The sequence below is a fragment of the Equus quagga genome, chromosome 2, assembly GCF_021613505.1.
Source record: "Equus quagga isolate Etosha38 chromosome 2, UCLA_HA_Equagga_1.0, whole genome shotgun sequence".
NCBI classification, from domain to species: domain Eukaryota; kingdom Metazoa; phylum Chordata; class Mammalia; order Perissodactyla; family Equidae; genus Equus; species Equus quagga.
In genome coordinates this window covers 59,066,203-59,210,381 of record NC_060268.1, presented here as the reverse complement: position 1 = coordinate 59,210,381, position 144,179 = coordinate 59,066,203, and the positions used below count along the sequence as shown (strand labels likewise).

At 40.0% G+C, this 144,179-nt stretch overlaps 3 protein-coding genes across 10 annotated transcripts in view; 2 read left to right on the top strand and 1 right to left on the bottom strand.

Moving 5' to 3' along the window:
- The window catches only part of INTS14 (integrator complex subunit 14), a 29,880-nt gene extending 10,902 nt beyond the window's left edge, over window positions 1–18,978 (top strand). For 4 of the 5 annotated variants that reach the window (XM_046654349.1, XM_046654346.1, XM_046654347.1 and 1 more), the window contains 7 exons: window positions 1–120; window positions 2,069–2,161; window positions 4,197–4,341; window positions 5,920–6,053; window positions 14,217–14,335; window positions 16,344–16,409; window positions 18,113–18,978. The exon at window positions 1–120 is cut by the window's left edge and continues 23 nt beyond it. In XM_046654349.1, the coding sequence (XP_046510305.1) occupies window positions 1–120; window positions 2,069–2,161; window positions 4,197–4,341; window positions 5,920–6,053; window positions 14,217–14,335; window positions 16,344–16,409; window positions 18,113–18,364 (929 nt within the window). In that variant the 3' untranslated portion in view covers window positions 18,365–18,978. The remainder of the gene's footprint in view (window positions 121–2,068; window positions 2,162–4,196; window positions 4,342–5,919; window positions 6,054–14,216; window positions 14,336–16,343; window positions 16,410–18,112) is intronic. The other variant, XM_046654350.1, reaches the window with a different exon arrangement.
- A 448-nt stretch (window positions 18,979–19,426) lies between these two features.
- On the bottom strand, window positions 19,427–49,721 carry HACD3 (3-hydroxyacyl-CoA dehydratase 3). The gene is made up of 11 exons (XM_046654742.1): window positions 49,476–49,721; window positions 40,758–40,800; window positions 38,802–38,875; window positions 37,361–37,525; window positions 35,910–35,961; window positions 33,560–33,670; window positions 28,119–28,246; window positions 26,482–26,594; window positions 24,892–24,998; window positions 24,170–24,301; window positions 19,427–21,137 (listed from the first exon to the last, which is right to left on the bottom strand). Exons 1-11 carry the CDS (start codon window positions 49,560–49,562, stop codon window positions 21,061–21,063), a joined length of 1,089 nt encoding a protein of 362 aa, XP_046510698.1. The 5' UTR covers window positions 49,563–49,721; the 3' UTR covers window positions 19,427–21,060.
- A 24,702-nt stretch (window positions 49,722–74,423) lies between these two features.
- On the top strand, window positions 74,424–136,498 carry DPP8 (dipeptidyl peptidase 8). 4 transcript variants are annotated; one of them, XM_046652895.1, is made up of 21 exons: window positions 74,424–74,619; window positions 76,371–76,507; window positions 78,743–79,012; window positions 83,508–83,620; window positions 98,680–98,853; window positions 99,665–99,833; window positions 104,797–104,907; window positions 106,123–106,251; window positions 106,819–106,880; window positions 109,136–109,236; window positions 110,152–110,329; window positions 111,218–111,377; window positions 114,713–114,792; window positions 117,868–118,020; window positions 118,307–118,442; window positions 119,923–120,068; window positions 125,223–125,369; window positions 126,560–126,712; window positions 128,137–128,279; window positions 128,849–128,960; window positions 132,291–136,498. In XM_046652895.1, the coding sequence occupies exons 2-21, from the start codon at window positions 76,471–76,473 to the stop codon at window positions 132,411–132,413; spliced, it is 2,697 nt and encodes an 898-aa protein (XP_046508851.1). In that variant the 5' UTR covers window positions 74,424–74,619; window positions 76,371–76,470; the 3' UTR covers window positions 132,414–136,498. The 4 variants fall into 4 exon arrangements, with proteins under 4 accessions (XP_046508851.1, XP_046508853.1, XP_046508855.1 ...); XM_046652897.1 differs by lacking the exon at window positions 76,371–76,507; XM_046652899.1 differs by lacking the exons at window positions 126,560–126,712; window positions 128,137–128,279; window positions 128,849–128,960; window positions 132,291–136,498 and adding an exon at window positions 125,765–125,902.
- The last annotated feature ends 7,681 nt before the right edge of the window (window positions 136,499–144,179 follow it).

Here is a 144,179-nt window from a genome sequence, read left to right as displayed (position 1 = left end):
CGCCTTTCCATGCTGTTCTCAAGTGTGGCCACTTAACCGCTGATGTGCAAGTCTTCCCCCGGCCAGAACCTTTTGTTGTAGATGAGGAAATCGATCCTATCCCGAAAGTCATTAATACAGGTAAGTTTTTTTAACTTCCTTCTTAGTTCTTCTGTTATCCTTACTTTCTTCTAACTTCTGACTTTTATTCTCTATCCAGGAGGGTTGAAAAGAAATATAAATTCTGATACTAGGGTGCTTTTGTCTTCAGTGTACATTTTGGATGGGAGGATGAATTGTGTTAAGGGGTGGTGGATTACTGATCTTTCATGATGAGGTCATGAGTTACTCTCCAATCCTAGATAATTGTAACCACAAATTACTAGAGTTGGAAATCGTGGCCAGATTCACTAGCATTGAAATCCTTGAGGTAATTCTTAATAGAGATACTAAGATTAATTAACATCATAATTAAGGTCATATATGAAGTGCTAACTTCTAGACTTGACTCTTCCTGTGTGACCCTGGATAAGTCACTTCAGTTTTTACTGGTTAGGTGAGTGGAATCAACCAGATGATCTCTAGGGTCTCAGCTCTACTGTATTGTACCCCTCTAGCCCACTGCTTGTATTATGAGTAAAAGAAAGCGATGTGCTACTGCTTTTACCTGGTTCATGTTGCTGGTGCTGTGCTTAGCTGAGATTGGCAAAGTGAAGAGTCAAAAGTAACAAGGAATAGTGCAGAGAAGAGTTGTCTCCTGTTGGTGGGTGGGTTCCTTGAGTGGTGGGTACATGCTAAACTGTCACTGTTTCAGTCACCACTGCAGCTTTAGTAACTAGCATAATGTCTAATGCATTGCAGGTGTTCACTAGGTCATTGTTGAATCAACAAATGATTAACATTAAGTGCACAGTAAATGTTAATTTCATTTTTGGGTTTGCAGATTGTAAGGAGTTTTAGAGTGAAGGTCTGTGCACAGCTTTTTATTTTTTGTGCCTTTTGCTCCTGCTGTCTGAAGTAGGGCATCCATCTCCTCCATTGTGGCTAGACAGCAGTGTAGTAAGCTGTGCCAAATGTCGTATTGCCTTCAAAACAGTTAGATTCCACTTCCCTCCCGTCCTTTTCTGATGAATAACTTTGAATAAGTCTTCTCTTTCCCGTATAAACTTTTAGTTCAAGATCTTCATTAAAGCTTATATTTAAACCACTTTCAAATGTAGGCCTTTTTCTGCTCAAATGAAAAGTAATATAACTGCTTATGCTGATTCATTTGTTACTCTGCTAAAGAAGGTAATGACAGCAGATCTCCAGAGAATCAGATTTCCTGATGTGTTAGAAGTACAGTGTACTTACCAAGATCCTGATTTTTAAAACTTGTTTTGAGAAAATGAGTGTCTATATGCCTAGAAGAAAGACTGAAAAGCAATTCAATAAAACATTAATAGAGGTTTTCTTTGATGATGAGTGACTTTATTTTTCTTCTTTACAATTTTTCATGTTTCCCAAGTTTTTATACTATTTATATAATCAGAATAAAAAGTTTAAAAAAGTACTTTGGGTTGCAACTTTTATTTCTTATTTATTTTAGGTTTTCAAAAAATACTTTTGGTCTTTAATACAGCTTCTATAAAGCAAAGAAATCATTGTCATATTTAGAGTGCTACCTTGGTTTTGTAGAGAATATATTTCTTTATCAGGGAAATGTTTTTAATGCAATACTGTTACCTCCAAGGACAGCTGCTTGTTGTAGAAGTGTTGACACTGCCCCCTGGTGACCTGAACACCCCTAACTATACAGAGGGATTTGATTTTTAAGCTTTTTTGCCTTAGCTGGGGACCTAGCCTCATAAAAATAAAGTCTAGCTGATTTGTCATATAACTTAAATTCCTTAAATAAAAGACAATTATCTTTATTTCCTGAGCTACTTAAAGTGCAAATTATTAAAGTCATCCAGAGAAACTTCTAATAACCTTTCTAGTCATCATATTTGAATTCCCAACCTAAACATTGTATTTATGAAACCTAGTATATAGAAAATAATGTACTTTCCCAGCATGAATTAATTCTATGTTGGTTCCTTCCTGTTAGATTTGGAAATAGTGGGATTTATTGATATAGCTGATATTTCAAGTCCCCCAGTTCTGTCCAGACATCTGGTCCTACCTATAGCACTTAACAAAGGTGAGTTCTCTTTCTGTTCATTTGAAGCATCTTATTATCCATATGAAGTATCTTATTATCTAAAGTTATTCTTGAATGTTAGATAGCAGGATAGCCCATTTTGCAGAATTTCAGGGAAAAGAATAGTGATTGGATTGAATTTTTTAAAAATGGAATGTTGCCTAATATATTAGAAAACTAATTCTGCTACTGTACACTGTGGAAAGCATTTTGACACATTTATTGTATGTTGCTTTGTTAATTTATAGTCCTCTTTAGAGATGAGAATGTTGTCTCTTATCCACATCTCTGCCTCTCCTGGTAGGAGCATGCTGAGGAAGCTAAAGTAGTTCTTAGAGGGTTCCCTGATAAATATGGAAGTTAAATACAGCTTCATAAGGGGAGGGACCACATCCGTTCTCTACCAATGCCTAGCATGTAGTAGATACTCAGTAAATTCTGTTGAATGAATGGATGAATCCAGGCCCTTGTGAGGTGAGGCCTCATCACTGCGGAATATACCTCTCCAGGAACTGTAAAGTCATGTCCCCCAAATTCAGCCTTCTTTGGAGAACGTTAGTCTTTAGCACTTTAAACTTCTCTTTTCTCTGTTGTAGGCTGACCATCCACTTTATATTCACCTGCTTTCTCCAAGGAGTGTATGTAGTCAATCAGGTTTCCACTCACTGAGTTATGATCACATTCCATTTATGTCCAGTTATCTCAGTTGGAGTGTTGGGTATTCCGTAACCCTTAATCATACATTCAGAGATATGTTGATCTTGATATGTAACCACACATGGCTTATTGTGATCATTGTGTTTATAATTTACCTTATTGTTTTTGATTAGATATTGATAACAACCAACTTTCCCTTATTTCTAAGTTCCTGGGGGAATTCTGCATGCCCATATAAATTTCCAAGAAAGAAAATGGGCAAAATGAAGAGTTTGTGTAGGGGAATGGTGGAAAAGAAAGTATGGGAAGGCAAAATGGGACTTTCTTGTAAGGGCTGTTGAAAATCAAGCTAAACTGGGCAAATTCCTCCTGTTGAATGAGAAAGTCTTTGAATGAGATTAAGCGACAGATAGTTCCAGAGGGAAGTTAATTGTAGGAATATTCATCTGTCAGCAGAGTGTATAAGAGAACCTGGAGTTGGAGAGTCAGGTCAAGAAGCTTATGGAGTAATTGCTGTTCACTTTTGGGGGTCCCATCCATGTGCTGCTTGAAGATGGTCAGTTGAAAGCACTCTTGACACCTCTGAATCTGTGGTTCTATTTAGATGGTGCCTGGGGCCAGCCCGGTGGTGCAGCGGTTAAGTGCACACATTCCGCTTCGGCGGCCCGGGGTTCGCCAGTTGGGATCCCGGGTGCGGACATGGCACCGCTTGGCAAGCCATGCTGTGGTAGGCGTCCAACATATAAAGTAGAGGGAGATGGGCATGGATGTTAGCTCAGGGCCAGTCTTCCTCAGCAAAAAGAGGAGGATTGGCAGCAGCTCAGGGCTAATCTTCCTCAAAAAAAAAAAAAGATGGTGCCTGAAGCCTGCAGAGAGCATCTATCTGAGTGTCCTAGTGGAAACTGGAAAGCTGATCGTTTTGTGTAGCAGCTTTACTGAAATATAATTCACATACCATACACTTCACTCATTTAAAGAGTACAACTCAGTAGTTTTTAGTGTATTTATAGAGTTGCACAACCATCACCACAGTTAACGTTAGAATTCGAGTTTTAGAATTTTTGACCCCCCCCCCGAAAGATACCCTTTAGCTGTCAACCCCTAATCCCCATCTCCCTCAGCCCCAGGTGACCGCTAATGTCAGTTCTGCCTCGATAAATTTGCTATTCTGATGTTTTATATTAAATGGAATTCATATAACATGAAAACTGATTTTTATATAGATGTTGGAAAACCAGAATATGAGTTTTTCTTACTTATTATAATACTCCTTTATAACTTTGTATACTTTCCCTCCTAGGCTAGAAACAGCCAAGAGTATAAGTGGGGTTTGAAGTTTATGTAGTGAATCTCAGCCTGACCTGTTTTCTTTTCGCAGAAGGTGATGAGGTGGGTACTGGCATAACAGATGACAATGAAGATGAAAATTCAGCCAATCAGATTGCAGGCAAAATACCCAACTTTTGTGTCCTCCTCCATGGCAGCCTAAAAGTGGAAGGAATGGTGGCAATAGTTCAATTAGGGTAAGAAACTTTGTTTACCTTTTGGCTGAGTGAAAGGGAGAATCAATTTATAGAGTGAAGTATTTCCCAGACTTTTCTGAAAGAAATAGAAAGATCCTCATCACCTTTTTCCTCTCCTCGCCATACCCCTCCCACTTCTCATCACCTTCTAAACTGTTCTTTAAATCATCCCCTAGAATAAGTACAGAGTGAGCTTTTTCATTATATTGCTTTTATATCTTTTCTCAGTTTTCCTCTTTTCTTTCCTATCTGGGAAACCTGGGTTCAGTTATAGCAATGCTACTAACTTGCTATAAGATCTTATGCAGTATTCACAGACTCCTCAGCTATAAAATGAAGGGGTAGAAATAAATTTTAAAAGATGCTCATAGGGGCTGGCCCCATTCCCAAGTGGTTATGTTTATGTACTCTGCTTCTGCAGCCCAGGGTTTCGCTGGTTCAGATCCTGGGCACGGACATGGCACTGCTCATTAGGCCATGCTGAGGCGGCATCCCACATGCCACAACTAGAAGGACCCACAACTAAAATATACAACTATGTACTGGGGGGATTTGGGGAGAAAAAGCAGAAAAAAAAAGATGCTGATAACATTGATTGAACATTTTACTATGGGCGAGGGACTCCTCTAGGCACTTGACATATGTTAACTCCTTAATTCTTCACAACAACACTATGCAGGAGGTTTCAGTATTATCCTCATTATATAGATGAGGAAACCAAGGCTTAGAGAGGTCAAGGAACTTGCTCAAGGTCACACAGCTAGTGAATGAAAGAGCCAGGATTCTTACCCTGCATTCTGACTCCAGAGCCCATGCTCATAGCCACTCGGCTGTATTCCTTCCCTACAAGGAAGGCCCTAGTAGCTTTCACATTTGCTGCAGTCTTGGAATTTGCAAAACTCTCTTCTTCCCTTTCTGTAATACCTATTGTTAGGAAAGAAGAGGTGACTGATCATCTCCTGGCCGTCACCTGGGGTTGACTAGTATCAAGAGGTTAGGAGTACTCAGAGAAAGCACAGCTCCATTTCTGCTTCAGTTAAAATTAGCTGGTCCAAAAAGAAGAATGCTGTTATAATTAGGTATCAGTTTGCTGTGTGTCTTGGTACCCAAGCTAATTGTACTGGCTCTGAATATGAGAATCACCTGGAACCCTTTGAGAAGCAGAGACAGAGCTAGGTGATGGCTTTGTGCCCTGTGTTAAAAGGGCTTCTCTGTGTTGGTGCTGCTGTGAATGACTCAGGGAGGCAGCTGAAAAGACCTATAGTGGCAGCCCTTACTCCTCACCACCCCTGCAGCTACTTGCTGCCCTTGTGATATTTTTGTTCTCTTTTAAGACTGCTTTTGATTTCCATATCTGCATAATTTTTCCTGAATAATACTACATGTCCCAGAGGAATGGTAATATTAGGGGACAGCAGTATGCATTTTCAGGTTTAGGGTTTGGCTTTAGTAAAAGTGATGCGCCTGATTTCAAAGCTGAAGTCCATTTCTCTCAAGAGAAAAACACAGGCTAGGCTTATTTAACTTGACAGTCCCAGGCTTGATCTTCTTCTGATCTTCTATCTTCTTTCCGTCTAGTCCTGAATGGCATGGAATGCTCTACTCCCAAGCTGACAGCAAGAAGAAATCAAACCTCATGATGTCTCTCTTTGAGCCTGGCCCAGAACCTCTCCCATGGCTAGGGAAAATGGCACAGTTGGGTCCTATTTCAGGTATCACCCAGATCAGATTTTATTTATCTTGCCTTTGTTTTCTCTTTGCTATTCTGAATGGCTCTGACTATGCAGTCAGAGAGATGTGTGATCTCTGTTATGGGTATGCTGTGGTCTTTGATGCAGGATTTGTATATGGAAAACCCCAAGAGAGTTTGATATTTGAACTTTTAACTTTACAGCTCAGGGGATACCAACATTTAGATTGCTTTAAGTAAATATAAATGCTCTAACTGCTTAGAATGAAAAGCTACTCTCCATAAACTTTTTCTTCCTTAGTGTACTTCAACCTAGGTAACCCCCAGTCAGTCCTAGATAATTTAATCCCCTTCCTTCTTGAAACTATTTTCCCTTAGGTTTCCTAACACTGCATTCTGCTGGTGCTTAGCTTTTTCTTTGGCAGCTTTTCTTTATCTTGTCTTATCTTTTCTTCCTTTTGCGTCATGATTCCCAAGATGTCATTCTTTACCTTCTTCTCTTGGGTTATTATTCTCTCATGGTTATTTCATCAACCATTATAGCTTCAGACTCCCCCAGATCTATAACTTTTATCCTGCTTGATCTCTCCTTGGAGCTTGCATGTCACATTTCCAGTTCCCAGTTGGACCTCTCCAACTGGATATTCTGCCACAGTCCCAAGCTCAGTATGTTTGTTATAGAAATCATTGTCTCTCACTCCTTTCCCCTTAAACTCTTCCTTCTTGTTCTCCTACTCCTTCTGATTGAGGCCTTTGTGCTCCTAGGTACTCAGTCTCAAACTGTAGAGTCATCCTTGACTCATTTGGGCCCATTTCAAGTTCAGGAACATCTACTAAGCAGCCTATTCTGTGCCAGGTCTAGGGTATAAAAGAGTTAACAGGAGTTGCTCAAAATCTAGTGGAAAGTGGAGTAATAAACACGGACTAGCACAAGATTAGAGTTGGCCTGAAGGAGGGGATGATCAGCTCACCTAGAGGACTCAGGAAAATCCTCACAGAGGAGAGACGCCCTAGCTGAGTTTTGAAGAAAAAGAGGAATTTGCTGAGCTCATGAAGGAAGAAAGGGCATCCTGGACAAATGGAACACCTGTAGAAAAGAAAGGAGCTAGAGTGAAAAGTGAGGGTGGGGGTGGGAGGACCACATAGTAGGTTAGAGGTGACAGTGGCTGGGGCAGGGCAGACCTCATCTGAAATGTGAAGAGCTGAGACTTTTTTCTGAAGATACTGGGAAACCACTGAAGGGGAGTGATATGATCAGATCCTTCTGGCTATAATGAGAACAGTGGACATACTAGTTAGGAGACTTTGTATTCTAGGTACTGGTGCCCCCTGGAGTTGTGCAATATGGCTGAAATCCAAGTGAGAGAGAATACATTTGCATTTAGAAACATAACTCTGGAGTGTGGATTTGAAAAGGTAAGGGCATCCTGCAGTTAGAAGTCTCCTCTGACAGTCCTGGAGATGTGAAGGTGAGAGCCTGAACAGGGGCAATGTCTGGGGATAGACAGGATGAGATCTATGCAAAAGCCATATAGGAGGTAGAATCCACAGTCTTTAGGTATGAGAATAAAAGAAAGAGAAGAGGGGCCAGCCCGGTGGCGCAGCAGCTAAGTGCGCACGTTCAGCTTTGGCAGCCTCGGGTTTGCCGGTTCGGATTCCAGGTGCAGACATGGCACCACTTGGCGAGCCATGCTGTGGTAGGTGTCCCACATATAAAGTAGAGGAAGATGGACGTGGATATTAGCTCAGGGCCAGTCTTCCTCAGCAAAAAAGAGGAGGATTGGCAGATGTTAGCTCAGGGCTAATCTTCCTCAAAAAAAAAAAAAAAGAGAAGAGTTGAGAATGATCTCAGGTTCTGACCTGGGCTGCAGGGTGAAAGGTGGTACTATTAATTGAAACAGAACAGAGAAGAGTAAATTTGAGGAGAATATCTTTTGTACATGTTGAGTTTGTGCCTATGAGATTTAGGTGGAGGTGCCTAGAAACAATTCCTCTGAGAGTGTGGAAGTCAGGGGAGAAGGCAGAGTTGGAAATACAATTTTTACTTGTAAGCATGTCACTGATAGTTAAAATGGTGAGAATGAAGGAGATTGCTTGGGGCAATAGTTCTCAAAGTTGAGTTTTTGTGTACAAAAATAAACCTGGAGAACTCCTTTAAAAATTCTGTTTCCTGGGTCCCACCTACAGAGATTCTGATCTGTTGGGTCTGGACTCAAGCCCAAGAACTTACAGTTTTACTGTTACCCAAATGATTACAATCCAGGTGATCCATAACCACACTTTAAGAAGCCCTAGTCTCAGGAAGGTATAGAGATTAAGGGAAAAAGAGAGTCAAGGAGCATACCTCTAGAAAGGACCAACTACTAGGGGCAGTGGGAAGAGTGCTAGTAAAGGAAAGTGAGAAGGAATAGACGGATGAAAGAGGAAAAGTACACGAAAGTGATGTCACAGAAGCCAAGAGAATAAAGAGCCTCAATAAGGGAATACAGAGTCTCATACACATGCATGTCAGTTAAGGTCTGAAGGATGCCTTTTGCCATTGAAGCCTAAAGAAGATTTTGACTGAACAGAGGCCCTAGAGTCTAGGCCAAGGGTCAGCAGACTTTTCCAATAAAGATCCGGATAGTAAGTATTTTAGACTTTGCAGGCCATGTGGTCTCTGTCATAACTACTAAACTCTTCCATTGTAGCACAATACGTAAATGAGTGGGAGTGACTGTATTCCAATAAAGTTTCATTTATGGATACCAAAAATTTGAGTTTCATATAATTTTTTTAAATTTATTTATTTATTTATTTTTTAGGAAGATTAGCCCTGAGCTAACATCTGCCACCAATCCTCCTCTTTTTGCTGAGGAAGACTGGCCCTGAGCTCACATTCCTGCCCATCTTCCTCTACTTTATATGTGGGACGCCTACCACAGCATGGCTTGCCAAGCAGTGCTGTGTCCACACCCGGGATCCGAACCGGGGAACCCCGGGCCCCCAAAGCAGAATGTGCAAACTTAAGTGCTGTGCCACCAGGCCAGCCCCGAGTTTCATATAATTTTTATGTGTCACAAAATATTATTATTTTGATTTTTTTTCTCAACCGGTTAAAAATATGGAAACCATTCTTAACTCAAAAACAGGCAGCAGACCATAGTTTGCCAACTCTTGAGCTAGGATCCAGGGGCTTGGGGTTTTAAAACTCACACGGGGCAGGTGACATGACTTTGGTCCCAAACGTCACAAGGAACTGAAATCTCTTGAGTAAAGCTGGGAGTGTGGAAGGTGAACCCTCTCAGTGAGTGGATGACAAGAAAAATTCTACCCATTGTTTCTATCTGCTTTTCTAGATATAAAGAAATTAAAAAGTCTCCTATTTGAGAAATCGAAGCCCAAGTCTTGCACCATGCAGATTGACACTGCCCATTCTGAAGTGGGGACCTCCAAAACCAAATAATGCAAAAACTGGTTCTGAAGCAGTGAAGCCCTTGGTGCATCCTCCGGAAGCCAGTGGCTCTGTAGGAATGCCTCTGCAACCCAGGGCAAAAGGACTTCTGTAGAAAAAAGCATATGTCCACTGAAGATTTCATGATTTGAAAAAGTTTTTAAATCATGAGAGGATTTTATCTCCTTTGAAGGAAGGCCAACAGGTGGATTAGCACCTTGAGAACTTAATCTGAAAGAGACTGTAGAATGAGTGTTTTAGGTGATTAAAGAGTTTTAGGAAGAAATAGAAACCAAGAGAAAAGAAGAGGATGCTATGAATCAAGAGTCATTTGAGGAGCCGGCCCAGTGGCACAGCGGTTAGGTGCACACGTCCTGCTTCGGTGGCCCGGGGTTCGCCAGTTAGGATCCCGGGTGCGGACACGGCACCACTTGGCAAGCCATGCTGTGGTAGGCGTCCCACATATAAAGTAGAGGAAGATGGGCATGAATGTGAGCTCAGGGCCAGTCTTCCTCAGCAAAAAGAGGAGGATTGGCAGTGGATGTTAACTCAGGGCTAATCTTCCTCAAAAAATAGTTATTTGATCTTTACAGTCAGGAGATTATTGGTGGCTTTATAAGAGTAGTTTCAGTGGATGGTTAGCCAGGAGACAGGTTAAAGAATGAATTACGGATGAGGAAATTAAGATGACAAGTTTGGCCACAAACAGAAGACAAAGAGGACAGTACTTGAAGGAGAATACAGGGCAGAGGAAGGTGTGTGTGTGCGTGTGTGTTTGTGTATGGAGAGATTCCTTGCTTCCTTTATTCCCTCTGTGGCATTCCTACATCCATTCTGCCTTTTCGTTCTCACTGCTCTTGCGTTGTTCTGGCTTTCTTTCCCTTTCACTTAGATCAGCAGACAGCTAACTATGGCCTGCAGGCCAGACTAGCCCACTGCTTGTTTTGTAAATGAAGTTTTATTGTAAAATTGTATTACACAGTCATTCTCATTCATTTATGTCTTATCTGTGGCTGCTTTCCTGCTTCAGTGGCAGAGTTCAGTAGGTACAACAGAGACTATGTAACCCACGAAGCCTAAAATATTTACTGTCTAGTCCTTTACAGAAAAAGTTTGCCAACCTCTGACCTAGACTCTTGTGATGCTTTTCTCCACAGATGCCAGTCCATAGTCTAAGATAGTAGTAGTCAAATTCCTTTCTGATCTGGCTTCTAACCTAGCAATGATTGGCTTGTTAGGCATATTCTTCATTCAGATTGAACAGCTGTTTACTCAGCCCTGTATTCATCTTTGTTTTTTTCCTTCCTTCTGGGTCTGTTCTTCTTTTCAATGATAATAAGAGCTAACATGTTATTGAACTTAACTTTGTGCCAGCCACTGTGCTAGACACAATGAAGTGCATCATCTCATTTAATTCTCACAACAGTCTGGGAGAGTTGAGATTGCCATTATGGTAACAAGTAATAATTGGTAATAAAACCCACCCTAGAGGGTTGTTGAGAGAATTGATGGAGAGAATGTGTATAAAATGCCTAACACACAGTAGACACGTAATAATGATAGATCCTGCTGTTTTTATTATGTTTTTTTAAAAATCAAAGCAAAGCATGCAAAATAGTACTATTGTTTATACTTATCCCTCCTACTCCTAATTCTGTTCCTAGAGACAATTCAACTTTTAATTGTTTCTTTTGGTATTTACTTACATTTCTAAATAATATAAGTATATAGCTATTTCTAGACCTTTTTTTTCATTTTAAATATCTTTTTTTGACTTTTTAAGGATGACTGCTTAGCTCTCTTACCACTGCCATAACTACCTACCCACTCACCCAAGAAACACATTTTTCCCTTCCTCCATCCTTCCAGGGTGGTTATGGTGTTCCTTTTGGTTAAATCAGTATTCTTTCCTTGTTGGGTGATGTAAATGTTATTTACAGCTAAGCCATGTGGTATACCAAGTTACATTTCCTTTGTTCCCTGCCCCAGTTGTTAATTTCCTTTTTTAAAAAATTATATACTTTTCTCCTTTTTTCTAGCAGGCAAGATACATGTATTCTGACTAACTTCAATTAAAAGGAAGGCTCTGTTGGAAAGATGCTTAGGTTCCTCACAGACTCCAGTCAAGAGCTGGGCAGCTAGGCTGTCTGGGGAGCCGGCAGCCGACGAGTGCAGCCCTCACTCCGGGCTCTCTGACTCCCTGATGGCCTGCCTCTACTTTCTTTTTTTTGTATTTGCTGTTTTCTGTGTATCTGTCACTAATTCCTACCTAAGTAAAATACATTCTTCAGGTGTTTTTGTCAGTTTCCTTTTCTTTTTGCTTAGAGTCATCTCCCTTCTTTGTGTTTCATGAATGGACTGGTTTTTCTCTAGGCCTGTTGCATGATCATCATCCTGAGTCTTCCCTTCACATTCTCCCATGCATCTCCTGTTTCATGAATCCTCCTGAGAAAGGGATACATAGGAAGTAAATGTCTGACATCTGGCGTATTTGGAAGTGTCTGCTTTTCATCCCTTACACTTGATTGATACATTTGGCTGGATATTGAGTTCTAGGCTGGGAATCCTTTTCCCTTAGAGATTCGAAGCGTTGCTTTGTTGTCTCTTGTGGCTTCCGGTGCTGCTGCTGAGAGACTAGTGCCATGCTGACTGCCAGGGCTTTGACCCGAATCTGTATTTCGCCTGCACTCCTTGGGGCTCTGCTTTGTGTTCTGGATTTTCAAAGCGTTGTGCCTCCTTGCTGGTCTCTTCGTTCGTTGTGCTAAGCGCTTAGTGGGCCCTTCCATCTGGCAATTCTTATTCTTCAGTCCTGGGAATATGAATTATGTCTTTTATTTTCCCCTCTCTGTATTCTCTCTTCTCCCTTTCTAGAATACATATTTATGATTTGTGTGTGTGTGTGTCTGTGTAATTTTATCTTCTACCCATTTTTCCATTTTTCTTTTTGTTCTACCTTCTATGAGGTATCTTCAACTTTACCTTGCAACTGATTTTAATTCCGCTGTCATATTTCTTATTTCTAAGAGTCTCCTGTTCACAAATGTTCATAAATAAATTTTTCATAAATGCAATATTTCCTGTCTGCTAAGCCAGTTACCACATATAGGGTCCAAACAATTAGAGATGCTACAAGATAGGCTATGATTAGATATTGAAATGTTTGGTACTGATACTGAGTGCTGTAGGGTAAAATGTTCTAGAGAAATCACTGTCTGCCAGAAAAACTTGGGACAACTTCATGGAGAAGGTAGGATGGGATCTGGACCTGGAATGTAAGTAATTTGGGGTAGGTGAGGAACAGCTGTGTTGAGAGATGGAAAAAGTGTTGGCTTTGGAACAAGGCCCAGCTGAGTCACAGTGACCCCTGCAAAGGTCCAACCTCTCTGAGCCTCAGTTACCTCATCTTTAATAGGACTAATAATATCTACTCTCTAGGGTTGCTGTCAGGAGAGAAATTGTATATGGAAAGTGTTTTTGGCACATAGTTGAAATCTTATGGTTTTTATTATGTAATTTCCTTGAGACCAGAAAAATACCTTCTCTAGCCACAATTCCTAGCACAGTGCTTGCAACATGGTGAGCTCTTACTATAGATAATAAATGAGTAAATGAGTGAGGGGGATAAGTGAATGAGAAAAGGAGAGCATTCCAGGAATAGTGGCCGGGAAGTTGAAAATAAGCATGTTGTTGGGATCTTTGCCTGACTAAAAAGGTTATATATTGACAAGTATCATGGAAATATGTCTGCCAAGCAGAGCCAGTACTTTTTGGAGGAGGCAGGAGGAGGTAGTGTGGGGCCAATATAAGGCATTTAAATTAATGACCAAATCGGAATGAGAGAGTTTCTGGCTCAGTTAGAGAAACTGGGCTAACTCAGGTTTTCAACGTAAAATATTTGAGCAAGGGATTTAAGCTCCCTGAACTTGTTGGGGAAATGATTCCTGCTCTGTCGACCCCAGAAGGTGGTAATAATAAGGATAAAATGAGCCAGTAGATGTAAATGTGCTTTGTAAAGTTATGGCAAAGTTTCATTGGCTCAGGAAGCAGGCAGAAAAACAGACACCCTTGTTTATCCAAGTGGCTATAAAACCAACATGGCTTTAAATCTTTGGAAGCAATAACTAATAAGCCATAAGGTGGGATATGTTTCACCAAAAAGAAGTGTTTCTTCCCTTGCCCTTTTCCTTAATTTAGCTATATATAATTTTCATTTTTAATTTTCCCAATGCCTAGATGTATGCTGTCTAATCCGGTAGCCGCTAGCTGCATAAGGCTATTTAAATTTAATTAAAATAAATAAAATTTAAAATTTAGTTCCTCAGTCACACTAGCCACACGTCAAGTGTTCCATGGTCACGTGGTCTAGTGGCTACCATTCCCTCATCGCGGAAAGTGCCGTTGGAGAGTGTTGGGCGACTATATAGAATTGTATGTATATGTATTTTTCAAATATGTACTTTAGTATTGTTGTATGTATTAGTTTTATGCTGTCTGACCTTAATTTATAAAGCAGATAAATGAAGCTTGTTTCTCTAAAAACATTAAGCTCTTTTTCACTTACATGGGCCTCAGTTGATTGATTGGTTTCCTATGTCAGAGGCTCTCTATTGAGAACAGTTTGATGGATTTTCTTAATTAGGGAAGTAACAGGATGTAGGAGATTGAATGATTCAAAGACCTTGTAGCCTAGTTGGAAATGTAATAGTTTGTGTTTTGCTAGATGTCATTTCAAGAATGTATTTTTCTTTTAAGATGCTAAAGAAAACCCTTATGGTGAGGATGACAATAAGAGCCCATTCCCCCTGCAGCCCAAAAACAAACGCAGTTATGCCCAGAATGTGACGGTCTGGATCAAACCCAGTGGCCTGCAGGTAACATTATCATTCATGATGCTGTCCACCGAGGACAGGAGGAGGGATTCTGGCAGGCAGGCAGACATTTGATTTGATTTTCCTTCCTTTGATACTTAGTAACTCATTTACTTCTAATGTTTGTCATTATTTCCAAAAAGGATTTGAGGTGGCCTACAGTAAAACACCTATTTGGCAAAATCATTTTTTACAAAATTTAGAGCAGTAGAAAACCTAGAGGAAGAGGGGAGACAATTGTGCCGGGAACCCAAGGCAAAATGATAATTGTATTTGGCTCTGAGCTTCCTGCTACTAAGGTTAAAAAAGAAACAAGTAGGGTTATATGGTTTTTCTTGCCTGATTAAAAAGAAGCATATTAGTTCTTCTAGAAAGACACATTTTCCTGGCATTTAATTTTAATGTAAAGTTTTTAACATGGTGAGGCATTGAATAACATAATGGGTGTTATCTTTAACAACAATTTTGAGAAAGATTTAAAAATCTTCATGTGATTGTTTCTTCCATTCCCACAGTAGAACCCAAGCCATAGCATTACATTGTAATTCCACAAAAACACTTCCTTGGGAAGCTAAGATTCTACTGTTATCAAGGTATGCTGCTTTCAGGCAAGGCTGTCACTGACATTTCTCCTTCAGTTGACATAAAGTCATTTACACCTATTTTTTTAAAAAATCACTTTTTGAGCCTTTTTTCTCATTTGAGCAGCATTTTATTTTCTTTGTTCTTCCAATGAGTCCAGTGTAAGTGAAAAGAGGCAGTCAGACCACCTGACAACAGAAGTAGCTTCTGTTGATGGCAGTCTCTTGTGGCCTCCTTTTCACAGAGACTGTACACGTCCTGCCATGGCTAAGGGGCAGGGGCCTCTTCTCTTTGTTGGAAAATCAGGTTCTCCCTCTTTCCTGCCATCCCTGACCCTGGCACTTCCCTGTCAGAAGAATAGCTGAATGTTCCTGAAATTATTTTTTAAATTTTGTTTTGGTCTAGGTGTATTTTTTTATTGTTGTGAAATATATATAACACGAAATTTACCATTTCAGCCATTTTAAAGTATACAATTCAGGGGCGTTTAGCACAATCACAGCATCATACAACCATCACCACTATCTAGTTTCACAACATTTCCTCACTCCAAAAAGAAACCCTCTGCCTTAAGCAAGTCAGTCTACATTCCCATCTTCCCCCAGCGGTTGGCAACCACTAATCTGCTTCTCTCTATGGATTTGCCTATTGTGGATATTTCACATAAATGCCATCATACAATATGTTTGCCTTCCTTCACTTAGCATAATGTTTTCAATGTTCATTCATGTTGTAGCATGTATCAATACTTCATTCCTTTTGATGACTGAATAGTATTCCATTGTATAAATATGCCACATTTTGTTTATTCATTCAGTCAATGAACATTTGGATTATTTCCACCTTTTAGCTGTTGCAAATGCTGCATGAACATTTGTCAAATTTTTTTTTTCTTTTGTTGCCGTGCTGTTGTTATAGCTAAGAAATCATTGCCAAATCCAAGGTCATAAAGATTTACCCCTCTGCTTTCTTCTAAGAGTTTTATAGTTTTAGCTCTTACATTTAGGTCTCTGATCCATTTTGAGTTAATTTTTTGTATATCATGTGAAGTAAGGGTCCAACTCCATTCTTTTGCATGTGGCTATCCAGTTGTCCTAGCACCATTTGTTGAAGAAACTCTTCTTTCCCCCATTGAATGGTCTTGGCACCCTTGTCAAAAAGCAACTGGCCATAGATGTATGGGTTTCCTGGGTGTGTTTTTGTGAGACAAGTTCATTTCTGTCACCAAGGAATTCACTATCATCAAGCATTTTGAAGGAGGGAAGTGCTTTACTAATGAACAGAATGGTGACAACTCAGAAGGGATTCTCGTCTCGACACTGTATCTCTGTTCTCATTTTCATTTCTTTAAACATTTAAAGCCAGCCTTTTGTAGTCTTTCCCTTTTTACCACAGAATTCTAATGTTGAATTCTTTTTACCCTTGATAGACAGATGTACAGAAGATTTTAAGAAATGCAAGGAAACTACCTGAAAAAACCCAGACGTTCTATAAGGTGAGATTATCAAAATTATAGAGGAGGAGGGTAGGCCCTGGGATGTGTGCCAAAAATAAACGGTTCACAGTAATTAGCGTGTGGGGTAGTAGAGTGAACATGGACAGGGATTAGAAATGTATGGCTTCTGCCTCAGTTTTTTATTAGTAAACTCAGTAGAAGTGATAGGTCCATTGCTGCCCTAAAATCCAAAAATTGGAAGTGTGTAAATGGCCTGGTTCTGTGCAGAAGGGCTTCTCTGTGTTGGTGCTGCTGGGAATGGCTGAGGGAAGTTGCTGAAAGGACTGAGTCGTAGCCCTTAACCGCCCTCACCACTCCCATCTGGGTACCCATGTAACCCCAAGCTACCAGTGTACGTGACTTCCTGGGATGGTGATTGCCCAGAACACTCCTACTGTACCAGAGAAGCTGCTTCCAGGAATGACTTCTAAAATTACGCATTTATGAATTGTAAGAGGATGGCTAATCCAGAACCGTTGGTGGAGAGAATAAAGCTACGTAGGGTGGAGGGAGTAGGGGAGGCTTTTAAACTCACTCCTTCTTTCTTCCCTGTCCTTCTGGTGTTTGACTGAAATTAAATTAAGTGGCAGTGTGAGGTATGCTGTGTTGTCAGTTGTGTCCTAGCTTGCTAGTCTTAAAATGTGGTACACACAGCGTGCCCCAGGCTAGCATCTCTTCCGGAGAACATACATACTACTTTGTCTGGGTGTTATCTCATTACCTTTATGTCACTGTTGTCTTCAAACTTAATTATGTAGCGAGCTGGTGAAATCAAGCAAAAGTAACTTTAATCAGCGTCCAACCAAAGAGCTGCTCAGCCCTCCATGCGCCCCCGTAACTGAAGCCCATAATTCACACAGACCCGAGATGACCACTCCTTGGCTGTAGCCCTGCAGAGCTTTCTACACACAACTGTCAACTGTCTATCCAAAATGGCACACTTGTACTTTGGCCTTCTTCTGAACTTTTCACTTCTTAACAGATGATAGTAGAGGTAGTCAGAAAGCCATTTCTCTTCTGGTTTTATATAATCCTACATATCAGAGCTGGAAAGGGCCTCTACCAGGTGACTGCAGTGGGCAAGGAAGAGGCTAGGCTTCTCATTTTGTAAAGGAGGCCACTGAGACCCAGAGAGGCTGCACAGCTTACCCAGATCGCACTGCTAAGTGGTAGATGGGTCACTTCATATTACTCTGCCTCCACCGCTCAACCTTTCTTTTTGTGGCAGTCTTTCAGGTCAGACTTCCTGACTCCTTCAGTGCCTCCTCCAAACATGTTCACTGTCATTCCGTCTGAGGCTCACCCAGAGAGGCACTGGAGGGTAAGGGGCCCTCTGAGGTTTGGTGCAAGCCTTTTCCATACCTGAGTAGCAGGAAAAGTAATCCTCAGAGTTACGAGTAAATGAAATGACGTATGCAGAGTGCCTCACCATGTCTGGCGTAAGTGCAGACTGTGGTGATGATGACCGCTGCTTCAGACAGCTGTCTTCCTTACCTAGCTCTCTGATCACCTGTAGAGGAACTCTTTCCCAGTCAGGTCATCACGCTCCCTTGTTATTGGCATCTCTATACAAGCATTTGTTCTCATATAAAAATGCTCACTCAAGTTCAGGGATCAAGGAGAATGTGTTGTAAGCTGAGCACTTACAAAGTATGTGATGAGGAAAGTGCACTTCAGGAACGTTGGTGTTTATCTTGTTTCAGGAGCTGAACCGTTTGCGAAAGGCTGCCCTGGCCTTTGGTTTCCTGGACCTGCTCAAAGGGGTGGCTGACATGCTGGAAAGGGAATGCACACTGCTGCCTGACACAGCCCACCCTGATGCTGCATTCCAGCTGACCCACGCTGCTCAGCAGCTCAAGCTGGCCAGTACTGGCACCTCCGAGTATGCTGGGTATGACCACAACATCACACCTTTGCAGACAGACTTCTCTGGGAGCAGCACTGAAAGAATGTGAAGCTGACTTAGGGAACCTTCCTTCTTTTTTTATTTCAAGTGAAATGATTTAGGGTAAAAACCTTTCCAGTCTGTTCACCTCTGCAATAGCCACCCAAAGACCTCCCCGAGGCTGCCTCAGAAGCACCACTTGCTGGTTTGAATGACCCTGCTACAGTCTGAGAAGGGTTCTGAAGGGTGGTTGGCTGCTTGGGCTTTGACCATAGCTTTCTGGGGCACAGAGTGTTTAAGCTCAAAAGACAACTGTTACTCCCACGATGGGCACATCTCCTGAGAAGCTTGAAGGACTGATGAACACAGAGCTCTCCCCACCTTCCTCAGGAAACCTAACCAGCAAGGGTTCTCTGGCTTCCTGAAAGGCATCTTCTCCTCTGTCCTCTCTCAACCATAAGGACATTTTCAAGCTTCTCTCCTTGGAATGAGCAACCTAGAATGTCTGGGACTTGCTAAGTACAAACCCAACACCACTAAGTTTTAGAACTTGAGCAAAAACTTGGTGGTAACCCTTAGGTGCTTTTGGTATGTCTTGAGATAGACTTTTAAACAGCAACCATAAATGTATAAAATGATTCCCATTTCCTCGAGGTTTTTTTTAAATGAAAATAAAATATTTCATTTTCTATAAAATGGTTTCACTGGGAAATTTACTGTCTCTCCTATCACCTGAATGTAGTTTCAACTTCCTAAGTGGCACAGATTCATAAATCAGGAGGGTTCTTTGGGCTCCACATTGACTTCCTTGTTTCTGACACTGGGTAGGCCTCACTGCCTAAGCCAGGTCTCATCCAGGTAGATTCTGACATAATTGCCCTTAGTTATGGTTCCAGTTCATCAGCTAGCTTCATGACCTTAGGCAAGTCATGTAACTTCTCCAGGCTTTATTTACATCATCAATGCTTTTCAAATTGTTCTGTGGATCTCCTAAGGTTTATTCCCTCAGGCTTCAACCCAAGCAACCATTTTGGTTTAATGCTGAAGTGTTATTTAATATTTCTCTGAACAAAGGACTTTATCGCTACCAATTTGAAAACCATTAGACTAAATGATTTTTAAACACAAGTTATTAGGATTTTGATTGTAAATGTTTAATAGAAATACACAATCTTTTGCTTTCTCAGACAGCAATAAAGAGATTTATAACAATCACTAAGAATACAAGATTCTGCCACAAAGATGCAGCATCATCTACTGCAAAGCTGATCTGCCCAATTACACACAGAAAGTCAGTTGAAAGAACATAAGAAGTTAATACAAACAAGTGTTGACAGAAGTTACAGACATGCAAAATATCCTTCAGTGCAATGAACTTGTAAAAAATGAGCCAGCCTATGCTAATCAGATGTTTTTAGGTCAAACCAAGTTTCCATCTTGGGCTCAGAGAAACAGCATTAATTCATTGAGTCCCCTTTCCTCCAGGAACAATGAATAGCAGAACAGAAAGAGCTATCAAGCCTTAAATTTGTTTATACAAGCGTTACTTCTAGCACTTTATTTTACTTGGTTCACTTGGAATGTATTAGAGGAAACTCATGTTTTTGACAATGACCAAACTTTAAATTGTCTAGATTTTTTTCAGTTCCTCTCTTGGTGGGTTTCCTGCCAGGAATCTTTGTTAAAGGACCAGCTGGTGGTCCTCGAGCCAGAGTTCTCACTGTTTTCACTGTCCTACTGCAGACTGGTGAAACAACAGCGCAGTAAAAGCAGGTGTTTTTGAGGTGTATTCAGAAACAATCCCACCACTCACTCTGACAGGGACACGGGTAAATGGACTCAGCCAGTGCAAGGGAAGGCAGGCTGAGTTATTTTAGGTCTGTGCACAGCCCAAGACAGTTTTGTAGGTGTGTTTAGTCTGGCCTACTGTAATGTTTCCAGTTTGCCACTGGCTGCATTGTCAGCAGCCATCTTACTGCCAGTTTGACCTATCTGACCCCTGTAGCCATTTCGGTTTGGAAGTCTTATCATCTCATTGTTTTCTAACTAATGTTTCATCTTTCTTTTGTGTTGAAAATTGTCCCAGTTTAACTATGAATGAAGTAAGTGATCATGGTCTTCCAAGGTTCTGAGTGGTTTCTGTCAAATCACTCTGCCTCGAGAGGCCCCACACAGGGAGGCACTGCAGTCACAGATGTCAGAGAGGCCAAAAGATTCAGAGGAAATACATGTTCTCTAGCCCCACTCAGACTCACAAATGTTTTATCAATCATTTCAAAAAATCAATGCCACCCCACTTAACAAGTAACCCTCTGGTTCAAATATATTAGTCCTGTTGAGTCACTTTTACAGCCTCCTATAAAGCAACAGAGTCTTTTTTTTTTTTCACACACAATAGCTGAAAAGAACAAATCCCAGCTCTAAGAATGGCCAGTACCTGGGAGGGTCAGGAAACTGAAGAATTATCTCTGGCCTGTGTGAAACAGACTGGACACAGAGTGGGTGGGGGTAGGGCTGAGTTTTTTGCCGTCACTAACAGAATATACAAGAATGAACCTGTCATGAGATATCAGGAATCCATGTCATGCAAGGACTACACTAAGATAATACGGTAAATTCAGGAATGTTACTGGGGAAAAGGGAAGATAGCCTTGCTGAGAATTCAATTGTTTCACTTTTTAAAAAAACTTTTACATCAGTACAAGAAGGTAAAACTGTAGGAATTATAGATTAGGCTCAAACTGGCAAGAAGTCACCTCTCTCTTTTTAGTGAATCTTTTTCTTTTTTTGTCCATAGCGCCGCCTGCGCTGTTTATAAAGGTGACGGAAATTTACGTATAACCCTGAAAAAGAAAAGAGGCCAATTAGAAATGAGAATCTTTGTCTTTGGTTACAACCAGAAGCCCTTGGGGCAAGGACAGTCTCTAGTTGTCTGTTCTTCATATCCCACAGCACTGTGCTTACTGCAGCTGTTCAGACGTACAACTTAGAACCAATTACTAACAACGCACTAGAGACAACTCAGTGTTTTCCCAGTGGGTTTACAATTTAATTTTCTCCCATTTTTTATTATGAAAACTTTCAAACATACAAAAAAAGACTGAATCATTATATAGTGAATACCACCTTTAACTTTTTATTATATTTACTTTATCTCATACCCATTCCCATCTCATTTTTTATGTATTTCAATGTAAGTTCCAGATCAGCACACTTTACCCCTAAATATTTCATTGAGTAGAGTTCCGTATTCCTTTTTACTTTCTTTCTTTTAAGGTAAGATTTACATAAAATGAAATACACAAACCTGAAGAACAGAAACAACCCAATTTTTTATTTTTTTTTTTAGGAAGATTAGCCCTGAGCTAACTACTGCCAATCCTCCTCTTTTTGCTGAGGAAGACTGGCCCTGAGCTAACATCCGTGCCCATCTTCCTCTACTTTATATGTGGGATGCCTACCACAGCATGGCTTGCCAAGTTGTGCCATGTCTGCACCCGGGATCCAAACCGATGAACCCCGGGCCACTGAAGCGGAACATGCGCACTTGACTGCTGCACCACCAGGCCGGCCCCACAACCCAATTTTTAATTCAAGCCTACACACTAACATGTATTAAGCAAAGTCTAAAGGCATGAGACACTTTTCTAGGAAGCACAACTCAGTGAATTAGAAAACACAGGATTTCAGAGTGAAAAAATTTCAATCCTACTTGACCACTGACTTGTCCTGTGGCTCAGCCTCACCTCAGTTTCCTCACTGTATAAGAGGGTTAAAAACATTTATTTTACAGACTTATTGTGAGAGAACATATGTTTAGAAAAGCACTTGATCTATGTATAAATATAACTGGTTGTTATACTGCTTCTAAGTTATGAAAATTGAGGATTTATTTCTTTCTGAAGAATAAGAACAATTACATGTTCATTGCAGGCAAACTAAATATGAGTATACAGCCTTGTAAACTGGAGTGTGCGACCACATAACACGAAGAAAAGCAACTAGGGTTAGTGCACATTAAGATACTTCTACCCTTCTAACTTCGTTAGTGAAATATTTTAGCAGTCTTTCCAATACTTACTGCTCTTTAATACTTTATGTATGCCCACCCCATGGAGCCCAGTTACAGTAATACTAGATTCATATAGTAATAGAGGTAAAGAGCTCTTCTAATGAGTGCATTTCGCAAACTGAACCCTACTCCCTTCAAGGGCCAAACATTTTACCATTTTTGGCTAGAAATCTTTCTAAAATGCATTATATCCTTTCTGAAATAGAAAAGAAATGGAATAAAATTTAACCTTTGGTAAATGACCCACACCCATAATGTATATTATTTAACTGTGCTTCTGCCATGTGCTGATACCCAGAGGCGAGCCTAAAGGGTGTAGGTCTCTCATCCCCCAGTACTAAGTAACCAAGACCACTGGGCCTTCCGGCTTCTTGGTTTTACTTTTTGTGGTCTTCCTCTCACTGTCTGGGGTGGCCAGCCTCCAGGATGGTCCCCAATGATCCCTACCTCCTGGTATGTCACACCCCTGTGGAGTCCCTTCCTGTACTAGGTTGGTCTGTGTAATCAACAGAATGCGGCAAAAGTGACAGTATGTCACTTCTGAGATTAGATTACAAAAGGCATGTGGGCGTGATAGAGGTGCTAATTATCACTACAATGGCAATCATATTACTATATATAAATATATCAAGTTGACATGTTGTATAACCTTAAATTTACACAAGGTTATATGTCAAATACATTTCAATAAAAAACAGATAAATTTTTCAAAAGGCAGTCTGGCTTCTGGCTCCCTCAGATCACTTGCTCTGGGGGAAGCCATGTCATGAGCAGTCATATGGAGAAGTACTGTGGCAAGAAACCGAAGCCTCCTGTCCATAGCTACACGAGTGAGCCTGGAGCAGATTCTCCAACTGCAGGCAAGTCTGCAGAAACTGTAGCCTCAGCTGAGCTGACAGCTTGACTGAAACCTCATGAGGGACCCCAAGCCAGGGCCACCCAGCTAGGCTGCTCCCTGACCCTCAGAAACCATGTGAGATAATAAATATTTGCTGTCTTAAGCTGCTAAGTTTGGGGATAATTTGTCACACAGCAATAGATAACAAATATACTATCTGCTGTCACATCCTTCTGTTGCTAGACCAGCCAGCCATACTTATTTAGGGCTACCTCAAGACTTTGTGAACTAAAGAAGGGAGAAATACATAAATTATATGAAAAGGTGTTAGAACGTTATCTAAAGTAAACCACTTATAGTTAGGAAGGCTTTTAAAGCTCTCATATTTGCAACAATTTAGGTTTACTTCTTTTTGCCATCTTTTAGTTCTTAGTTTTTATGAATGAAGGCAAGAATTCATGATTTTATATGAAAGGAAATGAATAAGGAAGTGAGCAGGGTTGACATGAAGAGCAGGGGGGTTTCCTACTGTTAGGCAGAGGCTTTACGACATCTTTTGGCTGCTCAGAGGCCTTTGTCACCTTCTTCCTTCCTCGGTGCTCGTTGTATTAACACCTCTTTAAACTCTGGATAAGGAATGTGCTACTCAAATTAGTAAAAGTAAAACAAGCTTCTTATTCTATTTCCAAGGAACTTCTTACATTGTTTTAAACACGAAATATCTTATGGTAACTGCCCAGTGACCAAGAGCACTTCAAGAAGATAACCCCTGGAGACTGGGGAGGAAATATTTCCACACATAGCATATTCTCCTAGCGGGTCTGTTTTGCAAAGTAATCTTTCTCTAATTCTACACTTCTCTTTTGGAAATAAGAATCCTATTAAGGACTTTTAAAACCTTGAATCTTTTAACTCTAGCCTCTAAGAAGTGACAGGAAAAAGTCTATTACAGAGCCAATACTTACCTAAAAATAATATTATAAGATAAATCTGAAGAAAAAAGGAAAATCTAACTTTGATTTTCACTGGATATGGCAATGTGAAACTGAATCTTCCTGTTTCATTGAACACTGGAATGGACTGGATCACCGAGACAGCTGAAAGCAGGAACAAGAACTTGTTAGACGCAAATGAAACAAAATCACATCTATTGACGGAACCTTCTAACCTCCAAGTTTAACCTCTGGGTTTGTTGAAAATGTTTCGTCCTCGTTTCGTACAGAGGGCTCACGACTCCTCATTTTTTTTCCTTTAGTTTCCCTAAGAGACGAGCCTGCAAGCTGACCACAGGAAGATGAACGAGGAACAGTCATTTCATAGCACTGGGCTCCAGCGTCCTAGTCTATAAAATGGAGAGGGAAATCCCTGCCAGACTCACTCACTAGATGCTTGTCAGAATAAAACAAAGTCATCAGTATGAACTTGCTTTGGAAAATTTAAAATAGCATATAAATAGGAAGTATGCAGTACATGACCACCCAGCTTCCAAACCTTACAAAATGAGCTACTTCCCTGAATAGTCTGGGTATCAGGAATATTATGGAAGGAAGCCACTATAAAAACTTTCTTGAAAAGTCCAACACTCATATATCAGGCTAAGGCTGGCAGAGGGAGGAAGAAAGGTCTGGGCTATCGGCTTTGCTAGCCCTTAGAACTAAGCTATAAAACCTAAAGTTCCTGAAAGTACCTTCTGCCAAACATCCCAGAGGATACAGGGGAATCCACACAGTGTAACGAAGCCATGTGAGCACCTTCCAATCCATGTCAATGCATGAAAGCATGTAGAAGGGGTACCTATTGAAAATAAGGAATTCGGATGTTAAAAGCCATTTCAGGTTCTGAGAGCAACCCTAAAACACCACTCAAGAAGAATCATTCATAATCAGTCACACACGGCTTCTTCAGAACAGAATTATAATCCTGGGCTATCTACCCACAAACTCCCACCATGCTCCTCCCCAGTCTTCAAAAGATATGAACTCTCTTTAATGGCAGACTAGGTTTAGGTCTCAAAGGAACCACCTTGGAAGAGTTCGGTATATAGAATGAACACTCAGAAGCTTTTTGGCTTTATTCCTAGTTCTGATCTATGGTCCAAGTAGGTGAGGATGACAGACACTTAGACAAACAATTTATCTCTGGATAACTGAATGTTATCAAAATAAAAGTATACAAAAGACCTCTAACCTAAAATCAGACATACTCTATTTAAAAAGAGAGATGATACAAAAAGAAATTTGTTTCTTCCCCATCAGCAAAAGTTAGTATTAAGTACCTATAATCTCTTTCACCTTTGTGTTAAGGAGATTAGAGAGTCTCCTGGGTGCCATGGGCTACAGACCACAGTTAAGACACAATCTAGGGGGGCTGGCCCAGTGGCACAGTGGTTAAGTTTGCGTGGTCTGCTTCAGCGACCTGGGGTTCCTGGGTTTGGATCCTGGGCACGGACCTATACACCACTTATCAACTCATGCTATGGCAGTGTCCCACATACAAAATGGAGGAGAACTGGCACAGATGTTAGCTCAGCAACAATCTTCCTCAAGCAAAAAGAGGAAGATAGGCAAGAGATGTTAGCTCAGGGCCAGTCTTTCTCACCAAACAAAAAAAAAGAGTCTAGGGCTGCTACTGCCTGTTCTCCCTCTCAACTGTTAACGTCTCCAAAATACCATCAAACCTAGAGCTGAGGAGTCAATTTGCAAAACCCTTCCTCCACTTGACAGAAAAAGGAAGAAACATGGAATATGTATGGTCTGGTAGACAAGACTACATCTACTTTGACTGATCTTCTTTTTTCAAAGATATTTCTTTTATTGACAACTAAGAATGGAAGAAACAGGTAAGAGGTTGATTCAAATTTCAGTAATCTTGTAGCAAAAGATTCATTTCTATTATTTCTTCCAGAGGCTGGTCCTTACTAGTTCCATCCAACCTGGATTGCTCCTTCAACCCCACGGTTCTTCAGCCCTTTCAAGAACTTCCATGCGAATGAGTCCTCTCTTTCCAACAAGACAGCAAGATGCTGAAGGGTAGGACGGGTCTTTCATTTCTCTGACCTCTCCCTCTGCTCCCCAGCACACAGGCTGGTACCATGATCCAATGACTGCTTTAAAAAACTCCGCCTCCTCTTTGCAGAGCACACAGATGCAGCTAGAACTCTCCACACATGGAACCTTAATCCCAAATCAAATGAGACTGGATAAGACAGCAATTCCCTCAAGAGAGCTACTCCACAGGAGAAAAAGCATTCCAACACCACGCTGGCATTTCTACCTACCTGAAAATTTCAACTGTGCTCCATGTATAAAACACAAAGAAAACCACAGCTTTGTTTTGCATTTCTTCCATGGTGCCAAAGATGATAAACAAAATGAAATTTCTTCCAAGAAGCTATTAAAAGGACCAAAAAGAGAGAAAAAGTTTAAAAATATAGTAAAATATATATATATATATATGTGTGTGTGTGTATATATATATAAATGTATCTGAAACCTAACCTCACTAAATTCAAGGTAAATAGAGAAAGACTGAGCTCAACTAGCCTAATCCTCTGCTTCAGTTTTGGAACAAGTTAAAGTGCCCAAACCAGTCTTTCTGAACAGATATGTGTGTGTAAGTAAGTCATCATAAATAGTATATTTTTAAAAATACACACACACACACACACATACAAACACAGTTTAAAGGATACTGTCAAAAGAACATTTGTGTCTGCATAACCCAAGTTAAGAAACAGAACATTACCAGTGTGGCAGCTCCCATAAGTAACTACCATCTTGTGTTAACCATGCCATTGCTTTTCTGTATTTGTTTACTGCTCATGTATGTATTCCTAAACAGTATATTGTTTCATTTTGCCTACCTTTAAACTTGCTGAAATCATGCTGCACATATTATTCTGTGACTTGCTTCTTACTCAATGTTACTTTCCCGAGATTCATCCATGTTGATGCCTGTGGCCCTGTCCAGCTCCAGGAGGCTTCACACACACTGTATTCTAAGTGAATGGCACTCCCTGGAGCCGTGCGATGTGATGATGATGAACTTGACCCTCCCATTTTGCCCTAGAAATTCTACCCTAATGCTTATTTGTACTAGTCCTTGATATACAAAAATATTGTTTCATTTTAGTGGGTTGCCCATTATCCCCTTTTATCTTTTAAACTAAACAAAACAGCCCCTTTCCAAGGACAGAAAAACTAGAGCTAACAAGGCTATTGTATTAACACTCTTTACCATGCAACTGATCTAATTAGAAAGCCAGAATACAATTAGAGTCAGTATACTAGAGAAGGGTAGAACTATAAAAAGAACACTCCAGAAGAGAATAACCAACAATCACCTGGTTCCCCGAATGCGGGTGGGAGGTATTTAATGTTATGTAATCACATAGCTAGGAAACAGGGCAAGGAGGCTGAAAGACTCATGCCCCGTTGCTGATAGCAATTTTCCAAATACTGGGAAACAACAGAGATGTATGCAGTGGGAGAAAAATCCCCACATGAGTCAGAAGAACCACCTTCGCATGTGGAAGAACGCCCAAGTGAAGAGTTCCTAGGCATGACACTGCCTTCATCTACCCAGGTGGGAGGAGACCAAACCCGTCTCTAAAGGATCAAAGGGAGGTTTTTCTGCTCCTGCCTGAATCAAGTTTCCCTAGTTTTAAACCTCTTTTTGTAACTTTATGATTTCATGAACATGTTAAAAGCAATGAAACAGACCTGAAATGGCAAACGTCTACTTTGGAAAATATCCCTGAGGCTTAAAGTTTTCCTCCTTGTTCAGATAAAACAACGCTATCCCTGTGCAAATAGCTATTTTTACTAATTGAGACTTCTCAGCAAATTGTGGCAAACCTACTAAATAAACACTGAAATCTTTCACTCCCCAACCTTGAGCTCAACTATTCAATACCTGTATAAGACAAGGCATCACTGGTGACTTAGTGACTCCAATTGCTGCGTTGATGGTTTCCACAACTGACAGCATCTGGCAGAAATACATCATGTCAGCCATGGTGTGGAATGTGTCATAGAAGGACTCTATGGAACAAAGACACAGTGAGGGTAAATAAACTGACAAATCCTAACAGAATTATTTCTCAAAGTACATAACTCCTCACATGAAAGGAATTTTAGTAAAGGTATAATAAACATCCAGACAGATTCAAGTCTACCATCCAACTAAGCTAGTGGGAAACAGGCCTGTGAGGTTATTAATTAGTAAACTCTACTGGTTACCAGAAAGTTAACACATAAACCCTGTATGACCTTTTCACTTTATTTTTTTATTTTTATTTTTTTTTTTTTCAGGAAGATTAGCCCTGAGCTAACTGCTGCCAATCCTCCTCTTTTCGCTGAGGAAGACTGGCCCTGAGCTAACATCCGTGCCCATCTTCCTCTAATTTTTTATATGTGCGATGCCTACCACAGCATGGCTTGCCAAGCGGTGCCACGTCTGCACCCGGAATCTGAACCAGCGAACTCCAGGCTGCCGAAGCGGAACGTGCGAACTTAACCGCTGCGCCACCTGGCTGGCCCCGACCTTCTCATTTTAAAAGGCAAGAAAAAAAAGTATACCTAGAGTTCATTCAGTTATTATATGCTGAAAAATCTACATATCAAGCACGTTGATAATTCTTTTAAGGTCCATTACCTCATTTAATTTAAAGCTAAAACTATACTACATATATTGAATGCAATCTAGCCTTTTAAAAATCTCAAAAACTGTACAATCATAAATAAATGCAGAGGTGAAAACTTATTGAATAAAATTAATTTTCAAAAACCTTATGTTCATACATTTAATCCTAATAATTCTTATTCTGAGAATATATCCTAACTAAAATATCTAAAATGAAAACAAAGCTTTAGGAACCAAGCTGCTCTCTGAAACATTATTTCTAAGTGCATTAAAGTAGAAACGGTCTAAACGTCTAAGAGTATGGAAAGTTTGAGTGAATTATAGCATACCTACTTCATGGGATAGTATACAAGCAATTTAAATGACAGTTATTGCTTAGATGAGGTCAGCAAATGTAGTATCAATTCTGAGTGGTCCATAATATCTTTTACTTTTCATACTGATCCTCACTTGACATCCTGATTCCTACATTCCACTTTGCAGTGTTTTCTCAACCAGGGCACCACTGACATTGCAGGAAGTTTAGGATTCTTGGCTCCCTGCCTATTAAATACAAGTACTAGAGCCTCTGAGGATCTGGCAAAGTTAGCTAACAAAGTTGACACTGTGGGAGCACCATAAGAGAGTGGTTTAAATATTACATGAATAAAAGAGGCCCTTGCAAAAACTGAAAAAATGCTCTACTATTTTTGCAAAAATGATCCACTTGACAGCCCTGCTACAAAGTCAAATGTGAAATGAAGAATGGTACATACTCCTATTCTATAATTTTGCCATAAAAATTCCACCAATAAGTTCAAAAATTGACTAATTTTCTTTGAAGAACTAATGCAAAATTACAATTTAAATTTTGCCATATGTAAGATAAAAAATTTATTTTCATAATTTTAAATGTCTTTTCAAGACAAAATCCCAATCAAATCTTTTTGCAACCATTTACAACAAAATTCTGGGGCATTTCAGGGGCCTTAAGGGGATTCACTTTAAGTGTCATTTTTCCTGGACAAATCATCTGAAAAATCAGGACCTCCTATACTTTGAAATAGAAAGTCATGCCTTAAGATTTGGCATGTCATAAACAAAAGTTAGATATTGTTGCTCTGTCTCTGATTTTATGGGAAATTCACCCTTATTTCAATTCAGGAATAGAAATCTGATTTCTAAAATGATAGCTATAAAGAATATTAATAACATTAAAAAGCTTATAATATTGTTCTAAAAACAAGATGCAAAATTGTATATACAGCATGGTCACAAATTTTAACTAAAGGAGATAAAAAGACTAAAAGGAAATGTACGGAAATATTAATAGTGATGGATAGTGGCTTACTAGCCTCCTCTTCCTTCCCTTCACACCTCCGCCTCGGTTTTGCCCTATTTTCCAAACTTTCTTAAATCCATACATTTACTTTTATGGTTTGAAAAATAATTTTTGAAAGCACTAAAAGGCACTCGTATGTTAATGGCATATGGATCTAAAGAGTGGCAGTATACATCAAAATCCTTAATAACAATATGCCCTTTTATCTCACAATTCCACTTTCGGAATTGTTACTAAGGAAGTTATGTGGGTTTGAAAAGATATATACCAAGGTGCCAAGGACCTGCTGCTCTCATGGATGGAATTCTGAGAGTTTTTGTTTTGTTTTATTTAAGTCTTTATTTTCTCATTTTTCTGTAATTAACACTTATTTTTATAATTAGAAAAAAATAAAAATTTAATAAAAAAGTATTCCTTAATAGAGAGCTAGACAAACTCAAACAAGAGTTTCTACATAAGCCCAAGAGTTTGCTGCTGTTTCCTCAGCATGAGAAGTTTAACAAGCACATGTTTACATGACAGAACAAGTACATGTGTGGAATTTGCCACTCACCCAGCATCCTTTATTCAAAAGGAAAAACTTACAAGAAGCAAACTATGACCCTGGGTGCCAGGCCCCAGGTCCCTACTACATCTAAAGCAGCAGTTCCAAACCAGTAGGTGGTCAGGAAGGGGCTCAGAGCCAAAACAGAAATTACAAATCCAGGCAGCTCACTTTAAACACATGACCCAGATAACCTAGCAGCCAGCAGGCTTGCACGGGAATACTCAGAATCAGCCCAACTACATTAGGTTAAATAAATTTTTTATGTATTTGAATGTCCTTATTCATTCCATGGGACTTGGGATAAATCCATACTAATAAAAGCTACAGGTCTGAGAATAACTGTGTCTGAGACTTCCTTTGTTTCTTTAAATAACTCATCTGTAGACCTCTGGTCACACATGACTTTAAGACACCAGGCATTTGGAAAGTTTTCCACCAGCCTGCTACTGTGCTCTGCAGAATTCCAAGGTGTACAGAAGGCTGAAAAAACAACACGCACTTCTTCTTTCAAATGACTCTAAAGCTAACTACAATTCACCTCCACAAACTTCAGACGGGAAAATTTAGGACTGAAGACTAAAAGAGCCTATAGGATTTTTTCCTCTTTTTAAATAGAATTCATATTTTCCATTATACTTATATTTTTCTTCATATTTGCTTTATAAAAGAAAGAAATAATTTTTAATTATCCATTCAAACCATTTGAAAATGGTGCATTTTCCTCCAATCTTTTTGCATGTACTGGTTAGTTTTTTTCTCCTTTTCATATTGGTGTGATCAAACTGGAAGAACAAACTTATATGTTACTTTTTTAGCCTATCGTAAGTATTTTTCCACGTTACTACAAACTTTTTAAACACTTTATATTTGCTTCACAACATTCAACTGAAGGAATGTTCTAAAGCAATCCCTCATTGGACATTTAGGTAGTTTCTAATTTGTCACTAATATAAATAATACCATAATGCAAATCTTTTTTGAAAAAGCTTTTCTTGAGGTTTCAATTTTCTCCTTAGAACTTATTTTCAGGAGTGACAAACCAAGTTCAAGGATATGAACAGTTAAGGTTCTTAATGCACCTTGTTAAATGATTTCAAAAGAGTTGTTGTCCTTATGTCCCCTCCCAATAGCCACTGGAGTGTTCACTAAATTTAGCCTACGTCCTCTTGAATTAGGTATCTTTTATAACTTTGCAAAATTGGTAAATAAAAAATAATATTTTACTTTTCATTTCCTTCATCATTGCTGAGTTAAACATTTTGCTGTATGTTTAATTAGCTTTATTTTCTCTTATGAACTACCTATAATGATTTTTGTTTATTTATCTACTGGGTGGAGTTTTCACATTTTTAAATCAATTTGTACAAGGTTCTTTATACGTGAAAAGAAAAACAACTCTTGCTGATGTTTGTTACAATTTTCCACCGACCCTCTATTCCCATGCTGCTCACCTCAATGTGCTTTTAAACTTTAATGTTGTCTTGACTCGGATGTTGTTAAATATACATGAATTTAGGTATTTTACATAGTCAAATGTATTGAGCTTTCTTTATGATTTCTTCTAACATTTTTAAGCTTAGAAAGTCCTAACTCTCCATATGAGATTTTTATAACCATTTACTTATATCTTCTACTATGACCTAACTTTCTCATACATGACTCTTAAATCCTTTGGGGAAATTTATTTTGTATAATGTGAGGAGAAGAGTCAAACAGATTGCTTGTCTCCCTCATGCACCCAAACCTAACCAATTTTCCTAGAAAATATTATCAGATTTCCCATCCAATAAAAAATTAGTGGATAATATTCCCCTTTCCATTGATTCATGATTCTTTTTGTATCACATATATATTTTGGATACATATAACGTAAGAATTATTTCTGGGCCACCTAATCTGCTCTGTTGATTAGTCTATTCTTATACTAATGTTATATTATGTTAATTACCATTCTTTCATATCAGGTAGAGAAAGTCCTCTCCCATTACTCTTTAGTCCCCCAAATTTTATTATCTATCTATTGTTCATAATAAAACTTCAGAATACTTTAGATCACATTTTCAAAAATTTTCCATTGTCATTTACTTTGTCCGGAATTCTATTAAACACATAAGTTAGGGGGCTGGCCCAGTGGCGCAGTGGTTAAGTGTGCACGTTCCACTTCGGTGGCCAAGGGTTTGCCAGTTTGGACCCTGGGTGCGGACACAGCAACACTTGGCAAGCCATGCTGTGGTAGGCATCCCACATATAAAGTAGAGGAAGATGGGCATGGATGTTAGCTCAGGGCCAGTCTTCCTCAGCAAAAAGAGGAGGATTGGCAGCAGATGTTAGCTCAGGGCTAATCTTGCTCAAAAAAAAAACCACCACATATAAGTTAATTTAGCAAGAACTAGTATCTTTGTGATAGTCTTTTCATTCAGTTTTAGAATAGTCCATCTGAGAATCTATTTAGGCTCCAAAGAGGTGAGATCCCTTTTGGACTTGCATAACTTTGGCATGGAAGTATCATAACATCAATTTATTTAGTTAAAAATGAATATCAAGTAGTGAATAGGAAAGGGATGCTAGCCCAAGATGTGCCCCTGGTGAGCTGTGTGGACATGGACCATTTCTTTGACCTTCTCTAAGCTTGTTTCCTCACCTGTTAAATGGCCAGAATATCTAATCTGCTTGTTTCACAAGACCAGGGGAAATAAGAGATGTGAAAGTAAATGAAGGCATGAATGCTACACAAACGTGGGGGGTAGGGGCTATTACAAATACCAAAGGCAAAGAGTGTTACCTTTGGTGAGTAGTGGGCCAAACTACTGAAAAAAGAAAATCAGGCTTGAAATTTTGACTTGCCTTTTCCCAAGATAAAGAACCGCACAGTCATGTTGACAAATATCCAGGAGAATCCCAAGAACTGAACAAGATTATACATGAATAGGTATCCTTTCTTCAAGCTTGTAAGAGCTGAAAAGCAAAGCAAGGCAAGAAGGTGTTCAAAGCAGTAATCACAGCAGGAGAGGGGTATATGGGGCAAACCCAGATGACTTCATCCCTCTTTCCTACTTGGGTGCCCTAAGCTCCCACACAAATACCTGGCCCAGGTCTGAACCAGCCTGGGCTCCCGGCCCCAGAGAGAAACAGATAAGGAAAAATTATGAGGAACATTGTACTCTAAGCTATGTCTTCAGTGATCTTTCCTGTCACAGCCTTGAAGGGTAAGTATACAGACATCATAAATCCAAGAAGAAAAAAGAAAAATTGCCCCTGGCAAAGAATGACCAGCTCAGGAGGCATTAGAGGAGGGAAATAAAGTTACAACCAGCTCCTGCCCTTGTCAATCTTAATATAACCTACAGTTTCTTCTTTGCTGGAATTTTTTAAGGTCATGCAGGTCAAACTAGCTCAAAGAGATAGACACAGTAATGAAAAAAAAAAAATCCTGATATTTGATTATATAGTCATTCAATCAAGTATTAACTGAACACCTACAATGTGCAAGGTGGTATGAGGGGAACTACTGGGATTTAAAGATGGTTAAGACATGATGCTGCCCTCAAAGAGTTTACAATCTAAAAACCATAACACAAGATGGAGAGAGACAGGTAACACCTTGTGAAAATTCAAGGTGAGAAAATGACATTAGCTGGGGAACTGGGACTCAGGCAAGTCTGCATGGGTGAGATGGTATCTGATCTGGGCTTCGAAAGATGGGTAGAGTGAGGATAAAACCAAAGGAGGAAAATTATAAACTGAGAGGCAAGGGAATGGACATTAATCTTGTCTGTAGCATAAGGTTCGTGAAGACATAGCCAATTACAGAGTTAAGGAAGGAGTAAGGAGCTTAGACAGAGTCCTGGTTGAGTCCAAGAAGCAGGGTAAACGCAGGGACAATTCTCCAAGAGAAGAGCTAGGGAGTTCAGATTTTGCTGCTACATATTTATTCCTAGGCTACAGATACTTTACATACACACTTCATTGATGCTCAGTTAATCACGGTAAATAACATGGTCAATCAAAAGAAACCTTATCCTAAGGAGCCAAAAAAAGTCAGACTTTTAACAACATCTAACTAATTAAAATTTTTTCTTCAACTACAAAAATTTATTATACTTCCCCATGATAAAGAAATTCTTTCACCACTAAACTATGAATTTAGATTAAAAAGAGTTAAAGCTTTAACTAACATCCTAAAAATCCATATATATGAATTTTTACATATTTTTGAAGTTTATCCCTCTAAAACACTAAAAAATTAATTTAAGTCTCAAATTGGCCTTTTCATGTTGTTGTTATTCTTTACCTCCACTAATCCTCTCCCCTTCTTTGCTTTTCTAAATGAGTAGTCCTCTAAATTAGTAGTTATTCAAATCTTTTTTAAAGAAACTTCACTGAAAATCCCAATACATACAACACCAAAGCAGAGCTGCTCTGACTGAAGTGGACCTGCTTTCTCTTATCCCTCCAAAGCATCTCTGGGAACCCCTGGGGCACCATGGAATAGAGTTTGAAAACCAGTGCTCTAAAGCTTTACCCTTCCCAACTTATGGCATGCCAACTAAGGACCACTAAAATCTGAAAAAGCTCGATTTAGGACAAATGAGGAACCCTTATTTTATTCTGCTTCTCAGTGTTAGTTTTACAAACTTTCATGGTCCTCCCTCGAGAATGCAAGCTCTTAGAGCTCAGGCACTATGATGAATTCATTGGCTCCACACCTCAAGGGTCTAGTACAATGCTCCCCATATAGCATGAATTTAATAGATAGTTAGTGAATTTAATTTATGTCATCCAGAAGATAATACATTTACAGAGCTTCTTGTTTATAGGTGGGGTTGGACAGATAGAAATGGATTTTTTAAGTTGGCAACCACACTAATCTGTGGCACAGCCCTTGAGATCTCTGTTGGGAAAAACACCAGGCTAGAAGGAGTGTAGCCTTGGGTCTGCATAGCATTTTCACATGTCTATGCAGGACTCGCTGCCACCTAACATTAGGCCAGTCCAAGAGACTAAGGTTCTACCAGCCCTGGTGTACTCAGATGATGTCAGACGCCAAACAGCAAGGATTCTGATGTGGGTGTGCACAACTTAAACACTGAACATTAAGGATTTCTCATCAGCTCAGCTACACAATCACACTCATACATACCTCCATCTCTATCTCAAGTTAACTGGTAACTACCACACCACAGGGGCAACTTACTTTCAGGAGAGCCTTGGCTTTCCAGTCTGAGTTTATTTAGGCGTTCTTCTTCCTAGAATTTGGACAGAAGTTTTCCAAGAACACAAGTTAGAACTCCCAGATGCTTGCAAAAGTCCACATGCTAGATAAGTGATCTGACTCCCTCAAAGCCACCTCCTCCAATTACATCCATGCTTTACTGGGAAAAATGTCCTAGTTCATGATGCCGAAAAGTCTGACTCTTCCCTACTGGGTAGCACCGGCATCACAGAATGCCCATCCACTGCTCACAGGAATAAACCAATCAGCTGGCTTCCAAACTACAAAGCGGGTAGTCTTGGAATCTTAGAGCTGGAAAAGACATCCAGAAGATTTGTCACAGTTGTAAAAACAAAATAGAAATTTAAGGCAGGAAATAGATTGCTTTTTTATTTTTTAAGACTTCTAGATTTTTAGCATAATTTTTCCAGAAGCTAAAATCATGAATCCAATAGTATGAATTCATATTAGGTTAATTCAGATACAGATGGATACATATACAAATATTTATAGATATACGTATATGCATAGGTGTGTATACACACATATAGTTCCTTGTTCTGTCAGCTGAGAGGGCCTAGTAGCAATGACACTCCAGTAGCAATGAGCATACCTAGAGCCCAGATTTGGTTTCCACTACCATTCTCCAATAAAAAGAACAGAACCCCTTAAAGAATGGGTGTTTCTAGGGCTAGTGCAGGGAATATACAATATAAGCCTAGAGCAGCTTATAGTGCTAGAAATTAAGGAAGTGCCCCCACCCCCCCCAAAGCCCAACAATGATGGAGTTTTGTCAAAGAGACAAAGAGCCAACTGGAAGAGCTTCCAATGGCCAAAGCTGGAACAATTTGAGCAAGAAAATAAATAACACAGTATTGGATTATAACCCAAATCATAAAATATTCATGAGTCCATGCTGATATAAATAAATGGGAGAAAATAGACAAATCTCCCAAGCAGAATTCCAACTAAAGTATGTCGATACTCCACCCTAAGGATGGAAAGCATAACTCCTCGCTCCTTAAGCATGGGCTACACATAGTGACCTCCCTCCGAGAGTATACATAAGGAAAGGGAGGGAGTAACATTACAGTGGAGAAACATGACAAATATTACCTTAGGCAGATGATTAAGATTAATAGAGAATGAAATTAATTAATAGAGAATGAAATTAATAGAGAATGAAACTTCTGTGGTCTTTTCCCCAAAAACCCATCACCCTAGTCTAATCATGAGAAATACATCAAACAAATCCCAATTGAGGGACAGGCTACAAAACACATGACTATTATTTCTATAAAACCATGTCTCCAAGTCTTCAACTGAATTTGTAACTTTGTTCTTATTCTATCAGACCCTGATAGCTATTTGAGGTGGCCCAAATATCTTGTGTTCCTCATGATTTCTGTCTAGATCCCAGGGTCCTTACTGACCTTGGCTCTGAGCTCCATTTCTGCATCAGACTCGTCCAGCCAGCGGTCAAAGTCAGGGGCCAAAAACAGTGGGCGCTTCTCCTGCTTGGTGAGTCTTTCCCACCACTGACTCACCTTCTTCTGTACCGTAATGTTTACCTGCCTCTGGGTCAGTTTGTAAACCGGCTAAGAGAGAAAGTGAGAATGTGAGAATGCCCTCTCCTTCCCATCCCTCACTCCTTCCCCTGAAATTGCACCAAGTCAGTGCGGCTATACAGAGAATCTGCATGGCATGCTTATCCCTCTTCCTTCTCTGTTCCTACAAGTCCTGACACAAAGAGAACATGTGGATCAAGGGTTGATATAGGGAAGAACTGGTAAGAACAGCACTGTCTTTCTCCGATTCCCCCAATGAATGACACAGGAGGAAATCAGAATAACAAAGGCAGATAGTTCCTAGTTATCCTAGAGGAAACTAGCATGAACCTCCTGCCAGATCTATATCATGCAAGGTACTGCATCCAATCTCTCTCTCAAGTGCATCCTCACTTTCCAAATTTTCCTCCCATGAAGGGGACTGAAAGCAAATGGTCAACGGTCCTGGCAGAGCGACCCCCTGTTTTACAAAGGTCTAACCAAGGCCAGAACTGCACTGGATCAGTTACACCTTTTTCACAAGGGTCAGCCTAGGAAGTCTTCCCAACTAAACTCAAATTCTTAGATGCTGTTCCAGTTCATCATTCCTCCACATGGCCTGTCCCTGTCTCCAAAGCAAGAACCATGACAGATTCTCTACCCCTTAAACCATTGCTGACTATTAAAACAAATAAAATAACTGAGCCCTCCTGCAGAGAGAGATCAACATGCTCAAGCCTGCAGAGATAAGAGCGTAATTTCAGAAACTGAAATATGCCAGCTGTTGGATTCTCTTCCTTCCTGTTAGAGAAGCTTCCTCAAGTTCTGAGAGAAGGGAAACTTCAATTATACTTCCAGCATTCTTTCTAAAGATCAGCTGCCTCCACCTTTTCTGATTTCTATTGCCCCTGTGGTAAAGTCACATGAAAGTAACACTGTGGCATGAGCTTCACTTACCCTATATAACTCTGCTCTCTATAGGTGCCATATTCCTCTGTCATCAGTAAAAACCAGAGACTATCGGAGCTGGAAAGGATGACTAGAGATCACTTAGTTCAACTCTTCATTTAACACATGAGGAAACTGGAACTCAAAGAAGTGAAGAGACTTTTCGCTCTGCTAATAAATGGCAGAGCCCAGATTCACTTCAGGTTCCCCGACTTTCCCATTCCTCTGCTGCTAAAACCTGAGCTCTGCTCCAAATAAAGGACATATTGTCCTTTGGTTTTTATCTTCTCCTTTCCCACAACCCCTGCTCCCCATTTCACTAAACTACTGGTATTTACTTCCTAAAATGGAAAGGGAAGTGAGAAAGGAAATAACATACCTCTGGCTTCACAAGGTCTAGGAACTCCAGGTGAAATTCATAGACATTGTCTCCTTTGGCACCGTGTCCCTGAGCTATAAAGAAAGAAAAGTCGGTTACTGTGAACTTGAGCAGAGCAAGGCCATCCAAAAGCTTGGTGCGGTTCTTTAAAAATTACACAAATATTAATGGGTGCTGCCAAAATGAGTAGGGGCTTGTGAACAGAGGTATTCAATAGCTAGACAAGCTAAATCCTGGACAAAAGGTTCTCTCTATACATCCTTCCTGATGATCAGTTCCAGAGTATTTACTTAATCTTCCAATGCGGCCCTGATGATACCCAGTAGAAATAATAGGCAGGAAAAAGAATACAGGATGCAAAACCAAAGGTACCCCATAGATAAAAATTTAACTTTCACATTTACTTTGGCAATGAATCCAGAGCAGAGAAAAATCAGGTAGATGTATTATCTTGGCTGCAGTTAAGAAAAGTTGCAGGGTACACAGAAATGCTGGATTGTCTCAAAGAAAGCTCTGAATCTAAAACCTCCTAACCAGAGGCAGAAAACGGAGAAGCTGAATTCTCCTTTAGTACATCCCAAATGGAACAAAAAAGAGAAATAAAATTTTCTCAGTTCATTCCTAAGAGAGGAAAAGTAGAACTGGGAGGAAAGTCCCGGGGTTGACCATTATGCCATCCCTGTGCCCTGACATGGCTCCTTTCCCCAAACCAAGCAGACACTAGGCCTAGGTGCCAGTGACTGCTGGATATCCCTTCCCCTCTCTGACTTGTCTATCACTTGGTTCCCTCCTGGGATTCTCTTTCCTCATCTGGCCATATGTGGTATAACTTGCCTAATATTTGCTACAGGTGGCTATTGTTCTCTAAAACCACAAATTCTTTAAGGTAGAACAGTCTACAAGCTCCAAATGGCAAGATACACTTTTATCATTTTAACTTCCTTTCAGATGTATAACTCCCCAAAAAATCTGAGCTGCTACCACACTGCTCTCAGCTTGAAAAGTACATACAAAAGCCAGGCTGTGCTTTCGATGCAAGGTAGATGGAACCTCACGTAAAACAGAAACTCTTCAATACCCCATAACCTGTCACTTAGAAATGACATTCCAAGGAACAAGGAGAGAGAGAGTAGGGAGAATGTCCCCTCCGCACTGGGTGACAATGAATCCACACCTACCCTCTCAGGCACAGCAGCAAATCTGCTGATGAACTGAGCAGAAAGGAGATGGAGGTAGATTCACAGAATCAAAGACTGTTGGAGCTGGAAAGGCTTTAGCTATGCATCACCTAGTGTGCAGTATTTCTTGAACTGATCTGTAAGTGTAATATCAGGGAGCCAAAAAGCCTCATTAAGAAAGTTTCTATTTTTTGTTTTCATTATAATCTGAGGAAAAAAAAGCAGCAGCATATTCCAGATCATCTAGATGGCTACTTTATAACCAAGTACTGCCACACAAGTTCAGTGGCTGCCTTTGCATCTGTGTTCACAGCTGCAACGGAGCTGTCACTTAAAGTGACCATATTTAAACTCTTAACATGTTTCTCAATCTGGGGTCCATGGTCCTGGAAGATCCTGAAGACATATTCTCAGTTGTCCATGGGTCTGAAAGTTTGAGAAACACAGATTATAACGCAATACCCTCATTTTATAGGTCCAGAGAAGTCAGTAAGTTGTCTGAGGCAGTAGCAGAATTAGAGCTAGAAAACAGATCTCCCAATCTCTAGTCCAGGATTCTTTTTCACTATATCTACTGCCTCTCCAAGAGGAGAGCAGGATTTTAAACAAATTCTTTGACTTTTCTAATCAAATATTTCAAAACAATCTAGATCCCAAGACTATCAGAGAGGTGAGCATCAATAGAAAGTGAATAAAACAAATAGACAAAAATAAAAAGAAACCAACACCACACTCCTTAACTATGTAGAGAGCTGGGAGCATTTGCCGGGATACTGACCTTTGAAATGCAGCACATTTTCAGTGATGCTTATGGCAGGATTCTGTGAAAAGAGACCAAGGATGCAAGAAGGGCATTTTAATGAGGATAAAAATGAAATTAAAACCAGGGGCTTACTTTCCTCCATCCTTCCCCCTTGGAGAACTCGATCTCCTACCCTGTGCCCCACCCAGAGAATATATGTAGTTGTTGATTCACACCTCTGTGTGAGGCTTCTCTATGTCTCTCTGTATCCATCTGAGATTGCAGGCTCCTGCAAGAACGACCCTAAACTGCTCTCACTGTGCAGAACAACCAGATACTCAGTCAGTCCACCCTGAAGATGGCAAATGGCGCAACGTGCTATCTGAGGTGTTATGGGGGAACACACAGATCTCTAAGACTCCGTCCCTGAGCTGTGGAGGCAGAGAATTTAGTGGAACAGATGAGTCATTTCCTGCGAGTAAATATCAAATAGTATTAAATAATGTATGCTCAAGACCAAAAGAGTAGTAAAAAGAAGTAATTGTTACAGGCGTTTGGAAGAGTGCGCACAATAGGAAGAGAATGGTTGGGCATCACCAAAAGTGAGACCTATGCTGCAACGTGAAGAATAAATTAATTCCAATAGGTGGAGGGAAGGGCGGAGGATTACAGGTGGTTGGATGAAAGTGAAACATGCAGTGCCTTAACCTCAGGCTCCACACTCTAGCTTCAACAAAACCAAGGCTAAAAGAGATCAAAATTCTCCAAATTGCTCCTTTATTCCCAGAATTTGCTACATGCGTTTAACAGTATAATTCAGAGTGAAACTATTTAATCCTTTTCTTCAGCGGATGAGAAACAACTCACCTCCTGTCTCCCAGCTCAACGTTGATAAGCAAGAAGCAGCATGTTTCCAGTGCCATAACTAGTTCATTTATTTCTCTCCTGCGGACTCAGCTCTCTGTGCTCTATCATGCATCAAAGGAAACCAACGAGAGAGAGAAGGTTGGAGAGCGGGTATACTAGCGGGCAGTGGGAGCCTAGATGCTCTACTCATAGCCAAGTGTTAGGAAAAGGGGAAGAATGAAGGCTGGAGGGGCAGCACGTGAGCCACACTTTATGTTAAGAATGTTCCCAGTGAGAGAACAGACCTCAGGCTAAGAAGCTCACCCAAAGGAGCGAAAAATCTAGACGACCCCTGTGGCAGGAAGAGGGAGTCAGGGAACCTCTTCAAAAAGGACTACACTTCCAGGGGCACGGTTGCTCATCCACGGAAACGGGGTCTTTGATGTAAATATTATCATAAAAGCTCGAGCTACGGCATGTCTTAACAGTAAACTTCCTACCTAGGTCACTTCTTGCCCAAATCTGTGTGCTCTCCATACCCTAATTCACTTGGAAGAAAGAGCAGGTTTAGGGGCCCGGTTTAATCTCTTCAGACAGATAAATGTGTGCAACCACGGTGTAAGTGTCTAGCACAAGCCCAGGAGTTCACTAAGCATTTCTGTGAGCCAGATTTCAGATGCTAACTTGGCAATTATGGGACAGCTCCTGCCCAGCAGTACCCTGGGCACGTCAGGTTCAGTTTCTCCAAAGGTGGTGGTAGTGGAGGAATATATTTCAGTAAAAAAAATGCTTATGCCAGAAAAAAGTTCAAAACTGAATAGGAAGAGACTCTGAAGCACTTAAAAAAAATTAATATCAATATTTATAAGTGAGATTGGCCTATAAATTACCTTTCTTATATTTGCCTCATAAAATAAGCTGGAGAGTGTTCCCTTTCTCTCTTTTAAAGGTTTTTCCTTTTTCTCCCCAAAGCCCCGTGGTACATAGTTGTATATTTTAGTTGTGGGCCCTTCTAGTTGTGGCAACTGGGACGCTGCCTCAGCATGGCTTGATGAGCAGTGCCATGTCCGCACCCAGGATCGGAACCAGCGAAACCCTGGGCCGCTGAAGCAGAGCTTGCGAACTTAACCACTCGGCCACGGGGCCAAGCCCCCGTCTCTCTCTTCTCTGGAAATGTAAGTGGAAGTCTGGGATGGTAGCCAGCCTTCAAGATGCCCCCCAGGATCCTCTCCCCACTATTTACACTCTTGTGTAGTCCCCTCCCAAATGACGTCAGGGATGATCTGTATAAGCAACAGAATACAGTGGAAGCAACAATGTGACTCCTGAATTTAGGTCATAAAAGGCATTGCAGCTTCCATCCAGGCTTGTTGGGCCCCTCACTCTGGGCAAAGCCAGACACCAAGGCAGGAGAACACTCAAACAGTCACATGGAGAGGCCTATGTGGAGAAATAACTTGTGGGCACCAACTTGCCAATAGGTGAGTAAAACATCCTTGAAGTGGATACTCCAGGCCATCATATGGCCTCAACCACAACTGACATCTGACTACAACCTCATGAGAGAACCCACAACAACCCAACTGAGTCCTTCCTGAAGGACTCACAGAAACAGAGAGATAATAAATGATTATTGTTGTTTTAAGCCACTACACTGTTGGCTGATTTGTTATGCAGCAATAGATAACTAATAAAACTGGAATTACTTCTTTAAATATTTGGTGGAACTCTCCAGTGAAGCCACTTGAACCTGGAAATTTTTTTTTTCTTTTTTTTTTTTTTTTTACAGATTTTATTTTTTTCCTTTTTCTCCCCAAAGCCCCCTGGTACATAGTTGTATATTCTTCGTTGTGGGTCCCTCTAGTTGTGGCATGTGGGACGCTGCCTCAGCGTGGTTTGATGAGCAGTGCCATGTCTGCGCCAAGGATTCGAACCAACGAAACACTGGGCCGCCTGCAGCGGAGCGTGCGAACTTAACCACTCGGCCACGGGGCCAGCCCCATGGAAATTTTCTTATGGGAAGATTTTTGACTACTGATTCAATTTATTTAATGGTTACTGTGCTATTCAGGTTCTCTCTCTTTGACAGAAACTATCTTTCTTAGAATTTGACCATTTTATCTGATGTAAAATTATTTAATATTCTCTTCACTGTTTAATGTCTGTAGCTTCTGTGGTTGTCTTCTTTTTCATTACTGATATGGTTTGTGTCTTAATCTTGTCAAGAAATCTGTCCATTTTAATTGTCTTTTCAAGAACTAATTTTTAGTTTTATTGATTCTATCTCTGTTTTTTATTTTTGCTCTTATCTTTATTATTTCTTTCCTTCAACTTTCTTTGGGAGAATTTGCTATCTTTTTTCTACTTTCTTGAAATGGATTCATAGGACATTAATATTCAGACTTTACTCTTTTCTTTTAATTAATGCTGTTAAATATAAGCATTTAAGAATATACACTTCCTGCCAACTCCTACTTTGGTTGTATCTCTCAAGCTTTGAAAGCAGTATTTTCACTATCATTCTATCTAAAACATTTTCTAATTTCCATTATCATTTTTTTCTTGAAACATGGGTTATTGAGAAGTGTTTAACTTCCAAGCTTAAAAGATTTTCTAGTTATTTTGTTATTAATTTCTACCTCAATTGCACTGTGATCAGAGAACAACCTCTGTATGATTTTAATCATTTCAAATTTGTAGAAACTTGTTTTAGAAAGCAGTATACAGTCAATTTTTGTAAATGTTCTGAGTGAACTTGAAAAGAATGTGCATTCTAGAGTTGTCAGATGCAGTGTTCTATATATGTCCATTAGGTTTACTGTTTATTACTTGTTCACATAATCTATATCTTTACTGATTTTTGTCTTATTATCTCAATTATTGAGAAATCACACTATTGTACTCTTGTCTATCTCTTCTCGTACTTCCATTAATTTACATATTATCAAGGCCATATTACTAGGTACACATAATTTTGATATTGTTATATTTTCCTGATGAATTGTATCTCTATGATCATGAACTGACCTTTTTATTTTTAAAAATATATTTTTGCCTAAAACTCTTATCTGATATCAGCATAGCTATACCACAGGGATCTGCATTTGCTTTTGCCAGGTACCTAGGGACCTACCAGTTGAGACCACTTTAAACTAAATTCATGGCTTGAGAGCTTCTAGATCTCCAAAATTGCATAAATTTAGGCTGTATAATCTTTTGAGAGCCAACTAATGGTTTTAACTCCTCAAGGACTTTTTCCTCTACTTTGCTCAGTGCTAAGGCATCTGGGGATAGGGAGGTGGGATAGATTTACTTCTAGCTCATCCTTCCCTTAAGCATATAGTTCTCTCAAGTACAGTTTACGGGCAGAAGGGTTTCCTATTATATATTGTAGCTCTGGTGGGCTTTGATCTGACTTCTATCCCCTGAACTCTGTCAGGCTATCAAAACCAAAGTTCAAGTTTACTCAGTTGAGCAAATATTCTTAAGGTAAAAGCAGTTTCAATGTTTAGCTTACCTCTCTGACTTTCCACTTTAATTTCTAGCTTGTTAACTCTTTGATGACTTGAGGATTTTTATTCAACACTTTCAGTCGTTTTTAGTAGAAGAGTTGATCAGCACAATCTAGCCCATCTTTTACTAGAGACGGAATTGTGCCTTTGCTTATGAAAGAGGAGTGGTTAGCAAAAAGGGAAAAAGGTGGCTTTGAAGTCAGATGGACCTGAGTTCAAATTCTAGTTATATCACTTTTTTTTTTTTAAAGATTGGCACCTGGGCTAACAACTGTTGCCAATCTTCCTCTTTTTTTGTAAGGATTGGCACCTGGCCTAACGACTGTTGCCAATTTTTTTTTTTTTTTCTGTTTTATCTCCCCAAACTGCCCCTTGTACAACACAGTTGTATATCTTATCTTAGTTGCCGGTCCTTCTAGTTGTGGGATGTGGGACGCCGCCTCAACATGGCCTGACGAGCGGCGCCAGTCCGCGCCCAGGATCCAAACCCTGGGCCGCCGCAGCTGAGCACCCGAACTTAACCACTCGGCCACAGAGCTGGCCCCCCACTTTTTATTTCTATCACTCACTTTGAAATCCACAGCAACTGTCATCATTTTTAAAACAATAAAACCAATTATTTCACAAGATTGTTGTGAGAATTAAATTATAAACATACAAAGAGTCTGGCAACTAGTAAGCACTCATAATCTAGTTGCTTTTCTTCCTGTGACTAGAATGCCCTTCTAGGCTTCCATATCTATTGAATACTCTTCATCTTTCAAAATCCAAGTCAAATGTTAATCCCTCCTCCCTCCTACTCATCACCAACATCAGATTCAAACCTTCCTTACAACACTATCTGATACATATCACACTGTCCTGTAATTTAGTTTATTGCTTTACCTGCACTCTAAACTTGAGTTTCTTAATGGCAGGGACTCTGTCTTATTTGTCTCTGAATCCCTAATGCCTCAATAACTGTTCAGTGAACCGAAATTAAATCAATTCACTCTATTTGCATTATTTCAGGCAAAACTACAGAGTTCAATGAACTATCTGCTACCTAACCCTTTAGACAAAAGTTTCCTTTCTCATTCAAATTGTTAGTATTTATCTTCGAGCACCGGCACATGTAACTCATATACGCACAGGAAAGAGTTAAGATAGCTGCTGTGAGGCTGCTGTCTTTAAAAGGGACCATTTCCAAGATGAGACTTTAGCTGGCTTTCCTCCATCCCCTAACGGAGGGAGCTGGTTCAGTGTACCTAGATCGTGCCTACAACGTAGTTTATGGTGAACACTAGCTTTCCTTCTGGGACTCTAGAATTTTGGTACATGCTAGGCAGAGGGTACCTAAGTAATCAGCCTCCAATAAAACCATGGGTGCTGAATCTCTAACGGGCCTCCCTGAGCAGAAACATTACACACAAATAACTGCATTTTGCATTGCTGGAGAAACGAGCACACTCACGTGTACCCCCTCACAGGAGGAAAGCGGATGAGGAGGCCTGTGCATAGACTTCTGTGGATTCCACTTGTGTTTTTTTTCCTTTGCTGATCCTGTTATACATCCTTTAACTGTAATAAACCTTACCCATGAGGACAACTATATGCTGAGTCTCATGAATCCTTCTAATGAATCACCAAACATGTAGGTGGGTATTAGGGACCCTCCATAACAGTGTCTATTTTTAATGTGATTCGTCTCACTCTAACATTTTATCTTGAAAAATTTTAAATCTATTAAAAAATTGGAAAAAAATAGTACAATGAATACTCATATTCCTTTCATCAAGTGATTACATTTAGTCACACTTGCTCTTTTTTTTTTTTTTTTATTAAAGATTTTTATTTTTTCCTTCTTCTCCCCAAAGCCCCCCCGGTACATAGTTGTATATTCTTCGTTGTGGGTCCTTCTAGTTGTGGCATGTGGGACGCCGCCTCAGCGTGGTTTGATGAGCAGTGCCATATCCGCGCCCAGGATTCGAACCAACGAAACACTGGGCTGCCTGCAGCGGAGTGCGCAAACTTAACCACTCGGCCACGGGGCCAGCCCCCACACTTGCTCTTTTTTTTTAAAAAAGATTTTATTTTTCCTTCTTCTCTCCAAATCTCCCCGGTACCTAGCTGTATATATTTTTAGTTGTGGGTCCTTCTACTTGTGGCATGTGGGACACCACCTCAGCATGGCCTGACAAGTGGTACCATGTCCGCACCCAGGATCTGAACCTGCAAAACCCTGGGCTGCCGAAGCAAAGGGTGCAAACTTAAACACTCGGCCACTGGGCTGGCCTCCACACTTGCTTTTTATATGCACTTTTTTTCTGAAGCATTTCACAATAGCTTGCAGACATTATGACATTTTACCCCAGATATTTCAGTACGCTTCTCCTATCAATAATGACATTCTCTGACATAATTGCCAGTTTTCTCATACCTGAGGACAGTCATTTTATATCATCTAATAAACAGTCTATATTCAAACAATTGTCTGAAAAATGCTTAATTGTTTCAGTTATCTTTAGAATGCAAGAAACCACCTCAAAACTTGGTGGCTTAAAACCACCTTTTTTTTGAGGAAGATTAGCCCTGAGCTAACTGCTGCCAATCCTCCTTTTTTTGCTGAGGAAGACTGGCCCTGAGCTGACATCTGTGCCCATCTTCCTCTACTTTGTATATGGGACGCCTACCACAGCATGGCTTGCCAAGCGGTGCCATGTCCACACCCAGGATCAGAACCAGTGAACCCCGGGGCCGCCGAAGTGGAACGTGAGAACTTAACTGCTATGCCACTGGGTCAGCCCCAACACGTTGCTTTTAAACTAATAGTAGTTGAAACGATGCCTGAGAATTACAGGTGCAAAATCCCAGAAAAACCTAAAACTCAACTGGGGAAAAAAATTTATTTTTTCCCCAAAAATAAAGGATTTCTCTCTCCAAAAGAAAATTCTATTTTTTCCTCCACCTTTACATTTCTTTATTTTAACTATATTTCAAACATACACCTTCATATTTTTAAATATACGAAATATGATTAACATGTGTTCATGTTTCTTAACTAAGAGGTTGGATCTTTGAAGAAAAATATAAGTATGATGCATTCTTTCATTTGTCCAACTAATGCTTAACTAAATACTTAAAGAGACTATCATAACACATGTTCTGAACTTTTCTGATTGATTGCTGGAAGAACCCTCTCTAGATGGAGACTTTGGTCCCCATCTACAAAGATTTGTTTGCTTTTTCCTTTTTTATTAAAACACCCTGGAGCACAGTGGAGGAAGACAGCACGGAACATCTAGTCATTCTGTGACGCAAAAGTATAATTCAGCCTGGTTTAACACATTAAATGACACACTGTGTCATGTCACAGCCTATTTAAAGGTATTCTGGCCAGTATTGTCTTTATCTTTCAATGGGAAAACAGGTTTATACTCCAGAAGCAAAGATTAAATTCAACAAATTCAAGTCCACACTCGAAGAGGGCCTAGTTTTGCAAGACAATATACCAGATACGCTGGACAGGTCCAAACATAAAGGCCTGACTTAGAGGCAGAGGGAGGTAAGGGAAGTGAAGGCACTTCCAAAGGGCCACAGATGTCAAGGAGAGTAGGGAGTAAGGATGACTGCAGAAAGAACATTCCAGACTGAAAACTCGGGTTCCACAAAGACTGAAATCCTGGATGATTCGGACAGAGACATGGGGGTACACAGGTCCTGAGATCTCTACCACTGACGAGGCCTCAACCTGTTCACACGTAGGGGGCCAATGAGATGAAACAGAAACGCTCAATTTAACTTAAGCCCATTTTCAAGTTCTCTATGCAACTCAGCAAATCTGAGCTCACAGCCTTCAGAACGGAGGGGAAAATCACTTCTTCGAGGTCTTCTAGACTTACTAAAACGAACAAGAATGATTTCCACCACGGAACGGTTGGGAGGTGGGTGTGGCCCCTCTGAAGCAGCGGCGGACCTTGTGAGGGTCCGAGGGGACTGGCCGGACCTCTCAGGCCAGCGCTGAGCGCCCAGCCACGGCCCAGCCAGCCGCGGTCACACCGCACCCGCGACCCAACGAGCTCGTCCCACGCCTCGAAGGGCCTCGGCAAATCCGAACTCCAACCACCAGGCCTCCAGGGCTGGGCTTGGGCACCATCAGGCCGCAGCCTGGGAACAAAGAGGAGGCCCGGGGCAGCCTCCGAGGCCCGCGCGGGACTCCCGCAGCCCCGGAAAGTACCTGCAGCCCTTGGGGCCGGGGGTCTGCGGCCGGGCCTCGACGCCGGGAGTGCCCGGTGTCGCGGATCCCGTCTGCACACTGCTGGCTCCCCGGTACGCACCCGGACAGAGGGCGAGGGTCCCGGTGGGTCCCAGGAGCCGCGACCCCGCGCGCATCCCGCCGCCCGGCCCTGGCCTTTACCTGCACGTCACTCAGCTCCACGCGCAGATACAGCTCGCGGTGTCGCTGAGCCCAGTAGACGTGCGGCGTCAGCACCTGATTCTCCATAGCCACAGGGCCCAGGGAGCGGAAGACTGGACTCGCTGCACCTCGCTGCCTCAGATAGTACGCAGCTGGAGCAAGCCAAACGCACGCCGCAAACGCCCGCGCTCCTGACGGCCGGCAGCCGGCAGCCCCAGAAAGCTCCCAGCTCAGTGGGCCGCGCCTGCGCAGTGACCAAGCGGGGCGGCAGCGTGGGCTCCCGGCCTTGGCGCCAGCCCGACGGGGGCGCAGCGAAGCGGGGCCGGGCAGGGCGGAGCGTCTGCGAGCTTGTGGGGCCTCTGCTTGCCCAGGCCGCCTTGGGAGCTGGAAGCAGCAGGTGCACCGCACTTCCCTCTCCTTTTCAGGGCGATGATTAAAAATAAGCTTAAAGAAAAAACACGCTGGAGACTCATAAGGAACTGATCAGCATGGAGAAGGGGCTTGGGACTGGTGTCTAGAAGGTCCCTCCCAGTCACGTTAATTCAGCACTTACTGAGTGCCCCCTGACGTCCTGAAACCCTCAGTCTATTAAAAGAGACAAGTAGTTACAATGGCAAGTGGTGTGGGAAGAAGGTGGAAGAGTGTTCTGAGAGGCCAGAGATTTCCAGCGCTATCCCACAGAACTTGGCGCCATGGTGGAAATAGTCCACTCTGCGCTGTCCAATACAGTGGCCACCAGCCACATGAGGTTTTTGAGTACTTGAAATGTGGCTAATGAGAGTGAGAAACTGAATTTTTAATTGTATTTACTTCTAATTAAATAGCCGCATATTATAATGGCTATCCTATTGGACAGACCAGGAAACTTCTGTCTCTTAAAAGTAAGAAACCCAAACTAGAGATAACACTAATTTATGTCCAATTTAAATTGTATCTGTATCCACTTTCATCCCCAAGTTTGCTACAGGGAAATATGTAATGGGAAGCAACATTACTATGAAAACTAGAATTCTGAGACAAAAATGTAACTTGTAATTCAGTTCTGGTAGCACCCATTTATTTAGCAAAGTGCTGAGCACAGGGATCCAGAGATAAAGAGAAATGATGCCAGTTCTCAGGAAACGTTTAGCTTGGGTGGGAAGGATGGAATAAAATAATGAGAGTTTTAATATGGGGAGTGTGCTGAGCTGGCAAACAGGCAGGAAGGTAGGAACTGAGGGTTGTAGGAATCATGGGTGGACATTTGAGAGCTGGACAGTGAAATGTGAGGAAGAATTTGATAGAGGAAAAAGCAGAGGTAGGGCATTGGAAGCACAGGGCAGGAATCCAAAGGTGGAGATGTGGAAGATTTTGTGTACTGAGGATTAAGTGCATGGAGGAGAGAGGTCTCCCTGGATCCGGAAAGGCAGATAGAGAGTGGATTAGGAATGTCTTTGTTTGCTTCAACGAGATATTTGTACTGTATCCCAAAGACATATGGGAGCCAAGGAAGATTGCTAAACTGAACGTTACAGGCTCTTAATTAATACCGGCCCTGATATCAGTTCCCCTACATTGAACCCTGCGTAGATGGGGTTAAAACCAAAAGCATTCAACCCCGTTCCCTGCTTCTTTAGCAACACTCATATGTAAATATGTTTCTTTAACCTTGGACTCCCTGAGCTTTACAACCAAATAGAAGTTATAAATCAATCATTAGAGCCCAGAAGTCTGAAACAAACAACAAACAAACAAACAGGTGGCCTCAGCTCACACAAAAGTTTGGCTAATGGGGGGGAAGGGGGAGGGTCCTTGAAGTTTGTTACAGGGAAACTGATGTCCAGAGACTGTCAAAAACTGAAGCTTCCTACAGCCCAACTCCTTGGCTTCCTGGTACCAGAATCTGCCATATGCCATGGAGACAAACAACCAAGGATTGCTATCTGCGAATTCCTTTATCTCCTCCTTGAAAGCAGCCTCACAAGGCCAAATGCGGGCTGGTGGGAAAACGACAGCCAGCAAGGTCACAGGATTCCCCTTCCCCACATTCCTTGCAAACCTTTAAAACCCTTCACCTGTTTCTTAATGAGGAGCTAGCAATTCTCTTTTTTTTTCTTTCTTTCTGCTTTTTCTCCCCAAATCCCCCAGTACATAGTTGTATATTTTAGTTGTGGGTCCTTCTAGTTGTGGCATGTGGGACGCCACATCTAAATCTGAACCAGTGAAACCCTGGGCTGCCGAAGTGGAGCATGTGAACTTAACCACTCGGCCTCGGGGCTGGCCCTTGAGCTAGCAATTCTTAAGGCACTAGCCATTGCTTTACTCCCTCTGCCTGGCAAAGAAAGTAAAGCTGTTTTTTCCTGTTCACTGAAGACTCTGTTCTCGTTATCTGGGTTGGCACCAGATTCAGAGACTGAATTTTCAGCTACCTAGAAATTAACAAAATCAGTTATGTACCTGGCAGGCTGACCTGTCAGTGAGGAGGAATTGGTAGCAGGCAAACCACTTGGAGGTGATGCAATCTTCCAGGTATGAGAAAATGAAAGCAATAACTGTGATAGCCTTGAATTTTAAAAATGAAGCATTTTTTGAAATTATAAATGTATTTTTATTGCATTGCCTTAACTACAATGCAGATGCAATAGACAGCACTTTTTTAAAAAGCTGAGGTATAGCTTACATATAGGAAATGGGCACATTTTTAATGTTCAGCCCAAGCTGAATTTTACATACGTTTATACTTGTGTAATTAATTACCACCCAGATAAAGATCTGGAACATTTCCAGCATTCCAAAGTCTCTCTCATGTCAGTATACCTTTGCCCCCAATCCCTCCTCTCAATAATTACTATTCTGACTTCTATCATCATAAAGTAACTTTTGTCTGTTCTTGAACTTCATATAAATGGAATCTATGTACACTTTTGTGTCTGGCTTTTTTTACTTAACATAATGTATTTGAGATTTATCTATGTTGTTGTGTGAATGTGAATGGGTAGTTCATTCTTTTTTGGGTTTTGTTTGTCTTTGCAGTGTAGTATTTCATTGTATGAATATACTAAAAATTATTTACCCATTCTCCTGATGATGGATGTTTGCCTTGTTTCATTTTTAGCTATTATAGATTAAGCTGCAATGAACATTTATGCACCTGTCTTTTGGTGGATATCTCTTGGGTAAAAACCAGGAGTGGAATTGCTAGGTCGTATGGTTGAGCCTTAATAGATACTGCTAAGCAGTTTTACAAAGTGTTTTGATCAATTTACACTCTCACAAGCAATGTTTGAAAGTTCTAGTTGTTCTATATCCTTGATATTTTCAGTCTTTTTAATTTTAGCCATTCTGTGGGTGTGTAATAAAGAAATAAAATAATTTTAATCCAGCATATTTGAAACCTGAGGGTTATCTGCTGACCTCTATCCAAGGTGAAAGCTATTGATAAGCAAGGGGTTGAATCTTGACATTTTGCCTCTAATGCTCCATAAGAAAGGTCCAGTGGAAGGGAGTCTATCCAGCCTGGTTTGACCCCAGCTAACCTACTGGATGACTTCTCTGGGCCCAAGTTTCCATATCTGTCAAATGAGGGAGTTAGACTCAGTCCCCTCCAGTGTTCTTATCAGCTATTTCTAAATTTTCCTGCAAAGAGGCCAGCTATTGTGGACCCCCCTCTCCAGGGAAAATCTAGTAAGAAAAAAAATGAAATAGAGGAAAGAGTAGCATCCAGGTAAACTATAAAACTAAAGGATGGCAGAGGCGGTAAAAAGGCAGAACCAACTAGCACTGCCAAGCTGAAGTAGGTAGGACTGAGGGTTTTATGGTAATACTAGTCAAATGAAAATGCAAATTAAGCACTGTCTTTGAGTCCTACCTGCTCCATGCACCCTTCTCAGCCCCATTTGGCCCAGGGCCATCTCTCCCTTATCAGCCACACTGGCAAGGGGCTGACGAATCTCAGGCAAAAATGTCTGTCTGCACTTAGCTGCTGGCTGGCTCACCATTTGTTACCGAACCGGATACGTTTCTGCCCACTGCCCAGAAAGCCAAACACCGAGCCGACAAGATGGCAGCAGACAGAGGGTTTACTCACAAAGCAGTCACTTGAGGAAGCAAGAGTATGAGCCTCAGATTCGCTTCCCTGAAAATAGGGACTCAGGCATATTTATGGGGTGGGGGGGCAAGGTGGTCTGAAATGTGGAGGTAGGTGATTGGAGGTGAGGAGAGGTGAGGTAACTGATGATCTACACAAGCATAGTCAGACTTCATGCCTCTTCATAGGTCCCATGTTCACAAAATTATGGCCTTAACATGATCTGAGGGTGGAGTTTTTAGCCTTTTGACGTCAACAGGTCGCCCATCAGACATCTGCCCAGGGCCAGTTGATGAGTTGGCTGTCTCAACCAGCCTGAAGTGGACAAGGAGTTCTAATTCCTGACAAATAGCTCACACACCCATTACCGTGGTGACCCAGGCTCCAGGGCGATGTTATCTGTAGGAGCCTAGTGAGAGTCAGATAGCATATTGCCTGAGCAGCACAGTTAACAATGCACGGGTTAAACAGCTAAAAGCTATAATCAGTAATTGCAAAAAGGAAAGAACTTTAGTACCTAGATACTTAATCATCAATGGCTGTTTGCCGGTTTCCTAGTTATCAGACAGGCTAGACGACCCCCTGGGGAAAAACCCCAGCACAGGGGAAATAGACAGCCAGACCCTCTCCCAGGACCTCCTACAAATGACTAGGAAGTGGCACAACTAGAGGCTGATATTCAAGGCTTAATAGGAGTGATTTTAGAGGTGTTTGCTCCCAAAGTTAATTGGTCAAAAATTGAATTATGCACTCAGAATGAAGGGGGGCATCCAAAAGCCTTTGTCGCACATTTTATATACAAACTTTTCAAAGGCACACTGCATTAAACCCAGAAGCCCTAGAACATATGACTCTCCTAATTTATGCTTTAGTTGGAAACTTCCTTCCTGATATAAAAAAACAAATTCAAAGTAGTGTGGTTGGTTGGTCAGGGCAACCGTTAAGCGTAATAATGGAGGCTGTTACACAATTCTTTGAAAATAGTCAGCATGAAAGCAAAGGAAAAAGAGAATTAAAGACAACTCTTCTTGCTTTACAAGTTGAATCTTTTGAGAAGCAAAAAGGCAATTCTAAAAGTAAACTAAAGCCCACTCAGATGCCTCCCCATTGGCCCCCAGACAATTGCAGGTATTGCAAGAAACCAGGGCATTGGAAAAGACAATGACCCGCTCTTAAGAGAAGGGAAAATTTTAAAAATATCCCTACTTGCCTCCAGAACTCCCAGAGGCTCGTTTTTCTCCTCCTGAGGGGCACTTCTCCCTTAAATGATGGGGTCAGTCAATCCTCAGTCGTACCCCTGAACCTACCATTAAATTTAAAATAGAAGATCGGGAACTGGATATTTTAGTTGATACTGGTGCAACTTTCTCTACTATCCCTTCGAAGGATTTATCTCTACCTGTCACCTGTGATTCTATTCAAGCTGTTGGAGTCTCTGGGCAGCCTATTTCATTGTCCAAATCTCAGCCTACTCCAGTATCTTTAGGCCCCCTTAACACTCATCATGCTTTTCTGGCCTCTGATTATTCACCAGCAAACCTCCTCTTTGGCAGAGATTTGTTATGTAAATTTAATGCCACTATAAATTGTAATGAAAAATGTGTTTTTATCTCCTTGCCCTCTGGCCAAACCCCAAGTCTCCCACTTTCCTTGCTAGAAACTTGTCCTGATTTAAATTCTTCTGAAGAGGATGAGTCTTTAAAAGATGTCACAATCAGTTCTCGTCAAGATGGTGCTGTGAGCAGACGTTGAACTTGCCTCCTCCCACAAACACAACCAGGTTACAACAATTTTAGGAAGAATCACCCTGGATTGAAAACTGAAAACTGGATAAAAAGAACCCCCACAACAAGGGACAGTCCTGACGAAAGCAGAAGAGGCAGTAACTCTGGCCAGAGAGGAAAAAAGTCACCTTTGGGAGCAGCGGAGCTTCTCAGCTGGCCGGGTGGGAGCCAACCTAAGATACGTAGCCCTCCCTGGAGGAGTGAGGTCCGGAACGGGGGCGATACTGCTATAACCATCCTTCGGACTCAGCCCAACTGAGAGGGGGGGTCTTACTGTCTGGCTTTGCTGGCTATTAACTGCAGCGAGGACACCCCAGAAAAGCTATCCGCCGAAAGCCGAAAAGATCCGGGTCTTAAAGGGCCCACGCACAAACTCACTCATTGCAGCAACCTAAAATCACCAGAGAGAAGGCTGACTGTCCTTTGGTGAAACGAGACTCACCTGGTGGGCTCTGGGGGCATCTTGGTGAGAGGAGGATCTTCTCTGGAGACTGAGACATTGGTGGGGGCCGTTGTTCTGAGCTGGTCCAGGCGTGCTGATACGGACACGGGTGGGGGCCATTGATGTGCATCCCTTGGGCTGTTAGCCCAAGGGTCTGCCACACCCACTAGAGCACAGATTTAATCCAGTTCAGCCAGGGCAGGCAACCCGCACTAGGGACTGGCCCCACCTAACAGCAAGCCCTCAGGCTACTTTTCAGCCTGCATTGACTGAGTGCCTTGATCCTCTACAGGCAGGCAAAGGTGTCTGCCTCTGTGGGGCAGGGCTTGTGTGAGGACCAGGTGAACTGTGGGAGGCATTGGGGCAGAGGTGGGGGCCTCTGCAGTGTGGTGGTGGGGTATGCTCCAGGGGGTTGAGAAGTGTGCATGGACCAGGACTGTGCTGACAGTGTATGTGGTCCAGAGCGGGGTGAGGCTTATCAGCGGCAGAAGACTTGTGTTTCACAAATAGCCATAAAAAGGATCAGCCCCACCTTCCAAAGCCTGAAACAGCTGAGTGCCTCCATGCCAAGGGCTAGCCCCACTCAGCTGCACTCCTAAGAGAACTGACATCAGCCTTGTTGGCCTCAGGCCTATTACAACTGTATGCCCCTGAGCCTAGCAACCAGCTACACTGGGTACCAACCCACTTAAGAGGACAATTGCAATAAGAGTGTGCTAATAGGCAGGACCAAGATGGCGGAGTGAGTGGTCTTCTTTGTCTCTCCCCCGTCGAATCTACAACTAATTGGACATTCACCAATTAACAAAGGATATCCAGATAGCATCTCAAGATGCCTAAGAGTCTCGTGCTACTATACATCGGAAGGCAGATGGACTTCCCCCTGGGAGGAGGTGGAAATAGGTGAAAACTCTCCAACCCCCAACCCCCAGACAGCCTAGTTCCTGCAGGAGGCTCTCTTCCAGCGGACTACCCCATAGCATCGCCACACACCAAGGGCGGGAGTGTGCGCTCACCAATGGAGCGACAGTGGAAACAGGTGACAACAGCGCTACTCAAGCCCCCCGCGATTACACCTAAGCCCAGGGGGAATCCCCAGGGTCCTGCACCCACCGTCAGGGAAGGCCTCCACTCGCCATTAGCGGGGAGGCCCCGCCCAGAATCCAGAACAAAGGGAAGCTCCCGGCAGGCGGATTCCCCAGCACGGCACCAGACCGAAAGCTGCTGCTGGGCCCACGGTCTCCGGCACACGGGTTGGTGCAGGGGGCGCCCGGACTTCCCGTGGATGTGCTTGGGGACAGGGTTGGAGCTCCAGCTCCCGACTCTGCAGCTCAAGGGGCGGCTCCAGGGTCCGGCACCTCCCCCCCCCCAGCAGGGAAAGCCTCTGCTCTCCATTAGCTGGGAGGCCCCACCCAGAATCCAGAACAAAGGGAAGCTCCTGGCAGGCAGATTCCCTGGCACTGAAACAGACTGCCAGCTGCTGCTGGGCCCACGGTCTCCAGCGCATGGGTCGGTGCAGGGGGTGCCCAGACTTCCCGTGGATGTGCTTGGGGACTGGGTGGAGCTCCAACACCTTGCTCTGTGGCCCGGGGGGATGCTCCAGGGTCCCGCAACCCCCCAGCAGGGAGGGCCTCTGCTTGCCATTGGCAGGGAGGCCCCGCCCAGCATTCGGAACACCAGGAAGCTCCCTACAGCAGAATTCCCCACAAGGCAGCAGCTTACAAGCCACCGCCAGGCCCATGGACTCTGGCCGTGTCCCAGATGAGGCAAGGGGCTCCCAGATATCCCGTGAGAGTGGAGTGGGGCAGAGTGAAGCTCTCGTGAAACAGCTACGTAGCCCAGGGGGGAACTCCAGGTTCCTACAGCAGCCTCAGCGAAAGCCTCTGCACAGCACTAGTGGAGAGGTCACGACTGGCAATCGCAAGGCAGGAAGGCCCTGGGGCAAAAGTAGCACAGCTAGGTGAGCTAACGACAGACTGCAGAAGATACCCATAGCTCTGCTGGGACCTATAGTGGACAAGTGTGATCTTGTGGGCTCTGTTAGGGACAAAGCAGCAATTATAGGTGATCCTGCTCCTGGCTGCTGGGAAAGCCCACAACACCACTGCAGACCACAAGGAGGGAGCGTGTCTAAGTGGGCTGCAACAGTAGGCACCAGCAGCCTGAGGCCCCCTTGCGATTGCCCCCACAACCGATGAGGGACCCCACAGGACCACTGTGACTACGAGGAGGGGTCCAGGTCCAGTCAGTAACAGCTGACAGGGTTCCTGGTTGGTGCAGTCTAAACAGCTGCCCCACACACACACACCAGTCGCAACAAGGGCAAGCAGCGACTAAACTCTATCTCTATGCAGAGGCACAAATCCACGCCATCAAGCAGTATGAAAAAAATATATTAAATCTCCAGAGCAGAAGGAAAATGATAAGCACCCAGAAAACAATCCCAAAGACAGTGAAATCTATAACCTAAATGATGATGATTTCAAAACTGCCATTATTAAAAACTCAACGAGTTAAAAGAGAACTCAGATAGACAACTCAATGAGTTCAGGAGCTATGTCACAAAAGAGCTTGACACTATAAAGAAGAACCAATTAGAAATACTGGAGATGAAGAACACAATGGAGGAGATTAAGAAAAATCTGGACTCTCTGAACAGTAGGGTCGATAATATGGAGGACAGAATTAGCAATTTGGAGGATAGGAATATAGAAATGCTGCAGACAGAGGAGGAGAGAGAACTATGACTAAAGAGAAATGAAGAAACTCTCTGAGAATTATCTGACTCAATTAGGAGATGCAACATAAGGATTATAGGTATACCAGAGGGAGAAGAGAAGGAGAAGGGGGCAAAAGGCCTGTTCAAAGAAATAATAGCTGAGAACTTTCCAAACTTGGGAAGAGAGATGGAATTCCATGTGACAGAAGCCAATAGATCTCCAAACTTTATTAATGCAAGAAGACCAACCCCAAGGCATATAGTAGTGAAACTAGCAAAAGTCAACGACAAAGAGAAAATACTAAGGGCAGCCAGGCAGAAGAAAATAACTTACAAAGGAAACCCCATAAGGCTATCAGCAGACTTCTCAGGAGAGACCTTACAGGCTAGAAGAGATTGGAATGAAATATTCAAAACTCTGAAGGACAAAAACCTGCAGGCAAGAATACTCTATCCAGCGAAAATATCCTTCAAATACGATGGAGAAATAAAAACTTTCCCAGATAAACAAAAGTTAAGGGAGTCCATCGCCACAAAACCTCCTCTTCAAGAAATGCTCAGGAAGAACCTCATTCCTGAAAAATCAGAAAAAGGAAAGGGGTTACAAAATCCAGAACAAAGGAGATAAGCAGAAGGACAATAACACAAAGTAACAGCTCTCCCTCAGGACAAAATGCAAAAGAACTGGAAAACAAGTGATAAAATGGCAACAGTAGGCCCCCACGTTTCAATAATCACTCTAAACGTGAATGGATTGAACTCTCCAATCAAAAGGCACAGAGTGGCAGGATGGATCAAAGAACAAGATCCAACAATATGCTGCCTCCAGGAAACACACCTCAGCCCCAAAGACAAACACAGACTCAAAGTGAAGGGATGGACGACAATACTCCAAGCTAATAATGAACAAAAGAAAGCAGGTGTTGCCATACTTATATCAGACAAAGTAGACTTCAAAGCAAAACAGATAAAGAAAGACAAAGAGGGGCAGTATATAATGATAAAAGGGACTCTCCACCAAGATGACATAACACTTATAAATATATACGCACCTAACACAGGACCACCAAAATTCATAAAGAAACTATTAACAAAAATAAAAGGCGACATCAACAGCAATACAATAATAGTAGGGGACCTCAACACCCTGTTGACACCAATGGACAGATCATCCAGACAGAAAATCAACAAGGAAATTATAGAATTAAATGAAAAATTAGATCAGAGGAACCTAATATATATAGGACACTTCATCCAAAAACAGCAGGTTACACATTCTTCTGGAGTGCACATGGAACATTCTCAAGGATAGACCATATCTTGGGAAACAAAGCAAGCATCAATAAGTTCAAGAGGGTTGAAATAATATCAAGCATCTTTTCTGATCATAGTGCTATGAAACTAGAAATCAACTACAAGAGTAAAGCTGGGAAAGGGCCAAAAATGTGGAGACTAAACAACATGCTACTGAACAAACAATGGATTATTGAAGAAATTAAAGAAGAAATCAAATATTATCTGGAGACAAATGAAAATGAAAACACACCATACCAAATGATTTGGGACACAGCAAAGGCAGTCCTAAGAGGGAAATTCATTGCAATACAGGCTCAACTCAATAAGCAAGAAAAATCTTACATAAACAACCTCAAACGACACCTAACGGAATTAGAAAAAGAAGAACAAACAAAGCCCAAAGTCAGTAGAAGGAGGGAAATAATAAAAATTAGAGCAGAAATAAATGATATTGAAACAAAAAAGACAGTAGAAAGGATCAATGAAACAAAGAGTTGGTTCTTTGAAAAAATTAACAAAATCGACAAACCCTTAGCCAGACTCACTAAAAAAAAAGAGAGACGTCTCAAATAAATAAAATTAGAAATGAGAGAGGAGAAATCACAACAGATACTGAAGAAATACAAAGGATCATAAGAGAATACTATGAAAAACTATATGCCAACAAATTGAACAACCTAGAAGAAATGGATAAATTCCTAGACTCATACAACCTACCCAAACTGAATCAGGAAGAAATAGAGACTCTGAATAGACCCATCACAAGTAAAGAAATAGAAACAGTAATCAAAAACCTCCCCAAAAATAAGAGTCCAGGACCAGACGGCTTCTCTGGAGAATTCTACCAAACATTCAAAGAGGATTTAATACCTATCCTTCTCAAACTATTCCAGAAAATAGACGAAGATGGAGCACTCCCTAATACATTCTATGAAGCCAACATCACCATGATCCCCAAACCTGACAAGGACAGCACAAAGAAGGAAAACTACAAGCCAATATCACTGACGAACATAGATGCAAAAATCCTCAACAAAATTTTGGCAAACCGAATACAGCAATATATCAAAAAGATTATACACCATGATCAAGTGGGATTTATACCAGGGACACAGGAATGGTTCAACATCCGCAAGTCAATCAACGTGATTCACTACATTAACAAATTGAGAAACAAAAACCACCTGATCATCTCAATAGATGCAGAGAAAGCATTCGACAAGATCCAACATCCATTTATGATAAAAACCCTCAATAAAATAGGTATAGAAGGAAAGTACCTCAACATAATAAAGGCCATATATGACAAACCCACAGCCAACATCATACTCAATGGACAAAAACTGAAACCCATCCCTCTCAGAACAGGAACAAGACAAGGGTGCCCACTTTCACCACTCTTATTCAACAAAGTACTGGAGGTTTTGGCCAGAGCAATTCGGCAGGAAAAAGAAATAAAAGGAATCCAAATAGGCAATGAAGAAGTAAAACTCTAGCTGTTTGCAGACGACATGATCTTATATATAGAAAACCCCAAAGAATCCGTAGAAAAACTATTAGAAACAATCAACAACTATAGCAAAGTTGCAGGGTATAAAATCAACATACATAAATCAGTAGCATTTCTATATGCTAACAATGAACTAACAGAAAAAGATCTCAAGAACTCGATCTCATTCACAATCGCAACAGAAAGAATAAAATACCTTGGGATAAATTTAACCAAGGAAGTGAAAGATCTATACAACAAAAACTACAAGACCTTCTTGAAAGAAATCGACGCCGACATAAAGAGATGGAAAGACCTTCCATGCACATGGATTGGAAGAATAAACAGAGTTAAAATATCCATACTACCTAAAGCAATCTACAGATTCAACGCTATCCCAATCAGAATTCCAATGTCATTCTTTACGGAAATTGAACAAAGAATCCTAAAATTCATATGGGGCAACAAAAGACCCCGAATTGCTAAAGCAATCCTGAAAAAGAAGAACAAAGCTGGAGGCATCACAATCCCTGACTTCAAAACATACTACAAAGCTACAGTAATCAAAACAGTATGGTACTGGTACAAAAACAAATGCACAGATCAATGGAACAGAATCGAAAGCCCAGAAATAAAACCACACATCTATGGACAGCTAATCTTTTTTTTTTTTTTTTTAAAGATTTTATTTTTTCCTTTTTCTCCCCAAAGCCCCCTGGTACATAGTTGTATATTCTTCGTTGTGGCTCCTTCTAGTTGCGATATGTGGGATGCTGCCTCAGCGTGGCTTGACGAGCAGTGCCATGTCCGCGCCCAGGATTCGAACCAACGAAACACTGGGCCGCCTGCAGCAGAGTGCGCGAACTTAACCACTCGGCCACGATGCCAGCCCCTGGACAGCTAATCTTTGACAAAGGAGCTGAGGGCCTACAATGGAGGAAAGAAAGTCTCTTCAACAAATGGTGCTGGGAAAACTGGACAGCCACATGTAAAAGAATGAAAATCAACCATTCTTTTTCACCATTTACTAAAATAAACTCAAAATGGATCAAAGACCTAAAGATTAGGCCTGAAACAATAAGTCTTCTAGAAGAGAATATCGGCAGCACACTCTTTGAGATCAGCTTCAAAAGAATCTTTTCAGACACCATAACCCCTCACATGAGGGAAACAATAGAAAGAATAAACAAATGGGACTTCATCAGACTAAAGAGCTTCTTCAAGGCAAGGGAAAACAGGATTGAAACAAAAAAACAGCTCACTAATTGGGAAAAAATATTCACAAGTTATTTATCCGACAAAGGGTTAATCTCCGTAATATACAAAGAACTCACACAACTCAACAATAAAAAATCAAACAACCCAGTTACAAAATGGGCAGGGGACATGAACAGACATTTCTCCAAAGAAGATATACGGATGGCCAATAGACACATGAAAAGATGCTCATCATCACTAATCATGAGGGAAATGCAAATCAAAACTACACTAAGATATCACCTTACACCTGTTAGAATGGCAAAAATATCCAAAACCAAGAGTGACAAATGTTGGAGAGGCTGTGGAGAAAAGGGAACCCTCACACGCTGTTGGTGGGAATGCAAACTGGGGCAGCCACTATGGAAAACAGTATGGAGATTCCTCAAAAAGTTAAGAATAGAAATACCTTATGACCCAGCCATCCCTCTACTGGGTATCTATCCTAAGAACCTGAAATCAGCAATTCCAAAAGTTCCATGCATCCCTATGTTCATCGCAGCATTATTCACAATAGCCAAGTCATGGAACCAACCTAAGTGCCCAGCAACTGATGACTGGATAAAGAAGATGTGGTGTATATATATACAATGGAATACTACTCAGCCATAAAAAAGGACAAAGTCGTCCCATTCACAACAACATGGATAGAACTTGAGGGTATTACGTTGAGCTAAATAAGCCAGACAGAGAAAGACGAACTCTGTATGACTCCACTCATAGGTGGTAGTTAACATATGGACAAAGAGAACTGATCGGTGGTTGCCAGGGGAAAGGGGGGTGGGGGGAGGGCACTAGGGGTGAAGTGGTGTACCTACAACATGACTAATAGTGATGTACAACTGTAATTTCACAAGGATGTTAACTTTCATAACCTTAATAAAAGAAAAAGAAAAAGAAAAAAAAACATGAAAGCAAAAAAAAAAAAAAAGATGTCACAATTAGTCTCTAGGCTACACAGGCAGATGAGCTGGATTGTTGCTTATTGCAGAACCTGTGCACATTACTCGGAAAAAGAACAAACCGTTTCCATCAGTAGCCCAATGCCCGCTTTCCACAGATGCAGAGCGAGGAATTGAACCCATAATAGACTCCCTTTTGCAAGAGGGTGTACTAGTTTTTACTTCCTCACCGTATAACACTCCAATCTTGCCAGAAAAAAAAAGGCGGCAAATTTGACTCAAATGGGAACCAAATCTATAGATTTGTACAAGACCTCAGAGCCATAAACTCTTTTCTAATTCCTTGGCATCCTGTGGTTCCCAATACAGTTGCATCCCGACCTCAGTAGCTGCTAATGCAGCTTTCTTTCTGCTCTGCTTTCTTTTTAATCTTGTTGCACCCTGACTCACAATTTCTTTTTTTTTTAGATTTTTTTTTTCTTTTTTCTTCCCAAAGCCCCCCAGTACATAGCTGTGTATTGTTTTTTAGTTGTGGATCCTTCCAGTTGTGGCATGTGGGACGCCGCCACAGGGTGGCCTGATGAGCAGTGCCATGTCTGCGCCCAGGATTTGAACTGGCAAAACCCTGGGCCACCGAAGCAGAGCACACGAACTTAACTACTCGGCCACGGGGCCGGCCCCTCTTTTTTTTTTTTTAAAGATTTTATTTTTCCTTTTTCTCCCCAAAGCCCCCCGGTACAGAGTTGTATATTTTTAGTTGCAGGCCTTCTAGTCGTGGCATGTGGGATGCCGCCTCAGCATGGCTTGATGAGCGGTGCCACGTCTGCTCGCAGGATCTGAAACGGCGAAACCCTGGGCCACGGTAGCGGAGCGTGAGAACTTAACCACTCGGCAACCGGGCTGGCCCCTCACAATTTCTTTTTGTATTTACATTTAAAGGGAGACAATTAACAGGGACTCGCATACCTCAGGGATATTGTGAGTCCCCCTCAATATTTTCCCAAGTCCTTAAAGCTGACTTGCATTCTGTAGCTTTTACTCAAGGCTCCACTCTTGTTCAATATGTGGTTGACCTTCTACTCTAATCAAACTAAGCAGGGAGCCCCTACAGACTCCCTCATTCTCCTGAGGACACTAGCTGAACAAGGCCATAAAGCCTCCAGATCTAAACTTCAGTGGGTGCAAACAACTATTACCTACTTAGGGCACCAGATATCTCAAGGTATTCAAAAGCTCACCTCCAGACACCTTGAGTCAATTTTGTCCATCTCTCTTCCCAAAACGAAAAAAGTTACATAAATTTCTAGGAGCAGCTGGTTACTGCCACCAGTGCATTCTTAATTTTGCAGGCCTTGCTCTTCTCACAGATATCACTCCAGAGCCTATTTCCTGGCCTTCAGAGGCAATAAACTCCTTTGAAGCCTTAAAATTAGCTCTGTCCATACCTCTGGCTCTCGGCTTACCTAATTTTGACAAACCTTTTCATCTATACTGTCATGAAAATAATGGAATTGCCGCAGGCATTCTAGGACAATCTTTTGCCTCTCAAATACGCCCTATAGTATATTTCTCATGCCAACTAGACCCTGTGGCATCAGGTATGCCCCCATGTTTATGTGCTTGATTGACAAAGCCAGTACTTTAACATCAGAATCTCCCATTCATCTCTATGTTCCCCATGCTGTGTCTGATATTTTGCAAGTACATAAGGCCCAACACTTCTCTACATGGCAACAGACCAACTATGAGCAGGCTCTTTTAACCAACCCTTCCATCATCTTACGTCATTGCAACACTTTAAATCCAGCTACTTTACTGCCCCACCCTGGTGATGGAGAACCCCATTCCACCTCACATGATTGCCTTGCAACTATAGAAATGGTGTCAAAGGATCTTTCAGACATCCCTTTAGACAATCCAGACTTACTTCTGTTTTGTGATGGCTCCTATAACCGAATTTCTGAGGAAACATAACAGCTAGTTATGGCATAGTTTCCTCACATGAAATGCTTGAAGCTTATTTTTTGCCCACTGCAAAATCAGCCCAAGCTGCTCAACTCATAGCTTTTACTAGAGATTGCACATTAGCAAAAGGAAAAACTGCCACTCTTTACACAGACTCTAGATATGCTTTTGGAGTCTGCCATGCTGTTGGCACAATTTGGAAATCCCATGGATTCTTAACTTTTGTAGGAACTCCTATTGCTAATGGACATTTAATTGCAGCCTTACTACAAGCTATTCACCTCCCTTCCAAAATTGCCATTGTTCATTGTTCAGCCCATACAAAGGAGAGTGATGTCATATCTTTAGGAAATGACAGGGCTGACAGAGCTGCTAAACAGGCAGCTCACAGCAGACCCCCTTATCCTTTTTCCATCCCATTTTTAAACCTGCCTTTATCCCTGACTGATACTATGAACTATCAGGCAAATGCCCCACAATCTGAAAAAGACAATTGGATACAAAAGGGTGCCAAACAATTATCTGACGGATTATATATTGGGCCAAACGGACTTCCTGTGGCTCCATTTCCTTTGACTCTTTGGCTTGCACTTATCTCCCACCAAGTAAGACATATGTGCAAATGGGAGGTAGTTAAGGAACTAAAAGACAATTGGTTTTGCTCTGACACCCATAAAATTTCTGACCAAATTATCTCACAGTGCACCACTTGCAAATCTGGGAGTTTCTGGGAGAAATCAGCATACCCCAGGAAGCCCTCCCAGGCCCACACTGCCCTTTGCAGCACTCCAAATGGACTTTATAGACTTGCCCCCAGCTTTGGGCAACTCTCACTGTTTGGTTATCATCTGCATGTTTAGTGGATGGACTGAATGCTATCCAACTAGACATTAAGACGCCGCAACACTGGTAAGGAAATTAATAACTGAAGTTATTCCTCATTTTGGCATTCCTTTATGGATTGAATCAGACCAAGGAACTCATTTTATAGCAGAGATAAACCACTTGCTTGCAAAAACTCTGGAGTACTCGTTAAAATTTCATACCCCATACCACCCTCAGTCATCACAGCAAGTGGAACGTAAAAATCTAGACATAAAAAGGACTTTAGGAAAGGTCTGTCAAGAAACTGGACTTAAATGGCCACAAGCTCTGCCCTTGGCCCTAATAAAGATTTGAAATACTCCAAATTGGAGACATGGATTAACTCCTTTTGAGATAGTCTTTGGACACCCGATGCCTACTGTTGTCTCTAAACCTTCCATTCCTGGATTAAGTGAATATTATGGGAATTTACGTGAACAATTTGATGCTATGACTAGCTATATACAGAAATTAACTAGAATACTTGAAGCATATCGTCAACAGGTAAAAGAGGTGTGGCCCCCACCTTCTGACAAGCCTTGCCATCCCTTTCAACCAGGAGATTGGGTGTAGATCAAGGTCTTTAGAAGTAAAAAACATGCTGTCACTTCGCTGGGAAGGACCTTATGAAGTCCTACTGACTACCTACACTGCCATCAAAATAAAGGAAAAATCTTCCTGGATCCATGCAAGCCACTCCAAAATAGACCCAGAACATCGTTCTCAAGACAACTGGGAGACAGTCCCCACGGGTAACATTAAACTAAGTTTTCCATGGCCAATTCCCAGGCCCCAGAAGTAGCCAACATCATGAAGTAGACAGCTTTTCCCAAGATCATAGATCAAGAAAGCTGGCTTTCACCTATTTTCTCCCCCAAGCATTTCTCCTTATACACACAGACATAAAAAAACTATTAGCGAATATATATATAATCTTTTAATCATTTATTAAAAAGCTGACTGGAGAGCACTGGTCTCTATCTGTCCACTTCCCCTCTCCAAGTTTCCACTATGGGCTCTTTTCCAACCTGTGTCTTGCTTTTACTAACCCTCTCTTTTTCAACAGGTAGAGCACAGACCAAACACCCCCTTATGCCAGTTTACCAAGCTGTGGCCGTGCTAACTAATCAGTCTGACTGTTGGCTATGTTAACAGCTAGATAGCACAAAAGAACCCAAACTGGTCTTTGTTCCTGCTGAAGTGAACACCTGGTAGACTAAATATGGAAGATGGATGAACAACAGGGTATGATATCCACGACAAGGAAAACTTCACTCTGCCTCTTCTCCTGGTGAGTCATTTGGGCCCCAGAAAGACTCTATAGAAGCTCCAGGACTGTCCCTTGACCAGGTAAAGACAATAAGTGAGTTTCCCCCCCCTGCATTGTAAGTAAACATGACACTGGACCTTTCCTGGATGACATACCAGGACAATATTGTAATCAAACCCTGTGGTTTAATTCCACAGGTGGCATCTTCAAACCTCTAAAGGGAGTTTATAAGTGACTCTAACACTACTCCCTTTGGTGGTGTTGAACTCTTGTTCCGTTACCATGGAGAGATTTAAGATCAACTTTTCCAACTCGTAATCACCAAAGCTGGGGAATAAGACTCTCAATGCTGAAAAGAACTTGGAGTTGTGATATACAAGTGGATTCTGCACGATTTAATATACAAGTGGATTTTGCACAAACATCTGCCAAATCACCAAATGCTCTGGAAGGCTCATGAGATAGCCGTGTACAACTTGGGCTATTGCAGCTGCCCATATGGTTGTTTCCCAATACCACAAACTATATATGGATGGATCAAAAATCTGGACTCACTTGGTCAGGTGACAGGAGCAGGCTTTATAGCTGCCGAAATCAGACTGCAGGCTTCCTGTACCAGCTATTCCGCAACCTGTTCTCTTCTCACAGATTGACAGGAGCACATGGAAAACGGAGATGTTTAGACATTAACAGTACCAGTGGCATAGGTCATGGAATACTCCAGACCGTGGGAACTACAGATTCAGTTCTAACCTTGTTTATAAACCACATTGGTCTTTTTGTTTTATGTGGCAACAAAGTATATAAAGGATTCCCACCTAATTGGTCAGGATGCTGTGGACACAGATACCTGGCTCCTTCTGTCACTAAATAGTCTACCCTAAATGCAAGCCAAATTGCAAACTTGGGTTTCTTTGTTCATAAGATTGTGCCACATAAACATGCCAGTTGGGAAATCGTGCAGAATCCACTTGTATATCACAACTCCAAGTTCTTTTCAGCATTGAGAGTCTTATTCCCCAGCTTTGGTGATTACGAGTTGGAAAAGTTGATCTTAAATCTCTCCATGGTAACGGAACAAGAGTTCAACACCACCATGCAAACTATGAAAATACTCCAGTCAGAGATGAACAGCCCAGCCTCGGTGGTACTCCAAAATCAACGCGCTCTGGATACACTAACTGCCCAGCAAGGAGGAGCCTGTGCAATCATCGGTGAAAAATGTTGCTTTTACATGAATCAAACTGTGCAAGTAGTATCTAACTTACATCTATTAAAAGAGAAGATTGACATTTTCCATCAGATAAATGAAGCTCACACATTTTATTGGACTGACTTATTTCCAGGATTGGGAGACTGGTTTAATGGAGTGTGGGGAAATGTGCTACGATTTGTTCTTTTCTGCTTGTTTATCCTCATTCTAATCTATGTTCTTTTCTCTCTTTGCAGATTTCTTACCACTTAGCTACTAACTGGATTTTTCTCTCCACAGTCACCAGCTCAGCTTTTAATATGTGAAATTTCCAGGGAAGTTTCAGAGAAGGGAACTGTGGTTCAGGGCAGGCCACCCCAAGATGTACCACTCTGGTATGCAGATTATTTTGAGCTGCAGACAGTAAAGGCTCAGAAGACTCAGGAAGGGGCCAGCCCCGTGGCCGAGTGGTTAAGTTCATGCACTCCACTTCAGTGGCCCGGGGTTTTGCCGTTTTGGATCCTGGGTGTGGACATGACACTGCTCATCAGGCCACACTGAGGTGGTGTCCCACATGCCGCAACAAAAAGGACCCACAACTAAAAATATACAACTCTGTAGTGGGGGAATTTGGAGAGAAAAAGCAGAAAAGAAAAAAAAAAAGATTGGCAACCGTTGTTAGCTCAGGTGTCAATCATTAAAAAAATTAAAATTAGGGGGCCGGCCCTGTGGCCAAGTGGTTAAGTTCGCCTGCTCCCTGCAGGTGACCCAGTGTTTCCTGGGTTCGAATCCTGGGCGCGGACATGGTACCACTCATCAAGCCATGCTGAGGTGGTGTCCCACATGCCACAACTAGAAGGACCCACAAGGAAGAATATACAATTATGTACCGGGGGCACTTTGGGGAGAAAAAGGAAAAAAGTAAAATCTTAAAAAAAAAAGAAGACCACTCAGGAAAAAGCATCTGACCACGGCCCCCCCCACCCCCAAACTGCCTAAAAGAATTTAACATAGAAGGCCTGCCTGTTCCAGGAAGGAGCTCATACCATATGATAGCTATAGTGTGATGTAAAATAGGTGTGATAAAAGAACACCAACAAACCCATTTTTTTGGCCCAGCAAAACCTGTTTAACAAATACTTGCCTTCCATCTCTATGTAAATTGTCTTCCCCCTCTTTGAAGCCCCAAATCACTATCCCCAACGTCCTCCTCATCTGTAGCTGAAGATACAGGCAGCCTCGGGCAGATGGCTGAGTTACTTAGTTTCTCCTGGGTTTCTCCTATGTATACATGCTATTAAACTTTCTTTGATTTTCTCTTGCTAACCTGCCTTTTTGGTTATTTGACCAGCCATAAGTACCTGAAGGAAAAGCTGGGGGTGGGGACACGGAATTCTCCCACTTCCCCAACAATAGAAACAAAAAAGTTATGGTAGGGTAGTGGGATTATTGGTGGATCTTTCTTTAACAATGTGAGAAAGTTATGTTTACACTAAATTCTAGTTGGAAGAATGATGCTTGTTGTTGGGTGGAGGTGGTACAGGTAGTGCTACCCAAAAAGGCTTTGGGGATGCCCCTCTGGAAAGCCAGTGTTCCAAGAGTTTCTCTTCCTTTGATCTGGGTCGTGCTCTAAATCCAGGAAGATATTAGTACATGTTGCAGATTGATTTCAGAAGTTCCATTTGGGAGTTGCGGATAAGTAGCTGTGTGATTTTGGGCAGATCATGCTCCCTCTCTGGACCTTGGTTGTCCTTTCTGTGAAATAAAAGAATTAGGCTCAGTCATCTCTAAAATCACTCTCAATTCCTTGATACTATGATTCTTTAATTTTAAGTGTAAATATATACATATATCTATAGTATATATGTGTGAATGTATTTCGGAGGGCTGGGGCCAGAGCCAGAATGGTCTTTCCCAGGGAAATGGCCCCAGCCCTAACACTAGATCTCTGGGACATATTCAGGGCTCATGTTAACCTTAGCTGCCTCTTCCTTCCTTTCCTACCTTGCCAGAGGAAAGATTTTTGTTGTTAACCTTCATCATCATCACCACCATTAATAAATAGAATTAATAAATGGAATGCTTATTGTGCACCAGGCATTGCTAAGCACTTTAAATGCATTATTTCATTTATTCATTTCAACAGTGTTACTGTACTCATTTTACAGATGAGAGAAATAAAGCTTAGAAAGGCCCCCATATTACTCTGTTTGTAAGGAGAGGAGCTAGGATGTGAACTGAAGTCTGTGGAACTGAAGGAGTTGATGCTCGTACCCATGAGTACCTGAGGGAAAGTACCGCTACCTAAAGATTGTGGACTGCTAGATACAGAAGTACTATTAGACACATTGGTCTCTGATGAGGCCTAGCGTGGAAAGGTATCAGGTTCTCTAAAACATGAGTGTAGAACTGGACAAGGACCTGACTCGCTCAAATAGGCCCTGGCTCTGGGATGCAGCCCAGGTTTCCTCAGGAAGGTTCTCATTTGGCCTTACCACCCTAGATTCCACTCACACTTATTTGCCCGCTGTCCACTATGCCAGGATAGGACTTTTTCCTTATGCTTTGTGATTTGTTTTGGCCTACAGCAGGGACGGATTTGCAGCAGCCCTGCCATACTATTTTTCAGACCTCATGCAGTAGATAACGTGCCTTTTCCCAAACAATTCCCAGAGTTCAGGGCAGCATAAAGCTAAGTAGGCTTTGTCAAGCACACACACAAGTTTGGCAAGACCCAAACTGAACTGATTCAGCCAGTAAAGGTATGACGAGCCACTTTAGATTCTGACAGGTTATTACTTATGCAGCAAAAGGAATGTTGACGAAAATAATCCATAACCAATCTATAAATGAAAATTTGGGTGAGTTTATTCTGAGCTTAAATCTTAGGATTATAACCCGGGAGAGTCTTTCCACAAAGGAACAGAGCACTCCAAAGAAGTCGGGGTACAGAGGGCGGTTATATACCCTCAAAGAGGGTGTTTCACATATGATTGAGATGTCCCTCCCACAATAGTCACAAGATTGCCCTGTCAGCACAGCGCTTGATGGACACAGCAGGTAGTGGGTCTGCTATCTCGGTGGGCGTAGCAGGAGTGCAGCAATCAGCTTCTAGCCTAGGGAAAGATACTTAATCCTTCAGGAGACGCCAATGTTGGGAGGGGGAGGGAAGTTGCACCTTTACCTGAAGGACCTTTGTTCTTGCCATAGGGAATATCTAAAGCAGACATACAATGCATGCTCAACGGCCCCAGTCAGGCCCTTTTGGAAAGACAAGGTCAGGCCGAATTAGGTTTATATCAAATGGCTTCCTCATATTCTCCAATATATCCTATTGCTTGCCATTTTTATTTGACAGGAAGAATGCATAAAGGTGCCAACTGTCAGTGGTCCTTGTCCCACATGTCAAGAAGAATGATCCTGAAACAAAAGGGGCCAGATGCCTGGAATGTTGTTGTGGGATATCTGCTTGCTGAAGAGCCAATTCTAGACTGCAACTCAGAGGTTGTAGATTCTGCAGCTCTGTTTTGAGGGCAGGGGGTGCAGAAAGCCCCACGCCTCCTCAGAACCTGGGAGGAGATGAGAAGCTGTCTCATGACAGCCTTTCAGAGGAGATTGCCTCTAGGTCCTCATAAGCCTCCTGTCCTCTCCTGTTCTGGAGAGATCACAAAGCATTCTTCTTAGTCCCAGATAAGCTTTGGTTCAAGCCTTTGCCTGTGAGGCCTATGGGGATACGTGCAAGGTTGCCGGGGTGCGTGGTAGAGATGTTCCCTTATAGCTTTCCCAGGGTTTGAGGCTTTTTAAATCTGCCAAATAGAGAGGAAAATAAGACTGAAAAACAAGAAATTTGAATTCAAATCTAGTTCAATCCATAATTAGCCATGTAATTCAAGCAAGTCCTTTACCTCTCCAGGGCTCGTCATTTTACACCCATAAAATACATACTTTTTGTTTGTTTGCTCTTGGGGAAGTCTTTTTCCTCTTATTAGAATGTAAACTGCACAAAGACAGGGATTTTGCCTACTCTGTTCACTGTTGTAGCCCCAGTGCTTAGAACAGTGACAGACACGTGGCAGAGATTCAATAAACACTTGGATGAATGAAATGAAGTGCAGGATATTTCACTGTATTTTGTTAGTATGTGCACGTGCATTCAAAATCTTAAAACCTACTTTTTTTCATTTGCAGAAAATTCATAGAGGAGTCCCGGTGAAAATGACTGTACCTTTCTTTTAGGAAAGCTCAACTAAAAGCCTGAGGGAAGACTCACTTCATCTCAGAGTGAGAAATTACATAACTGAGTGTAACATGGCACCCAAATGGATCTATATTAGTGCAATTATTATAAATCTTAATGACACTGATGTGGATTAAGGCTGCCCCAGCTAGAGAAGCCCAAGGTGACCTGGCCTACATGCCAAACTATATGAGCCGGTGGATTTTTTTTATGGTATGAATTAGGGCTGCCCCAGGGAGAGAAGCCCAGGGCATCCTCACCTACATGCCGATCTATATGGCCAGATTCGTATCTAAAAGTTATATGACCGCACAGTAACCAGACCCCATCTGCACTGAAATCATTTAATGACTTTTTACATCATCTTTTCTTTTTCCAGTAAAAGTAAGTCACGTACCCATGCCTTATAAAATTAGCCCTAACCCTCAACTCAGGGCAGCAGCAGGAGCTCTGACTGTCCATGGGTCCTGTCCCCATGCAGGAGCAGCAGCTCTGACTGCCCATGGGTCCTGTCCCCAAGCAGGAGCAGCAGCTCTGCCTGCCCATGGGTCCTGTCCCCATGCTATTCCACGCTATTCTCTAAATACAAGAGCACTACTGCCAGATCTTGAGAGTCCAAGAAATCTTTCTTTCAACTCCTCGGCTCACTGACCCCGCATCAAAACCTCTGGCACACAGTTTCCTGTAACAACAGAAATCGAGGAGGCCCAGCTTTTCCAGTGTCTTGTTCTATGCCTACCACTTTCCCAGTCACATCCCCAGCCTCCCTTTTTCTCTTTCTCTCAGCCAATGTATGGTATAGACAAGGAAAGAAATTGCAGGTCAAGGAACCTGCCTCTGGTTCTGATGACAGCATCATTTCCCTGCTCTACGCCCCAGTTTCTTCATTTTTATGTGTTTGTATGACACACATAGTTTTCCCTAATTCCAAATAAGTGTTATTATATCTGCTTTACAGATAAAGAAACCATGGCTCAAAGGGATTGAATGACTTGCTGAAGATCACTTGTTAGTACTAGAGCCAAGCTCTCTCACTGAATGTTCACGTTTCTTTCCTCCTTAACAATGAGACGCTCAGAAGATCCCCAAGGCCCTGGTCCTTTCCCTCTCTCTGTCATCTCCATGAAGGGGCAGGGACTTTTGCCTGGCTTGCTCCCTGCTCTGATTTCAGGGTCTAGAACTCGGCCCGGCACATAACAGGTACTCGATATCTATCTGTTGAATGAAAAAAGTGGATGAGTAGAGACGAGCCACAATTCGTCCCGTGACCTCGAGCAAGTCGCCGCCCCTTGCCGGATTTCATCTTTGTCCCCGACCCTCGCCCAATCTCCTTCCCGCGCCTCGTGCGCTCCTCCGGCCACCAGACGGCACTGTCTTAACCGACCCAGCCCAGCAGGCAGCTGCTCTCTTCTTGGCCCCGCTGCGCTTTCGCAGGTTGGAGGGCGCGTTGCGAGGAACCGGAAGTGCCGGAGCCGCCGCCGCCGCCGCCTTCGCCTTCGCCTTCGCCTTTAAGCGCCGCGTTCGCCTCGCGGGTTTCCGCGGGCGTCGTCGCCGAGGAAGCCGCTGCAGCCGGGTTGGGAGTGGAGGCGGCGCGGCATGAAGCGGCGCAGGCCCGCTCCCTAGCGCGCGTCAGGACGGTCCGGGCGGGGCCGGGGGGGAAGGTGCAGTATCCGCTCCCTTTCCTTCCCCTTCGCCCGCGAGGCCTGGGCCCGAGCTCAGCGGGGCCCTCTCCGTCTCACGGAGGAACCGCCCGGCGCGTCCTCCCGGCTGCCCGCTCTGCGGTTTCCCCCGGCGCGCCGCCCCGCGCGGGCCGGAGCCGGAGCCGGAGCCGGTGGCGGGGCCCCACTTGCCGGAAGAGGAAGCCGGGGCGCTGAGATTTCGAGTCAGCCAGCGTTCACCGGGCGCCCACTGCGCGCTGGGTGCTGGCCTCCGGACTTTCACGTCCGTTATCTTAATTGAGCCTGGCTGGGGTTGGGAGCCGGGTATTGTCCGGGTTTACAGAGGAGGAAACGGAAGCCCACAGAGGCGAAGGGATTTGCCTGAAGTCCAGTGGTGGCAGATCGGATTCGAACCGAAATTTTCGGGTTTCCCAGCTGGTTTTCCTTTCTTTCTACTGCCTCACTCTAGGTTGATTCTCTCCTTGCTCGCTGGCCCCCTCTCATTCTATTTCACTCGCCCGGGGTAGGATAGATACTTTCCTTTTTCGAACTTCTCCCCTCACGCTTCTCGTAAGACTTGACCCCCCCCCGCCCCCCGTCCCGCTCCGCAACATTCTGCTCTGTACCTCTCTTCTTCTTCCTCATTCATATTTTTGAGATCTTTGCCCACTCTGTGGTGATGAACCTCTCCACCGGCAGTGGACCCTAAAGAGTGAAATAGCTAGGCTTCACTGAGGCTTGTGTTTGAGTGGACGACGGTTTGGCCCTTGGATTAAAAATTAAGGAATGACATTTGAGCCAAATTCAAGAGTCCTGAAGCTGTTTTCTAACCCAACGTGCTCTTCTCTCAGTGAGGGGCTTAGTGCATGGGAAGGTATCTTGACATCTTAGTCCATTGTTGCAGGGCTAGCGTAACTTCACTGTTTTCCCTCCCTTTGCCACTGTGCTTTTCTCACCACATCTCTTTGCATCACTTACTGAGGCTATGAGAGCCCAGAATTAAAACTGATAAAAGTAGGGTGAAATCACACATCCTCCTTGCTTTTTTCTTTCACTTGGCCAGAATTTCGTTAAATTTAACGCTTACTTTTCTAGAAAAGTTACCTAATTCAATTGTTTTAAGATTATACGTGGAAAAGGAAAGAAGCGAAAGTGTAATGCACTTGAAATGGATAGTACGTTCTTTGTCTTGTGAAAATCTTAAATTATCAAATACAAGTTAGTTCTCTTTCCACAAGATGGCCTGCTCTATAATTCTTTTGGTTATTCTACTGAGTCCTCTTTCTCCAGCCAGCTCAATTATGTATTATGTAAAATAATACAAATGTATTATTATGTAAAAGATGGAAACAGGACTAGGCACCAGAAATAAATTTTATTAATCACCTGTCATTTTTGAGGATTTGCAATCACCATGGATAACATCACATCTGTATGCCTTTTATACTTTTTAAAGTTCTTCCATAATTTTCCTTTGTTTGTATGTCTGGACATCAGGATTTACAGTATTTTTAGGATATTCTTTTGAGTAAATTGGGCTGTATACTTCTGAAATAAAATAATTTTAGAATTTTCATAACTTAAAATGCAAATACAGGATAATTCAGACATCATCTATTACACCAAAAAGAATATTTCTGTATCAGTTTTAAGTACTATTTAAAACTTTTTAGATTTAATCTTTTTGGTCACATATGATCCATTTTGATAATGATCAACAGCCTTATGTCTTATTTCATTATCCTGGTGAGCAGGATTGGATGGTGAGAAAAGGAAAGACTCCTGTGAGAAGAGAGCAGGATGAGCGGAGGGATCTATGCTTGAAGTTGAGTCACTTGAAAAAGATCTCTTTGAATGTGGAAGAGATCTGAGCAGATGAAAATACAATCAGGTAGGCACCAGGGAAAGCCCTTAAGTGAAGAGGTAGGTGGGGCAGTGAAATATACACTGTGCTGAGAATGCTTGCTGACCCTATTTTCTAATTTCTGAAATTAGAAAACTCAGGTCACATATTTTGAAAAGCATTTCTATGTAAGGTATTATGGAAATCTGGAAATTAATTTAATTACACATTTGTGTAAATTGCTAAAATTATATAATATCGTCTGTTAGAAAATGCAGGATGTACATTTACCATAAACGTAGAGAAGTACAGTATCATTTGAACTGTAAAATTTGTGTGTATATAGAGAGAAGTAGTGAGTTCAGGGACCTAGTACAATTTAGCAATACCAGATAATTTTGCTGAAGTGCCAGGAAATGCAACTTTTACATAGGAGAGATGTCAAGTTAATGATGGCTCAAGAAGCTGGGCAGTAAGTCTTGGGAAGTCTGCTGAGCTTCTCTTTTCTGTTCACCAGCCCTATTCTTGCAAGCAGTGGTTTGGAGATGAAGTTCCAAATTTAACACGAGAGTTAAGAAAAATGAGCCTGGTCTGTAGCTTCTCTCACTTGTCCTTCACTTCGTTAGAAATAAAACTAGATCCCTTGACACATTTGATAGAAAATAGGGCCTCCCCTAGCTTTTAGACGGGCAAACAACTGCCACTGTCATATACTGCCACTTACTATCAGTCTGCCGAATACCAGTTGAGCTAAATGACTTTTTCCTCTCCTGAGCTGTTTGGATTTTAATTATTGGAGATAAATGCCCAGTTGTTATAATATTACAAATTATATACTTGGTATAACTCTCCAGTGGGTTTTCTGGCCACTTTTGCTGCTGTAATATTGAAAATGGTAGTATAGTTCACTGTAAGAAGAAAAAAGACACAATATCCTGGCCACACAGTTATGTTCATTTTGCATGCCGTACTGCACGCCTGATGGACTAATTCACAGACCTCACTTGCTAATTACTTTTTCTCTGTGGTTGTTAGTTCTTACCACAAACTCCTGTTAACCTGCAAAACAGCTTTAAAAAAGACATCATGTTAAATATACAGCCATGTATGGATTGTTGTTCTAGAAGTAGTTAGTAATTATGTGAAATTGGTTCTTTAAAGGCAGTTTAGTTTATCTCCCAAGTCCACATGTTTTGACATTTATTAGTTCAAAAAGAGGTTGCTCCAGAATTTTTGTTTGTTACTTCTTTGTGATAGTGTCATGAATAATGCATGTCAGAATGTCACACAATGGCTTTTGATGACACTTCTTATTATTTTCTCTGATATTTTGTTCCTGTTACATTTAAATATTGAAATAGATAAAGGAAAAATACATCTCTTCTGGATTTGTAAAATGAAAAGAAATATCAGTAGTAGATGAAATATTAACAGTTTTCGGGTTGAACTGGTATATTGGGTTCAGACTTTTATCAAAATATTGATAGGACAAACATTAAACGCTTTCTGCATCAACTACTTCAACTCATTAAAGCCACTTGAAGATAGTATTTTTTTCCTCATTTAATCATGAGAATAAAAGTTGTATAATCTGTAGTAATAGTCACATGAATGTTTTATAATATGCAGTCACCACAAGTGATCCTAAGATAGTGATGTCTAGGCAAGAGCAGAAGACAAAAATGTACCAGCCACTTAGGTCTTTTGTTGTTTGGAGTTCCATTTAAAAGGAAACAGTATTTATATTATCTGGGGTAAATGCCCTAGGAAGGTTATTACAAGTACATTGTTTGCAACAGTTTTATTGCTATTCTAATTGGTACTGATTATTTCTGTTAGCTAAAGGAGTCCACATTTATCACATGTGTTACTTTTTTAAGTGCAAAAACACTTAATTCCCTTGGCACATTTAACTTCACTGTTGACATGCTGTTGGATGGAGCATAGCAGCCAACTGGCATATGGCCTGTTTCCTTCCAGTGTGGGAAAGAAAAAAGGAATTTTGGCAAGAGATACCTAAGGAGAGCCTTTTATAAAAGTTCCCAAAGGGATTTATAGTCACTGCGAAATAGACGTGACCTCAATTTTTTAAAAATCTCATTTTTAAACAACACAGAGAAGGGGGAGCTGTTGCTTTTCTTACTAGGTTTCATTGCAGCTATGCTGAAAAGCATTTTCTTTTTTTTGCCTTTTTTGGGGGGAGGGGGTCCTCTCAGACTGTCATTCTGATTAATGTAAGAGAAGACAGGCCTGTGAACAGCTTCATGTGCCTTGTTTTTCTAGGAAAATGCAACATGGCAGCAGCGATGGAAACAGAACAGCTGGGTGTTGAGATCTTTGAAACCGCAGAGTGTGAGGAGAATATTGAATCACAGGATCAGCCTAAATTGGAGCCGTTTTATGTTGAGCGGTATTCCTGGAGTCAGCTTAAAAAGCTGCTTGCTGATACCAGAAAATATCATGGCTACATGATGGCTAAGGCACCACATGATTTTATGTTTGTCAAGAGGAATGATCCGGATGGGCCTCATTCGGACAGGATCTATTACCTTGGTGAGTATGAAGTCATAGTTTCTGAGAGGAAATGCTTTCTTAATTCAACCTTAGAGGCTAGATACAATTGGCACTCAAATTTCGGTGAATAAATAAATGAATCAGTGACCGTTCCATTAAAGGGGGAAAATACTGATTTGAAGAACTTCAGTTTTGGTGCTGTTTTAATTTTGATTTATCCCATTAACTTTATTTTTACTTGCAAGTAACAAATCATGAATTGATTATGTTCTTACTTTCAAGGTCAAAGTTAAAGATGCCAGAAACTGCTTCTTCTAGTTCAAAATGCCTTTCCTTAGGAATGATCAGATTAGGAACACAAACAAATCATTGGTTTGTTCCCACTCTCAACAGCTGCTGCTTTCTTTCCTTTTCCTTTTTTTTTTTTGAGGAAGATTAGCCCTGAGCTACCTACTGCCAGTCCTCCTCTTTTTGCTGAGGAAGCCTGGCCCTGAGCTAACATCCGTGCCCATCTTCCTTTACTTTATATGTGGGATGCCTACCACAGCATGGTGTGCCAAGCGGTGCCGTATCCACACCCGGGATCCGAACTGGCGAACCCCGGGCTGCTGAGAAGCGGAATGTGCGCACTTAACTGATGCGCCACCAGGCCAGCCCCTGCTTTCTTTTTTTTTAAAGTAAGGCTGGTTTTGATCTCTTCTTCCTGAGCCTGTTCATTCTAGATTTAAGGTCTGTCTAAATTAAATATATTATGCCAACAATTTACTATTTTTTGTTTATTAAATTTTTAAAAATAAGTTTCCTCCCCTCCTTCAAAGCTGTTTCATGTATGTATGTATATATAAATACACACTTTTTTTCTTTTTAGAGCTATTCTGTACATGAGTCCATATCAGTAATTGTAGAATCATTCATTCTAAGGACTCCAGAGTATTCCATTGTGTAACTGTGTCGTATTTTACTTAACCAGGCCTCTAACAATGTGCATTTAGATTTTTCTATTTTGCTGTTACAAAAGATGAGGCAGGGAATATCAGTGTATTAGATCATTTTGTACATGTGTGAATTTACTGATAGGACGAATGCCGAAGAGTGGAATTGCTGGGACGAAGGTGTATATATCCTGAATTTTGACTGATGTTGCCAAATTGCCCCTCCAATGAGATTGTAGAGTTTATATTTCTATCAGCATTGTCTCAGAGTGTCTGTCTCTATACCTGTACCAGTAGTGAGCGATCACTCGTTTGTGTCTTTCCCAGACTGCAGTCTCCCATTGTAGTTGTTTATTATTAAGGATTTTTTTTTTCTTTTTTCTCCCCAAAGCCCCCCGGTACATAGTTGTCTATTTTTAGTTGTGGGTCCTTCTAGTTGTGGCATGTGGGATGCTGCTTCAGCGTGGCTTGACGAGCAGTGCCGTGTCTGTGCCCAGGATTCGAACTGGCGAAACCCTGGGCTGCCGAAGTGGAGCATGCGAACCTAACCACTCGGCCACGGGGCTGGCCGCTGTGGTTGTTTATTATTATTATTTTTAATTGAGGTATAATTGACATATAACATTATACTAGTTTCAGGGGTACAACATAATGATTTGACATTTGTATACCTAGCAAAATGATTACCACAATAAGTCTAGTTAACATCTGTCACCTTACATACTTAACAAAAAAATTTTTTTCTTGTGATGAGAACTTTGAAAATCTACTCTCTTTACAACTTTCAAATATGCAATATAATAGTATTAACTATTGTCACCATGCTATACATCTCCATATCTCATTAAAGTTTTAATTATTTCCTTTATGAGTGAGGTTGAGCATCTTTTCACATATTTAAAAGACATTTATATTTCCTTCTCTGTGACTAATCTGTTTGTAATTGTTGTCTATTTTTTGTTGGATTGTGAGTGTTTTTCTTATTGTCTTAAAGCATTTTTTTAATATAATGAGGGAATTAACCCGTTGTGGTATTTTTCCCTGAGGTTTAATTTATTTATCTTTTGCCATGTAGAAATCTGTGAATTTTTTTTGTAGTTAAATTTTTACTTTTTTTTAGTTCTGTGTTGTATCTAGAAAGGCCATCCCAGCTCCAAGATTATATTTTTAAAAATCTTTATATATTTTGTTCCATTCACGTGTCTGTCAAATCAAGTGCCAATGCTACGCTGCTGCTGCTGTTATTATCATAGCTCTCTGTGTTTTAGTGTTTGATAGGACTGGTCACCCTTCATCACTCTTTTTCATACTTTGCTTGACTATTTTTACTTGCTCATTTTTCTTCAAGAACTTAAAATTATCTTGAATATCTCCTTCCTCCCAATCCTATTTGTACTGTTTTAGGGTTACATTATATTTATACATGAAGTTAGGGAAAATTGACAATCTTTAAAATGTTGAGCTTTTCAAGAAAGCTGTATGCCTTTTCATTTGTTTGTCTTTGATATCCATCTGAATTTTAGGGTTTTTTCCTCCATTTAAATCCGTTGTTTTAAAAATGTTAGTATTCTTTGAACACCAGTAAATACCAGTGAGTCATCAGGAAAGAAACAATGGGAAAAGCCCATTTCATGCTTATCCAGAACTGGTGTTTGTGTATGTAGAATGCCTTGGAAATTTTTATTGGTCATGGATGAAGCCGAGGAAGCCATGGAAAGGAGCAGTTTCAAGAGGGGCAACTGATTGATTGTGGGAATGGCTCTCATTTGAAGATAGAGGAGAACCAGTTTTTTTATATTTGAGGGCTGAAGGCTCTTAGAAGGAGAAGGCTTAAGGAGGATATGATCACATTTTGTAAAATTAGAATGGTATGGCTAGGTGATCACAATCTTAAGAATTCTATAATAGTAACTCTGGAATATAGCAAATAGTTTAAGACAATCAAGTGCTGAAGTAAATGTCGACTGATATCTAGCTTTTTACTTCAAAAGGCAACACAGAGTAAGAAAGGTTTAAGAAAAGCTTTAAGGAAGGTTTAGGAAAATAAAGGAATTAAGGAAGATGTGGCTATTTGGGGGTTCATCCCCAACCTTTGCAAGGGTTAGCATGAAAGTTACCATGCCCTTCCACAGGTTACCTTCTTTTTATTGTTTTTTAAATGAATTAATTTTTTAGAGAAGAAATAAGGTTTGTGTTTTGTTTTTGTTTTTTTGAGGAAGATTAGCCTTGGGCTAACATCTGCCACCAATCCTCCTCTTTTTGCTGAGGAAAACTGGCCCTGAGCTAACATCCGTGCCCATCTTCCTCTACTTTAACGTGGCACGCCTGCCACAGCATAGCGTGATGAGCTGTGCGTAGGTCTGCACCTGGGATCCGGGCTGCTGAAGCGCAACCTGCGAACTTAACCACTGCACCACCAGGCCAGCCTAACATAGGCTACCTTCTTTGCCATTATCCAAGTACTAGATAGGATCTGTTCCGTCTGAGAGAGAGTTTCTTGTTCTTGTGTGATTTGTTTTCTCCTTCCTAAACCCTCCCCTAGCTTTTTTGGAAGTGATTCCTTTCCAGCTCCTTTTAAGGTAGAAGGGCTTTATTTTACTTGGGGTTTTCTTTGGTTGACATCTTTATAACCGTAGTGTATTTCTATTACTTTCTTTTATAGGTAGCTCATTCCACACTGCTGTGATCTTCCCATTCATTTATTGGATGATTTCACAGAATAGACCTGGCATCTACTTAGTGTAGACCTCTTTCTTTCACCTTTCCTCAATAAAGACAAAGAGATTTTTAGCAAATTAGATATCAGATTCTGTGATTTAATATGACTACTTTCTTTTTTTTAAAAAAATGATTGGCACCTGAGCTAACAACTGTTGCCAATCTTCTTCTTTTTTTTTTTTTCCCCAAAGCCCCCCCGTACATAGTTGTACATCCTGGTTGTGAGTGCCTCTGGTTGTGCTGTGTGGAACACCGCCTCAGCATGGCCTGATGAGTGGTGCCATGTCCGCGCCCAGGATCCAAACCGGCGAAACCCTGGGCTGCCAAAGCAGAGCGTGCGATCTTAACCACTTGGCCATGGGGCCAGCCCCTGAGTATACTTTCATTTGAAACTTATTAGTGATTACAGTTATAGAACATTTATAATGAAGAAAAACTAGAACTCAATTAGACCTATGTATGTTTCTAAATCAATACTTTAAATGATTCAGAAAAAGAAGCAATTTAGTAATCTGAAGTTTGCACAAAGCACCCCCATTTGGAATCTCATGAGTCTGTTGACAACTTGTAAGAGACTAACAGTTTTCAAAAAAACAAAATGACACATGTCCTTAGATCATCTTATATAATTTTCTGTTTGTTCTGAGAGGGACTAAGATCTGAATATTGAAATGAAACCTGAGCATTTTTCTTTGAAGCCTGGGTTTTACTGAAGAAAATTTCCATGGCAGATGGCATGTGCATCTCCTACTTGTTAACATTCGTTATAGATCCCACAGAGTGCAAAGTTTTGCAGTATATAGAGGGCATTATGTACTTACTACTGTGATTGCAGTAGATTGCTACTTTTTAAAGTAATGAAAAATGATTGTTTTCTCTTCTAGCTATGTCTGGTGAGAACAGAGAAAATACACTGTTTTATTCTGAAATTCCTAAAACCATCAATAGAGCAGCAGTTTTAATGCTCTCTTGGAAGCCTCTTTTGGATCTTTTTCAGGTAGGATTAAACATTGTTATTCCTGTGATTTGGTGTATGTTTTCAGATACTGTGTTTATTGAGAGGCAGAAATTCAACTGAAGCTTTATATTTGAAGTAGGTGTGAATTAAAAGGAATTAAAACATTTTTATGTTTTTGCATGTCTGACCCTTAAATTCCATTTAACTCTCAATATCTGAAACTAAGGGATATTAGAATTCAGATTTTTTTTTAAACTATCTTCTTCCTGTTTAAGCACCTTTCCCCTCTATAAACTTGCTCGTTATGTAGTTGTCACGTTTTTGGGGAGGAGTTATTCACATGAAAGAAGTAGTATATATTTCCAGAAAGCTTTTTCTTTAAATCTTTAAATTGAATGTGTAGTTCTAATACTTAGTAACAGTACTCACTTAAGGGTTAAATAAAGGTATTAAGTTCAATTTTTGTTTCTAAATAATATAGTTCAGGGGCTGGCCCTGTGGCCTAGTGGTTAAGTTTGGCATGCTCCACTTCAGCACCCCAGGTTTAGTTCCCTGGTGCAGACCTACACCACTCATCAGTGGCCACGCTGTGGCAGCAACCCACTTATAGAATAGACGAAGAGTGGCACAGATATTAGCTCAGGGTGAATCTTCCTCAAGCAAAAAGAGGAGGACTGGCAATGGATGTCGGCTCAGGGCAAATCTTCCTAGCAAAAAAAAAAAAAAAGTTTAATTTAATTTATGAAAAATCAAAGCTTAGGGTTTTTTTTTTCAATATTTTATCTTTAGACAAAATGTAAATAGTTGAAAGTCATTCCAAGAACAAGATGATAGTTTGGGTGTGATTCTTTGCCTTTTTGGTCCTCATTTATTATTTTTACATTGCATATTTCCTTATTGAATAGCATGTTTGGGCTAAATGAACTAAAATGTGTTATTTCTCTTAGGAATTAAAAAAGATAAATTGTATGACAACTAATAATTTTGACTGCAACTGTTTATCATGGATGTTGTTTTTTATATAGTCTTATGACTTTTCTTTAAAACAGAAAAAAATTCCTAATTCTAAGAACAGTGTGTTAAACTGAAATAATGGTAGTTTTCTCATGGATCAGTTTGCAAATTAATGAGCCAAAGTTCTTATTTTTAAAAAACTTTTATTATGGAAAATTTCAGACCATAGAAAAGTAGAATCACATGTGAAATAATTTCAACAGTTGTCAGTCTGGGCCATCAGTGTTTCATTGTAGCCCTCCCAGTCCCCCCTCCCAATCCCAGCCCCCTCTTCTTGGATTATTTTTAAGCAAATCCCAGCTATGTGATTTCACTCCTAAATAAGTCAGTTTGTATCTCTAAAGGGTACACATTCTTTTTAGACATTACCACAATATCATTATCAAATTTCGTAGAGATGGAAAGTAGGGTCGTGGTTGCCAGGGGCTGGGAGAAGGAAAAAATGGAAAGTTGTTTAATGAGTATAGAGTCAGTTTTGCAAAATGAACAAGTTCTGGAGATGGATTGCACAACAATGTGAGTATACGTAACGCTACTGAACTGTAAACTTAAAAATAGTTGGTAAATTTCATGTTATATATATTTTACCACAATTAACAAAGAAAAGGATACTTCGTAGATAATGTTGTGTGCTTCCATCAAGAGACATATAGAGGCTTATTTCTCTTGTGATGATAGCAGCCTTTGATCATTGCCTAGATCCATTAATTTATTAGGGGTTCTGAAACAGTGATAATTTATCATTCCTTCTTCATTTATTAATTGAAATATTTCTATAAAGAGAAACTGCTATTTGACAGCCATTCGGTTATCCTGATGTCCAGTTCACAATGGAAAGGCAGGATACTGTTTGACTCTTCATTTTTCAAATAATTTGTTTCCTACAGTCCTCCACTAGTTACATTAGAGTTTTTGGAGAGTTTTTTGGTATCTTTATAAACTTACAGAGTTAATTTATTTGATATATTTTGATGCATTGACAGTTATTATTCTTATTGTATAAATTGTCTTATTTTTGGCTGGTGGAATTCTCTTCAACTTGAGATGTCGAATTCTTTTGACATGACCCTGGTAATAGTTGATAGCTCTCTGGCTTGCTTGTATGATGATGATGGTCCGCGCTCATCGTACACATTGCCTATCCTGTGCTTGGAATCAGCCATTTCTCCAAGGCGCTCTGGTTCCTTTATGGGAAAGTGGTATTAAGAGACCATGATCTGGGCACTAGGGGTGCTCATTATTGCTAAGTTGGTAATTGTTTCTAGGTCTTTTGATTCGATAAACTAGGTAATACATACATTGCATGTGTGTATCTTTGAAATGTAGGTATTAATATGCACTCTATCAATTTAGATAAAGTAAGGTCAGACTGATATATCCAATTCAAATTCTGCATTACAGGTTTTTTTTTTAACCTCATTTATCTTACATATGAATCTCCTTTCTCTGATTTCAAAGATCCCAGTCTAAATAACAACATAATTACTCATTTGATTTACTCGGTACTACACACACAACAGTTTCAAAATGACAAATGAATCAACACTATGATTACTTAGAATAGTAACTTGGAATTGTTTTCTGTGTGGTTACAATTCTACAGTGCTATACAATTAGATGCATTTGTTTCATTTTGTTTTCAACTGTTAAGAATTCCTTTATTTCTAATTACTTTTGTTTTATAAAATAGTTACATGATTCCAAAGTCAAATCCACAAAACAAAGTATATTCTGAGAAGCTCCCTGTCTCCTCCATCCTGTTTCCCTCCCTCTCATTCTAGATAACCTTTGTTTTTAAATGGCTCATCTTTCCTTTTTAAAAAATATAAGCAAGTACGTAGATAGCCATATGCCCCCCTTAGATAAATAGTAACTTACAATATACATTTTTTCCACCTTGCAGTTTTCAAATAACAACATATCCCTCAGATCACTCCATAGGAATATATCCTTAATTTTTATTTCTCTTTACATCTGTGTTGTGTTGTGCAGACAAATCATATTCAACCTGTTCCTTCTTAATGGACATTTCAGTTACATTCAGTCTTTCTCTTACAAAATAGTACTGCAATGAAATGGCTTGGGCATACAACATTTTACATTTTTGGCAGTATGTTTTTAAGCTAGAGTCTTACCAATGAAATCACTGGACCAAAAGGTATTTGCTTTGGCAGTTTTTCTAGGTATTACCAAATTTCCCTCCATAGGAACTGTGCCATTTTGAATTCTCACCAGCAAGGTATAAAGCTGTCTGTTTTCCCATGAACTCTCCAACACAATATATGATCAAACGTTTGAATTTTTGCCAGTCGATAGATGGAAATGGTATCCCAGTGTAATTTAATTTTCATTTCTCTTATAGGCAAAGTTGATCATCTTTTTATGTAGTTAAAAGCTACTTGCATTTCTTTTTCTGTAAATTATTTATTCATATCTCTAACCTATTTTTCTATGGAGTGAATGGTCTTTTTCTTCATTTTTAGGAGCCTTTTACTGGGCATATTAACACTTTGTCTTTGATTTAGTTTGCAAATATTTTTCCCAGGTTGTCGTTTGTATTTTTACTTTCTTTATGGTGCGTGTGTTTGTGTTTTGGCCATGTGAAAGATTTTTATGTAATAAAATTTATTGATCTTTTTCTGTATTGCTGCTAGATTTTATTGCTTCTGGAATTTGTATCTTCTGTCATAGTTAGGACAGTTTTCCCTACACCCAGTTTGTGAAAGAATTCACCCATGTTTTCATCGTACTAGATGGTTTCATTTTTTAAAGCTTTATTGAGGTATAATTAACATATAATAAACTGCAAATATTAAAGTGTACAAGTTGATAGATCCAACATATATATGTACTTATGAAACCATTACCTCAATCATTACCCCCAAAAGTTTCCTTGTACCCCTTCCTAATCTCCCCTGCCCACCCATCCCCTGGCAGACATTGTGCCAGTCTTGTACAATCTTTCATAAGATTTATCTCTAAGTATTTCACATTTCTTAATCTATTGTAAATGTTGCTGTTTTCTAATTTCAATTTCTCGTTGTTCATTGCTAGGTTTTAGAAATACAATTAATTTTGTTTTGTTTTGTTTTGTTTTGTTTTGTTTGAGGAAGACTAGCCCTGAGCTAACTGCTGTCAATCCTCCTCTTTTCGCTGAGGAAGACTGGCCCTGAGCTAACATCCGTGCCCATCTTCCCTGACTTTATATGTGGGACGCCTACCACAGCATGGTGTGCCAAACAGTGCCATGCCTGCACCCGGGATCCGAACCCGCAAATCCCGGGCCGCCGAAGTGGAACGTGCACACTTAACCGCTGCACTACTGGGCTGGCCCTACAGTTGATTTTGTATAGTAATCTTATATCCTGCCACCTTGCTTAAACTCATTTATTCCATTAGTTTTTTTGTAGCTTCCATTGGATTTTTCTATGTAAACAATCATATTGTCTGCAAACACTACAATTTTACTTCTTTTCCATTCTAGTTGCCTTTTATTTCTTTTTCTTGCCTTATTCTACTGGCTAACTCTATTACAATATCGAATAGAAGTGGTGAAGGTAGATGTTCTTGTCTTCTTTCTGATCTTAGGAGGAGTCATTCAATCCTTTACCAGAAGGTCTATTAGCTGTAGGTTTTTCGTAAATGCCCTTTATTAGGCTGGGGAAGTTCCCTTTTATTTCTCGTTTGCTCAGTGGTTTTATCAGGAATAGTTACTCAATTTTGTCAACTGTTTTTTTCTGTGTCTTCTTCTTCTCCCTAAAGCCCCCTAGTACATAGTTATATATTTTAGTTGTGGGTCCTTCTAGTTGTGGCAGATGGGATGCTGCCTCAGCATGGCCTGATGAGCATTGCCATGTCCATGCCAGGATCCGAACCGGTGAAACCCTGGGCCACTGAAGCAGAGCATGTGAACTTAACCACTCGGCCACAGGGCTGGCCCCAGGCTTTTTTAATTTGTTAATATGACAAAACATCACTTGATTATTCCATGTTAAACCAGCCTTGCATTCTTGGGGAAAAGCCCACTTGGTTATAAGTTATTATCCTTTTAAATATTAGTTAATATTAACTTGGTTATTAATTATTATCCTTTTACATTTACTAAAATTTTGTTTAGGTTTTTATGTCTGTGTTCATGAGAGATTTTGGTCTGTAGAGTTCTTTTCTTGTAATTTCTTTGTCAGATTTTGGTGGTAGTAGTATGCTAGCTGCAGTATAAATTGGAAGTTATTTCCTCCTTTTTAATTTTCTAGAAGAATTTTTTGGTAGAATTCACCAAAGCTATCTAGACCTGTAGTTTTCTTTGGGGAAAGATTTTTAACTACGTGTTTAATTTCTTCATTAAATATAGTGCTATTCAGGTTATCTTTTTTTTTTCAGTGAGCTTTGTTTGTGTTTTTGAGGGAATGTTTCCATTTCATCTAACGTATTGAATTTATTAGCATAAGGTTCATAGTATTCCCAAATCTTTTTAATGTCTGTAGAATCTGTGGTGATCTCCCTTTCTCATTCCTGATTTTTCTTTTTAAAGATTTTTATTTTTATTCTTTTTCCTTTTTCTCCCCAAAGCCCCCCAGTACATAGTTGTACATTCTTCGTTGTGGGTCCTTCTAGTTGTGGCATGTGGGATGCTGCCTCAGCATGGTTTGATGAGCAGTGCCATGTCCACATCCAGGATTCGAACCAACGAAACACTGGGCCACCTGCAGCGGAGCGCACAAACTTAACCACTCGGCCACGGGGCCAGCTCCTGATTTTTTTTTTTTAACCTGAGCTAACAACTGTTGCCAGTCTTTTTTTTTTTTCTTTCTGCTTTTTCTCCCCAAATCCCCCCAGTACATAGTTGTATATTCTAGTTGTGGGTCCTTCTAGGTGTGGCACGTGGGACACCACCTCAATATGGCTTGATGAGCAGTGCCATGTCTGCACCCAGAAGCCGAACCAGCAAAACCCTGGGCTGCCAGAGAGGAGCGTGCAAACTTAACCACTTGGCCACGGGGCTGGCCCCCATTCCTGATATTTTATGTAATTTGTGTCTTCCCTCTCTTTTTCTTTTCCTGATCAGTCTGGCTAAGCGTTTATCGGTTTGGGTTCATTGATTTTTCTCTATTTCATTGTTTTATGCTCTCATCTTTATTATTTCTTTTCTTCTACTTACTTTGGATTTCATTTATCCTTTATTTTCTAGTTTCACAAGATGGTAGCTGAGGTTACTAGTTGGAGACCTTTCTTCTTTTCTTTTTTTTTCAAAGATTTTATTTTTCCTTTTTTCCCAAAGCCCCCCAGTTCATAGTTGTGTATTTTTAGTTGTGGGTCCTTCCAGCTGTGGCGTGTGGGATGCCGCCTCGGCATGGCTTGATGAGTGGTGCCATGTCCGCACCCAGGATCCGAACCGGTGAAAACCTGGGCCACCACAGTGGAGTGTGAGAACTTAACCACTCGGCCACGGGGCCAGCCCCTCTTCTTTTCTGATATAAGCGTTTAGTGTTATAAATTTCCCTTTAAGTACCACATTAGCTACAGCCTGTACATTTTGATATGTTGTTTCCATTTTTACTTAGTCCAAATCTAGTTTCCCTGTGACCCATGAGTTATTTACAAGTATACTTTTTAGTTTCCAAATATGTGAGGATTTTTCAGAGATTTTATTTCTAGTTTAATTCCCTTGTGATCAGAGAACATACTTTGTATGACTTGAATCTTTTCCAATTTACTGAGTCTTGTTTTATGGCCCAGAATATGGTCCATCTTGGTAAATGTTCTCTGTTCACTTGAAAAACACATATGTTCTGTTGTTGTTGGGTCTATGAATGACCATTACATCAGATTGACTTACTATGTTGTCCAAGTCTTCTATGTCTTTACTGATTTTCTACTTGTTCTGTCAGTTATTAAGAGAGAATGTTGAAATCTCCAACTATAATTGCAGATTTGACTATTTCTCTTTGTAGTTCTATTAGCTTTTGCTTTATATGTTTTGAAACTAAGTTATTAGGTGCATAAATGCATAGGATTGTTATGTCCTCCTGATAAACTGATTCCTTTATTGTTATGAAATGACCCTCTGTTTCTAGCAATATTCTTTACTCTGAAATTTACCTTAATATTAATGTAAACACTCCAGCTTTCTTTTGATTAGTTTTATCATGGATTATGCTTTTTCATTCTTTTATTTTTTTGCCAGCTTTATTGAGATATAATTCATATACCATACAATTCACTCATTCAAAGTATACAATTCAATGATTTTTAGTGTATTCACACAGTTGTGCAACTGTCATCACAGTCTGGTTTTAGAACACTCTGTCATCCCACAAAGAAACCCATTAGTAGTCGCTCCTCATCCCCCTACCCACCCTACCCCCAGGCCTATGCAACTGCTAGTCTACTTTGAGTCTCTATAGATTTGCCTAGTCTGGACATTTCATATAAAAGGAATTGTAATATGTGGGCCTTCATGATTGGTTTCCTTCCCTTAGCACAATATTCTCTGGATTTATCCACATTGTAGCAGATAACAATACTTTACTTGTTTTTTTTTTTTTTTCTTTGAGGAAGATTAGCCCTGAGTTAACTGCTGCCAATCCTCCTCTTTTTGCCGAGGAAGACTGGCCCTGAGCTACCATCTGTGCCCATCTTCCTCTACTTTATGTGTGGGGTGGCTACCATAGCATGGTGTGCCAAGCGGTGCCATGTCTGTACCCGGGATCCGAACCAGCTAACCCTGGGCCACTGAAGTGGAACGTGTGCACTTAACCACTGCGCCACCAGGCTGGCCCCACTTTACTTGTTTTTATGGCTGAATAGTATTCCATTGTATGGCTATACTACAGTTTATTTATCTATCAGTTTATGGATATTTGGGTTGTTTCAGCTTTTGGGCTCTTATGAATAATGCTGCTTTTAACATTCATATGCAAGATTTTGTGTAGATCTATGTTTTCAGTTCTCTTGGGTATATATCTAGGAGTAGAATTGCTGGGTCGTGTGGTAATTCTATGTTTAAATTTTTAAGGAACTACTAAATTGCTTTCCACAGCAGCTGCACCATTTTACATTCCCAATAGCAATGTGTGTAGTTCCCTACGTCCTCACCAACACTTATTATCCATCATTTTGATTATAGCCATCCCAGTGAGTGTGAAGTGGTATCTCATTGTGGTTTTGATTTGCATTTCCCTAATGATTAGCAATATTGAGCATCTTTTCATGTACTTATTGGCATTTGTTTATTTTCTTTAGAGAAATGACTGTTTAAATCCTTTGCCCATGTTTTAATCAGGTTGTTTGTCCTGTTGTTTGAATATGGAGCACCAAAATGATATGTCCAAGTCCTAAAGGTGTCTGTGAATGTGACCATGTTTAGAAATAGGGTCTTTGCAGATATATTTAAGGATCTCAAGATGAGATAATCCTGGATTTAGGGTGGGCCAGAAATACAATGATTGGTGTTCTTATGAGAGAAAGGAGAGGGAGGTTTTTTTCCCCTAAGATTGGCACCTGAGCTAATATCTGTTGCCAATCTTTTTTTTTTTTTCCTTTTCTTCTTCTCCCCAAAGCCCCCCAGTACACAGTTGTATATTCTAGTTGCAGGTCCTTCTAGTTGTGCTGTGTGGGACACCACCTCAGCATGGCCCAGTGAGTGGTGCCATGTCCGCACCCAGGATCCGAACTGGTGAAACCCTGGGGCACAAAGCGGAGCGCACAAACCCAACCACTCAGCCACTGGGCCGGCCACAGGAGAGGCAGTTTTGACACAGAGGGTAAAGGCTATGTGAAGACATGGAGAGAGATTAGAGTTATGTTGCCACAAGCCAGTGAACCCCTGGAGCCACCAGAAGCTGGAAGAGGCACCAGAAGCCCAGAGCCTTTGGAGGAAGCCTGGCCTTGCTGACACGTTAACTTTGGGCTGCTGTCCTCCAGAACTGTAAGAGAATAAATTTCTGTTGTTTTCAGCCACCAAGTTTGTGGTAATTTGTTATAGCAGCCCTAGGAAACTAATACACATCCCTTGACGCACAAGGTTTTAAATTTTGTTGAAGTTCGGTCGATTTGTTTTTTCTTTGCTTGTGCTTTGGTGTCATATCTAAGAAACTATTGCTTAACCCAAGGTCTGCAGATTATCATTTATGTTTTCTTATATAAGAGTTTCATAATATTATCTCTAACATTTAGATCTTTGATCCATTTTGAGTTAATTTTTGTATATGGTGTGATATCAGGGGTCCAAATTATTTCTTTTACATTTGGAATGCAGTTGTCCCAGCACCATTTATTGAAGGCTATTCTTTCCCTATGAAATGATCTTAGCACCCTTGCTGAAAGTCAATTGACCATGTATAATTCTGGACTCTCAGTTCTATTCCAATGGCTTATATGTCTATCCATATGCTAGTACCATGCTGTCTTGATTAATGTAGCTTTGTACTAACTTCTGAAACTGGAAAGTGTGAGTCCTCCATTACTGTTCTTCTTTTTCAAGATTATTTTGGAATTCCATGTGAATATTATTAGAATCATCTAGCTTATGCATATCTTGAAAAAAGGGAATTGGAACTTTGATAGGCATTCTCTTGAATCTCTGGATCAATTTGTGGTCTATTGCCATCTTTATACTCTTAAGTCTTCCAGTCCATGGGCATGGGATGTCTTTCTGTTTATTTAGATCTTCCTTAATTTCTTTCAACAGTGTTTTACAGTGTTCTGTATACAAGTCTTGTACTTCGATTAAATTTATTCCTAACTATTTTATTCCTTTTGAGGATATTTTTTTTATTGAGTTCATAATAGTTTACATCAATGTGAGATTTCAGTTGAATGTTATTTCTTGACTGTCACCACATAAGTGCTCTGCTTCACTCCCTGTGCCCACCCCCCACCCCGCTTCCCCCGGTAACCACTGAAGTGTTTTCTTTGTCCCAGTACTTGTTTATATTCCACATGTGAGTGAAATCATCTAGTGTTTGTCTTTCTCAGACTGGCTTATTTTGCTTAGCATAATTCCCTCTAGGTCCTTCCATGTTATTGCAAATGGGATGAATTTGTCTTTTTTTCTGGCTGAGTAGTATTCCCTTATATATATATACCACATCTTCTTTATCCAATCATCAGTCTATGGGCACTTGGATTGTTTCCATGTCTTGGCTATTGTGATTAGTGCTACAATGAACATAGGGACACATATGTTACTTTGGATTGCTGATTTCAAGTTGTTTGGGTAGATACCCAGTAGTGGGATAGCTGGGTCATATGGTAGTTTTATTTTTAGTTTTTTGAGGAATCTCCATACTGTTTTCCATAGTGGCTGCACCAGTTTGCGTTCCCACCAGCATTGTATGAGGGTTCCCTTCTCTCCACACCCTCTCCAACACTTGTTATTTTTAGTCTTAGTGATTATAGCCATTTTAATAGGCATAAGGTGGTATCTTAGTGTAGTTTTGATTTGCATTTTCCTGACGATTAGTGATGTTGAACATCTTTTCATGTGTTTATTGGCCATCTGTATGTCTTCTTTGGAAAAATGTCTGTTCATCTCCTCTGCCCATTTTTTGATCGGGTTGTTTGTTTTTTTATTGTTCAATTGTGTGAGTTCCTTATATATTACGGAGATTAACTCCTTTTCAGAGATATGATTTGCAAATATTTTCTCCCAATTATTGGGTTGTCTCTTTGTTTTGATTCTAGTTTCTTTTGCCTTGCAGAAGCTTATTAGTCTGATGAACTCCCACGTGTTTATTTTTTCTTTTGTTTCCCTTGTCTGAGAGGACGTGGTATTTGAAAGATCCTTTTTAGTTTGATGTCAAAGAGTTTACTACTGATACTATCTTCCAGGAGTTTTATAGTTTCAGGACGAATCTTCAGGTCTTTGATCCATTTTGAGTTTATTTTTGTGTATGGCATGAGATAGTGGTCTACCTTTATTCTTTTGCATGCAGCTGTCCAGTTTTCCCAACACCATTTATTGAAGAGACTCTCTCTCTCTCTTTCTTTCTTTCTTTGAGGATTAGCCCTGACCTAAGATCTCCCAATTTGTCATGGAGCTGCCAATCCTCCTCTTTTTGCTGTGGAAGACTGGCCCCGAGCTAACATCCATGCCCATCTTCCTCCACCTTTTTTATATGTGGGACGCCTGCCACAGCATGGCTTGACAACTGGTGCATAGGTCCATACCTGGGATCCAAAGTTGCGAACCTCAGGCTGTGGAACGTGTGAAATTAACCACTGTGCCACTGGGCTGGCCCCTATGATCCTTTTAATATGCTGCTAGATTCAGTTTGCCAGTATTTCAGTGAGGACTTTTGCATCTGTAGTCATAAGGGATATTGGTCTATGGTTTTATTTCCTTGTGATGTCTTTGTCCGGTTTTGGTATCAGGGTAATGCTGACCTCATCAAATGTGTTAGTAAAGTGTTTCCTCCTGTTCTCTTTTTTTGGAAGAGTTGGAAAATGATGGGTCTTAATTCTTCATTAAATATTTGGAAGAAGAAATCATTAAGGCCATCTAGACCTGGGCTTTTCTTTGTGGGAAGTTTTTTGGTTACTAACTCAAACTCTTTACTCATTATAGATCTGTTGAGATTTTCTGTTTCTTCTTCAGTCAGTTTTGGTGGTTAGTATGTTTCTAGGAATTTAATCATTTCATCTACGTTATCTAATTTGTCAGCATATAATTGTTCATGCTATTTCCTTATAATCCCTTTTATCCCTAGAATATTGTTACTAACAATGCTCTTTCACTCTTGATTTTAGTAAATTAAGTGTTTTTGTGTTTTTTGATCATTCTAGCTAAATTTGTCAAATTTGTTGATCTTTTCAAACAATGAAGTTTTGGTTTTGTTAAGCTTTATTTTTCTATTCTCTATTTTCTTTATTTCTAATCTATTTTATATTATTTCCTTGCTTTGGATTCAATTTCCTCTTTTTTTCCATTGGTCTTAAGGTGGAAAGTTAGGTTATTGATTTGAGATCTCTTTTTTAATATAGGCATTTATAGTTATAAGTTTCCCTCTGAGCACTGCTTTTGCTGCATCCCTTAAGTTTTGGTAGATTGTGTTTTCTTTTGTCTCAGTATTTTCTGATTGCCTTTGGTATTTTTTCTTTGACCCATTGGCTTCTGACTGCTTGTGCCAACCTTTGGAAACTGTCAAGGCAGTTAGCTGGGACAACTGTAAAGGCTCACCTCTTTTGGTTCCCATTTCTCAGGGGTCACTGTCCTTTGTCATCTGATGTCCAGTGTTTTGAAAACGTTATTTGACATGTTTTGTCCATTTTCTCAGTTGTTTCAGATGGGAGATTAAATCTGGTCCCTTCTTACTTCATCTTGTCTAGAAGTGGAAGTTGGTTTCATTTTTAATGAATTTGAATCTCTGACCCATTTGGAATATGTAAGAAGTGGATCCAGTGTTATCTTTTTGCTGTGCAGTAATTTCAACCGATTTAAAATTTAAATCAATAATCACTGATTTTATTAGTACTATCTTTTCTATACCACTTTTTCCTATTAGTTTCTATATTCAGCTTTCTATTTTGGATTTTCTATTCTATATCCTTGTTCATTCTGTTTATTCATGTTTCATTTTTTAATACCTGGTAAAGCTAACCTTGTTCCCCATAATTGGTCTTTTTCAGGGTTCTTTTTATCATCTTGCTTGTTATTCTTTTACATAACAAATTATGTAATCACAAAGTTATAAATACAGAGTTCTCTTGTGAAAATTAATTTCTTAGCTCTTAAATTTCTTGTGTTCTGATTATTAAGCATAAAGACATATCAAGTACCAAGTCTGGTGACATTAAAGGAGAATAAAAAGGGAGAAATTAAAATATAATTGTATACTTAGAATTGCTCTTGGCTTCAATGGAAACAGTCTTAAGAGATATTTAAAACAAAAAGATCAGAATTCATAAAACTATATGTTCATCGAATTTGCTAGTTTTTTTCTGTTAGAGCCTAACACATGCCTGTACAAATGTGTATATATGTAATTAAACACTAATTTTAAAAATTATACAATGAATACAAAACCTAGGTAGGTTTTTAGCAGGATTCCAAGGTTGTCTCATTTTTAACCTCACCTAACTTTTGTTTTTTGAGGAAGATTAGCCCTGAGCTAACATCTACTGCCAATCCTCCTCTTTTTTGCTAAGGAAGACTGGCCCTGAGCTAACATCCTTGCCCATCTTCCTCTACTTTATATGTGAGACACCTACCACAGCATGGCTTGCCAAGCGGTGCCATGTCCTGTCCCCACCCAGGATCCAAACTGGTGAACACCGGGCCGCTGAAGCGGAATGTGCACACTTTACCACTGCACCACTGGGCCAGCCCCCTCACCTGACATTATTTTAGGCTTGCAAGTATATACCTGTATTTGCCATCCTGGAACAATATTTACTTTCAGTGTGCTGGCTTAGTTCTAGAGTGATGCATCCCTGCCAATAAGCTTATCTAGACTCTTTTTAAAAGTATTACTCTTTGGGGCTGGCCCTGTGGCCGAGTGGTTAAGTTCACGCGCTCTGCTGCAGGCAGCCCAGTGTTTCATTGGTTCGAATTCTGGGCGCGGACATGGTACTGCTCATCAAACCACGCTGAGGCAGCGTCCCACATGCCACAACTAGAAGGACCCACAATGAAGAATATGCAACTATGTACCAGGGGGCTTTGGGGAGAAAAAGGAAAAAAATAAAATCTTTAAAAAAAAAAAAAAAGTATTACTCCTTGATAGCAGAAACCATGTCTGTTTGCCTTATTTATCATTCTCAAATAAAGTGTAAAGACCTCTTAATGAGGGAAGACGTGGATGTAATTTTTTTTTTTTGGTGAGGAAGGTTGGCCCTGAGCTAACATCTGTCACAAATCTCCCTTTTTTTTTTTTGTCTCCCCAAAGCCCCAGTACATAGTTGTACATCTTAATTGTAAGTCCTTTCAGTTCTTCTCTGTGCGATGCTGCCACAGCATGGCTTAATGGGCGGCATGCAGGTCTGTGCCCAGGATCCAAACCAGCAAATCCCGGGCTGCCGAAGTGGAGCACATGAACTTAATCACTTGGTCACGGGTCCAGCCCCCCTAGCTTTGTTTCCTTTATATTCCTTTTAAAATTTTATACACGTTATCAAATAATATTTCTGGCTTGAGGAAATCTCTCATCATCATCAGTCGTTAATTACAAATATTCTTTGAGAGAGATTTTAGCAGACGCTGTAGGTAGGAGAACAAAATGATGCAGATTCTGCTCTAAGTTGTTTTAAAATCTGTTTCTACTCAGAAATACTGAAAAAAAAAGAAAAACAATAACATACCCAAATGAGTGTATGTGAGTATAAATGAATACACCGTAATGGATCAGGGAACTTTCCTGGTCAGGGTTAACTTAAAACTAAGGTTTGGGGATGTCAGTAAAACTTGGATGGATAGAAAGAAAAATAGCCTTTCAAGGGTGGAAAATGAAACAGACAAAGGCCAAAAGGCAGAGCATCCCATATTGGGTTTTAAGTCAGTGATGTGACCAGCCTGACCTAGGGTTTTATTAGAGGAATATCAGTAGATGTAGTGGGAAGGTGCTAATGACGGCTGATAGTTGAGAACTCTCTCCGTGCCAGTCATTGTGCCATAAACACTTTACATATTTTTATCTAAGTTAATGTTCACAAAGCTGAAGTAGATGATTTATTACTACTTTGAAAGTGAGGAAAACTGCTTTTGAAGAAATTAAGCTACTTGCCCGAAGTCAGACTTCTAGTGAGGGTCAAAGCTTAAATTCAAACCACTTGACTCCAAAGTCTGTGCTTTTAATTGCATGCAAAACTGCTAATTTATGTTTAGGTTTGGAAGATCTTGAGTGCCGAGCCAAGGTGATGAGACCTAATTCTTGTTCTCTAATGTGTACAGTAATCACCTAGAGACCTTTTACCAGGAAATCTTTCAGCAGACTTTCTGAAATTTATCTGCTTAAAGTTGCTGGCAACTTTCGGAGTCACTCAAAGTGTAGACTCAATAGTATTGGAGACGCTAGGGTTTAGTGCTAAAAGCGAAAGGCGAGCCTTCAAAGACTGGAATGGATGGCTTCTCTTTCCTTTTGCATTAGGCAACGCTGGACTATGGAATGTATTCTCGAGAAGAAGAACTGTTAAGAGAAAGAAAACGCATTGGTACAGTTGGAATTGCTTCTTATGATTATCACCAAGAAAGTGGAACATTTCTGTTTCAAGCTGGTAGTGGAATTTATCACGTAAAAGATGGAGGACCACAAGGATTTACTGTAAGTTGGTGTTACTGTTAAATCTGTTTTTGAGTCCTAAAGGCTATTTGCACCCAAATCAGAAAGGTAATTAAACAAACCAGAAAATTCTGTTTACCTACCAACTAAGAAATTTTGTAATAAAGAAAACAGGAAATATGGGTATTAATTTCCAGTTTTAAGAGTTAATTTTTCCAGTGACATTAATATACAATTTTTAAAATGCTAAAATAAAAGCACTTGCTATATAGGAAGATATAGTAAAGGACATCAGTGCCCATTTTCTGAGTAAGTGCTGAGGGGGATTTTGGAAGACTGTGATGTCACAAGACAATACATTTTACCTCCCTTAAAAGCTTAATTCATCTTAATAGATGGTTTTAATGTTTGGTTTTATTCCACGCAATTGTTGATGTGCTATTGAACTATTATTTTGATAGAATTGTGATGATCCTGGTTTTCATTCCATTTTTATGAGAAAACTATTTTATATAGGTAAAATTAATTTGAAATATTTATTAAATAAAATATTCAATAAATACAAGTATTTAACAAACAATAATTACTCTGTTAAACCAGCTTGGGCAACAAAATTTATGAAGTGCTGTTATGTTGTCTTTATTTCCTCTCCTATTACCCTTAGCTTTCTATAGTAAAAACCATGAGTCCTTCCTTATAAGTTAAGGCATATAAAAGTATATTTTTCTGGGGAGCAATTATCATAGTGGACATTTTACTTGGAATTATTATTCATTTTATAAGGAGGGTGCTGGCAAATGAATATGTAGGTAGTAGCCTGATACTTGCCTTAAAATGTTGTTTACTTTTCTAGCAACAACCCTTACGGCCTAATTTAGTGGAGACTAGTTGTCCTAACATTCGGATGGATCCGAAATTATGCCCAGCTGACCCAGACTGGATTGCTTTTATACATAGCAATGATATTTGGATATCCAACATTGTAACCAGAGAAGAAAGGAGGCTCACCTATGTGCACAATGGTAACGCAAAGTTCTTCAAATCTACGTTCCTGAAAAGTGTTTTTAAAATTTAATTTGCTTTTGCTTAACATTTTGAAATTGAAGCAAGCTAGATGATCTTTATATTTTAAATTCAGATCTTTAAAATTAAAAAAAACGTTGGGGCCGGCCCGGTGGCACAGCAGTTAAGTGTGCACATTCCACTTCAGTGGCCCAGGGTTCGCTGGTTCAGATCCCGGGTGTGGACATGACACCACTTGGCAAACCATGCTGTGGCAGGCATCCCACATATAAAGTGGAGGAAGATGGGCAGGGATATTAGCTCAGGGTCAGTCTTCCTCAGTAAAAAGAGGAGGATTGGCGGGAGGTGTTAGTTTAGGGACAATCTTCCTCACCTCCCCACCCCCCAAAAATTAGTCTTGTTGGGAAACAAACAGAACAACCTAATATGCATTATAGAAACTACCTGAAAATTTATCTCCCCTTTTTGGAAAGCCTACTTAGTTATTTTGTCATAATAGGAAAAACAATACTTTGTAGAACTGTGTGTATTGTGGAAATATTTAATTAATTAATTAATTAATATATTTTTTTAGATTTTATTTTTCCTTTTTCTCCCAAAGCCCCCTGGTACCTAGTTGTGTGTTTTTAGTTGTGGGTCCTTCTGGTTATGGCATGTGGGACGCCATCTCAGCATGGCTTGATGAGCAGTGCCATGTCCGCGCCCAGGATTCGAACTGGTGAAACCCTGGGCTGCCGAAGCAGAGCGCTCCAACTTAACCACTCGGCCACAGGGCCAGCCCCAAGAATATTTAATTTATTGAAGTGACTATAATAATACTAAGCACAACCAAAGCACAGAAAAGATGTGGATGTTTTTCTCTAAAGCTTTCATACAAATGAAAGGTGGGAAATAGTGTGTTGCTTTTTCTTTGAATATATGAAACAGAGATTAAGCTTAAGCTCTATAATGAAGGATGATCATTCGAAAATGTCATTTGTCCAACTTTCGCCCAATCTAATGGTCACAAAGCTGATTTATTGGACATCTTCCTTAATAAATTATTTTAGAATACAATAGTGTATTGACAGAAGATATTTTTCCATCATTAGGATAATCAGTGTTGTAGAAGAAGCCTTTTCCTAAACAATTTACATTGATAGAAAGAGCACTGAATTAGGAGTCAAGAAATCTGTTCTAACTAAACCACAAAGTCAACCACAAAAATACATTAAGTTCCCGTGTGCCAAGCAATGTGACAGGAACTAAGGATACAGAATTGAGTAAGACACAGTCCTTGCCCTCGAGGAAACTGTGTAAACAAATAACAACAAAACAGAATGCTAAGAAGCAACCATAGGGTGTTAAGAGGGTACCGATGAGGGGTAGTGGTCAGGAAAGGCTTCCCAGAAGAAATGACATCTAAACTGATTTAAAATATAACTGCACATTAGCCGCTATGCTCCAGGCCAGGGGACTACATGCAAAAGGTCTTGATGCAGAAGGCACTGTGATGTATGTGAAGAGTTAGAAGCAGTCTGACGGTCCTAAAGCGTAAGGTCTGAGTCAAGAAGGAGGGAAGGATAAAACTGGCAGCTAAGAAGAGCCAGGACATGGCTAGGCTGTATCTCACATAAATGAACATTGTCTTTATCCTGATGTAGGGGTCCTTGAAAAGTTTTTAGCAGTTCACTGGTGTGGTCAGAGTCATATTATAGATAAATTATTCTGGGTACTCTGTGAAAGTTGTATTTGAGAAGCACAAGACTAGAGACAGGGACACCAAAGCTTAAATGTTGGAATTATCCAGGTTTTATGGTCTAAAACTAGAGCATAGGATAGAGAAAAGGGGATGGAGTAGGGAAAATTTTAAGTAAAAAGTACATGTTTTAGTGTTTAATGAGTCTCTATGTTGGGTCAGGGAATCAGAATAGCTACCAGTGACAGTAGATGATTAGGTTGATAGTTAATAAATCTGGGTTGGAAATCCTAGCCATTTGTTCATGCTTTCAACAAACATTAAACACTCCCTATGTACTAGTTGTTGTACTTGAGGCCGGGACTGCAAAGCTCTGACAATAACTCTTAGAATTAAGGTATTTTTTAGTTTATTTTTTTTTTTCTGTAGAATTGTTTTCCATTCAGGATTATTATAAAGATTGGCAGAATTTAAAGTAGAAAGCACTGAAACCCTGCAGGATGCTATAGTAGTGTTTTTAATTTTTTTTTTCTGTGCACGTGGGTATGTGGTATATTTATTATTTTCAGGATTAGTGTAGTAGTTAAAAATATAGTTTAGAACCAGCCTGTCTGGCTTTGAGTCCCAGATCTACCATTTTTTTTAACCCTGTGACTTTGAGTAAGTTATTTAACCCATCTCTTTGTTTCCATATCTGTGAAAAAACTTAATGGCTTGTCATTATAGAGTTACGAGGTTTTAATGAGTTGATATTTGTGAAGTGTTCAGGGCAGTGTCTGAAACCTAGTAAGTGCTTTGTGTTTGTTTAGATAGAAAGGTAGGGAGTGAGCATCATCACTCTTAGTCCGTTTATTCACAATAGATTTCCAAGTAAAAGTCTGCCTTTAGATGGGTTTAGTCAATCAGCATGTGCATGTGTTTATTCTCTGCCTAGTATGATAGAGGAATTTAAAAGTAATATAATACCAGCCTCTACTCTCAAATGGCATATTTTAGTAGGAGAACAAGATGATATTGTTTATTCATTTAATAAATAACTCTTAGTAATTGAGGTCTGGGGGCTGGCCTGGTGGCGCAGCAGTGAAGTTCGCACGTTCCACTTCGACAGCCCGGGGTTTGCCGGTTCAGATCCCAGGTGCGGACATGGCACCGCTTGGCAAGCCGTGCAGTGGCAGGCATCCCACATATAAAGTAGAGGAAGATGGGCATGGATCTTAGCTCAGGGCCAGTCTTCCTCAGCAAAAAGAGGAGGATGGGTGGCAGATGTTAGCTCAGGGCTAATCTTCCTCAAAAAAAAAATAATAATTAAAAATAATTGAGGTCTGGAATAAGTGGTAGGGAGATACAAATGTGACTGTTACCTCTTCTCACATCTAAGGGAGAACAAAATATAAAACAGTTTTGGGAGGGGTGTAAGTTTGGGGAAGTTGAAAGATCCAAGAAAACTGGGAGCTGGTTTTGGCTGTATCATTCATTCCAAAATTTAAGAAACTGAAAACTGAGCTTAGTTTTCATTAGCTTGGTGCTAAAACCCATTTGGTGGCAAAACCTGACCTGAACTGACCTGAAGATATTTATAATCTTAATCCTACTTAGTGTGCTTATTCCTAAATTTGCTGCAGGAATATTGGTGTATTTGATTACAGGGTATTTGATTACCCTGCTGGCGATGTTATGTAATTATCTGGTAGTATATGAATAATCCCCAAATTCTGGGTTCCAAGCACTTCTGGACTCAGAATTTTTGGATAAGGGATTATTGGTTCATACTTCACATTTGTTTCAGACAATATGTAGAAAATACAGATAAGCAAAAAATAATATGTTGAAACTTGCCTATAAAATTAAAATCACTATGGGATATTCCTACACACCCATCAGACTGGCTGAAGTGAAAAATATTAAGAACACCAAATTTTGGAGAGGAACTTTCATGCATTGCCAGTAAGAGTATAAAATAACACAGATACTTTGGAAAACTGTGGAGCAGTTTTTTATAAAGTTAAACTTATCGTACTACCCAGCCATTCCACTCCTAGGTTTTTTTCAAAGAGAAACAAAAATGTACATCCACAAAGATTCTTATACAAGAATGATCATAGCATCTTTAATCATAATAGCCAAAAACTGGAAGCAGCCCAGATGTCCACTAGTAGAATAAAAGAACTATGGTATACACTGGAATGCCACTCAGCAATAAACAGGAATGAATTACTGATACATGTAACGATATTGATGAATCTCAAAAAGCAGACAGACACAAAGTATATACTATAGGATTTCATTTATATGAAATTCTAGAATATGCAAAACTCACCTATGGTGATAGCAGATCAGCAGTTGCTTCTGGGTGGGAATGGACATTGACTGGGAAGGCACATGGGAAAACATTCTGGAGTGTTGGAAATATTCTGTGTCTTGACAGGGTGTGGTTATACAAGCATATGCATTTTTCAAAAATGAACAGTGTACTAAAGATTTTGTGTATTATAAAGCAGTTTTTTTAGAAAGCTTGTCTATAGTCTTACCATTTGGAGAGAACCACATTTTGGTTTATATCCCAACACTTTTTTGTTTATTTGCGTAACATTTTTATAAATGGAATCACAGTGTACATGCCATTTAGTAATATGCTTTTTTTTTTTAAATTCAAAGATATCGTAAACATTTCCCCATGTCATGAAATCTTATGTAATTATGGCTTTGGTGTTTTGGTTTTTGCTTTTAGAGCAAGAGTTCCCTTCAGACTATTTGCTGGAAACCTAAATGTAAAACAGATAAAACCTGAGCCCCTCTGGTTGAATGGGAGGAAAGAGAAGGAGGAAGAATGGTGACTTACATGATCTGTAAGGCCCATTCTAGGCCTGAAGATATACTTCTCTGTGTAGGAGAGTCCAAGTCACCACGAACCTTTATATGTATTCTTTTTTCCATGATCCTAGCTAAATGAGTAAATAATAACTAACATTTATGGAGTACATCCTATGGTTCAGGCTTTGTTCTAAGTGCTTTATGTGCATTAACTCATTTAATCCTGGTAACAACCTTATAAGGTGGGTTCTTATTCCCATTTACAAAAGGGACCTGCAGTGGAACAAGATTGGCTGATTTGCCCAAGGTCAGTCAGTTAGTAAATGATGGAGTCCAGATTTGAATTCAGTCCATTTGGCTCCAGAGTTCACCACTATATTACAGCCTTTCAAAATAAATTGAATCATTCTGCTTTATACCTATAAAAAGATAGAGAACTTCTTGTGATAATTTTGCATTTTATGTTTGTCTAGAGCTGGCCAACATGGAAGAGGATCCCAGGTCAGCTGGAGTTGCTACCTTTGTTCTTCAAGAAGAATTTGATAGATATTCTGGCTATTGGTGGTGTCCAGAAGCTGAAACAAGTAAGGGGGTTCAAAATAATATAGGTCAAAGTATTGTGAGATTCAACTACCAATTAGGTAACTGCACATACTCTAAAGTCTGAATAGTAGATTCTGAAGTGATGAAGATTGGATCCTACCACTAGTTATTTAGAATAATCAGCCTATATCCTACCATAATGAATTCTAAGAAAAACAATTGTATTGTCATTCAGTGCCTTAGTCCTTCAACTCCCCTTGTCAATTTTTCTTCTAGAAACTGGTCTTGATAATACTGGTGGTGACATTGGTGGCAAAATAAAAAATACCACACCTTAATGAGTTGGTATAAAAACTAGGATTGACTACAGAGTCTGCATGAACAGGTGGCCAAATTAGTGTATGAATGAATCAGAAAAAAGGGCACAAAATTCCTCCTTTTTCTTGGTGAATTCAGAAATATTTTACTGCCTGAAAAACAGCTCTCTAAAGCAGTGACTTTCAAACTTTTTGACCATGATTCAGTTTGCAATTTGCTTTACTTTCTAGCCTAATACATTGTACATATACTGTATACATAAAACTGAAAAATTTCATGAAGCAATACTTATCCTTATGTGTAATGCACTCTGATATTGTATATTTTCTTTGTTATATTTTTAAAATGCTAGTTATGACCCATTAATAGATTTCATGACCCACTAATGAATTGCAGATGGCATTCTGAACACTTCTCTAAGGGACCATAAAAAATATTTATTTTTAAGCCACGTCCTACATTTGGACATTTTGAGATGTAAAATGTTTCACCATAGCTGTATTTGTTGTAACAAGATTTTGACATAAATTAGAGAAACCGTTAAAAAAAGCTGGACTCTATTTAAATAGCATTTATTTTGTTATAGGAAATATTATAAATGTAATTAAATAATTCATTTTTCAACAAGGAATGCATTTTAAGTTATGCAAGGACTGAAGTCCTTCATAAGTGTGTTTCCTGTTTCAAATATGTACGTATACATATTTATCTTCAACTTTTGCCCTCTAAAAGGAGTAACGTTTAACTAGTCAAAGTGGCTTAGCGGTAACTCACCTTGCTACTGCAAAGACTAGTGATATTTTCATACATAAAAGGCAGCATATTTTATACATAAATTATTTTTCACTGTGGGAAATATAGTACTACAGGGAATGGTCAGTTATGATCACTTTCTGGAATAATTCTTCTAAATTTTCAATATTTGAATTCTTTTTAAGCTCCTAATGGCAGCAAGATTCTTAGAATTCTGTATGAAGAAAATGATGAATCCGAAGTGGAAATTATTCATGTTACATCTCCTATGTTGGAAACAAGGAGGGCGGATTCATTTCGTTATCCTAAAACAGGTACTATATCCATTGGCATTTATATTCAGTCATTTCTATTTTCCAAACAAGATTCTCTCTGCAATCATCAAAGATATGGTTAACATTGGTCGTTTACAGCCTTAGTAAGGATGGATTATTTCTTAAGTGTTAACTGAAGTAGATTTTTAAATTACAGGTTAATCCTTTTTAATTATTTTCAAATGTAGGGAAGTGCGAAAAACTGGTTATTTCAAGGAATGAATAAAAAAATGTCTTTGCCAGGAAATAAAGATTTTTAAAGAATTAGGTTCTTAATAAATTAGTAATTTTTTTTCCATTTTGCTCTTTACAGCATTTCAATTGTAAAGTGATCCTGCATTTCTCTTCTTTATTTCGTATTGACTATTGATGTTTTTCAGCCTCTTTTTTTCATACACATATTAAAAATAATGAATTTGAGATGGAATCCTAAGATTCTTATGCAATAAAGCCCTGACTCTATACAGTATTCCTGACTTAACTAAAGTGTAAGGAGGATTGATCTGGCAAAATTAGTTTGAAGAATTTTGGACATGCTTTACTATTCACTTTTGTCTCTTTCTAAAGGCACAGCAAATCCAAAAGTCACTTTTAAGATGTCAGAAATAATGATTGATGCTGAAGGAAGGGTAAGTATAAAATGTTGAGTTGACTTTTTGTGTCATTTGACTAATCTAGTCAGTCTAGTAGAGATCTTAGATAGCCTTTTTTATTTTTCGGACTTGTTGAACTTGCTGAGACATCTGTGGATCATGATTTCAGGCTGACCTAATTTTCTACTTTGAAAACTTGCCGATGGTTCCCAAGATAGGACTATGGGGATATGCATATTTGCCACTCCTTTCCAATAGTTTTTCTTCTTTGCCTTTGTTAAATCTTCAGATCAATATTTAAAAAAACAGTGGTTATTGACAGTGGTTATTCCTTCTGTGCCAGATAGATGTCTTTGGTAGATTAAATATCCCACGTCGCTCTTGTATTGCTGCTTTCCATTTGGACAGTTGAATGCTTATAAGTTGAATGCACACAAGATTAATTAAAAAGCAGTGAACTCTGCTAGGTTTTTTTTTTTTTTAGCAGCTTTATTGAGGTCTAATTCACATACAACACAATTTGCTCATTTAAAGTTTAAAATTACTTTTAGTATTTTCAGAGTTGTGCAACCATCAACATAGTCAATTTTAGAACATTTTCATCACCCTAAAAAGAAATCCCACATCTCTTAATCTTTAGCTCCCAACCTCCCCATACCTCCGAGCTCTAGGCAACCACTAATCTAACTCTCTGCCTGTAGATACGCCTATTCTAGACATTTTATATAAATGGAATCATATAGTATCCAGTCTGGTTTCTTTCACTTAGCATCATATTTTCAAGCTCCCTCTATGTTGCATAATATATCAACACTTCATTACTTTTTATCACCTAATATTATTCCATTGTATGGATATACCATACTTTATTTATCCACTCATCAGTTATATGTGACATTTGGGTTGTTTCCACTTTTTAGGTATTATGAATAATAGCCAAATTATGAATAATAGCTCTGAATGTGTATACAAGTTTTTGTGCAGGCATACATTTTCATTTCTCCTGGTTAGATACCTAGGAGTGAAATTATTGGGTCATATGATAACTCTATGTTTAACCTTTGAGGAACTGCCAAACTGTTTTACAAAGCAGCTGCACTATTTTATATTCCCATCAACAGTGTATGAGGTTTCCAGTTTCTCCACATCTTCATCAACATTTCTTATTGTTCATCTTATTTTTTTTTTTTTTAAGATTTTTTTTTTATTTTTTCCTTTTTCTCCCCAAAGCCCCCCGGTACATAGTTGTGTATTCTTCGTTGTGGGTTCTTCTAGTTGTGGCATGTGGGACGCTGCCTCAGCGTGGTCTGATGAGCAGTGCCATGTCCGCGCCCAGTATTCGAACTAACGAAACACTGGGCCGCCTGCAGCGGAGCGCGCGAACTTAACCACTCGGCCACGGGGCCAGCCCCTGTTCATCTTATTTATTATAGCCATCCTAGCAGGTTTGAAGTTGTATCTCATTGCGTTTTTGATTTACATTTTCTTTCTTTGTGTGTATGTGTGAGGAAGATTGGCCCTGAGCTAACATCTGTTGCCAGTCTTCTTCTTTGTGCTTGAGGAAGATTGTCGCTGAGCTGAAGTCTGTGCCAGTCTTCCTCTATTTTATGTGGGATGTCGCCACAGCATGGCTTGATGAGTAGTGCTGGGTCCACGCTGGGATCCGAACCTGTGAGCCCCAGGCCGCTGAAGTGGAACATAGAACTTAACCACTACGCCACCAGCTGGCCCCCTGATTTACGTTTTCTTGATGGCTAATGATATTAAACATCTTTTCATGTGTTTATTGGCCATTTGTATATCTTCTTTGGAGAACTGTCTATTCAGACCCTTTGCCTGTTTTTTAAATTTATTTTTTTAATTGTGTCGGCTAGACTTTTAAAGGGAAAAAGATTTGCTTGCCCAAGGCCATTTCACTAATATATGTCACAAATGATATTTTAGGCTAAAATATAGGGAACTAGGGACTACTATTTTTCTTAAATACTAGAGTCTAAAGTAATTAAAACTTGCTTTACCAGTTATTATCGGGGATCCTATTAGTACAAGCTCATGAGAAAAGACTTTTAGACTGTACTAATTCTTGTGGTTAGAACATTTTTAGGCATAAAAAACACCAGAATAGATAGCCCACAGTATACTGCTGGTTTTACTGTATCCTTTGTGTGCCTTTTTAAATACCTAAGTCTGAAAAAGTATCATGCTGTTAAAGATAATCATTTAAGTAGACTAGTAAGCTAGTTATTTATGTAAGTCTTCTATAACTAGGTTCCTTTTTTCTTTTTTAATAGATTATAGATGTCATAGATAAGGAACTAATTCAGCCTTTTGAGATTCTCTTTGAAGGAGTTGAATATATTGCCAGAGCTGGATGGACTCCAGAGGGAAAATAGTGCGTATGTTAAATTGTCACTTCTTTACAAATAATTTAGGATCCAGAACTTTAGAAATGTCTATGCTATTAGGTTTGCCTTTCGGTTGGAGCTACCTTCACGTGTAAATTTGCAGTGTAGTTATTTTTGCACAAAGAGTATTTCCTGAACTAAGTGTACTTGTGGATTTGTAACCCTATAAGCATAGGTACATTGCATTTTTAATTCTCTCTCTTACTTAGCCAGTCATGGTTTCAGTGTTATTTGTGGTTAAATTGTGTGACTTTTAAGGCTCACATATAAGTGTGTTTTTTTAATTATTTAATTTAAGCAGAAATATTTGGAGAGCCTTATATCAAGATGATAACGTACATTTCCTGTTTCTAATGTAGACAACAGGAGTTTCACAAAGCTGGCATTTGTTGACACTAAAGGGAGGAAACAATTTCAAAGGCCATCTGTGGTTTTGGAAATGTAAAGAAAACCACTTTTAAAGATTTTATTTTTCCTTTTTCTCCCAAAGCTCCCTGGTACATAGTTGCGTATTTTTAGTGGTGGGTCCTTCTAGTTGTGGCGTGTGGGATGCCGCCTCAGCATGGCTTGATGAGGGGTGCCATGTCTGCACTCAGGATTCGATCTGGTGAAACCCTGGGCTGCTGGAGCAGAGTGCGCAGACTTCAGCACTCGGCCACGGGGCCGGCCCCAAGAAAATCACTTTTAAAAACTCTGTTGAAGCCTAACTTTTAAAAATAAGTGTAGAATAAGCTAATACTTTTAATTAGAGATTTGTAAGTGATAATTTAACATATACTAAAGCAATTCTTTCATTATGATTATAGAAATAACTGATGGGTGCTAGAGGAGAGAGTAAGGGAATATTTATTTTCTGAGAGCTTGCTTTATTTTTGGTGCTTTTCTTTTATTTGTTTAAATAGTGCTTGGTCCATCCTACTAGATCGCTCCCAAACTCGCCTACAGATAGTCTTGATCTCACCTGAATTATTTATCCCAGTAGAAGATGATGCCATGGAAAGACAGAGACTCATTGAGTCAGTGCCTGACTCTGTGACGCCATTAATTATCTATGAAGAAACAACAGACATCTGGATAAATGTATGTGTGTTTTCCTGTACTTGGTTAAATAGTTTCTCAGAATGCTAAAGCAAGTGAAGTTTTAGAGCAGACTATCTAAATGTATTTTTTAAGTTCAAAGTAACTGTGAATGTTATTTGCTTAGTTTGAACATTTCGGAGTCTAATGATGGTTCTAGAGTGGAATGGTTTATAGATAGAAAGTAGATGCCATTGAAATGACATCTCCTTGGCTGCAGGTTTGCCCTTGTTCTTGGACACATCAGATACTGAAAAACAGCCTCATCAGTGCCTCTGAGAGCACCCCAAGAGTCCTGTCTAGAAAATACTTTCTCTTTTGAGTTGGCAAACTCTATGAAAATATACCAGTTTTGGATTGAATTTTGCATTTTCCAATTTAGTGAAAAAAACTTAAGATACAAAATAAATAAAACCAGCTCACTCTCTGGCTGAATATAGGCTTCATATGATTCACCTAAACCAGATGAACATCTGTTTTCTCTTCAACTGTTAGAATATTTCTCTTTTGAAAAGAAAAGCGAAACAAATTTTTCCTCATCATTTCTGTAATAAGATTTATATCATTAAACAAACCTCATGCCATGTTTCAAAGGATTACAGAAATGGTGAGTAAGAAAAAGCTTTTGGTCATATATTTTTCTTTTTTCTCCATTGAGTCTCCAATTCTCCATTGGAAACTTATTTCTCAATCGATGAAGTCTTTGACTAAAGTAAAATAAATCTGAAAGGCCCTGGCAAAATCTATAACTGTAAATATACCAGACCCCCAGCACTGACATTTATATTTCAGAGTGTGTTTATCAAGTAATTCTTCTTTCTCTAGTTTATTGAATTGTTTATATAGTATTTTCATTAATGTGTATAGTAAATTAAGCTATTCATTTTACAGATCCATGACATCTTTCATGTTTTTCCCCAAAGTCATGAAGACGAAATTGAATTTATTTTTGCCTCTGAATGCAAAACAGGTTTCCGTCATTTATATAAAATCACATCCATTTTAAAGGAGAGCAAATATAAACGATCCAGTGGTGGGCTTCCAGCCCCAAGTAAGAAATCTTTTTTTTATTTAAAAAAGAAAAAATGTTGGGGGCAGAAGATGGGAGGGGCAGGATAATTTAATGTTTCTTTTGTGTACTTTATAAGCATTAATACTTGCTTTATTAAACTTAATACATAAGTTAAACTAAAATGTAAATATAGGCATGTGTAAAAACATAGGTCAAAGTTCTTGATAGATACATAATCAACTATCAATAGTGAGAAATCTATGGGTAGTGAGATTACTTTTTTTTTTTTGCTGAGGAATATTCATCCTGAGATAATATATCCATGCCAGTCTTTCTCTATTTTTTAGTATGTGGGCCTCCAGCACAGTGTGGCCACTAACAGAGCAGTGTAGGTCTGCACCAGGAACTGAACCCAGGTCACCAAAGCAGAACAGTCTGAACTTAACCACTAGGCCACCGCGGCTGGCCTGAGATTACTTGTTTTTACTTTCTGCTTTTGCCTTGACTGTAATTTTAGTTTGTTTAAAGTGAGCCCATAACATTTTTAGATTAAAAAAGCTATTTTTAAAATCTTACATAGTTGTTAGATACTATATACTAGATTTTTTTAGACTGTCCGCATGTACAGCAAAGTTAATTTATAGTTAATAGCTCTTCAGATTGATATAATTATGTTGCCCAAGTGAAATTAAATAGTGTCAGCTGAAGTTAATTTCTCTTTAAAGAGTGATGGTTTTCCTTCTGGGAAATGTAATACAGAATGGATGTGTAAGCCTAGAAGAAGTGAAATGGTACATCAAATACTTCTCCTGGGTTTTTTAAAAATTGCGTTAATGGTTTTCTACTTTAATAATGTAGAGTTGGTTTTGGAATAGTAGCCACTTTACGTTGTTATGTTATATACTTAACTGCTATGTGTAACTTAACATAGCAGTTTTTTAAAAATTGTGGTAAAATATATGTATCAAAATTTAGCATTTTAACCGTTTTTAAGTATACAGTTTAGTGGCATTAAGTATATTCATACTCTTATGCAACCATCATCACCATCCATCTCCAGAATTTTTCATCTTCCAAAACTGAAACTACCCAATAAATAATACCCAGTTCAGCCAAAAATAATTAATTACTCCTCATTCCTCCTTCCTCTTGGCACCTGGCAACCACTCTCTGTCTCTATGAATTTGACTACTCTAGATACCTCATTCAAGTGGAATCATACAGTATTTGTCCTTTTATGACTGGCTTATTTCTCTTAGCATAATGTCCTTAAGGTTCATCTGTGTTGTAGTATGTGTCAGAATGTCCTTCCTTTTTAAGGCTGAATAATATTCCATTGTGTGTGTGTATATATGTGTATATATATATATATATATACATATATACACACACACACACACTACATTTTGTTTATCTATTCATCTATCCATGAACACTTAGGTTGCTTCCACCTTTTGGCTATTGTGAATAATGCTGCCATGAACATGGGTGTACAAATATCTATTTGAGACCCTGCTTTCAATTCTTTTGGGTATATACGCAGAAGTGAAATGCCAGATCATATGGTCATTCTATTTTAAAATTTTTTGAAGAACCTCACCATACTCTTTTCCATAGTAACTGCACCATTTTACATTCCCATAAGCAGTGCACAAGGGTTCCAATTTCTCCACATCCTTGCCAAAACTTATTTTGTTTTATATTTTTATAGTAGCCATCCTGGTGAGTGTGAAGTGGTATGTCATTGTGGTTTTCATTTGCATTTTCCTAATGACTAGTAACGTTGTGCCTCTTTTTGTGTGCTTATTGGCCATTTATATATCTTCTTTGGAGAAATGTCTATTCAAATCCTTTGTCAGCTTTCTAATTGGGTTGTTTATTTTTTTAATATGGCCTTTTAAACATCATTCTTATTTGGGAAATAGTGAACTACATGTTATGACTAGCAAAGGAGATACTTCTGTGACTCTGCTCCTTCTTTAGCCTAATTTTCTTTTAAAGCAGACAAAATCTTACATATCCAAGATGGAAAATGTCTTCCCTGAGAGTCTTAGTTTAACTTAGCCCTTAGTGTGAAATTGCCATTACCAGTTCCTCTGTTGTTCAGAAATTAAATCCACTTATGGAATTCCAGAAAGTTTAGTAAGGAAGACTAGTCAGAGCTGTAAATAGTAGTTAATTAACTAAAACAGTATTTTGGCAACTAATAAAAAAGATGATAACTTAAAATTTTGTACACCAATTGAAGAGTGTAAGAAGAGCTATTTCCTCAGTTAACATTCATGTTAGAATACCTAGGCTCTGTTCCCTCTCAGTGTCTATTTCTGGGCCCCTCTGTTGTCTACTGCTTCTTTCCCTCTTGCTCCTTTTTTTCTTAGTTTTTCTTGCTCCAAATCTTCCTCCTTTTCCTTGATGTCTACTTTATTTTCCTTCTCTCTTCTTCCTTAAATGGCTATGGTGTGAAATAATTAGTATTTGTTATATATAATATTTAATAAAATATATTTAATTAAAAATATAATATTTAATGAAAATATAATATTTAATAAAAATAATATAATAAATAATATTTATATTCTGGCCATAAAATTTAAAGTTGAATTTTTGTATCTAAGAAAAAATAAGTTGATTTTTTTTTAACTTGAATGGAACCCTAATTAAGACCCTGTACCATCTCACCATCTCAGCCTGTCCTTGGCTGTCACTCCCCACAGCCGTAGCTAGCAGCAGCTAGGCAAAGAGAAACGGTTTCCATCTTTTACCCTCTTCCTTAGGCCACTGAGAGAACCTCATCTGCCAAGACAAATGGGCCATGTTGGCATTTACTATGGTAATACAAGTTTGTTTTTTGGCAAATGAAGAACAGTTATATTAAAGTTTTCCTTCTGTGACTTTTTAAGTAGTTTGTTGCATTTCTGGAAGAAATGCCTTGTCGACCTATTAGACTTCTTTGTCTAACCAAAGATCTAGGAATAAAGTGCTTTTGAATTTTTTCCTTGCTTTACCATAAGACTCATTTTGCCATTTTCACTTTATTTACATGGATCATTCCATCATTATTCTAGAGTATTGTGAAGACTCATAACCTTAAATTTTTTTAATTGTAGACTTTTTTTGTTAAGGTGACATTCACATAACATTAAATTAACCGTTTTAAAATGAACATTTAAAAATGAACAGTGGTATTTAGTACAATGACAATGTTGTGCTACCACCATCTCTATCTAGTTCCAAAACATTTTCATTGCCCTAGACCAAACTGGAATTTTTTAATGCACCTCTTTGGAGGAAAGAGTTTAGAATACTATTCTTCATTGTTTCATTTGCTTATAGTTTCCTATAAAGTGCTGAATTATGACTGTATTTATCTTTAGGTGATTTCAAGTGTCCTGTCAAAGAGGAAATAGCAATTACCAGTGGTGAATGGGAAGTTCTTGGCCGGCATGGATCTAACGTATGTTCTTTTATTCAACTGATATGTTTGATCAACATCTGCTGTGTGTATGCAGTGCTAAAAATCAGCAGTGCAGCTCCATATGATGCCAGTGTTTTGAAAATACTGAGTTAGGACCTAAAAGAATGCAAGTTGTTAGAAAGGAAGAATTTTAGTTTAAATTATAAATCCCACCCAATATATGCCCCTAGTTTTAGATGTGTTCTGGTTACTAAAGGTCACTATTTTCAAATATAGTGTTGCTACTTATTAAGGAAAGGGCGTCCATGTTTCTCAAGTCCAGCAAAAGTTGTGAGTTAGGATATAGTTTGAAAAGTATTTTTAAATCTCTTATAGACTACTCATGTCATTTCTACATTCGAAATTGTATTTACTACTTCTGAGGTAGTGGTTCTCTTTCATTCACATGTCTATCGTATTTCACAAATTTAAAGTTTCATCCACTACCTACAAGGAGTAATGGACATTTATACAGAGTGTAGTTTGATAAGGAAAAGGAGGGAAATCCACCCTCTGTTTCACTCTTAGCATGTGGCTTTCTGTAGCATTTCAGTGACTTCTAATTTTTTTCTTTTGCTTTCATAGTGCCTTGTATTTGTTTCAGTTTTCAGTTAGGTGGTCAGTTTCATGAGATCTCTAGGAACCTCCCTCCTTTACATGTGTGATACATACAGTTAGGTTGATGTATACTACCAGGATTTAGTGAAGGCCTGTGCTTCCTCAAATTGGTTCAGAGACTTACTGAAGGATTATGTATAGAAGTCACTCGTAGTCCCCAAGGTGATTAAGGAGAAGGAATGAAGATCCAGGTCCCAGGTTTGTTTTTGGTAAAAGCTTTAGAATACCATAGGCGACCTTTTTTTTGTTTGAGGTAACATTGGTTTGTAACATATAAATTTCAGATGTACGTCATTTTTTTTTCGATTTCTGTGTAGATTGCATCATGTTTACCACCCAGAGACTAGTTGTCATCCTTCACCATACACACGTGCATAGGTAAACTTTAAAGTGTAATTTCCACTGAGAATCTCACATGGCCTTTTGGTTATATATCCAAATATATTTTTTTTCTGTTTAGGAACCTTGGATGTTATTGTCACCTGAGAAAAATCTTGTTGTGGAATTCTAAGTTCTGACAACAAAAAATTAACACTAATGTAAATTTCATGCTGTGTAATGGTTGGATAATACTGAGGGAACCCCCAAAATTGTATTTATTCAGGTCTGAACCTTATTTGAGCAATCTAAATGTCTTTCTACTACTTGCTATTAAGTGCATCAATTTTCTTCTTTGTTTATGTCAGGGTCATTAATGTGATATATTTGTCTCTCTTTCTTAACTCTCCTATTTTCCCTCTATCCTTGCTTTGTTTATTTTTTAAGTTACCGTTTTCTTCCCTACTTTTGCCAGTGCACCTTGTTCCCACCCAACAATTTCTAATGGTAGTAATTGGGTAAAGCTTTGAGACTTTTAAGCCCATGTGCCCCCTACTGTTGAGGAGTGGTTCTCAAAGTGTGGTCCCTGGACCAGCAGCAAAGCATCAGCAACTGGGAACTTTTTAGAAATGTAACTTCTTGGGCCCACCCCAGGTCTCCTGAATCAGAAATTATGGTTGGGGGTGAGGAATTAACTAATTACTTCTTCCATTTCGAAAGGCCTGACTCCCAGCAGCTAGGTCAAGAGCAGAACCAGTCCTCCAATCTCTTCTCTATATCCGTGTGTTTGTTTGTTGTTTTATCTTCCACATCAATGAAGTCATACAGTATTTGGCTTTCTCCATCTGACTATGTAGTCTCTGCAGAAGTCGAAATATAATGATCTACACCTGAAATTTATATGATGTTATAAACCAGTGTTACTTCAATAAAAAAATTTAAAAAGAGCAGAACCAGTCCTAACCTTTTGCACAGATTAACACATACCTTAAAGCTTCATGAATGCTTGTTCTGCCAGTTCCTATGACCTGTCCTTTCTGTATGTCATATGGGACTACTTAATCTCAACTGTGTTTATTTCTGTATCCATGTATGCTAAAAGATGTTTAATGTTGAAGAAGAAGTTTCTTGAAGAAAATGTGGCTTTTAATAACACTTGCTTTTAGAAAGGTATCTGTTTTCTTTGCTGTGTAAAAAAAATTTTAATATTATTAAACATTGTTTGAGTAGGCTGATAGATTTTAAAAGGCTTTTATTAAAGCCTTTTATTTAGAATCTTACTACAATTTGGGAAGACTATTAAGTGAGTTCAGCTGTGAGTTTATTTGCAAATTTTTTTGAGTTCTAAATGAAGACTTAAAAGATCTTATCCATACTTAATATACCAATATTGAAACTGTGATTGAGTTCAGTTATTCCCCAACCAATAGATAAAATGCTTTTGCAAGTTTGTACAAAAGACCAAAAAAGTACTGCCTGAGGTAATACTGCACTAATTGAGAAATATACAGGATGCCAAAATTAGGCTCTTAAGTACGCATGAATGGTTGACCTACACTGCATTTTAGGTATTTTTTTCCCTATAAAGGATTGTAATTTTAATGAAATAATTCTTTTTTTTTTAAAAGATTTTATTTTTCCTTTTTCTCCCCAAAGCTCCCCGGTGCATAGTTGTGCATTTTTAGTTGTGGGTCCTTCTAGTTGTGGCATGTGGGATGCCTCCTCAGCATGGCCTGATGAGTGGTGCCATGTCTGCCCCAGGATTTGAACCAGCGAAACCCTGGGCCGCCAAAGCGGAGCGCGTGAACTTAACCACTCAGCCACGGGGCCGGCCCCTGAAATAATTCTTGTATTTTAAGAAAAGCACACATTCTGACCATACAGGAAAGTCTACAAATAGCATGCAACTCAGGTGTCCTTTTTCCTTCTGGACAGGATCTATTCTTAGCTATAAGTCATAAACAAAACTGACTCCGGTTTGTTAACATTTGTGGCAAAATTTTTAAAAAGAGACACAAAGAGTGACTCAATGATTCTGGATTAAAATTGGGGATTGATTTATGTAAAATTGGAGGTTGAATTACTGGCCTTGCCAAGATCATGCTAGCATTGATTTTTTTGTTGTTGTTATTTTGGCAGATCCAGGTTGATGAAGTCAGAAAACTGGTTTATTTTGAAGGCACTAAAGACTCTCCTTTAGAACATCACCTGTACGTGGTCAGTTATATAAATCCTGGAGAAGTGACAAGGCTGACCGACCGTGGCTATTCCCACTCTTGCTGCATCAGCCAGGTATTAAGTCTCTGTTTGAAAAGGGTTTCCTGTCATATAAAAAGAAAATAAAAACCCACTGCTCATGTAATACTCCTTTTGAGTACTGTGAAAATTGGTGAAATTGGCCTACAAGAGTCTGATTCTGTTAGGAAAGGTTAAAAAGCTTAGCTTTAACTTCAACATTGTATGTATGCGTAAGTGGTCAGACTCTCTTACTCCTGCTATAGCATCAGTGCAGATGTAGCAGCAGATAGCCCTTTGTACTTTTCCCTGGGGAAAAACTAACTGTTTCTTCTTTCTCTAGCATTGTGACTTCTTTATAAGTAAATATAGTAACCAGAAGAATCCACACTGTGTGTCCCTTTACAAGCTATCAAGTCCTGATGATGACCCAACTTGCAAAACAAAGGAATTTTGGGCCACCATTTTGGATTCAGCAGGTACTCATTTCCCTGAACCTGATCTTAAGTAAGGTTAGTGCACTAAACCTGTGTCATATGTCCACATTCCTGGACAGAATCTTCCCATCTCTCACTGCTGCTTTTCCCTGAGCTGCTGGGTTCCTATTGATCCCCGCCCCCCCCCCCCCCCCCCGCCCCTCATATCAACTACTGAATAAGATGGGTTACCTTCCACTCTAGGCAGGAGCAGGTCTGGAAGGCCTTTTTGAAAATGAAATTAAAATGGTGAAGATATCAGCTAGGAAATGATTTATTCATGTTTTTGGGTGATTTTCCAGATAAACAAATGAACTTGAAAATAATGTATACTGAACTAGTAAGATTGAGCAGGGAAGCTGCAGCTTTAGGAAATAACCAGCCGGTACTTTCTTAAACTTTTAAAGCACTTGCAGTGGTCATCTTAATAAAAGAACACTCATTCTGTATAGGAGTGAGGATCACTGTGAATTATGTATTTTTTAAATGCTTGATTTCTTAAACATAAAGAATGGACTGATTTTGTGGGGTATTTTTTTTGTTTTTTGTGTGTGGAAGATTCGCCCTGCGCTAACATCCATTGCCAATCTTCCTCTTTTTTTTTCCCTGAGGAAGATTAGCCCTGAGCTGACATCTGTGCCAGTCTTCCTCTACTTTGTATGTGAGATGCCTCCACAGCATGGCTGACGAGTGGAGCAGGTCCGTGCCTGGGATCTGAACCCATGAACCCAGGCTGCTGAAGCAGAGCACACAGAACTTTAACCACTCAACCACAGGGCCAACCCCTAAATTTATGTATTTTTTAATCCACTTTATCCCCAAATCCTTTTCCCTGTTAAGTATTTTCACTCATTAATATCTGCTAAGAGATTAAGAAATTAGTGCAAAACCACAGAGTATAAGTATGTTCTAATGTCCACACGCAGAATTTGTAATATGGTGATGATCTCTGCTTAGACTGTAACATCATCCAGTATACACAGACTTAGGATAGGTCTGTATAGCTTCGGTAAACCAGAGACTGATCGTGACTTTCTTCTTTTCTGGATTCTGGTTAGGCTTATATAATCTCTAACGATCAGAAACAAATGTTTATTGAGCACCTGCCATGAGCAAAGTTAAATTGACTTAAGTTAAATTTCTCCTTCCAGTTTGTAGTGAGGTATAAGGCTTAACCATCAGTAAATTACACTGAACCAAGCACAAAGTACTTGTGTAGTTCTGCATGTAAATAACTCCTAGGTTCCAAGGATTATTCACGGTACTGTGGGTCTGCTTCTGAAATAGATAACTTGATATGTTCATTAGATTTTCTTTTTTAAAGACAAATGTTCTTGCTTAATTTCTTGCTTATCATCTGAAAGGGGGATGGTCAGTTATTTGTATGTAGGGTTGTGGGTTTATAGTGTCTTTTTCTTAGTCCCAGATTATAGAGCTCCTGTAGGAACTCCTTTTACAGACTCTGTGTGTCACCTCTGTGCAGGTCCTCTTCCTGACTATACCCCTCCTGAAATTTTCTCTTTTGAAAGTACTACTGGATTTACATTGTATGGGATGCTGTACAAACCTCATGATCTACAACCTGGAAAGAAATACCCCACTGTGTTGTTCATATATGGTGGTCCTCAGGTGGGCATATTTATATACCTGTGTGTGTGTATATTTTTAACGTGATTTGTGTTTTAAATGTCTAGACAATTGTTTAAGTTAAGATTTGAGCATTGTTGGGCCTCTGCTATTATTGACCCTAGCTATGTTCTAATTATCCAGTTTAGGAGTTCAGGAAGCTGGAATTTTTTTTTTTTTGAGGAAGATTAGCCCTGAGCTAGCATCTGCCACCCATCCTCTTCTTTTTGCTGAGGAAGACTGGCCCTGAGCTAACATCCATGCCCATCTTCCTCTACTTAATATGTAGGACGCCTACCACAGCATGGCTTGCCAAGCAGTGCCGTGTCTGCACCCAGGATCTGAACTGGCGAACCTCGGGCCGCCGAAGTAGAAGGTGCCAACTTAACCGCTGCTCCACAGGGCCAGCCCCAGGAAGCTGGGTTTTGTTAGACAGTTAATTTGTAAATCAATGTCAATTTCTTAATTTACAGTGAGGACTATAACTGTCATAGGGAATGGAATATTCATGTCAGTAGGTAAATGTATTGTTTTCTATATAGAGAAACTTGTTTGGGAAATGAAGTTAAATAATTAAATGCCTTGGTAAATAAAAAGAGTCTTAATGGATATATTTTCAGAAATCCTTGGTAGCCTAATGAATTCCCCCTCTTAATTCTAAGGCTATATCTCTCAAGCAGACTAGAATAGAATCTTTTCTTGTAACAGCTAGTTAAGGTAACTGCTTACTACTATTGAGCCCTGTAAGAAGTTTACACCTTGGTTTTCCTTTTTTGTATTAAATATTAACATATGAGTATTAAGTAAATTCTCTTGACTATCAGTAAAATATTTTGGGTAGATGAATTGGTTAATTGGTAATTTTTAAAAGTATTTATTCTTGATTGTATATCTTACATTGAGCCCTTGAAGAAATTAGAATATAATTACACTGTTTTTATAATGCAACTCTTGGACTCAGTAAATATCCTCTATTCCTAGTTATTCAGTATCTGGAAATGTATCTAGATGCCAAATCATCCAAAAAATAAAATAAAAGTAAAATAACTATATAAGCCATAAAAATCTCAGCAGTGGCGGTCATATATCAAGTTAAATCACCTTGCCATCGTTAGTTGTGTTTTACAAACAAACAAAACATGATTCACTTTTGTGTTATAATGATCTACACATAAATCATGAAAGAATTAAATTAGATATTTGTTAAAAACTTGAAGCCAGATCTTTGTAAACTTAAAAAAAAGGCTTAATGCAAAGAAATTCAAGAGAAAATTACAGGACACTCTCAGAAGCTTTACATGTTTTGTTATATTGTTTGCATGTTAAGGCCAAGTAAGAAGGGTGTCTCTCCTTCCCAATGAAGAAATGATATGTGAGATATGTGAAAAATACACTATAAAAACTAGTTGGTTACCTAGATTTTAAGACTAAAGGGCTCCTTATATTAGTAATTAAGTTGAAGAAGTCTAAGCCACATTAAAAGATACTCAGTATCACTAGTCAGGGAAATGCAAGTCAAAATCACAATGAGACACCATTTCACATCCATTAGGATTGCTGTTATCAAAAAAAGGGGAAAATAACAAATGCTGATGAGGCTATAGAGAATTGAAACTCTGATGCATTGCTGATGGGAATGTAAAATGGTGCAGCTGCTATGAAAAACAATATGGCAGTTCTTTAAAAAGTTAAATGCAGAATTCCAGTGTGATCCAGCACTTCCATTGCTGGGTATATACTCAAAAGAATTGAAAGCAGAGACTTGAACAGATGCTTGCACACCAGTGTTCATTGCAGCATTATTTACAGTAGCCAAAAGGTAGAAGCACCCCAAGTGTCCACTGACAGATGAATGGCTAAACAAAATGTGGTTTATATTGGAATATTATAGAGCCTTTAAAAAGGGAGGAAATTCTGACACATGCTATAGCATGGATGAACCTTGAGGACATTATGCTAAGTGAAATAAGCCTGATAAGAAAGGACAGTTATTGTATTATTCCGCTAGTATGAGGTATCTACAATAAGCAAATTCATAGAGACAGAAAGTAGAATAGAGATTGCCAGGGATAGGGGTAGGGATAGGGAGTTAGTGTTTAATAGGTATGGAGTTTCTGTTTAGGATGATGAAAAAGTTCTGGAAATGGATGGTGATGATAGTTGTACAGCAGTGTGAATGTACTTAATGCCACTGAATTGTACACTTAAAATGGTTGAAATGGTAAATTTTATGTTATGGATATTCTACCATAATAAAGTTTTACCTAATGCAATTAAAACAAAATTATTTAATTATTTGGAGTGCTTTATGAATACAGCTGTACTTTTTTGCACTTATAAAAACAGTTTCTTTCTCAAAGTATTCTTTGGAAGCATTCAGATTTGGTAAGGCCTTTGGAGAACCTGGTGTTCAGTTTGCAGGAAGATTTCCCCATGCGTGATAGAATGCTTCTTGCACTTCAGCTCCCTGGGGGATCATTCATCCTCTTGTGTGATGACTCCATTGGGGTAAATTATGAAGAGGCTCCTTAATGTAAGACCAGGTCTTTCTAATACCACACAATATTGTGTGAAATTTGATTACATCTTATAAGTGGTCCAGGCTGTGTTCTTTCTTGGTGTATATTCAGGTCAAAGTGGGAATCTACTGAAAAGCAGCAGCGTCACAATTCATCACATGAAGTGAATTACTTTGTCATTAAATGCAACGATAGCTGTGGTCTGACAAAAGTGAAATCCAAGAAAAGCAATGAATATTTCCCATTAAAGTCAACAAGGCTTAGTTCTTTAAACTCTTCATTAATAACAGCTATATGTTTTAAAATGTTTATTTAATAAATTCTTACGATGCTTCGTATGTGCCAGACACTGTTCTGAAAATATAAATGCCCAGGAGAGCAGGCTAGGTGATAGCAGGACACAGGTTCTGAAGAATTGATACTGAAGGAGATTTTTGAATTCTCAGTGGCGAAGGGCATTATGTTTAAGTACCTTCTTCCAGAAGTAGCAGGCCTCCAGGCTGCAAAGGCAGAAACACTGTCTCTGAGGGAAAATGTTCATATCAGGCAGTTGAGGCCATCTGTATGAAAGTAGAGAAAGAAGTAAGGGAGTTTTCTTTAAATGCTCACATTTGTGTTCTACGCCTAGTACTTCTTTCAGCTCCCTCCCTTTTAAAAAAGCACCTTTGCCCACCAAACCCCTCCTCCCAAGGTCAGAAGGGAAAAACATCATTCTCCCATCTCTATTTTTCATTCATTCGTTCAGCAAATAGTTACTGAGTTCTTATTATGTATCAGGTAGTATTCTAGGCAATGAGGATACCACAGTGAACAAGTCAGACTAATATCTCACCCTCATGGAACTTAATGAGGAAGACAGTAAACAAGTAGACATATAAATGATGTAACTTCTTGTAATGGGAGTGCTATGAATAATTGCTGGGAAAGAGGATGGCAAGGTGACTAAAATGGGGGTTCTGATAGGAAGGTCAGGGAAGGTCTCTGAGGGTGCAGAGGATGAGAAGGAATGAGCCAGGTTAAAGATCTGAGAGAAGAGCATTTAGATGGAGGGAACAGTAAATGTCAAGGTCCTGGGGCTAGAATCAACTTGATATAGTTGATAATATAGTCAGAGGACAGTGTGCAAAGGAGAAGTGTTGTGAGATGAGATCAGAGAAATAGCCAAGAACCAGATGATGTAGAGTCTCAAAGGCAATGGTAAGGAATTTTGATCTTATTCTGATCTAAGCGCCATACCATTAGAGGGAGCCAAGCTGTAAAGTCGTATCTGATTTACATTGTTTTTTTTTTAGATTTTTATTTTTCCTTCTTCTCCCCAAAGCCCCTGGTACATAGTTGTATATTTTCAGTTGTGGATCCTTCTAGTTGTGGCATGTGGGATGACACCTCAGCATGGCCTGGTGAGTGGTGCTAGGTTCGCACCCAGGATCCGAACCGGTGAAACCCTGGGTCACCAAAGTGGAGCATGAGAACTTAACCTCTCCGCCACGGGGAGGCCCCCTTTTTTTTCACGCTTTTAAAGCATCACTCTGCTACCATGTAAACAGACTGTAGAAGAATAAGAATAGAACCAAGAAGACCAGATTAGCAGTTGTTGCAGTGGTACTCAACCTCCAAAGTTCAAAAAGAAAAGATTCTCCATGCTGCCCCCAGCCCCAGCCCATCTAGCCCAATGAATAAATACTCAGTAGATTATTTATTGAGTGAAGATGGGATCAATTCTTACTTAACTCCTGGCTGACTTGGTTTTCCAGTTGGTTTCAGCCAGAGAAAATTTCTTTCTCATTTTTACCAGAACCTTTTTTTGTTGTTTAATATCTTATTGTCCACCAAACCTTGAAGTTCTGTAACTTTCTGTCCACTCATTAAAGTCCTCTTTTTACTAGATAGTTTATTTCTGGTGAGGCACTAAACTGCTTTTAATTTCTCAGTCATTTTGAAGTCTAGTTTCTAGGGCAATAAAGTGATTTAAGAATTATCCTACCTTTTGTACTCATTTTTGTAACAGGAAAAGGGAAGCTGGACTGGTCACAGTGTTTCATTAAAATACTAAATTTTCCCATTACTGGTAGGAGACAATCCCAGAAAGGATAAGTAGGGAGGAAAAATTATCTTATTTGTCCTTGTTTCCATCATTTGAACACACAGTTCAGGGTAGAGGTAATCATTTTAGTAACATGTTCTATGGGATAGGTTAAATCTCTTGTCTTATGTGTAATATCTGGGTTATAGTTTTAAAGTCTATAGTTACTCAGTAATTGCATTGAACCTTAAGTGTGAAGTTAAGAAAAGAAGCAACGTAAACATGAAAAGATTTAAGTTAATTTGAAAATAAATCAAGGAGAGAGAAAATGGAGAGTTCCTAATCAACGGACATAAAGTCTCAATTATGAAAGATGAGTAAGTCCTAGAGATCGGCTATACAACATTGTCCTATAATTAATGATACTGTATTGTACACTTAATTTTGTTGAGAGGGTGGATCTCACTGTAAGTGTTCTTGGCACAAGAAAATAAAATTTCAAAGGCAAAATAACAAAAAAATTTAAGCTTTCTACTTTTCGCAGCATCCTGCCTCTCTCATACATTTGTATGCTACCATATAACAAATTTCACTGAAGCTGTATTTCTTCCTCAGGTGCAGTTGGTGAATAATCGGTTTAAAGGAGTCAAGTATTTCCGCTTGAATACCCTAGCCTCTCTGGGTTATGTGGTTGTAGTGATAGACAACAGGGGATCCTGTCACCGAGGGCTTAAATTTGAAGGCGCCTTTAAATATAAAATGGTGTGTGAGCATACGTTTTTCTTTTAAAGATATTTACATTTTCTGGTACATTGTTAAGTGTGAAATCCCAGGGAGAGAGTTGGGGGAAAGGGCTGTGAGTGTGTGTGTATGTGTGTGTGTGGTAGAGTTTGGGGGTGGGAGATAAGATGCAACTTGAACTCACTAGGCTAGCTCACGTCTACCTGTAGATAACTTTGGGGAGTGAGAGAGAACCACTTTTATAAAAAAATAGCCTCTCTGTTTTGTTGTGTCCAGTTTAGCCAGAAGGCAGCACCATTTAGTGTTCAGCACCCTTACACTGTTGAGAGGAATAATTGAGATTTGTTCTGTCCTCTGTGAAGAGAGAAACCAACTGGTTAGTGCCTTCCTTGTGACAAGCCTCTTTCTCTCTACAGGAAGCTTAAAATGCTACCTTTTAGAGATGCCCCAGGTCCTTTCTGCTGCTTTGGGAAATGATGAGAATCCGATGTTCCTTTTGCACAGTAAGGCAGTTACTGTGTTTGCCAGTGTATTGGACATGCTGAGTAAGACATGGGGATTTTCTCCCACAGCCAGTTCTTTGACCTTATGTTGTATTCTCATGTAAGTTTTTTTGTTTTTATTTTTGTTTTTGGCTCAGTGAAGTGAAATTGTGTGCACTGGCAGGCCTAGTAATACAGACAGGGTGGTGGTGGTAGGAATTAGGACTTTAAAGAAATAGTATTTTCAGTTCCTAGAGGAAGATGATGGGGAAATAGGAGGATAAGACCTCAAGAGTGTTTCCTTCTGCTTTACCGCATTGTTTTAAAAAGAAGAGATAAAATTAGTCAGCCACTTACGGGGGCTAATTTTTTATCTTTGGGTATAGGAAGGCTTGTTACAAGGAAAGTGCTGACCTCTTAGCAGACAACAGAACAAATGGAAATGGGAGATACCCATATAGCAAGAGACAGTTAGGATTGCAATAGGAAAGAACTTTATGACTAAGGGGTGACTAAACTCTACGAGAGGGTGGCAACAGAAGCAATAGGCCCCTATGTAAATAGAGTTTTGTTTTTTTTTTTCGGGCAACAGAATCTCAATTGATAATGAATTCTAATCTAAAAAAACTACAGGTATTTTTAGTAAAAACATTTGTTAGCTTTAAAAGTACTCTTATAGTGAGACTTTTAGTCATCAGAATCAGTGAAATGTTCTTGCTTTTTTGACAGGGTCAAATAGAAATTGATGATCAGGTGGAAGGACTCCAATATCTAGCTTCTCGATATGATTTCATTGACTTAGATCGTGTGGGCATCCATGGCTGGTCCTATGGAGGATACCTGTCCCTGATGGCATTAATGCAGAGGTCAGATATCTTCAGGGTATGTGATTTCCTATTGTACTTCTTTTGGCAATGAGGGTAGAATTTTCTATAAATTGAGGTATTTCTATAAATTCTATAAATTGAGATATTTCTTGTCGACTTGTGATATCCATGTAAGATATATATTTACATATCTCTATGTATCTATCTCTCTCTCTCTCTCTATATATATATATATAAACACATCAACTTGATGACCAGTTTTTGGCTATTTATAGACATATGCCAACGATTATGGGAGATAGTCATGATTAGTAAAACACACACATATACATATTGGATTGTAATTACTTGTTTAAATGTTGAACTGCAAGTTGAGGGCAGACCTGTCACTGTATCCTCAGTAGTCAGGCACAATACTTGATACATAGTAGGTCCTAAGTAAATCTGTATTGAATGAATAAATTATTAAATATATAAATGATGGTTACAATTCTGTAAACAACTTCTTAGAAAAATATGCTAGAAGAAAAATATAAAGATGGTAACAGTTGTTAAGGATGTGGGAATTATGGGTAGTGTTTTTCTTTTTTTAATAGTTCAATAACGTGATTTTATTTTACAGTGAAAAATAAAATTCTTTTATTTTTTTTTTTTTAAGATTGGCACCTGAGCTACTATCTGTTGCCAATCTTTTCTTTTTTCCTTCTTCTTTTTCTCCCCAAAGCCCCCCAGCACATAGTTGTATATTCTAGTTGTGGTCCTGCTGGTTGTGCTATGTGCGATGCCACCTCAGCATGGCCTGATGAGCGGTGCCATGTTTGCACCCAGAATCTAAACCAGCAAAACCCAGGGCCGCCAATGTGGAGTCCGCAAACTTAACTACTTGGCCGTGGGGCTGGCCCCTAAAATTTATGTTCACAAAATGAACTCTGAAAACTGCCATAATTTTCCCAGGCTTGCAGCTGTCAAGAAAGTAATTAGAATATTTAAGTATAAAACTGTATGTGGGAACCTTAAAATGAGGCAAATGTTTAGTGCTTAAATATATTTCATTCATTGTTTTAAATTCTGTACTGCCAACAGAAGCTACCGAAAAATGACAGTTTTTTCTATATAAAGCTGACACTTGTCACACATTTTTTTCCCAGTAGCAGAAATGAGTGTACGCTGAGGCATTCATATATTCTAGTTCAGTCTCCCCTTTTAACAAAGCGGCCCATGTTTATTTTTCAACTAGCCCAGGTTATAAGGTTGGGATGCGGCAAGCCTAGGGAACGTGAAGCCAACTGACTCACAAAGTGTCAAGTTCTTGACCTTGGCACTCTGCTTTGATTCTCTGAGTTGCTTGAGACCAGGTGTGTACCACTCGTGGGGCTAAAGCCTAAGGATAATTTTAGTCTGTAAATTTGCAGTTACAAATTCTCATGGCTGGCCCTTCTTTTCTGGACCACATTTGACTGTCACTGTTGTCTTACGTAGGTTGCTATTGCTGGGGCTCCAGTTACTCTGTGGATCTTCTATGATACAGGCTACACAGAACGTTATATGGGTCACCCTGACCAGAATGAACAGGGCTATTACTTAGGATCTGTGGCCATGCAAGCAGAAAAGTTTCCCTCTGAGTAAGTTCAAGCTTTAAAATTAATATTATAAATTTTAAATTGTCTAAACATTTAAAAATTGTCTTTAATAATCATGAGAACTACAAATTCTGCAAAACCAAGACTAATATTTTATAGAATACTGGAATAGCATGGCTGTTTCTCAGAGCTGAATTACAGGCCTGTTCATATAATTTGGTCTTTTCACAAGTTGTATTTGAAGCAATTGCTTGTGCTGGGAGAAGTTTTAGTACACAGCTGTTTCATGATGGAAAAATTCTATTTCTGCTTAAGTATATTTTACAAATAAGGTTTATGATTTTTCTTTTTCTAGGGACATGCTAATAATTATTGATGTGTGCTAATATCTTAATAGGAAATTGAACACATGATCTTTTTATTTTTTTAATCTTTCATTACATGTAGCATCTGGTTAATATACTAAAAATTGAATACTGAAAATGTTGAATCCTTATTCTAACATTACAGTATAAGGAAGTTAATAGTTAATTGTAATTAGTTTAAAGGCATTAAGTGTTTTTCCCAAATACTCTATTTTGCCTATTCCTCTGTTATTTCTCTCTCTCCAGACCAAATCGTTTACTACTCTTACATGGGTTCTTGGATGAGAATGTCCATTTTGCACACACCAGTATATTACTGAGTTTTTTAGTCAGGGCTGGAAAGCCATATGATTTACAGGTAAGTTCTACATTTCCTAATTAAATTAAATAGCGATTAGTGATTGATTACTTTGAAATATAATAGTGTAAGGCTGAATTTTCAGCTGTGGCCACTCTCTGCTTAAGACAACTAAAGTAATAGACATAGTTAATAGGTGCCTCTAGTTGGATAAAAATTAAGATTCTGTTGAAGTCCAGGCTGAAAACCAGCCTATTGGATTACATGACTTGTGTGTCTGTATCTGCTTTCAGTTTGTAATCATGGAAAAGATGACAGGAGTCCATTCACTATCCTCCTTGCTTTTCTTCTTCCCCATGGAAGGGTGAGGAAATGCTGCTTGATTTCTTTGTCGTAAAAGGATTTTTAGGACCTGATTACACAGTCTTTTAATTTTATTTTGTATTGACATCAGAGCAGAAACCAACAAGTTACCCACCTTCATTGTTCCATTACTCTAAAGGTTTTAAGAGAAACTGTTTCTCCTTTCTTCCTCCTTTCTACTCCTTATACAGCGTATGTGCTTATAAGAAATGAAAAATATTACTTTTTTCTTTTTTTGTTTCAGTTGATATTTATGTAGGTAAAGTAAGAAATATTTGTCTATAGCAGCAGTTTTCAAGCATTTTGGTCTCAAGACCCCTTTACATATCAAAGAGCTTTTGTTTATATGAGTTACGTCTATCAGTATTTCTCATATAAGATATTAAAATTAAAAATTTTAAATATTTATTTATTTTTAAAAAACAATAATAAACTATTACATGTTAACACAAATGGGGGGGGAGTCTTTTCCAAAACAAAACAAAAATTTACTGAGAAAAGTAGCTTTGTTCAATACATATTTTTGTAAATCTCTTTAATGTCTGGCTTAATAAGGAAGACACCTGGATTTTCATATTGACTTCCACGTGTAATCTGTTGTGAAATGTTATTTTGGCTAAGGTATATAAAGAAAATTCAGCCTCATAGCGTAAGCAGTTAAGAAATGGGAGTATCAGGGCTGGCCTGGTAGCACAGTGGTTAAGTTTGCATACTCTGCTTCAGCGACCTAGGGTTTGTTGGTTCGGATCCCAGGTATAGACATGGCACCGCTTGGCAAGCCATGCTGTGGTAGGCGTCCCACATATAAAGTAGAGGAAAGATGGGCACGGATGTTAGCTCAGGGCCAGGCTTACTCAAAAAAAAAAAAAGTACTGGGTGGAATATTTTAGCCTTTTCAGATAATTGTGGATATTCTTCTTTGACACTGCACCAAAACTGGGCAAATGGTAGGGTTTTTTTTGTTTTTTTTTTTTAAAGATTTTATTTTTTCCTTTTTCTCCCCAAAGCCCCCCGGTACATAGTTGTGTATTCTTCGTTGTGGGTTCTTCTAGTTGTGGCATGTGGGACGCTGCCTCAGCGTGGTCTGACGAGCAGTGCCATGTCGGCGCCCAGGATTCGAACCAACGAAACACTGGGCCGCCTGCAGTGGAGCACACGAACTTAACCACTCGGCCACGGGGCCGGCCCCAAATGGTAGTTTTTTTAAAGGTTAGTTTTAGTGTGGAATCTGAAGCCATATCTATAAATTTTTCATACTCTGTTACATTAATATCTATTGGACATTGTACTTCAAATGGGTCTTTTACCCATGCGTTGGTCATCTAGAAAGTATTGGCTCGCTGTATTACGCCAATCTTCTAGATGTTGACTCATTTCATTATACAATATTTTAAAAACCACATATATCAATATTATCACTGATCTCATCAGAAAAATCTCTCTAAGTATTGGGAAGCTCATGAGCTAGTAGTGCTAGATGCAAGTTTTCCAAAATTCTAATTTTCACTTAAGAGGTCAGAGTTTATCATTGGCAATAAATACTGTCAATGTTGTCCTTGAATTGACTGGCTCACTTCATTCGTTTTTGAGAAAATATTTGCCAGATACCCAAGTCTGAATTACCATAGTTGTTGTTATTCTTTTTCTTTTTTTTAAAGATTTAATTTTTTTCTTTTTCTCCCCAAAGCCCCCCGGTACATAGTTGTGCATTTTTAGTTGTGGGTCCTGCTAGCCATGGCATGTGGGATGCCACCCCAGCATGGCCCGACAAGTGGTGCCACGTCCGCGCCCAGGATCAGAACCTGTGAAACCCTGGGCTGCCAAAGCAGAGTGTGTGAACTCAACCACTCGGCCACAGGTCCAACCCCATTGTTGTTATTCTTTGAAGTTAAAAATGAAGTTCCATTTTGGGGCCGGCCTGGTGGCGTAGTGGTTGAGTTTGTGTGCTCTGCTTTGGCGGCCCAGGGATTCACAGGTTTGGATCCTGTGTGCAGACCTACACACCACTCATCAAGCCATGCTGTGGTGGCGTCATGTATGCAAGGTGGAGGGAGGGCACAGATGTTAGCTCAGGGACAATCTTCCTCAAGCAAAAAGGAGGATTGGCAATGGATGTTAGATCGGGGCCAATCTTCCTCACCAAAAAAATAAATAAAATAAATGAAGTTCCACTTAAAAAGTGGCTGTTCAGGGGCTGGCCCGGATGTGTAGTGGTTAAGTTTGCGTGCTCTGCTTTGGCGACCCCAGGATTCACATGTTCGGATCCTGGGTGCAGACCTACACACCACTTATCAAGCTGTGCTGTGGCGGCATCCAATATAGAAAAAGTAGGGAAGATGGCACAGATGTTAGCTCAGCAACAATTTTCCTCACCCCCCCCCCCCCCAAAAAAAGTGGCAATTCAGCTTGCAGCTCAGTTGCACAAGCACTTTCCTCGAGACTTCTGTAGCAGAAGTGCTTTATGCGTTCTTCCCATTTCCACAGAATATTAAAAAAGACATCTACTCAAGGGATGCAGTTTGATGAAATTCTGATTTTTACAGCTACTTAAGTGAAATTGACGTTTTTCTTTTTTCCTGCAAGTGTGTGGTGGTGAAGGATGCTGTGACTTCTGGTACCGTTTAACGTCACTGCCTTGTTCATGCTAAGGCACCAGCACTTTTACCCACCGTTGCTTTTGCATTATCAGTGCAAATGCCAACACAGTGAATAAAGACAAGTAATGTCTTAGTATTGTTCTGGAAGTAATTTTAACTGTGTATCCTTTGAAAGGGTTTCTGAGGACCCCAGAAGTCTGCAGACCACATTTGGAGAACCATTGGTCTGCAGATAAAGCCTTCTATAAGCCTGGTGGTATATAGGGAATTACAAATAGAGGAGAGGGACCTTTAGATAGGAGTATATGTGTAATATCTTGGAGAGGCTGTGCTCCATATTATTAATCCTTTTGAAAATCTCTGGAAAGCTTTGGAAGATGTATTATTAAGTTCTTATTTTTTGTATTTTGATTTTTTTGTTGTTGTTAAGATCTATCCTCAGGAGAGACACAGCATAAGAGTTCCTGAATCTGGAGAACATTATGAACTGCATCTTTTGCACTACCTTCAAGAAAACCTTGGATCGCGTATTGCTGCTCTGAAAGTGATATAATTTGGACCTGTGTAGAACTCTGATATACACTGGCTGTTTAACCAAATGAGGAGGTTTAATCAACAGAGAACATAAAATTGACCATCACCTTTTGGTACCTGCCATATAACATCTACTTCTAAAGTATATTTGGTGCCATGCAGGCATCTACAGCTTGTGGATAGTAATCTGATAACTTAATCGTACACACAAAAAATTGAATGACACGTATTTCTAAGGGACCCAGCAGTACCATGAGAATTACTGAAAGAAATAAGACATTAGCACCATGTATCCATACTACCTTATTTTCACTTTTAATAGCATTATAAACCTCATGGACTTAATTAGTGTATTTTTACAGTATACTTCGAACTTTCTTAAAATATGATGATATTAGATTGGTTTGGTTCAATTCCAGAATCTCTGACTAGTTACAGATTTGATAGCACTTAAATGTAATTGAATAGCTTATGCTTCATTGCTTGGGGTGTATCCAGCATGTTATGAACTAATCACTATTAAACCTATGACTTAACCAGTCATTAATGATTTTTCAAGGATAACTTAGTGGCCTCCTAAAGACACTTATTTTGTTTCATTCAAGCTCTGACCAGTTTTTAGCCAATTTAAACTGTATCTAGTATAAATAGTTCTCTTTGATGATATGACAGAGTGGGTTTTTCCTTTCGCATAAAAGCGAGTAACTGTATATGTAGCATGGATTTAATTAGTCTTATAATACTGATAATTACAGGCTGAAAAATTTTAAATGATTAGAGCTTAAATATTTGCAGGCAGTTTCTTTTCCTTTAGGAAAAGAAAAAAGTACACGTTCACTTGTATTCTTCAGAAAACTTAGTGGTGCCAGTTTCCATTGAGTATTTCCTTAGTAAAAGTCCCAGCGTTTTAGGGCGATGGAAGGGAATCGCAGTGGAGTCAGGGAGACCAGGGTGTGGAGAATGACAGGGAGAGGAGAAGGCAAGGGTCTGCTGAAGAACTAAGCAGAAGTATAATTTGACCAAAAATATTCCTGAAAAAATTTGAGAAGCGACATTTAAACTCTTAGAATGTTAGTTAAGGAAAGCAGAGTTAAGAAATCACCCCCTTGCCAACCCAGTTACAGACTGACATCATTCAGAGGTGGGGAAGTCCCCAGAGTTACTTTTATAATTCTAAGTTTTTGTTATTCTTAATTTTGGAGACCTTAAAAATTTAAACTGTCTTTATCCTTTTTAAATTATTTGAGCATAATTTAGTTATCATGAGCTTAAAATAAAGAGGTTTCCAGACAACTTCTTTACCAGAGACTGATCCCTGGCAAAGCCATGGCTCTGTTTTTCAGTGTTCAAAGCCTATAAACAATTTCTTGAATGGCCGTGACATTTTCCTGGTCTAGCGCTAGCACTTGACTATTAAGGGAGCTCACAGGCTTTCCGGTGCTGATTGGGATCTGTCCTTGTAGAGTCTTGAGGTGCTAGATGGGTCACGTTGGAGCCAGTGGCAGAGAAGGCACCGTTGTTATCACAAGCTTCAGTGTTTGGAAAGTTGTTACCAGTTCTTTTAAACAATGCTCCAAGAAACATTGCATCTTTTCTTTCTCACCACTATGCAAAGAGTATCCTTCTCCCATAGAGAGCACAGCCTCCGTTAGTAAGCATGGTGGCTGTGCATCAGAGCTGGACTTCATCATTGAGGGCCAGGTGGGAAGTGAGGGGAGTCCAGAAATGTCACGTGACCTGGTGGTTCTGTCCGTGGGAAAGGAATTGGGTTTTGCTGTTTGTGTATTTATACTGTATAATAGGTACCATACTTTTCCTTATTTTCTGTATATGTATTGATTTTCTTGTTTATGATATTTTCCCATGCCAAGATTTGTTTATATTTTTTCAATGTTAAATTAAATTGATTTGAGTAACTTTCTTTCCCCAAGAAAGTATTTTCCCCCATGACTTAAGTATGTATCTGACTGTTGAAGGTGGTTTTTTTGTGAACTAATTGACTTCCAAGGATATATCCTTATATAATATGCAAAGTAGAAATGGTATACAGTGGCTTTTAGACAACTACTCATTTGAAACTTCTTACCCATTAAGGCTGTTTCTTCAAAATAGCATCTCTTATTTTACCAAAACAAACCTTAAACAACTTCTTGCATTCACAGGTTTTTTCCTTTTGCATCTTGCCTTTTCCTTTCCTCCTCTCACAAGGAATGCTTCTGCCTAAATCCTAGTCACTTAAATGCCATTCTCCTTCTATAGGGGGAAAAATACCTGACTGAATTCACTTGCAAAAAGACAGCTTGACTGAATTTGATTTTTAAAACTGACATGGAAAACATCATTGTCAATTCAAGCAATCAGTAGAAATCTCACTAAAATTATTTGTACCCTATCTATGGGTAACAACTTAAAAGGCAAGAGTATACAAAAGTAGCAACAGTTTTGGTGAGAGCCAAAAAGCACTAGGTTAAACATCAAATGGGGTTTTTGTGGGCTTGATAAATAGGGGCACTTGAGCAACCGTCAACAGGTATAGTTGCTTGTGCATTGTTGAGCAGCAGGGTTCAAAGTCTGATTCATCTGGGATGCTTACTAAAGAAATGCAGTCTTGAACCTCACTCTTAGAAATTTAGATATGGTTGATTTGGGTGGTAACCAGGAATCTGCATTTCTAACAAGCTTTCCATGTGATTCTAAAGCAAGTCATTTGTGGGCTACTTTAAGAAACTCTTCTGTGGAGAATGGAGTTAGATTAAGAAAATAATAGGTGATTTTTACACTGGATTGATTTACAAGGACCTGCAACAATAGTCCAGACAGCTGCTCATCTGTGATAATTATTGGCCCCTTCTCTCTCTGAAAGAAACAGAAGGTATCGTTAACTGTGTATCCGCCTTGTCTGGAGATTCATTTTGGAATGAAGGTTTTTCCCTCTATGCCGTTCCTGGCTCATTTCCAAAGCCTCATACAGTAGGATGAAGTCACAACACATGCGTTACCTTTTAAAAGAATGAGGTATAGATACTGACGCTCACTTTTTTTACTGCATCTTTTATTCCTTACAGAAGGTGTATCGCACCTCTCTGTAACACCATTCTCTCTTTAGGTGGAATGATTCCTATAAGATCTCTCATTATTATAGAATCATACATTTTCAAGCTATTATATCTTTGATATAATCTAATGTTCTCATTTGTTAGAGGAGGAACCTACATAGAGAGAGAGGAAAAAATATACCCATGGCCACACAGCCCGTTACTGTTCAGTTGGTACTAGACTCCATCCAGATGTCTTGACTCATGGTAGTTAAATGATATGTAGAAAAGGCAAATTTTTAAAGAAGTATTTATTAATATATTCCTATGAAACATTTTAAAGATAACATAAAATGGTTAATTTTTCCATTCTAAAGTAAATGCTAAGCATGCTTATTAATGAAGCAGTACTTCTAATTAGTATATGACATTTTCAAGTTAATTAAAATTGTTACACTAAATGTGTCTTCCTTGGTGCAGTGGGGGATTTGGGGATTGGGATAGAGAGTAGAGTGCTTGCCTAAGCCTGAGAGCCCAATTTATAGCTATTTGAGGTAAGAAAAGAGACATGGCCATATCTAAACTAAAATATGTAAGGTGAGTGTCCATTTTGAGCAGACAAAGGAATAAGAAAACTTCCCTGGCTCCCACCTTCCCAACCCCTCCCCGCCTCACCATCCATCTTGCAGCCTAAAATATGGAGACATGTTCATGCACGGTGCTGGCTCCTGCTTTTCTTACTTTGTCAAGAGACAGCTCCAGGTAATCGTTGCAGAAGTCCCTCACAGAGAGAGAAAAAGTAGTGTTTGTATGTTTGTTTTTAAATAACCCAAATACAAATTTATGTTGTATTCAGCACAATTGGAGTTCAGGTCTTTAATTTTAGAACATAAAGTGCCTGCTGTTTTAAGCATTGACTTGTATAAAAAGAATTGCATGTCTCACTCGAGTACGTTTATGGGTTTTCTCATTTTCAGCTACATGGCTTTTAATCATGTAAAGTGAAATATTAGTTTTGTTGCATTTTATTACAGGTTCTTTGTTGCAATAAAGATGCTGCTAAAATTAATTGATGTAAATATTCCTTTCCCCCTCATTCCTCATTTGTGCAATCTTGCCTTGATTAGCGCCCACTGTGGAGTCATTAATAAACGTGAACAAGGTCATGTGCTTGCTGTGGAGAAGGGAGACTACAAGGTGATTACCTGGAGTTTCTACTGCAAACACTGACCAAAAATGCATCCAAACCCAAAGGGAGGTGTGCAGAGAACTGCTTTGTACCTGCAAGTGGGTCCAACAACCAGCAGTTGGTACTGCAGGGGTAGGTAGTGTTTGGAGCCGGTGATTGGCATACCCTCCCTGAGCAGCTGGGAGCTCTTTGAGAACGCCACTTGGAGTGGGGGGTGGTTTCGGCACATTGCACTGGAAATTTCACGAGACTCAGTATAATACTTTTTTCAGAGGTTTCTTTGACAATTCTCTGGTCTTTTGAAGCTGTACTAGGGAAAGGGAGAGGGGATAAGCAGCTGAACCCCTCTAAAATTAGTAAATTTGGATTTGTCTGTTAATCCTTCCAGAATCTGGAATTAATCTGGATTCTATAACTCTCTGAGGTTGTATGCAAAGTACTGCATGCATGAGTGGAGGTGCATTCTGGGGAGACGGGCTTTGGCTTTATCACATTCTCAAAGGGATGATGATCCAAAAAAAAAGAACCACTGCTATATTATGTATTATGGTCTTAAACTTAATTTGTATACAATTATTAGAAATAAAGATGACAGGGGCCAGCCCCGTGGCCGAGTGGTTAAGTTTGTGCACTCCGCTTTGGCGGCCCAGGGTTTCGCTGGTTCAGATCCTGGGCGCGGACCTGTCACTGCTCATCAGGCCACAGTGAGGCCGCGTCCCACATGCCACAACTAGAAGGACCCACAACTAAAATATACAACTATATACTGGGGGGATCTGGGGAGTAAAAAAGCAGGAAAAAAAAAAAGATTGGTAACAGTTGTTAGCTCAGGTGCCAATCTAAAAAAATTAAAAAAATAAAAAGATGACGGGGTAATGCTGTAGATCAGTGCCTCCTAACCTTTTCATGACTCAAAAAAAAGACATTTGTATGACACTCTGGGATAAACTGAGGTATACTGGGTTAACCTGTTGAGGCTGCTTGAAGCCAGAAGTGACCCGCCAGGCCCACCCAAGCTCTAAAGAGATTAATATCCCAGCATTTGTATAATCCCTTTATGGCACTCTGGTTGGGAAACTTTTATAGACTACCTTGGTCTCTCTAATTCAGCCCGGATTTATTGCTAATCAAAACTCAGCTTTCAACCTGGCCATGAGCATCCCGCAAAGACTATGCTGGAAGTGCAGACTTCCCAGTGGCTCTAGGGCTCCAGTGCTCCAGAGTCATATCAAAGCAGATGCTATTGCCTTGAAACCTTTGGACTTCCCTTTGGCCTAGCCTCAGCCACTCAGTAGTAATGAGGGAACAATGATTAATCCCTTAGTGCTTTTTGGGAGAGTTGAAACAGCTGCAGTATGAGAATCTCATAACCATAATTTGATTTTTGGGCTTGGAGGGTTTGGGGAATTAACCAGGATTTAAATGTTCGTCAGCCTGGTTCTGCCTACAGACTGGCGCCCTGGCCCTGCCTTCCTGGAAGAGGTTGAGCTCCCATTGAAATGGATTAATGGGATTCAGCTCCAACACAGGCAATGAGATTGAGATTCTGCTCCTTACTGAAAACGTACTCTAAATTGGCTCCCAAACTTGAGTTCTTGAAATAGAAGTTTGGGGAAACAATTATCCAGGATAGTTGTCCTTAGCCAGTTCCAGGAATTGGGCCCCTCCATCCCCCATCTTCACGGGAAAAGCACCCTGCAGAAGTGGCGTAGTTTAACATTAACACAGGTGACAGTTCGTTGCAGGAAGGTCCTCTGGCCAGGTAGGTTCTGGAAACCAAACTGCTCTTCTATAAAATGAACTCTCCATGTTGGCTTGGTTTCTGGGCACACATGTGGTCATAGTTGCATCCCTAAGCACGCACGTGAATGCTGCTGTCTGTAGTTCAGTTGGATATTTAAGGATGTGTTGCCTCACCAGTTAATTGCTTTGCATTGTCTCACCTGTCTATTCTTCCTCATTCCTATTGCTGCTCCTGCCTCAGGCTAGGACCTGTAATGTCATGCTGGGTAACTGCAGCAGCTCTCTAAGGAGCCTGAGTTGGAGGTGAAGATTAAGAATGCCAAGTGACTTCAAAGAATCAGTTCTCAACTTTCATTCAGCAAATATTTAGTAACAACATGTGCCAGGCCTATGTTGGGTCATGAGAAAACAAAGATGAAGAGGACACAGCCCTTGCCCTCAGTAGGTTCTCAGGACCAACTTCACCTGCCACCCAGGTGAACTTCACTAGCACGCCCAGCAGAACACTGCCACTTTCCTAAAGGCACGACAAATTCTCACTTTCCTGCTCCAGTCCCTAATCAAATCCAAGTTGTGCCTGACATTCAAGGCCCTGTGTCTCCTGACCTATCCTCACCCCCTCACCAAGGATCTTCACTCATCCTGAGCGTTTCCTCTTTCAATTAGAGCCCATGCCTTCAAGTCAGACCCAGGTTCCTCTTGGCACCCTACGGAGCTTATATGGGAATCTCCCCACCTGAGATAAGAGAGATGGCAAAGTGGTCCCAACATTGGCTTTGGAGCATTTGATTGGGCATGTTAGCGTAACATCCTGAGCCTCAGTTTCCTTAGGTGTGAAATAGGAATAATGACAGAACGCTCTTCAACAGATTATTGTGAGGATTAAATTCATTTAATACGCTATAAAGCACTTGGTGACTGGCATGCAATAAAAGTGCTGAATGAAGGTTATCTCAGATTTAGCACTTAATTTTGTACCATACCGTTGGTCCCTGGGTTTGTTTCTCCAGTGAGATTACAGACTCTGTGAGAGTAGACGCTGTATGACGCTTGGCTAATTCTCCCCTTCGCACCTACTACAGTCAGATATGCAGGAGCTGATACTTGAGTACCGACAAATTTCCAAATAAAAAAAATATTTTGACCTCCCCCATTTAGGGTTGTCTAATTGATAGATTATTGGTTCCTAAGCACCCATCTACCAATTCACTTGTAGGATTACGAAAGAAACCAAATCCTTCCCAATTTACGCTTTTTGGCCTCCTCCTTTGAAATGTCGCTGTAATTTTTATTTTTTGTCCCCCACTGAGGCTTTGGGTCTAGAGGAGTGCTGCTTCTCAGCCCTGGTTACTATCACAATTGCCTGGGGAGCTTTTAAAAACGTAAGATCTGAGTCCCTCAGAGGATCAATTACGTCAACCTGGGGGGTGGGGAGGAAGCCTGCCATCTTTTAATTTTTTTTTATAAGCTCCCTAGGTGATCCTAATGTGTAACCAGAGTAAAGAGCCTCTGAGGTAGAGCAGCGGAGGATTCTATTCACAGAATGTTAGGGCCAGAACAGATTCTTAGAAATCATCTCATCTACTGCTTTGCTTTACAGATGAGAAGCTGAAGCCCAGAGCCAGGAAGTGATTATATCTTAGCCGTCCCGGCTGCTGAGAGGGAGTCCGCACTGGAGCCCAGGTCTTCCAGCTCTGCATTCACCTCCCAGAGCAATGTTCTCCCAAACAGAGCTCTGCAGAGGAATTTGCCAAAGTGGGGAAGCTGAGCTGCTGCCAGGATGGCCCGGCAGAGGTGGAGGGAGTAGAGGAAACCACAGGGTCCTGGATCTTCCAACCCTTATTTCATCCAGAGCAGCTTAGCTTTTTACTTCTGAATTATTGGGGAAACGTTTTCTGCAGCTTAAAAGAAGAGATAAAAAAAATCAATGACCCCTCCCTCATTTTCAGATGGGGAAACTGAGGCCCAGAGAAGACTGCAAAACCATTCAGCTGTCAAGTGGCAGAGCTGGTACCAAAAGTCAGGTGGACTAAACTTCCTGAGGTCCAGGATGGTAAAGTGACTTCCCCAAAGGCACAAAACAAATTGGTAGCTGAACGGAGACACCTGGACGCCGACTCTAGGACTCCTACTAAATTTCCTAAAATCTAAGATGTTACCGTTTGTAAGATCCTGATATCAGAAACATAAAAATGTGACTAAGAATGTGTCATTGAATCAAGGAAATTTGGTGTTTGCCTGAAATCTGATTTCCTTCGGGGACTGAGCTCATGCTGAGAAAGCATGTACGGGGTGATTCTTGGATATAAATCTCCCTAAATTTGCCCAGAGAAAGAAGGGGGAGCATGGGAAAGACTAGAGAATTTGGCGTCTGATAGACTTGAGTTCAAGTCCAGCAACTGTGATCTTGAGCAAGCCCTTTGCTTCTCTAAACTTGGACTCTCACGTGGGGCTCCACCCCTCCTTCAGAGAGTTGCGGTGAGGCCAAAGTGCTGAGCACAGGCCTGGCCTGGGGTGGAGGCTTAGAGGTTATTTATGAAGTTGAAGTTGGGAAGAAGATAGATGCTGGGTGGGGAGAGGAACGTGACTCAGCCCCAGGGATCTTGGGAGAAAAGCAGGTTCTGGGACATGAGCAAGGAGGGTGGGTATACAGAAGCCTCCAGGGAGGGGACCGGACTCTGCCTTGGCCACAGATACTGCCCACCTGCCTGACCCTAGGGCTGATCTTCCAATATTGCACATTATCAGGACGAGGGTATCATTAAGTGTGAGGCATTTGTTAGGGATAACAGGTCTTACCTGTAAGCAGGTGACACATTTCCATCTGAATACCAACTGCTAACATTTGTATGGTGCTTGTCCCGCCACTTATAGAACGTTTCCTCATGACAGCGTGTCATGTTCAATTTGATCTTCACAATAAGTTAGGAGACATCAGTTAGGTGGTATTATTCCCTCCATGGGTTTGTATTTGTGGGGGTTTTCTCCCCAGAGAAAGAACTTAGAGCTCAGAGAGGTTGTATGCCTTGCCCAAGGTCACAGGGCAGAAGCGGAATGCTAATCCTGGCTTCACTTAACCATTAGCAAGCAACATGAATTGAGCAGCTGCCATGGGCCTGGCTCATGCTGAGGGATCCAGGGATCTGGGGATGCTCAGAGGAGCCAGAAACATTCTCTACTCTCAAAGCGTTCTCAGTCCACAAGTGGAGATGGACATGTAAACAAAAGAGGGTCAGGGGCCAGCCCGGCGGCGCAGTGGTCAAGTGTGCACATTCCGCTTCAGCAGCCCGGTGTTTGTTGGTTCGGATCCTGGGTGCGGACATTGCACCGTTTGGCAAGCCATGCTGTGGCAGGCGTCCCACATATAAAGTAGAAGAAGATGGACATGGATGTTAGCTTAGGGCCAGTCTTCCTCAGCAAAAAGAGGAGGATTGGCAGCTGACGTTAGCTCAGGGCTAATCTTCCTCAAAAAAAAAAAAAAAAGAGGGTCAGCACAAACAGAGATGTTGAGTGTTGTGTGAGCCTCCAGGAAGTAAAGCAAAACAGCAGTTAGCAGTGTGGGCTTTGACCCAGAGAGCCTGCTGTCCTGTCTCCCATTGAACCACTTCCTACTGGGTGACTTTGGGCAAGTTACTTAGCCTCTCTGTGCTTCAGCTTCCTCTTCTGTGATATAGAACTAATGATGGTACTACTTGATGGAGTCGCAGTAAGCTTCTATATGAGAAAACACATACAGAGTTCCTACTACCTGGCATATAGCACTCAACAAACATGAGCTATTATTTTCTCTGGACAGTGGAAAAGAGGATGGTCAGGGAAGGCTGCACAACGGAAGTAGCCTTTGGATTAAGTATTAAGGAGTGAATTTCCCCAGGTGGGAGGAAGTCATTCCAGGCAAAGAGAATACTTTACACACAGACACCAAGGGATAAATGGGGGGGGGGGGGGGGGGGGGGGTGCTGGCACACTGGGAGGCAGGAACCTGAGTATGTCGGGGGATGATGGGAAAAAGTGGGAGTGCTAGGGATGGCGTGTGAAGGGCCTGGAATAAGGGCAGCTCAGTGGGTTGCCCCCAGCTCTTCTGCTTGCTTCACCTCAACAGGTTTAGTTTGTCTGAAAGACCAGAGAAACCAGGAGAGGGAAGGTCAGGGGGTGGACGTGCTTTCATGGGGAAAGTGAGAGGAAAAAGGCTGTTGGGTAGGACAGGCCTAGGCGGAGGACCGTGGCCCCCCAGGCGCTGTGGGAGGACACAGTCTCCAGCAGGTGGGGGTACAGCTTCCAAAGAGGGGTGGACAGTGTGACCTGTGCCACCTACCTTTCAGTTCTGCTGCCCATCCTGCCATGGTCAGTGTGTCCAGCTGCAGGCAGAGCATCCAGAGACCCTGGGAGAGAGCCGGTCCCACCCAGTGCAGGGCCCTCATACAGGGCGACCAGACAGGAGCCACCTGAATCCCAGGCTCCTGGGAGCGGCTGGCCTTGAGCAGAGGGGGGCGTTGAGGAGCAGGGGTTCCAGGCAGGAACTAGCTGTTGGGCACAGCAAGGCGGCGATGGGAACGGGGAGATGGAGCAGCGTCTGCCTAGAGCGCTGAGGAGGAGGACGGTTAGGGCGGGAGGGCGTGAGTCTGAAGGATACAGAGACTGCATCACCTTTTTTTTTCAGTCTTAACTTTATCGTGGTTACACAGGCACGTAGCTTAAGGAGTCAAGTTCTAAAACAAATCTCCAAATAACATGTTTGCAATGTTACTCTGTGACTTTTTTCAGTTTTTATGCATTATCTAGAAGCATCCCATTATGAAAGATTAGAATTTAGCTGTTTTCTCTCCCATTTCCACCAAACACACATACTTCTCATACCTCTTATCTCTTAAATATACAGTAGTTCTATTGTAATTTTACCTAGACCAATATTCAGTGTTTACATCATTATAACCATGTAAATGGATTCAGAGATGAGTCATGGAATACACTCTGAATCATTTTCATTCCTGCAGAACTTTCTGTTTTACCTAGTTAATAATTATCTTTTTCTAGTGCATATATTTATTAGTAATTCAATCCCAAACTCATCAACCTTTCCATTGATTTTTCTGTTTTTTTTTTTTAAAGATTGGCACCTGAGCTAACAACTGTTGCCAATCTTTTTTTTTTCTTCTGCTTTTTCTCCCCAAATCCCCCAGTACATAGTTGTATATCTTAGTTGTGGGTCCTTCTAGTCGTGGTATGTGGGACGCCACTTCAACATGGCCTGATGAGTGGTGCCACGTCCGCGCCCAGGATCCAAACCGGTGAAACCCCAGGCCTCAGAAGCAGAGCGTGTGAACCCAACCACTCGGCCACCGGGCCGGCCCCTCTGTTTTGTGTAATAGCTAGTATTTCCAGTGTTTTCCTGCAATATATTTTTATTGCCAATATATAACATTTCAGATATTTAATGAGTTAAATAGGTTTTGATTGGCCAGTCTGAGAACACAGCCATCATTTGTAGCATCGATTATTTAGAGAATTGGGTTCTGGTTTCCAGGCAGTTGGTTTATACATGTACCGTAGGCATGACCACCTGTATAATGCCAGTTTCAGCCCTCAAGTAGCTTCCAGTGTCATCAGAGACATAACACTGAGACGAATGAATTACATAAATGAAGAAATCATTGTACAAGGCAGAAATAATCCAGTGCCTAGTGAGAGTTACTGACAGACGGGGGAGAACTGGATGGCCACCTTGAAGGAACTGGGGCTCGAGATGAGTTTTAAGGGATTGTATACTTTCCTATTGTACTGCAACGTGCATAACATAAAATTTACCATTTTAGCCATT

Coding starts and splice junctions, on each gene's coding strand:
- HACD3 (XM_046654742.1), bottom strand. CDS start 49,562: ATGGAGAATCAGGTGCTGACGCCGCACGTCTACTGGGCTCAGCGACAC. Junction 40,801..49,475: donor TGGAGCTGAGTGACGTGCAG/GTAAAGGCCAGG, acceptor CTCTTTTCACAG/AATCCTGCCATAAGCATCAC. Junction 24,302..24,891: donor TCTGGGATGTTTGGCAGAAG/GTACTTTCAGGA, acceptor TCCTGCTTTCAG/CTGTCTCGGTGATCCAGTCC.
- DPP8 (XM_046652895.1), top strand. CDS start 76,471: ATGTGGAAGAGATCTGAGCAGATGAAAATACAATCAG. Junction 114,793..117,867: donor TTGGCCGGCATGGATCTAAC/GTATGTTCTTTT, acceptor TTATTTTGGCAG/ATCCAGGTTGATGAAGTCAG. Junction 120,069..125,222: donor TCATATATGGTGGTCCTCAG/GTGGGCATATTT, acceptor TTTCTTCCTCAG/GTGCAGTTGGTGAATAATCG.